Raw genomic sequence first — 144179 nt, 5'->3', positions numbered from 1 at the left:
CATCTTGCCACAGTTGTAACATGATCCAGGCGGAAAGCGAGCTTGAGCAGGATTCGCTTGTGGTTGGGTAGCAGCAATGTTTATAGTAGCTTTGTTTTGGATAGCAAAGCGGCATATGTTAATAGATGTCTCCACCGTCCACAGTAGGTACATTTGAAGCAGGGTAAGAGGTTTGAATGATGACGGTTGCATCGTTTGCACAAAGAAGCAGTTCCTTTGTATGGCTTCCTAGCAGGGGGTTGAGCTGGTTGGTTGGGGATGGCTTGACCATTGTGAGCGACCACGGCGAAGTTCTAAGAAGCCTTTCGCTTCTTTGACCTCTTAGGGGATCCAGTCTGTTCATCCATGGTCTTTGATTCCTTGATTGGTTTCTTGGCTGGTGGTGTAGGCTTGACTTCTGCTTCCTTTGGTGGCCCTTGAGTGGCTTCATTGTTGAGACGAGACATGGCAATGCCTAATTCAACAGTCTTCAGAATTACTTCGCCTATCCGCTGGGCAAATTTGGCAGTCTGCTCGGATATCTGCGCATCGTTGCGATGAAGAGACATTCTGGAGGAAATGAAGGATATAGGAGGAAACAAATGAAATGTTATCGGTAAATAAAACAAAATGACAACGCATAGAAATTGCGATCATTTGTTTGTTACCTAAGGCAAACAAATGAGACGGTGACTAATCAAAGTAAGCGGGTCATATTAATGTATTGTGAAGACATGCTTTAGCCTATAAGTGGACACTCACCCCAAGAGTTCCCAGGTAAGAGTGACTGGTCCGATTATGTGGATTTGTACGAACACTCAAGCCTTAGACAGAAAACTCAGAGTACAGGCATCCACTCTTCCAGATTGCACGTGTTCACACTATAAGACCCAAACTTTGACGAGGTTTTGAAAATTCAAAGGGGTTCAAAACCATATAACAGAGGGTTCAAAACCTAGTAATCAATCATCCTAGAACAGATGATTAGTTTTCAAAGCGGTTTTGAAATTTATGTTCTTGTTATGGTTGTCGCCTAAGGATAGGTGACAATATTGTTTTATGACTAAACGCAAGTAAACTCGCGTTAGGGTCCTAGGAAGGTTATAGACTAGGTCAAAGCATTACTAATAACCTAATTCCCTATAACCATGAGCTCTGATACCAACTTTTCTGCCACACCCCGACCACGTGGAACAACAAAACGTGGCGGAAACGTCGGGGAGTACTGTAACAGAATCATTGTTTCATAACACATGGAAATTGAAATATTGTTTTATTGAATAAAAGAGTTACAATGTCTTGACAATCAAAGAAGTATAACATAAATAACTAGTCTTGCATCTTTTATTGTCACTAAGGCCCAAGTCCGCCTAAGTGTATCTTGATAAATCCTATGCATCATATCCTGAAACACATGTGAAAATAGGTACGTCAGCATAAAAATGCCTGTGAGAGACATAGGTTTTGTGAAAATAGAATTCATGACTTATGTTTAAGAAAATGTTTAGTCATGAACCTTGTAATTTGCTTTGTCTTGTAAATCATTTGAAAAGCAATAAGATCAGATGATATGTATAAATAAGAGAATAATGTATGGTTAAATGAATAACCAAGTAAAATGAGTTTGTATAAGATAAGTTGTTTTGTAAAACAATGTCTTGTGAAAAGTATGTTATTTGTATAAAATGTTCTATGTCTAAATTGAAATGATTCAAATAACGCTACGATATATAATACCATACAAACGCTTATATATAGGAAGTACCAGCGGCGTATCCACCATGCTTGTATCATATTACACACGCCTCGTTACTTAAATCACTTACTCAAACCAAACCATCAAAGTAAAATGTTTATGTATAATCAAATGTCAGAATGTTTATGTGAAAACCATGTCTAATGTCTATGTCTAATGTTTATGTCTAATGTAAATCATGAATTGTGTATGTAAATGTCAAAATGTTTATGTATGGTAAGTGAAATATATCAACTAAACCATATATAAAATGCACAAAAACAAGATATTGAAGTAAAACATGGTTTAAATCAAAGTTATGTTTTGTGTAATAAATGCATGCTATACTGATATAAACATCTATATGGTATTGTGAAAATGCATACATTCAAGCCTTTGTGATTGTGGTGATAGACCCCTAAACGAATTTAAAGGTATATCTTGTTATTATGTTTATCGAATTCGGTCATTCCTTCCAATCCAAACAAAACCCGAGATTTCAGGAATGGGAGTTGTCAAGTCCTATGGTACCATTACCTACTAACGGGCGGCATGATCGGTGTTAATGAATGTACATTGTATAATTTAAACAAACCAAATGTCATACCAAAATGTAAGCATGTGATGAATAAATATACTAAGTACGCACACAATGGGCATACATAGCATAAAATGTAATGTAAAACAATGTACTAAGTACGCACACAATGGGCATACATAGCATAAAATCTAGTGTAAAACAATGTACTAATTACGCACACAATGGGCATACATAGCATAGAATGTAATGAAATCATGTACTATAAATGTACTAATAAACATAGCAAGTATATGATGTGAAAACAGGAAAGCATGAAAGTAACAAGTAGGCACATGTGTTTCACCCCAAAATGTTTGGAAAGCAGTAAAAGAGGGTTCTATGTACTCACCGGAGATTTCTTAGAAGTCCTTGTGTAATAATCACACAATGCTAGAGATCACGGAATATCAAACGGCACCTAGTAGGTAGCTATATTAATATACCGGACCTAAATCGGAAGATTGGATAGAATGAGGGTTCGTAAACCAAACGAGTATAGAGACTCGTGTAATATGGTTTAACAAAGCCTACATTCTAAAATGAAACCTAACCTAAGTGCTTACGACCCATTACGACCCGTTTAGGTAGCTTATGCTACTTTAACGCGTCGTTCGCGTAAAACACGTTCGGAACGCCTAACTAGCCCTATGATAAGTAAAATATGCCTTAATATGTCTAATATTATTGCCAAATCAGTTTAGATACCAAAAGTTATGTTACATATGCTTAAAATGAATTTTGGCGTAAAAAGGGTATTTTGGTAATTTACCTAAGGCATATAAATTACCTATCACACAACTACTTAAACGAAGCGACCATGAGGTATAACCTCGAAAGGTTATTCCCTATATACTATGGTCACCTAACGTGTTTGGTCGGATCCTAAAGATCGACCAAATGGGTCGGGTTCGAAAGTATAAGCGATTGTTTAGATCGCTTACCTTACGACCCTATATAAGCACTAAACCCAAAAGTGACGAGCTAAGCATGTTAGAACATGCTTAACTAAGTTTAGAAAATAGGTTTGGTATCAAAACAAACGGTTTTGATACCTATGAGTGGTTCGGTTACAAAATATGCAAGAATGCACATTTTGGCCGAAACTACGACTCGTCACTGAGCCTAGATAACGTGGTGATCAGTAGGTGTAGTCACTAGGGACTATAACCATTATGATCACGCTCACGTTATGAAGTTCAAACGAACTTCGTGTTGACCGCAGAAAGTCAAACATAGTTTGACTTTAGGACTAGAAAGCGATAAAAGAATGAAAGAACACTTACGAAGGGTCCCCGAAAGCTAATCTTGATCCAGGAGCTCAGGTATGAAGCAAAGGCCTCAACTTAGAGCTTTTAGATCAGATTTATGGGTTTTACACCAAAATGGGGGGGGGTATTTATAGGATATGCAAGACCGTTAGGATCGTTTCTTGAATATCGTGCCATGATCTAATCCGTACACTTGTCGCAAAGTTGTGGTGGCTTATTTTGCCCCCACCATAAGGATTTGACAAGTGGCATTGCCCTTTGGAGGTTTCTAAGGGCTGTTAATAGCTGAAAAATGACTTTTGCTGATCAGAAGGGGCCTCGCGTGACGCCAAGGGGGCTAGGTGTCACGCTAAGGTCCCCCTGTTCAGCAAACACTTTCCAATGTTTTCATTTCAGTCCCCGTTGTGTATTAAGGCCATTTCCGACATGTTTAAGGCTCGTTAAGCCATTTTCAAAGCCCTAAAATGATGCCTAAACATTGTGGACATGAAACATGCTCAAAAATATGCCGGATGTTGGCTCGTTTAGTCATACGACCGCGATGTTCGGTTAATTACGACGGAATGCGCATAAGCGCGAAAAACGATCCAAATTGCACGAAGAATGGATTTTTCTTATGCCAAACACTAGGGCATAATATTATGATGCTTACATAAATTTTTGGATGTCCGGATGTATTCAGAACGTAAGTTATGCGCGAAAGTGCAAACTTGTGCACTTTTTGACGCTTTTAGTCCCTGAATGACCCAAAAGTTTATTTTAGCACACCGAACACCTCAAAGCCTATTTCTAAGCTATGTGAAGGATATTTATGGTATGTTTAACTCATGGTCATGTTCCGGAATGTCTGTTACAGTTCAAATTGGCATACTTTTGCAGTTTGTCAAATTTAGTCCCTGTAGGCGAATTAACTTGTTTTTGACATAGCAAAGCCTTCAAAACTTGTTTCTAAGTTATGTAAAGGTTATTTAAGGTATGCTAAGTATTTTTCACTATTCTGGAGTGTCCGTTGCATTAAACTGGTTATATTTAAGCATCAGTGCACGTATAACCTTCCAGAAAGCGATATAGAGTTTAAAATCGAACAAGAATTGATATGTGCAAATGATACACATATTTGTACAAATTCCAAGTATGAAATACAATATTTCATTGGTTTGGTATTTGTTTGATGGTCGCAGTGACCCAGGTGTCACATGGGACGAGACGATCCACGTCTGGCTATTGTGTTTATCTTGGGGATAATCTCGTGTCCTGGTCCTCTAAACGTCAGTCCACTATTGCTCGATCCAGTGCTGAAGCCGAGTACCGGGGGGTGGCCAATGTTGTAGCAGAAATATGTTGGCTCCGTAATTTGCTTCTTGAACTACACCGGCCCCTATCCAAAGCATCCCTGGTCTACTGTGATAATGTGAGTGTCATTTATTTATCGGGGAACCCGGTTCAACATCAACGGTCCAAAACATTGAACTAGACATACACTTTGTCGGAGAACACGTTCAAAAGGGTTTAGTTTGCGTGCTGCATATGCCATCTCGCTTCCAAGTTGCGGATATCTTCACCAAAGGGCTGCCCCGGGTTCTATTTGACGATTTCAGATCCAGTCTCAGCGTCCGTTCTCCTCCCGCTTCGACTGTGTAACATTTGTGCTCGAAATCATTATGAACAGTTCAATTATCAATAAAACAATGTTATTTGATCCCAATGTTTGTTTGGTTGTGTTTTACATTTTTCATGTTTTGACTTTTGTTCGATTTTAAACTCTGCATCGTTTTCTGGAGAATTATACGCAAACTGGTGCGTAAACGTACTCAGTTTAATGCGACAAATACTCCGGAACATCAACATATACTCAACATACCTTAAATAACCTTTACATAACTTAGAAATAAGTTTTGAAGGCTTTGGTATGGCAAAAACAAGTTAATTCGCTTACAGGGACTAAACTTGACAAACTGCGAAATATGGCAATTTGAACTGTAACAAACATTCCGGAACATGTCCATAAGTTAAACATACCATAAATATCCTTTAAATAGCTTAGAAATAGGCTTTGAGGGGTTTGGTATGCTAAAACAAAATTTTGGATCATTCAGGGGCTAAAAGTGTCAAAAAGTGCACAAGTTTGCACTTTCACGCATAACTTACGTTCTGAATACATCCGGACATCCAAAAATTTGTGTAAGCATCCTTATATTATGCCTTAGTGTTTGGCATGAGAAAAATCCATTCGTCGCGTCATTTGGATCGTTTTTCGCGCTTATGCGCATTCCGTCGTAATTAACCGAACATCGCGATCGTACGGCCAAACGAACCAACATCCGACATATTTTTGAGCATGCTTCATGTCCACAATGTTTAGGCATCCTTTTAGGGCCTTAAAGTTGGCTTTACGGGCCTTAGAAGTGTCGGAAATGGCTTAAACATGCAACAGGGACCAAAACTGCCAATTCTGAAAGTTTGTGCAGATCAGACATAGCCAGGCGGCCCGCCTGAGTTTTGTCTGCATCCTAACGCGGGCCGCGTGGCCCCTGCAGATGCAGAAACTTGTTTTCCTTGCAAAACTTGGCCTTTCAAACACTCCAAAGGGCAATGCCCTTTCGCAATCTGTAGAGTTATGGTCATTATAAGCTACCACAACATCTTGACAAGTGTACGATCGAGATCATGGCACGAAATTCAAGAAACGATCCTAACGGTTTTGCTTTTCCTATAAATACCCCCCCCATTTGTGATAAAACCCACAAAATCTGATCTAAAGCTCTAAGTTGAAACCTTTGTTTCATACCTGAGCTATTTTGATCTAGATTAGCATTCGGGGACCCTTCGTAAGTGTTCTTTCGTTCTTTTAATCGCTTTCTAGTGCTAAAGTCAAACTTTGTTTGACTTTCTGCGTTGGCCAGCTTATGGTCAACACGAAGTTCGTTGGAACTTCATAACATGAGCGTGATCACGATGGTTATAGTTCGTAGTGACTATACCTACTGATTTCCACGTTATCAAGGCTCAGTGACGAGTCGTAGTTTCGGCCAAAATGCGCATTCTTGCGTATTTTGTAACCAAACTACTCGTGAGCATTGAGAATACTTTTCGCCACGTTCAGTGTTCGGATAATCGCAAGGTCGAGTTTTCTTCGAGCATGTTTCAAAAGAGGGCTCTTACATGGTGGAATGTGGTAATGAGAGACCGTGGTGCGGAAGTTGCTCTAGCACAGACATGGGCTGAACTTAGAGCTCTTATGATGAGGGAGTTTTATCCTCGTCAGGAGCAACGAGCGTTGGAGAAAGAGTTTGATGATTTGAAGCAAGATAGTGGCGAGCACAGGGCATATACTGATAGGTTTGAGGAGTTGAGTCTGCTTTGCCCGACTATGGTTGCCCCACTCGACAAGGCCATCGAAAGGTACATCGACGGCCTTCCTGACTCGGTACAAGACATCATTACTGGTAGTAACCCTACCACACTCCGTCAGGCGATCGAGTTATCAGCGACATTGACTGAGTCGCAGATTCGGAAGAATAAATTACACAGGAAGGGTGACAAGGGCAAAAAACAGTCGTCTGACAAGGAAGATAGCAAGAAAGGTCAAAACAAGAAGGGAAAGGATTCTGGTTCCTCAAGGGGGTCAAGGAAACGTAAGGCTTCCCAAAATTTTGCGGTCACTGCTCAGGTTAACCAGGCAGCTCCCAACCAAACCGCACAGCCTCCAGCGAAGAAGCCCTATTCAGGGAATGCACCTTTGTGCAATAGATGCAACAGCCACCATCAGCCGCAACATCAGTGCCATTTCTGTACTAACTGTGGGAAGTCAGGTCATCTTGCCGATGTTTGTCGGTTTGCTCAAAATCACGCAGTTCAGAACCCGGCTCAACAAGTTGCTCAGCCTCCCGCTCAGCAACAGGGTCAAGCTGCACGACCAAACTACCTACCAGGTGCTTGTTATAACTGTGGGGATCTGACCCATTACAGAAATCGGTGCCCAAGGCTAGCCAACCAGAATCAGAATGCCAATCAGAATCAGGCTCAGGCTCGAGGTCAAGTCTTCAACATGAATGCATAAGAGGCACAAGCAGATGATAATGTGGTGAACGGTACTTTCTTTATTAATAATCAGCCAGCATCTGTTCTTTTTTATTCGGGTGCCGATAAGAGTTTTGTGTCGTTATCTTTTGAACCATTGCTTCGAGTGTCTAGAACGAAACTAGGTAAACCATTGACAGTAGAAGTGGCGAGCGGTGAACCCATTGTTCTTGATTCTGTTCTCCGCAACTGCCAGTTGAACCTTAACAACCATCTTTTTCCTATTGACCTCACACCTATGCAACTTGGAAGCTTCGATGTTATTGTGGGTATGGATTGGTTAGCCAAGTATCGCGCAGAGATAGTTTGTTTTGAGAAGATCATACGCATGCCGCTTTCGTCAGGTGAGATCCTACAGGTTCGGGGTGAGAAACCTGCTAGTGGTCTCAAACTCATGTCTTGTTTTAAAGCTCGGAAGTATCTGCGGAAGAACTACGTGGCATTTTTGGCACATGTCATAGCAGATAAGGGCAAAGGTAAGCCTATTCAAGATATTCCTGTTGTACGGGATTATCCTGAAGTATTTCCTGAAGAGTTACCTGGTCTACCCCCAGCACGCCAAGTCGAGTTCCGTATTGATCTCGTACCTGGTGCAAATCCCATTGCCAGAGCTCCATATCGTCTTGCACCGTCCGAGATGCAAGAGTTGTCTAAGCAGCTGCAGGAACTCTCCGACAAAGGTTTTATCCGTCCTAGCTTTTCTCCTTGGGGTGCTCCCGTTCTTTTTGTCAAGAAGAAGGATGGATCTTTTAGGACGTGTATCGATTATCGTGAGCTTAACAAGCTTACCATCAAGAATCGATATCCCCTACCTCGCATCGATGATCTCTTTGATCAATTGCAAGGCGCTTCCTATTTTTCAAAGATTGATCTGCGATCTGGATATCATCAACTTCGTGTGCATGAAGAAGATATACCCAAGACAGCTTTCCGTACTCGATATGGGCATTATGAGTTCACAGTCATGCCATTCGGTTTGACTAATGCTCCTGCTGTTTTCATGGACTTGATGAATAGGGTCTGCAAGCCTTATTTGGATAAGTTCATCATCGTTTTCATTGATGACATCTTGATTTATTCTAAGACGCGAGCTGATCATGAACAACATCTTCGTCTTACTTTGGAACTCCTAAAGAAAGAGCAACTTTTCGCCAAATTCTCCAAGTATGAATTCTGGCTTAAAGAAGTTTAGTTCTTGGGACATATTGTCAACGAACAAGGTATTCATGTAGATCCCTCCAAGATCAGTGCGATTAAGGATTGGGATACACCTACTACTCCTACTGAAGTTCGTTCTTTTCTTGGTCTAGCGGGTTATTACCGCCGCTTCATTGAGAACTTGTCAAAGATTGCAGTTCCTCTAACTGCTCTAACTCAGAAGAACAACCATTTGATTGGGGAGTCAAACAAGAGGAAGCGTTTCTGACTTTGAAACAAAAACTTTGCGACGCGCTTGTTCTAACTTTGCCCGAGGGCAATGATGATTTCGTCGTTTATTGCGACACATCTAAATTAGGTCTTGGCTGCGTCTTGATGCAAAGAAACAAAGTCATAGCATACGCATCAAGGCAGTTGAAGATACATGAGAAAAACTACACCACTCATGATCTTGAGTTGGGTGCAGTTGTCTTCGCTCTTAAGATCTGGAGACACTATTTGTACGGTACAAAATGTGTGGTTTTCACAGACCACAAAAGTCTTCAACATATCTTCAATCAGAAAGAACTCAACATGAGGCAACGACGCTGGGTGGAGCTTCTAAACGACTATGACTGCGAAATTCGCTACCATCCTGGTAAGGCGAATGTCGTGGCCGATGCTTTGAGTCGCAAGGAACGTACTAAGCTTCATTGTGTTTGTGTCCAATCTGTTATTCAAGCTCAATCCGATATCCAAGCCCGTATTTCTCAGGCACAACAAGCTTGTGTTTCACAAGGTTTGATGGATAAGGAATTTCCTTATCACATAACACCTGCTCTAGAATTAAAGGACAATGGATCGTATTACTTCATGGACCGTTTGTGGGTCCCAAGCCAAGATAATCTTCGTACCTTGCTTATGAAGCCCATAAGTCTCGTTATTCTATTCATCCTGGCTTAGATAAGATGTATAAGGATCTTCGTATTCAGTATTGGTGGCCTGGTATGAAGAAAGACATTGCCTTATATGTATCAAAATGCCTTACTTGTCTTAAGGTTAAGGCTGAACATCAGCGTCCTTCCGGTTTATTGGAGCAACCAGAGATCCCAGTTTGGAAATGGGAAAACATTACTATGGATCTCATTACTAAACTTCTGCGCACAAAGAAAGGTCACGATGCCATCTGGGTAGTTGTTGATCGTCTTACTAAGTCAGCACATTTCTTGCCAATCCGTGAGGATTTTTTGGCTGACAAACTTGCTCAAATCTACGTGGATGAAATCGTAGCTCGACATGGTGTTCCTTTGAACATCATTTCTGACAGAGATGCTCGTTTCACTTCTCATTTTTGGAGAACCATGCAATCTGCTATGGGGTCCCAACTCAATCTGAGCACAGCTTATCATCCACAAACGGATGGCCAATCTGAAAGAACAATCCAGACACTGGAGGATATGCTTAGAGCTTGTGTGATCGATTTTGGTGGTAGTTGGGATTCACATCTTCCATTGATTGAATTCTCCTACAACAACAGTTATCACTCCAGCATCAACATGGCTCCTTTCGAGGCTCTCTATGGTCGAAAATGTCGTTCACCAGTCTGCTGGAATGAGATCGGCAAGGCCCAACATACTGGACCTGCCCTCATTTTAGAGACAACAGATAAGGTAAAGAAAGTTCGTGATAACCTTCAGACAGCTAGAAGCCGTCAAAAGAGTTACGCGGACCGAAAACGCAAGCCCTTGGATTTTCAAGTCGGTGATCGTGTATTACTTAAGGTCTCACCTTGGAAGGGTGTGATCAGATTCGGAAAGAAAGGAAAACTTGCACCAAGATACATTGGACCATTCAAGATCGTCGAAAGAATCGGTAAGGTAGCCTACAGACTTGAGTTACCTCCTGAACTTGGAAATGTTCATCCAACCTTTCAGGTGTCCAATCTCAAGGGGTGTTTAGCTGATGAAAACCTCCACATACCGCTTGACGAAATTCGTGTTGATAAAACACTGAAATTTGTTGAGAAACTGGTAGAAATCATGGAACGTGAAGTCAAGTGGCTTAAACGCAAGCGCATTCCTTTGGTCAAGGTTCGCTGGGAATCTAAACGTGGACCCGAGTTTACTTGGGAACGCGAAGATCAAATGAAGGCAAAATATGCGCATCTTTTTCCACGAGTTTCCTCTAAATAAATTTCGGGACGAAATTTCCACAAGTAGGGGAGACTGTAACATTTGTGCTCGAAATCATTATGAACAGTTCAATTATCAATAAAAAAATGTTATTTGATCCCAATGTTTGTTTGGTTGTGTTTTACATTTTTCATGTTTTGACTTTTGTTCGATTTTAAACTCTGCATCGTTTTCTGGAGAATTATACGCAAACTGGTGCGTAAACGTACTCAGTTTAATGCGACAAATACTCCGGAACATCAACATATATTCAACATACCTTAAATAACCTTTACATAACTTAGAAATAAGTTTTGAAGGCTTTGGTATGGCAAAAACAAGTTAATTCGCTTACAGGGACTAAACTTGACAAACTGCGAAAGTATGCCAATTTGAACTGTAACAAACATTCCGGAACATGTCCATAAGTTAAACATACCATAAATATCCTTTAAATAGCTTAAAAATAGGCTTTAAGGGGTTTGGTATGCTAAAACAAACTTTTGGATCATTCAGGGGCTAAAAGTGTCAAAAAGTGCACAAGTTTGCACTTTCGCGCATAACTTACGTTCTGAATACATCCGGACATCCAAAAATTTATGTAAGCATCCTTATATTATGCCTTAGTGTTTGGCATGAGAAAAATCCATTCGTCGCGTCATTTGGATCGTTTTTCGCGCTTATGCGCATTCCGTCGTAATTAACCGAACATCGCGATCGTACAGCCAAACGAACCAACATCCGACATATTTTTGAGCATGCTTCATGTCCACAATGTTTTGTGTTAGTGCACTACATCTGTTGATTACGTCTAGGGTGTCTAGGATCAGGTCTTACATTGTATTGTATAGCTTAGGGCACAAAATACGAGAAAACAGGAGTCTGTATGAGTTTCATGAACTAGGTCCGCTCATAGGGACATAGGGTTTTAGGTTCGCTTATTTGACATGTTGGTTCGCTTATGTGGACTAGTGTAGTACGCTCTTATGGTCATGTGACACATAAGCGGACCCAACTGTCTATATATAGGGGATGTTAGAGCGGATCTGGGTAGTTGTTGTTGGATTCCACGCCGAAGCTCTGCCGGTGTGAAGATTGATCTGTAAATCGTGTCAAATCAATAAAACAAGCAGTTAGGGAGAAGAATAAGCTACTTCTACTTGTATTTCTTATTGTTCCGCATCTGAAACGCAAGAGATAATCTCTGAACGACTCGTTCGGGTCAGCAAACGATCCTACAAGTGGTATCAGAGCTTGGGAGGAGGTTTTCTGCAGATTGTAGCTGTTTTTCATCATTTCTTCTTACTTCTACACCTTCTTTTCTCATTTCCAGGAGATTTCACGGTCAAATTTCGTTCAAAAACTCACAGATTGTGTATTATCATACAAAGACAAACCCTTGAAAGTTTCAGGCCAAAATACAGCTTAAAAATGGGTCAAATCATGTTCGAATTGTGGTTCGCTTTTTCGGTCATCTGAGAGGTCCGCTTATTTGACTGTATCAGGTCCGCTCATCCGTACAGATTTGTTACTGGTCCGCTCCAAAATCATTTCTGGTCCGCTCCAAAAGAAGTTCTTGGTTCGCTCCAGAGTACACTCCAGGTCCGCTTATCTGTCAAGACAAGTCCGCTCCAAATTCATTGTTGGTCCGCTCCAAAGAACACTTTCTGGTTCCCTTATTTGGATCTTTCTGGTTCGCTTATAAGGGTTCGCTCCAAAGTACACTTCGCTTTTGTGAACATCTGCTTCACTTATCTGTTAAGTATTGGTTCGCTTTTCTGACACTTGCATTGAAAAACGTGTTAAGTCAATATGGATTCCGAGTTCTACAACGTATTTGCAACATCGTCGTCACCAGCTGCGATTGCTCAAGCCATGAATCTAGAAAAGGAGACGGGAACCACCCAGAAACCCCCGAAATTGATGAGTATCGAAGAATACTACGGGTGGAAGGATAGATTTGAAAACTGGGTTCAAGCAAATCATCTTAGATCATGGGAATGTATCTTGAAGAAGTATATGTTACCGAGAACGGAGGTGAATGTTATCAAACAGATATCCGAATTCACAGATCAAGAACGTGCAATGTACAGAGCGGAGAAAATGATGATCAGTTTATTGCAACAAGCGATTAAAGAAGATATATTCATTCTGTTAGAACACGACAAAACTGCTAAGTCGATATGGGATGCTCTTAAAGTCAAATTCGAGGGAAGTGAGAGTATGATTAAAAGCAAAAAGGCATTGCTTAAGAAAGAGTTTGATCTTTTTAGCAGCTTACCAGGAGAGGATACTAAGAAGCTGATTGAAAGATACTGTCACTTAGTGCGATCATTGACAATGATTAGTGTTGATAAAAGTTGTGAAGAGTATGTGGATAAGTTGGCTGATGCGTTACCTCAGAAGGAGTGGGGAACGTATTTGATGATATTGAAAAATACGGGTGTTTATGACGGACTGACAATTGGACAGTTTATCGAAAAATTAGAGGATCAGAATCTGGAACAGCAAAAGATCACCAGGATGAATAGTCCGAGTGGTCAACAAGATGTGAAAATGTACTACAGGGGTAGCATTTCAGCCACTGAGTCTGAGAAAAGTCCAAAAATTCAGACGGCATTCAGTGCTGGTGATTCATCTGACAAAGCTGATCAGGGTTCAAACATTAGTAGCAGCGGGTTTTCATCATTTCCGAGTGTAAATCGTAAAGAGACAAACACAAGTTTTCAGTCTCAGAGTACAAAAATTGGAAATGGATATGTGATTCAATGCAATATAGCCCTCAACCTTCCAGAAGGTCAAAGCTTCTCTGAAGACACTGCAAAAGACCATATGGCACTTCTGGGTTCAGTTCTGTTATCCTATGAAGGTCTTGTTGCTGGTCGGATCGGCAATCCTATGCTTACCAAAGAGGATTACGATCAGATAGACGCCGAGGAAATGGAACTCATGGATATCAAATGGTGTCTTGCAAGTGTTCTTCGTCGGGCTGAGAAATTCAAAACCATTACCGGGAGAAATGACTTTTTAGATGCTCATGTTTCAACTTTAGGTTTTGATAAATCTAAAGTTACTTGTTTTCGATGCAGGGAGAAAGGCCATTTCAAGCGGGAGTGCAAGGGAAGAGAAGCTAGCGGAGCACAGAATCCATTTGGGAAAGATGATTATTACCGCAAAGCTATCTATCAGCAAGTTGGTCAATCTCAAGAACCACAGACGGCTCATGGGAGGAAGATTGAAGATCCCAAAAGAGCATGTTTGGTAGATTTCAGCTGGAGTGATTACATATCATCTGAAGGCAAAGCAGCACGCATAATCGATCAAGATGATGAAAGACTTCCTGAAGGCTTCAGCTGGGATATTTTTGTGGATGAGAAGGGAGAGTTTAAAGCTTTCATTGCAAAGATTATAAGAGAGCCAGACATGTTTGCCACTTGGATGAAGTTTATCGGTGAAACCGTCAAATCGGTTGCTTCTGATGAAAGTTCTTATAGTTCTGATGAAAATACAGAAAGTGTTGATGAACTTTCAGAAAGATCTGGGGAGGTTTCAGAGAGTTCAGATGAGAGTATACAGAATGATGTTACTTTAGAAAAGGAAGTTGTATTTGATCAAACACCATCTGATTCGGGTGTATCAGATGCTGATTCTGAAAAATTTGTAGAGTTTGATCAATCACCGGTTGACAAAAGCAGTGATGATGAAGAAGAAAAATATATAAATGTTGCTGAAACTCATCTTTCTCCTAAAAGTTTTCATGTTTATTTTGCAGATCGCATGGAGAAACTAAAGGAGAAAAGAGCTGCTAGAGAACAACAGAAAGAATCTGAAGATGATGTTCAGAATGTTGAAAGTGTTGCTGAAAAAATTACCGAGGTTGAGAAAGAAGAAGAAAAGGTGATCGGAGTAGAAAAGGTGATTGAAGTTGTGAAAACAATCGAGGTTGAGAAGATTGTTGAAGTCGTCAAGCCTTGTGAGAAGTGTTTGGAAGCTTGCAAGGAATGTGCAGCAAAAGACGACATTATAGCTGAGTACGAGAAGAAGAAGGAGCAGTTACTGTTCAACCTCAATTATGTGAAAGAATCATACGATGTTTTGAACAAAACAGTAACTGGTCTCCAAACTACAAACTCAGAAAGAGAACAAGCACTGACAATGATGAATGCAACTTTGATGTCAAAACAAAAAGCGATCAATTTCTACATTGAAGAGAGTGCCAAATGGAAGCAAGAGTTGGAAACTGAAAAGATCGAAAATGAGAGAATTAGGCGGTTATTGTTAAGCTATACTACTTCTGATTATCTCATTGATCGTGTTTACCCAACTGTTGCAGGTTTGGAAGCTTTTCAAGACGAGAAGCCAAGGAAGAAGAAAGACTGTGGTAAGAAACCGACTGTTAGCTATAACAAGTGTCCGCCTCCAATTTGGGATGAGTATTCTCCTAGGAAACCAAATGAGGAGCAACTTGAGAAAGCAGTCAATATAAAGTTAAAAACCGACACAACTGACGTTTTACCAGACAACATTGATGTCACGTTTACCTCGTCCGATACCGATCATGAGTCTGAGTTAATTAAAAAGGTGGTCGATCAGGTGTTGGATACTGATGAGGAGTCCGAGTCGAAATCTGAGTCTGGAGGGTCAAAGTCGTCAGTCAACAGTCAAAATTCGTCGGTTAAACGGTCTTATAGTATAGAATTTTTGTTATCAAAAGCAAATTTGGATGATGAAACATTTGAAGTTGTATACACTTTAAATGATTCGGACAAATTATATTATGACAAAGGATTTCCAATAAGAAGTGTTCATTTTGACATGATCAAAAAGGTTTTCAAAATGACAGAAATCAATATTTCTGAAATAAAAGATTTAAATCCTACTGAAAAACCTAAAAAATACACTTCAAGAGTTCAACAACGTTTAAACAAGAAAAAAGGTTACAATTCTGGTCCTGGTTTTCAAAAGAAACCTAACCAAAATCATAGCTACAAAAAGAAAGGATTAGGATTTGTTCCACCAGAAAATTATAAAAATGATAAAAATTCTAAAACAAAAACAGAATTTGTGTCAGGTGGAAGCTCAGATGAAGAACAGAAGAAACCATTCTGGAGACAGTCAAACCAGGAGTTTCTTGCTGAAAAGAAGAAAAATGGAACTGCAGTGTTTTATCAAAGAGAGACTCGTACCTGTTATCGATGCAATGAAGTTGGTCATATTGCATGGAACTATTCGACAAATGCAAAAACAAAACAGGGAGTTTCTCAGAAATTAAAAGAAAAAGTTGTTGATGTTGAATCACCAACCAATAGACTTAAAATTTTTGAAAATTCAAAATATGAGGTTGGTGAGTGTTCGAAGAAAAATTTTTACAAAAAGAAAGAGAATGACAACCAAGTGTGGGTTGCTAAAAAGGTTGATGTGAATGTCGGCGATGAATCTGGTTCCACAAAGCCAGAAGAGCCACAAGTTGAGAAGAAAATTTTAGTGGATGATGAAGAGTTTCCGTCACTAAAATTTGAGGAAGTTAAGAAGAAAATTGGAAAAACTGAGATTTCAAATCAGTTTTACAATGAGAAAAAAGATTTTGATGTCGAGAAAACATTCAACGGGAATGTTAAAAAGATATTTGGGAAAATGTTAAGTGGAAGGGCAAAGGGGGTTAAAGATTTTTATGCAACTAAAAAGGCGACATATAACCCTACTGCTCAAGAGTTGAAATCCATCAAGTCTGAAAAGACTTGGATGGAAGTTTGTTTTCCATGATAGTCGAAGGACTATGCCGGAGATCCCAAGTTTATATTGTGGATCAGGAATCGGCATCATTCTAGTGTTTTGAAAAGTTTGTTTGAAAGATTTTGATAGTGTTTGAATGATTACAGGTGAAAGGACTACGCCGGAGCTTCCAGGTTGGTAATTGAGAAGCAGGAATCGGCATCTTTCTGAATAATTTGACAAGTGGTAAAGAGGTTTCTGTAGATGTTTCATTCCTACAGTAAAACCTACAAGTGGTATTTTTTGATCTACATGTGGTATTTGTGGTTATACCTTGAAGAATTTACATTTACAAGTGGTACAGTGATTCTGAACTGCAAATGATAAATCAGGGACATTAAGTTGTACTTGATTTATTATTCATATGAGATTGATAAACAAGATGATGAACCATATCCCCATGCTTCATAAGTGGTAAACTTAAAAGTGGTAAACACAAACTCATTTTCCGGAAAAATGATTTCGATTAAAACAAACTTAAGTGTTTTGAGATCTAAATGAGAAAATGGTTTGTTGAAAGGGGGAGTTCAGATTGTTTATGCCAAGTGAATGGCGAATTGATGTGATTCGATGTCAGTTGTCAAGTTTCTGTATAGTTTTCTTTTACTTTTCATGATTCTAGTGGGTCAAGAGTCTAGAAGTTTTCAAATTTTCTTTGAAATGTGTTTGCATTTTAGGGGGAGTAGGGAAATTTCAGAAATCCAAAAACATTAGAAAATTTGAAAAAGCCAAAAACATGATAAAATTCAAAAATGAGTTTCGTTGTGAAAAGAGGAAATGATAGTACGTCAGTAGGCTGTCACAACATGCTAAAGAAATGTAAAGATAAAATGTGATAAACAATCTCACTGAGGATATGCCAGTAGGTTTTTACACATTTAGTAAATTGTGACGAGATATAAACTAAATTGCAAACTTGCTTGTTCTGTGGGTTAACACAAACTTGGATATATAGGTAACCCTGAAGTCTTGTTTGAAAGGTCCCTTATTCTGAGATACTAGGTCTTTATGCTCAGTGATATCTGGGGTATTATCCCGGGACTTCTGCTGTATGGAAGTACTGACCTAGTCCCCGGATAATGCTTTCCGCAAATGCTTGAAACATAGCATCGCCCTCAGCAAGCTGATGAAACAATAAAATTGATAATCGCTGCTGTTGTAATCAAAAGATCCTCTAAAGGGGACACACCAAAAGTCGAGCCGTCATCTCTCTGCTGAACGGAAGTTTTGACCTGAGCTCTCACGGTTTCGCATTTAACCCCTGAATAGATATCATCTGTGGTATACTCACCTGTAAGACTGAATATTGGGATCTGGATAGGGGAGTATATTCAAGTAGTGGGACACACGGATAAGTTTAAGTTCTTAAGACATTAATATCGTATCTCGGATCAATTGAAGTTTGTGTGAAAATTTCAGTGGACCGATATACTGACAATCTAGGTGAATTGTTTAGAACTTAAAATGAAATCAAGCTTAACGGTGTTAGTGACATGTCTCATAAACTGATATGATCCTCTTACACGAACTCACAAAAATATTGTCTGTAAATATTTTCTTTACTGCATTACAGGTTTCTTTATTTCAAAATTCAAAAAGATTTTCAGTGTGTTTTAGCATAAATTTTTGAAAAAGTCAAAAGGATTTTCGACAACTGACGTTGGAAAACTGATTTTCAAAATTCCGAGTGCTAAACATGATGAGCAGCATTTGTGGGGGAGTGTTTGTATAAATCTAAATGTTTTTACTAATCTAATCTTTTCATGTGGTTCATCATAGAGATTTGAGGGAGTCTGTTAGTTGGTACATATGAGGGGAGTCAAGTGTTATTGCATAGTTTTGTTAAATGTGTGTGAAAGAAATTTATTTCTGGGTTGAGATTGTGCAGGTAGCCAGGTTTTGATTCTGGATATGTGTTAGAAAGCCAGGTTACGATTTCTAAGGATTCTATATGAAGAGAGCCAAGTTTCAATCCTGGAAATCAATCTCGAAATCGCTGATGCTGATGAACTTAAGGAATCAAGAGATCTGATCAAGAGAATTAGATTGTTTTAAAGACAGGCAAAGATCCTGAAGATGTTACTGAAGAACAAAAGAATGCCAGTAAATCGAGAGGGGGAGTCTGAAGATTGAGAGAAGAAAAAGCCCAGAGACTGATATAGACTGAAGATGTGAAGACACAGTTTTGTGGTGACGACTTCATCAACATTTGAGGGGGAGTCTGTTAGTGCACTACATCTGTTGATTACGTCTAGGGTGTCTAGGATCAGGTCTTACATTGTATTGTATAGCTTAGGGCATGAAATACGAGAAAACAGGAGTCTGTATGTGTTTTATGTACTAGGTCCGCTCATAGGGACATAGGGTTCTAGGTTCGCTCGAAGGGTCTTAGTGGTCCGCTTTTGTGGACTTGTATGGTCCGCTTTTATGGTCATGTGACACATAAGCGGACCCAATCATCTATATATAGGGGATGTTAGAGCGGATCTGAGTAGTTGTTGTTGGATTCCACGCCGAAGCTCTGCCGGTGTGAAGATTGAACTGTAAATCGTTTTAAATCAATAAAACAAGCAGTTAGGGAGAAGAATAAGCTACTTCTACTTGTGTTTCTTATTATTCCGCATCTGAAACGCAAGAGATAACCTCTGAACGACTCGTTCGGGTCAGCAAACGATCCTACATTTAGGCATCATTTTAGGGCCTTAAAGTTGGCTTTACGGGCCTTAGAAGTGTCGGAAATGGCTTAAACATGCAACAGGGACCAAAACTGCCAATTCTGAAAGTTTGTGCAGATCAGACATAGCCAGGCGGCCCGCCTGAGTTTTGTCTGCATCCTAACGCGGGCCGCGTGGCCCCTGCAGATGCAGAAACTTGTTTTCCTTGCAAAACTTGGCCTTTCAAACACTCCAAAGGGCAATGCCCTTTCACAATCTGTAGAGTTAAGGTCATTATAAGCTACCACAACATCTTGACAAGTGTACGATTGAGATCATGGCACGAAATTCAAGAAACGATCCTAACAGTTTTGCATTTCCTATAAATACCCCCCCATTTGTGTTAAAACCCACAAAATCTGATCTAAAGCTCTAAGTTGAAACCTTTGTTTCATACCTGAGCTATTTTGATCTAGATTAGCATTCAGGGACCCTTCATAAGTGTTCTTTCGTTCTTTTAGTCGCTTTCTAGTGCTAAAGTCAAACTTTGTTTGACTTTCTACGTTGGCCAGCTTATGGTCAACACGAAGTTCGTTGGAACTTCATAACGTGAGCGTGATCACGATGGTTATAGTCCGTAGTGACTATACCTACTGATTTCCACGTTATCAAGGCTCAGTGACGAGTCGTAGTTTCGGCCAAAATGCGCATTCTTGCGTATTTTGTAACCAAACTACTCGTGAGCATTGAGAATACTTTTCGCCACGTTCAGTGTCCGGATAATCGCAAGGTCGAGTTTTCTTCGAGCGTGTTTCAAAAGAGAGCTCTTACATGGTGGAATGTGGTAATGAGAGACCGTGGTGCGGAAGTTGCTCTAGCACAGACATGGGCTGAACTTAGAGCTCTTATGATGAGGGAGTTTTATCCTCGTCATGAGCAACGAGCGTTGGAGAAAGAGTTTGATGATTTGAAGCAAGATAGTGGCGAGCACAGGGCATATACTGATAGGTTTGAGGAGTTGAGTCTGCTTTGCCCGACTATGGTTGCCCCACTCGACAAGGCCATCGAAAGGTACATCGACGGCCTTCCTAACTCAGTACAAGACATCATTGCTGGTAGTAACCCTACCACACTCCATCAGGCGATCGAGTTATCAGCGACATTGACTGAGTCGCAGATTCGGAAGAATAAATTACACATGAAGGGTGACAAGGGCAAGAAACAGTCGTCTGACAAGGAAGATAGCAAGAAAGGTCAAAACAAGAAGGGAAAGGATTCTGGTTCCTCAAGGGGGTCAAGGAAGCGTAAGGCTTCCCAAAATTTTTCGGTCACTGCTCAGGTTAACCAGGCAGCTCCCAACCAAACTGCACAGCCTCCAGCGAAGAAGCCCTATTCAGGGAATGCACCTTTGTGCAATAGATGCAACAGCCACCATCAGCCGCAACATCAGTGCCGTTTCTGTACTAACTGTGGGAAGTCAGGTCATCTTGCCGATGTTTGTCGGTTTGCTCAAAATCGCGCAGTTCAGAACCCGGCTCAACAAGTTGCTCAGCCTCCCGCTCAGCAACAGGGTCAAGCTGCACGACCAAACTACCTACCAGGTGCTTGTTATAACTGTGGGGATCTGACCCACTACAGAAATCGGTGCCCAAGGCTAGCCAACCAGAATCAGAATGCCAATCAGAATCAGGCTCAGGCTCGAGGTCGAGTCTTCAAGACAACTTTCCGTACTCGATATGGGCATTATGAGTTCACAGTCATGCCATTCGGTTTGACTAATGCTCCTGCTGTTTTCATGGACTTGATGAATAGGGTCTGCAAGCCTTATTTGGATAAGTTCATCATCGTTTTCATTGATGACATCTTGATTTATTCTAAGACGCGAGCTGATCATGAACAACATCTTCGTCTTACTTTGGAACTCCTAAAGAAAGAGCAACTTTTCGCCAAATTCTCCAAGTGTGAATTCTGGCTTAAAGAAGTTTAGTTCTTGGGACATATTGTCAAGGAACAAGGTATTCATGTAGATCCCTCCAAGATTAGTGCGATTAAGGATTGGGATACACCTACTACTCCTACTGAAGTTCGTTCTTTTCTTGGTCTAGCGGGTTATTACCGCCGCTTCATTGAGAACTTGTCAAAGATTGCAGTTCCTCTAACTGCTCTAACTCAGAAGAACAAGCCATTTGATTGGGGAGTCAAACAAGAGGAAGAGTTTCTGACTTTGAAACAAAAACTTTGTGACGCACCTGTTCTAACTTTGCCCGAGGGCAATGATGATTTCGTCGTTTATTGCGACGCATCTAAATTAGGTCTTGGCTGCGTCCTGATGCAAAGAAACAAAGTCATAGCATACGCATCAAGGCAGTTGAAGATACATGAGAAAAACTACACCACTCATGATCTTGAGTTGGGTGCAGTTATCTTCGCTCTTAAGATCTGGAGACACTATTTGTACGGTACAAAATGTGTGGTTTTCACAGACCACAAAAGTCTTCAACATATCTTCAATCAGAAAGAACTCAACATGAGGCAACGACGCTGGGTGGAGCTTCTAAACGACTATGACTGCGAAATTCGCTACCATCCTGGTAAGGCGAATGTCGTGGCCGATGCTTTGAGTCGCAAGGAACGTACTAAGCTTCATTGTGTTCGTGTCCAATCTGTTATTCAAGCTCAATCCGATATCCAAGCCCGTATTTCTCAGGCTCAACAAGCTCGTGTTTCACAAGGTTTGATGGATAAGGAATTTCCTTATCACATAACACCTGCTCTAGAATTAAAGGACAATGGATCGTATTACTTCATGGACCGTTTGTGGGTCCCAAGCCAAGATAATCTTCGTACCTTGCTTATGGATGAAGCCCATAAGTCTCGTTATTCTATTCATCCTGGCTCAGATAAGATGTATAAGGATCTTCGTATTCAGTATTGGTGGCCTGGTATGAAGAAAGACATTGCCTTATATGTATCAAAATGCCTTACTTGTCTTAAGGTTAAGGCTGAACATCAGCGTCCTTCCGGTTTATTGGAGCAACCAGAGATCCCAGTTTGGAAATGGGAAAACATTACTATGGATCTCATTACTAAACTTCCACGCACAAAGAAAGGTCACGATGCCATCTGGGTAGTTGTTGATCGTCTTACTAAGTCAGCACATTTCTTGCCAATCCGTGAGGATTTTTCGGCTGACAAACTTGCTCAAATCTACGTGGATGAAATCGTAGCTCGACATGGTGTTCCTTTGAACATCATTTCTGACAGAGATGCTCGTTTCACTTCTCATTTTTGGAGAACCATGCAATCTGCTATGGGGTCCCAACTCAATCTGAGCACAGCTTATCATCCACAAACGGATGGCCAATCTGAAAGAACAATCCAGACACTGGAGGATATGCTTAGAGCTTGTGTGATCGATTTTGGTGGTAGTTGGGATTCACATCTTCCATTGATTGAATTCTCCTACAACAACAGTTATCACTCCAGCATCAACATGGCTCCTTTCGAGGCTCTCTATGGTCGAAAATGTCGTTCACCAGTCTGCTGAAATGAGATCGGCAAGGCCCAACATACTGGACCTGCCCTCATTTTAGAGACAACAAATAAGGTAAAGAAAGTTCGTGATAACCTTCAGACAGCTAGAAGCCGTCAAAAGAGTTACGCGGACCTAAAACGCAAGCCCTTGGATTTTCAAGTCGGTGATCGTGTATTACTTAAGGTCTCACCTTGGAAGGGTGTGATCAGATTCGGAAAGAAAGGAAAACTTGCACCTAGATACATTGGACCATTCAAGATCATCGAAAGAATCGGTAAGGTAGCCTACAGACTTGAGTTACCTCCTGAACTTGGAAATGGTCATCCAACCTTTCACGTGTCCAATCTCAAGGGGTGTTTAGCTGATGAAAACCTCCACATACCGCTTGACGAAATTCGTGTTGATAAAACACCGAAATTTGTTGAGAAACCGGTAGAAATCATGGAACGTGAAGTCAAGTGGCTTAAACGCAAGCGCATTCCTTTGGTCAAGGTTCGCTGGGAATCTAAATGTGGACCCGAGTTTACTTGGGAACGCGAAGATCAAATGAAGGCAAAATATGCGCATCTTTTTCCACGAGTTTCCTCTAAATAAATTTCGGGATGAAATTTCCACAAGTAGGGGAGACTGTAACATTTGTGCTCAAAATCATTATGAACAGTTCAATTATCAATAAAAAAATGTTATTTGATCCCAATGTTTGTTTAGTTGTGTTTTACATTTTTCATGTTTTGACTTTTGTTTGATTTTAAACTCTGCATTGTTTTCTGGAGAATTATACGCAAACTGGTGCGTAAACGTACTCAGTTTAATGCGACAAATACTCCGGAACATCAACATATACTCAACATACCTTAAATAACCTTTACATAACTTAGAAATAAGTTTTGAAGGCTTTGGTATGGCAAAAACAAGTTAATTCGCTTACAGGGACTAAACTTGACAAAGTGCGAAAGTATGCCAATTTGAACTGTAACAAACATTCCGGAACATGTCCATAAGTTAAACATACCATAAATATCCTTTACATAGCTTAGAAATAGGCTTTGAGGGGTTTGGTATGCTAAAACAAACTTTTGGATCATTCAGGGGCTAAAAGTGTCAAAAAGTGCACAAGTTTGCACTTTCGCGCATAACTTACGTTCTGAATACATCCGGACATCCAAAAATTTATGTAAGCATCCTTATATTATGCCTTAGTGTTTGGCATGAGAAAAATCCGTTCGTCGCGTCATTTGGATCGTTTTTCGCGCTTATGCGCATTCCGTCGTAATTAACCGAACATCGCGATCGTACAGCCAAACGAACCAACATCCGACATATTTTTGAGCGTGCTTCATGTCCATAATGTTTAGGCATCATTTTAGGGCCTTAAAGTTGGCTTTACGGGCCTTAGAAGTGTCGGAAATGGCTTAAACATGCAACAGGGACCAAAACTGCCAATTCTGAAAGTTTGTGCAGATCAGACATAGCCAGGCGGCCCGCCTGAGTTTTGTCTGCATCCTAACGCGGGCCGCGTGGCCCCTGCAGATGCAGAAACTTGTTTTCCTTGCAAAACTTGGCCTTTCAAACACTCCAAAGGGCAATGCCCTTTCACAATCTGTAGAGTTAAGTTCATTATAAGCTACCACAACATCTTGACAAGTGTACGATCGAGATCATGGCACGAAATTCAAGAAACGATCCTAACAGTTTTGCATTTCCTATAAATACCCCCCATTTGTGTTAAAACCCACAAAATCTGATCTAAAGCTCTAAGTTGAAACCTTTGTTTCATACCTGAGCTATTTTGATCTAGATTAGCATTCGGGGACCCTTCGTAAGTGTTCTTTCGTTCTTTTAATCGCTTTCTAGTGCTAAAGTCAAACTTTGTTTGACTTTCTGCGTTGGCCAGCTTATGGTCAACACGAAGTTCGTTGGAACTTCATAACGTGAGCGTGATCACGATGGTTATAGTCCGTAGTGACTATACCTACTGATTTCAACGTTATCAAGGCTCAGTGACGAGTTGTAGTTTCGGCCAAAATGCGCATTCTTGCGTATTTTGTAACCAAACTACTCGTGAGCATCAAAGCCGTTTGTTTTGATGCCAAACCTGTTTTCTAAACTTAGTTAAGCATGTTCTAACATGCTTAGCTCGTCACTTTTGGTATAGTGCTTATATAGGGTCGTAAGGTAAGCGATCTAAACCATCGCTTATACTTTCGAACCCGACCCATTTGGTCGATCATTAGGATCCAACCAAACACATTAGGTGACCATAGCTATAACCTTCCGAGGTTATACCTTATGGCCACGACGTTAGGCGTTCCAAACGCGTTCTACGCGAACGACGCGTTAAGGTAGCATAAGCTACCTAAACGGGTCGTAATGGGTCGTAAGCACTTAGGTTAGGTTTCATTTTAGTATGTAGGCTTTGTTAAACCATATTACACGAGTCTCCATACTCGTTTGGTTTACGAACCCGCATACTATCCGATCCTTCCGATTTTGGTCCGGTATATTAATATAGCTACCTATTAGGTGCCGTTTGATATTCCGTGATCTCTAGCATTATTTGGTTATTATACAAGAACTTCAAATCAATCTCAGGTGAGTACATAGAACCCCATTTTTACTGTTTTACAAATTGTTTTGGGGTGAAACACATGTGCCTACTTGTTACTTTCATGCTTTCCCTGTTTTCACATTATATACCTGCTATGTTCGTTAGTACATTATAGTACATGATTTCATTACATTTCATGCTATGTATGCCCATTGTGTGCGTACTTAGTACATTGTTTCACATTACATTTCATGCTATTTATGCCCATTGTGTGCGTACTTAGTACATTGTTTTACATTACATTTCATGCTATGTATGCCCATTGTGTGCGTACTTAGTACATTGTTTTACATTACATTTCATGCTATGTATGCCCATTGTGTGCATACTTAGTACATTGCTTTACATTACATTTTATGCTATGTATGCCCATTGTGTGCGTACTTAGTACATTGTTTCACATTACATTTCATGCTATTTATGCCCACTGTGTGCATACTTTGTACAATTGCTTACATCACATGCCTTCATTTTGGTATGACATTTGGTTTGTTTAACATGGAACAATACATTCATTAACATTAGCTACGCCGTTCGTTAGTAGGTAGTGGTACCATAGGAATTGACAACTCCCGTTCCTGAAATCCTGGGTTTGTTTGGATTGGAAGGAATGACCGAATTCGATATACATAACTTAGATAAACCTTTAATTTGTTTAGGGTTTATCGCCACAGTCTCAAGGCTTAGATGTATGCATTTTCACAATACCGCATAAATGTTTGTATCAGAATAGCATGCATTGTTCCACAAAACATAACGTTGATTTAAACCATGTTTTACTTCAATACCTTGTTTTGTGCATTTTACATATGGTTTAGTTGATACATCTCACTTACCATACAAGATATATTTTGGGTACACATTACATGATCTACATTAAACATAAACATTTTGACATTGATATACATACTTGGTGGTTTACATTGAACATACACATTTCGATATGGTTTACACAATAACACTTGACAATTGGTTTATACATGAACAATTTACATGGTGGTTGGTTTGGGTAAATGGTTTGAGTAACGTGGCGTATGTAATATGGTACAAACATGGTGGATACGCCGCTGGTACTTCCTATATATAAATGCTTGTATAATATTACATATCTTAGCGTTATCTAAATCATTTCAGTTTAGACATATTATGTTTTACACAAATAACATATTCTTCACAAGACATTATTTTTACAAACAACTTATCTTATACAAACTCATTTTACTAGGTTATTCATTTAACCTTACACTTCATTTATACATATCATCTGATCTTATCGTTTTTCATATGATTTACAAAACAAAACAAATTACAAGGTTCATGACTGACTGTTATTAAACATTTTCTTTAAACTCAAGTCATGAATCCCATTTTACAAAACCTATGTATCTCACAGGCATTTTTATGCTGACGTACCTACTTTCACATGTGTTTTCAGGAGCTTTTCCATAGGATGATGATTGTGACACTAGGGCGGACCTGTGCCTTAGAGACATAAAACGAAGATAGACTTAACTTAATTATGTTGTAAACTCTTTATTTCCTGTTTTGAAACAATGTAACACTCGTGTTTAATAAATAAAATGTAACTTTAATTTCCATGGTTATGAAACAATTAATTCTGTCCCAACACTCCCCGGCGTTTCCGCCGCGGTTGCATGTTATACGCGGTCGGGGTGTGACAGACTGCGGGGGTGTAATAGGCGCCAATCATGCCAACATTAATTGTAATTATTGTAATATAATTATTGTATTTATCATCTCCAAAAATAGGAGATTTCCTGTAACTATTTATATGGTTGATTGTTAATGAAAGAGGCAAGAGATTAATCTCAATATTCTACATATATATATATATATATATATATATATATATATATATAATATAAATGGGTTTAACGAATCAACACGTCAACCTGCCGGGTTCGACACGAGCTCGACCTGTTTAGCTAAACAGGTTCGCAGATTCAACATGAAATTGACCCAAACTTGTTTAGATTAAACCTAAATCCGCAAATTTCGTGTCAGGTTCGTGTGGTGTCAAAAATTCACACTCTTGCTTATACTTCAACCAGTTTATTCGTTAATCAACCTAAGTATGCTTATGACATACTTACACATGTCGGCTTTTTGGATTTTAAAGTAGTTGCAACTCCCTTGGGTACTAATGATGTTTTCATTGGTAATGGGTTTCCTTTTCATGATCCAACTTGTTATAGCTCATTAGTGGGTGTTCTCCAATACTTAACCAGCACCCGTCTTGATTTATCTTACCCCATCAATCAAGCAAGTTAATTCTTACATGCTCCAACCATTGATCACTTTTAGATGGTTAAATGTATCCTTCGTTATGTAAAGGGAACGATCTCTTATTGACTAAAATGTTTTAACATGCCTGCGGCATCTCAAATGCTGACTGAACTCGTTGTGTTGAAACAGGTTATATGGAAATCTTGTATCTTGGAGAGAAAAAAGGCAACCCATTGTTCTCGCTAAAGTTGTGAATCAGAATATCGCTAAAGCATCAGGTGCCCCCTACACTGTACTTAAATAAATAATAGCGAAAATATTGTTGTCGCAAGTTGCAGACATACCACCTATTATTGGTTGTTGAACATATGTACCATCAGTAGAGGAATTTGAGTTCACATTTGGATTCAAAACATGTACGCTAGCATATGCTCGATGTACATTACTAACCACCTTGTTGAAGCTATGAAACAAACAAAAAATAAAAATAAAAATAAAACATGAAATATAATACATTTGTTTCAGGTAGATGATTTATTAAACATCAGGCATTACATAAGCTTTAAGTTACTCTGAGACCATTCAACCATTTCTTTATATGAACACATTTTTCTAATTTTGCGTATTATGCCCCATCAAAGTTCTTTATCTAAAATAGTCACATAAAATTACATACCTTCAATTTCTCATCCTTACAGCCTACACACACATTTTATGCAACTTATTTGTCTTATAATTGTATATTCTTGAATTGCATTTAAGTATTTTGGATTAGTAATCATTAACTCTCTAATGTCACATCAGTATATATTCCATATCGGATGATCTAATTGTTTAAAGGAATAATGACCAAAATCAGGAAAAAACGTAAAGAGAAACATGAATTTCTAACATCAGGTGACTCATTGTGACGTAAAACGTAGACGAAGTCGAATTTACACTAACACGCATTAGAAAGTCAAGGGGGTAAAAAAAACCTAAGGGACCTTAAAATTATCTATGGCAAGTTAATGTAGAGTCTCCCTACTTGCCCCTACTAGCAACACCCAAAGGGGTGTTGGCTGTAATTCTCGACTCATCACAAGTCCGTGATGGGAAAGGGTGGCAAAGGAGTTCAAGTCACAAGTCGGTTAACTTGAGGGATCAATGTAGACAAGTTGGTCATAGTTAGCTAAGTTTCCTAATAAATAATTATATTTGGTAATGTCTTGGTCACCAAGTTAGGGATAGCCTATATAACCCAAGGTAGGGTTAGACATTTGATACGGGCCAGCCAAGTCCATCTCGTAATCCAGCCCAACAAGACATTCGGCCCAAGCGAATGACCAAGAAACCGGCCCGATTCGATGCTTGAAGTCCAAGGAGTAATTGTCCCACATTGAAGCATATTCTCAAAGATTCCCAGCATGTTTATTTTCAGTTATTTCCAATTATGCATGTGTTATTATTAGTGGTAGAATAATTCTAGGAAGTAGTGGCATAGAATAAGGACGTGGGTGATGAGCTCAAGGTCCCTGCATGTTTAAATTCCTGTTTTTGCATATGAAAAATATCATAAAAGTGCCCCAAGTCTCGTCCTCTTTCTCTTGATTTCTTTGGAGTGTTTGCCTACTAAAAAAGGCTATACCAATTTGGTGCTTTCATTCACGTCTCAACCCTCCCACCGCCGCTATGCCACCCCGCAAAGATGCACTGGTACCAACGATACCTCACCATCCCTTTCCGATCAACTTACCTAGTTGGTCACCATCAGCACTAATGCCGCCAATTCCCAAGCCAACCTTAATGCCCAGATCGCTGCCCTTGTCCAAGCGACAACCAGGCTACATGCAAAATTAGACACCCAAATCGAAAACACTGCTCGTTTGATTAACCATGTCACCAAACTTACTGACCGATTATCATCCGGTTCCGATGATGATGATACCTCGACGTCTAAACCAAACAATAACGCCAACCCACCACGCAACCCGCGACCACCAAAAATTACACTTCCGCTCTTTGATGGCACCAATCCCTTAGCATGGATTTTTCAAGCTGAAAATTACTTCACCTATTATCAAATTCCACCTCCCGAACGGGTCACCCTGTCGGCGTTTCACTTTATCGGTGACGCATTAACATGGTACCAAAACCAATCCGCCAACGGTTCGCTAGGCACCTGGACAGCCTTCAAACGATCCATTGAACTTCGATTCGGTCCTTCGACGTTTGATAATCATGAAGCCACATTTTCAAGTTACAACAAAAAACCACCGTGCCGGAATATAAAACATAATTTGAACGGGTGAGCAACAGAATCACCCGTCTGACAGCTCAAACCCTACTCAACTGTTTTATTTCTAGGCTCAAACCTGAGATACAGGCCGGAATAGCCATAATTAAGCCCACTTCGTTTGAGGAGGCTTGTGGCTTGGCCCGAAGAATTGAGGACAAATTCCACCACCTGTTTAAATCAAAACCATCTTTTTCCACAAAACCCTACTCCACAACAAACTCCACGTCTTCAACTGTTTCTCCGATCCCTCCTATGTCGTCCACCACTTCCACCAATCTCCCCAAACCAACTACCACCACATCGCCACCCGCTACCAATCCTCCACTCCTTCCATCACCACCTAAACCTTTACCATTCACAAAACTTTCACCGGAAGCGATTCAACAACGTCGCAAGGACGGTTTGTGCTTCCGTTGTCCCGAGAAGTTTTTTCCGGGTCATAAGTGCTCTCCACCACAATTCCTTTTGATTGTGGACAACGCCTGTGACAACTCGTATTTTACCGACCCTTGTATTACGTGTAACTGTTGATCAACTTATGTGATGCTATTAACTGATTGAATGTTACGTGATTACTTGTGTTTACGAATACGTTACTTGAACCGAATGCCCAACCGAACACAAGCCCATTCGGGCCACACACTAGACTCGAAACCTCGGCCCAAGTGAGGTTTCGGCCCACACTCCTTATGCGTACATGATACATATACCATTAGGGTTAATCTTTCACAAGCTTTTGCAAATAAGAATTCACACACACAAACTCTCTCTCTCCCTCTCGTTGCTTGGAAACCGACGGCACAAGAACCAACTTCCCATTCGGATCACACTCCTTTACTTGTAACCGGTTAGTATGATTGATTATGTTCTTGTACGATTTATGTGGTCTAGTTTGTGTTCTTGCAAATCGTTTGTTCACCATATGATTGTAATCGGATGAGTTATGTTATCGAGCTAAACTGATAACCAATCCGCTTGTATGTAAATCGGCTCTTATGTATGTTCACACAAACCGGGTTGTATGATAGAAGTCTAACAGTGATTCGTGATGTTGATTGTAAATCGGTTGCATGTATGTGTTAATCGGTTAGGATGCATGATAGGGTTGCAAGATTTAAAACCAACCGATTGTTATATGTTTGATAATGATCCGATTGTTTATTCTTGATACTGTTATGCATTTGTTTAAAGATGAACACGTTGAATATGATATAAAAATCTGCTAATTACTAGGTTTGATCTGAATTGTGAAACTGCTTAGTTGTTTGCATAAATTACGGAATGATTGTTGCGTATGATTATGGAAACCAGTTACACACACGGTTGCGACTCGGTATCACTGATTGCGAGTCGGTACCCCACTCGAGACCACACAGCAACATCAGCCGAAACCATGGTTGCGAGTCCCGTTGCGACTCGTAACCGGACCTTAACAACTCGAGACCAGCTCCGATTGCGACTCGAGAACATCACCGTTACGAGTCCCGTTGCGACTCGGGATCTCCTCGTTGCGACTCGAGACGGGCCATGCTATTGGACTTTTACTATTTCAGGCCCAACTGTTTTGGGCCGGACACTTGGATATTTGTTTACTGTTTGTTTTGGGCTGCTATTGGAATACGTGTACATTGCCATGATTATATGTGTATACATACGTGTAGCTTATACGTGCAATAGTTGAGTACGAACCTAACTTGCATAAGTAACCATGATAGGACGTGGTTGATCTCTTACTGTATACTTGAGCATTTTATTGTCTGCCGAGCAAACCCAGGTGAGTTCACACTCCTACTAAGGCATGGGATTCCCGGGTCGTGGGAATGGGATAAAGGTTACAGTTGACTAAGAACGTACATATGCTTTTCCTAGACTATCACCTACCATGATCCTCAGATGTCAGGACGGTTCCGTAGGTTAGGATAACACCTACGTGGTCATATGCCAATCACTGCCTCGGATGTCAGGCACGCACGTAAAACCTACGTGTACGCATTACTTACTTCTATCCTCGGTACAAAGGATACGTACGTGAAACCCACGTACACCCCCGCGTCTCCTATCCTCGGTTGTGAAGGATACGTGCGTAAAACCTACGTACACCCCATACGCGCTACTGTTCTCGGAAGAAGAACAGGGATGATACGAGTAGTTGATACGAATAGTCTAGTGGTCACATAACATGGGAAGCCCCCACCTATACAACTTACTATCGGCCCAGTAGAGCCACCCGTTACTTACTGTTACGCACTTACTTACTGTGAACTCGCTCAACTAGTTTGTTGATCATTCTGTTACATGCCTTGCAGATCGTTAGGTACATGGAGCTTGCACAAAGAGGAGCCGGTCGTTGTGGACAAGGATCGTATTACTTTATTGGACACTTGTGACCTTTCAGTATTTTTAACTTGGGTTTACAACAATGCTTCCGCTACTTAAACAATGCTTGTTTTTGAAACATCGATCATGTCATGACGAACTACTTTAATGACTTTTATTATTATTAAATGCTATGTTTGATATGATTGATGGCTTGATCCTGGTCATGTCACGCTCCCAAGCGGTGGTACCCCGCGTGTGGATTTTGGGGGTGTGACAGATTGGTATTAGAGCCATTGGTTATAGAGAACTTGGTTTTAATATGGGAAAACGTTTTTATTAAAACCGGACTATAACCAGTACAGTGCTCTCAACGATCCACAACGACGCTTCGCTCCACGTGCAAGACTCGACTTTTTTAGGTAATAAGGTTTATGTTTATTGCCTACTTGCTAGAATTACTTAGAACTTTGCTCGCGGTATGCTTAGACTACAATGCTCACTATTTGCTATTGCTTAAGAACCCTTACGTGCTCACACTTTTCTGTCATCACACTATTCGCGAACTTTTCTCACCTATTTCGCCTTTGACATGAAGATCAATGGCTGGAAGAATTAACATGACACAAGCCCAGTTAGAGGCTCTTGTTCAAGCTCGTAGTATATCCTGCAGTATAGGCACACACTAGGATCTCTAGATCCTACATTCACTCTCGTATTTAACTTTACCCTATTCGTACACAATAGGTCAACACGCGTAGCAGCCTGTCTGCACATTCAAGAACTTTATGGACTGCCGTCCCGGCACGTTCAGCGGCACAGAAGGAGCGGTTGGACTCCTCCACTGGTTCGAGAAGCTAGAATCAGTATTCGAAATGTGTGAATGCCCTGAGGCACGCAGGGTGAAATACGCCACCGGCACTTTAGAAGGAATCGCGCTAACCTGGTGGAACGCGCAGGTGCAAATTCTGGGGTTGGCAGCTGCTAACGCCACACCCTGGAACGATTTTAAGGAACTTATCAAGAGAGAGTATTGTACGCGTGAAGATATTCACAAGCTAGAAGACGAGCTGTATAATCTGAAAATGGTTGGGTCGGAGATTGAAGCGTATACCAAGCGGTCAAACGAGCTGGCCGTGCTGTGTCCAACTATGGTAGACCCTCCATACAAGCGTATCGAGATGTATCTCAAGGGGTTGGCACCAGAAATCCAGAGCCACGTTACCTCGGCTAACCTCGACAACATCCAGGAAATCCAGCGTCTCGCTCACCGTATCACCGATCAGGCAGTGGATCAGAATAAACTACCTAAGCGTGTCAGCGCTACTGCTACAGTCACTCCTTCAGCTACTCCCGTTACCCTCAGTGACAACAAGAGGAAATGGGAGGGGGATTCAAGCAAAGCATCAGTTTCGGTTCAGTCCCAGAATCAGCAGCGAAAGACTGACAACTATCAAAGCCCTAACCAGCAGTCGTCAGGTAGCCACAGGCAGGGTGGATATCGCGGAAATCTTCCAAAGTGCAACAACTGCAACAGGCACCACAACGGCCAGTGTACCAAGGGTCGTTGTCAAAGATGCCTCAAGATGGGTCACGAGGCCAAAGACTGTAGAAGCCTTCGTCCTGCGAACCAAAATCAGCAGCAGCCTCACGCTCAGCCTAACCAACAACAGGGCAACAAGGGATGCTACAATTGTGGTGCTGAAGGCCACATCAAGAGACACTGCCCACAGCTCAACAGGAACCAGAACAACAACAACAACAACAACAACAACAACAACCAGGGCAACGGCAACAACAACAACGGAGGAAATAACAACGGCAATGAAGCTCGTGGTCGTGCATTCGTACTAGGTCGAGGCGACGCAGTGAACGATCCCAATGTGGTTATGGGTAAGTTTCTCCTCGACAATATTTACGTTACTGTTTTGTTTGATTCGGGTGCGGATACAAGCTATATGTCTGTGAAAATGTGTCAACTGCTAAAACGTGCACCAACACTTTTACCCACCAAACATGTAGTAGAGTTAGCTAACGGTAAAAGTCTAGAAGCCACGCACGTAGTTCAGGGTTGTAATCTTATCCTAGCTGGTCAAGCCTTCTCTATTGATCTCATTCCCATAGTTTTGGGAAGTTTCGACGTCGTGATTGGGATGGGTTGGTTATCCCAACACCAGGCAGAAATCTTATGCAGTGAGAAGATCATTCGTATTCCACGTTCTGGTCAAGAACCTCTCGAAGTTCAAGGCGACAGGAGTGGTGCTGTGGTTGGCATCATCTCATTCTTGAAGGCTCAGAAGTGCTTACGTAAAGGTCACACAGCCATTTTGGCTCTTGTTTCAGACGCATCAGTAAAGGAAAAGAAATTGGAGGGTATACCAGTCGTACGTGACTTCCCTCAGGTATTTCCTGAAGATTTACCTGGCTTACCGCCTCATCGTCAGGTTGAATTTCAGATCGAGCTCGCTCCAGGAGCAGCACCCATAGCTCGCGCACCATATCGTCTAGCTCCATCAGAATTGGAAGAATTGTCAAAGCAGCTACAAGAGCTCTTGGAAAAGGGCTTCATTCGTCCAAGCTCTTCGCCTTGGGGAGCTCCAGTGCTTTTCGTGAAAAAGAAAGACGGTACGTTCAGGATGTGTATAGACTACAGGGAACTGAACAAGGTGACGGTGAAGAACCGTTATCCTCTTCCACGCATAGACGACTTATTCGACCAGTTGCAAGGGTCGTGTTACTATTCCAAGATCGACCTACGGTCAGGATATCATCAACTGAGAGTCCGCGAGGAGGACGTCTCTAAGACAGCATTCAGAACTCGCTATGGTCACTACGAGTTCTTGGTTATGCCGTTCGGACTTACGAACGCACCTGCAGTATTCATGGATCTTATGAACAGGGTGTGCAAACCCTATCTCGACAAGTTCGTCATTGTTTTCATCGACGACATCCTGATTTACTCCAAGAGTCAGGAGGAGCACGAGCAGCATCTTCGCCTTATTTTGGAACTCCTTCGAAAGGAACAGTTGTACGCCAAGCTTTCAAAATGCGACTTCTGGCTTCGTGAAGTCCACTTCTTAGGCCACGTGGTAAACAAGGATGGGATTCACGTCGATCCATCCAAGGTAGATTCAATCAGAAATTGGCCTGCACCGCGTACACCGACAGAAATACGCCAATTCTTGGGTTTGGCAGGCTACTACAGACGGTTTATTAAAGACTTTTCAAAGATCGCGCAACCACTTACACTACTGACACAGAAGGGTGTCACCTACCGTTGGGACAAAACGCAGGAAACTGCTTTTCAGTATCTAAAGGATAGGCTTTGCAGCGCACCTATTCTCTCATTGCCAGAAGGCACAGAAGACTTCGTAGTATATTGTGATGCATCCATCCAGGGTCTTGGATGTGTGTTGATGCAACGTGATAAAGTTATTGCCTACGCCTCTCGACAACTAAAGGTTCACGAACGAAACTACACGACGCACGATTTAGAGCTGGGAGCTGTTGTTTTCGCGCTTAAGATATGGCGACACTACCTGTACGGTACCAGGTGCACGATTTACACCGATCACAGGAGTCTCGAGCATATCCTTAAGCAGAAGGATTTGAACATGCGTCAACGACGATGGGTCGAGTTACTTAACGACTACGAATGCGCCATCAAGTACCATCCAGGCAAAGCCAATGTTGTGGCTGACGCTCTAAGTCGAAAGGACACCTTACCGAAGCGCGTGCGAGCGCTACAGCTTACGATTCAGTCCAGTCTTCCTGCACAGATACGAACTGCTCAGATAGAAGCTCTAAAGCCCGAAAACGTCAAGGCTGAAGCCTTACGCGGCTCACGACGACAAATGGAACAAAAGGAAGACGGCGCCTACTATGTAACGGGCCGGATTTGGGTCCCTCTCTATGGCGGTTTACGCGAACTTGTAATGGATGAAGCTCACAAGTCTCGCTACTCGGTACATCCAGGGTCAGATAAAATGTACCACGACATCAGCACTACTTATTGGTGGCCTAGCATGAAGGCCCACATCGCTACGTACGTTGGAAAATGTTTGACCTGTGCGAGAGTCAAGGTTGAATATCAGAAGCCAGCTGGTCTACTTCAGCAGCCTAAGATACCTCAATGGAAATGGGAAGAATTTTCCATGGATTTTGTTACAGGCTTACCTAGATCTCAGCGTGGGAACGATACAATATGGGTCATAGTTGATCGACTCACCAAGTCTGCACACTTCCTGCCGATTAAGGAAACGGACAAGTTCTCCACTCTCGCAGACGTCTATCTTAAAGAAGTTGTTTCGAGGCACGGAGTGCCCACCTCTATTATTTCGGATCGCGATGCACGATTCACGTCAGAACTATGGCAAGCAATACATAAATCTTTCGGCTCACGATTAGACATGAGCACAGCATATCATCCTCAGACGGATGGGCAGTCTGAGCGAATGATTCAAACACTTGAAGACATGCTTAGGGCATGCGTTATCGATTTCGGCAACGGCTGGGAAAAGCACCTCCCATTGGTGGAGTTTTCGTACAATAACAGTTACCATACCAGCATTCAAGCCGCTCTATTCGAGGCATTGTACGGACGTAAATGCCGGTCACCTCTCTGTTGGGCAGAGGTGGGGGATAGTCAAATTACGGGTCCAGAGATTGTAGTGGACGCCACAGAAAAGATAGCACAGATACGACAACGCATGGCGGCAGCACGCGACCGTCAGAAAGCCTACGCGGACAAGCGTAGAAAGCCTTTGGAATTTCAGGTCGGGGACCGGGTATTATTGAAAGTCTCACCCTGGAAGGGTGTGGTACGTTTTGGAAAAAGGGGCAAACTGAATCCGCGGTACGTCGGACCATTCGAAATCATCGAAAAGATTGGCAAAGTAGCCTACAAGTTGAAACTACCAGCTGAACTCGGAGCAGTTCACAATGTCTTTCATGTGTCGAACCTAAAGAAGTGCCTATCAGATGAAAACCTCATCATTCCTTTTAAGGAACTCACTATCGACGAGCGGTTGCAGTTCGTCGAGGAACCAGTAGAAATCACGGACCGGGATGTGAAGGTCCTCAAACACAAGAGAATCCCTCTTGTTCGAGTTCGTTGGAACTCCAAACGTGGTCCAGAGTACACCTGGGAACGCGAAGACAGGATGACAGAAAAGTACCCCCAGTTATTCGAAACCAATGCTACCACTACTGAGGCTGAAGCTACTACTTCGGAATTTCGGGACGAAATTCCAGATCAACGGGGGGAGGATGTGACACCCCAGGAAAACCAGTGAACGCTATAACTTACCTAGCTTCCTCAGTGAGTGCATACCAAATTTCGGGACGAAATTTCCAATTAGTTGGGGATAATGTGACAACTCGTATTTTACCGACCCTTGTATTACGTGTAACTGTTGATCAACTTATGTGATGCTATTAACTGATTGAATGTTACGTGATTACTTGTGTTTACGAATACGTTACTTGAACCGAATGCCCAACCGAACACAAGCCCATTCGGGCCACACACTAGACTCGAAACCTCGGCCCAAGTGAGGTTTCGGCCCACACTCCTTATGCGTACATGATACATATACCATTAGGGTTAATCTTTCACAAGCTTTTGCAAATAAGAACTCACACACACAAACTCTCTCTCTCCCTCTCGTTGCTTGGAAACCGACGGCACAAGAACCAACTTCCCATTCGGATCACACTCCTTTACTTGTAACCGGTTAGTATGATTGATTATGTTCTTGTACGATTTATGTGGTCTAGTTTGTGTTCTTGCAAATCGTTTGTTCACCATATGATTGTAATCGGATGAGTTATGTTATCGAGCTAAACTGATAACCAATCCGCTTGTATGTAAATCGGCTCTTATGTATGTTCACACAAACCGGGTTGTATGATAGAAGTCTAACAGTGATTCGTGATGTTGATTGTAAATCGGTTGCATGTATGTGTTAATCGGTTAGGATGCATGATAGGGTTGCAAGATTTAAAACCAACCGATTGTTATATGTTTGATAATGATCCGATTGTTTATTCTTGATACTGTTATGCATTTGTTTAAAGATGAACACGTTGAATATGATATAAAAATCTGCTAATTACTAGGTTTGATCTGAATTGTGAAACTGCTTAGTTGTTTGCATAAATTACGGAATGATTGTTGCGTATGATTATGGAAACCAGTTACACACACGGTTGCGACTCGGTATCACTGATTGCGAGTCGGTACCCCACTCGAGACCACACAGCAACATCAGCCGAAACCATGGTTGCGAGTCCCGTTGCGACTCGTAACCGGACCTTAACAACTCGAGACCAGCTCCGATTGCGACTCAAGAACATCACCGTTACGAGTCCCGTTGCGACTCGGGATCTCCTCGTTGCGACTCGAGACGGGCCATGCTATTGGACTTTTACTATTTCAAGCCCAACTGTTTTGGGCCGGACACTTGGATATTTGTTTACTGTTTGTTTTGGGCTGCTATTGGAATACGTGTACATTGCCATGATTATATGTGTATACATACGTGTAGCTTATACGTGCAATAGTTGAGTACGAACCTAACTTGCATAAGTAACCATGATAGGACGTGGTTGATCTCTTACTGTATACTTGAGCATTTTATTGTCTGCCGAGCAAACCCAGGTGAGTTCACACTCCTACTAAGGCATGGGATTCCCGGGTCGTGGGAATGGGATAAAGGTTACAGTTGACTAAGAACGTACATATGCTTTTCCTAGACTATCACCTACCATGATCCTCGGATGTCAGGACGGTTCCGTAGGTTAGGATAACACCTACGTGGTCATATGCCAATCACTGCCTCGGATGTCAGGCACGCACGTAAAACCTACGTGTACGCATTACTTACTTCTATCCTCGGTACAAAGGATACGTACGTGAAACCCACGTACACCCCCGCGTCTCCTATCCTCGGTTGTGAAGGATACGTGCGTAAAACTTACGTACACCCCATACGCGCTACTGTTCTCGGAAGAAGAACAGGGATGATACGAGTAGTTGATACGAATAGTCTAGTGGTCACATAACATGGGAAGCCCCCACCTATACAACTTACTATCGGCCCAGTAGAGCCACCCGTTACTTACTGTTACGCACTTACTTACTGTGAACTCGCTCAACTAGTTTGTTGATCATTCTGTTACATGCCTTGCAGATCGTTAGGTACATGGAGCTTGCACAAAGAGGAGCCGGTCGTTGTGGACAAGGATCGTATTACTTTATTGGACACTTGTGACCTTTCAGTATTTTTAACTTGGGTTTACAACAATGCTTCCGCTACTTAAACAATGCTTGTTTTTGAAACATCGATCATGTCATGACGAACTACTTTAATGACTTTTATTATTATTAAATGCTATGTTTGATATGATTGATGGCTTGATCCTGGTCATGTCACGCTCCCAAGCGGTGGTACCCCGCGTGTGGATTTTGGGGGTGTGACAACGCCGACCACATGGCACCGTCGGATCCGTCCGATGATACTTCCGTCAACGATACACAAATCCCACAATTTTTGTCATTATCCGATGCTGCTTATTTTGGTTTATCCTCCATTCAAACTTTACGTGTGACTGGTTTTATTCAAGGAAAACCCGTGACGGTCTTGATTGATTGTGGTAGCACCCACAACATTATTCAACCACGTATCGCTTCTCTGGTTAACCTACCTTCCAATGCGCTCGAACCCTTCGGTGTAATGGTAGGGAATGATCAGTTTATCCATTGTCTTAGTTTCTGCCCAAATGTACCGCTACATCTACAGAAAACATCATTTCGCATTCCCTTTTTCGTGTTACCAATTGAGGGTGTGCTGACGTGGTACTCGGTATTGCATGGTTACGTACTCTCGGGTCAATCACTGCTGATTTTTCGATCCCTCAGAATTGTTTCAATAAGGATGGCCAGTCATGCACTCTAAAGGGTGAACCACTCTCTAAACACCTTTCTTCCAGCTCTTTATCGGCACTCATTAAACATGGTTCCGTCACTTCCCTACACACCTTGGTTATCGATAGCTAACCTAATCCACTCCCACCGCAAACCCTACCGAGTTCTGACAACCCCCATATCTTAACCTTACTGGAACTTTTTCAATCTCTTTTTCAAGATCCACATGGCCTTCCACCATCCCGTCCCCATGATCATCACATACCATTACTCAATAACAACCAACCCGTTAATGTCAAACCATACCGTTATCCCCACTTCCAAAAACAAATCATGACTCGTTTAATAACCGACATGTTAAAAGATGGCGTAATTCGACCAAGCCAAAGTCCATTTTCATCTCCCGTATTACTCGTTAAAAAGAAAGACGGCTCTTGGCGGTTTTACGTCGATTATTGGGTGCTTAATGCAGCCACGGTGCGTGACCGTTTTCCAATCCCAACCTTTGATGAGCTTATCGACGAGCTTCATGGCGCTACGATCTTCTCCAAAATAGATCTTCGTTCCGGGTACCATCAAATTCGTGTCGCCGACGAAGATATTCATAAAAACGCATTTCGCACCATGGACGGGTATTACGAGTTCCTCGTTATGCCATTTGGCCTCACCAACGCACCTTCCATGTTCCAGTCGGCAATGAATGATCTTTTTCGAAGTGTTTTGCGGCAGTTTGTTCTTGTATTTTTCGACGACATACTCATTTATAGTGCTTCGCTGGAAGAACACTATACTCATCTACGGTATGTGTTTGAAACTTTACTAGCCAATCACTTTCATGCAAAAGGCTCCAAATGTGTTTTTGCAGTCAAGGAACTATCTATTTCGGGTCACAGAATTTCGGGCTCCGGGGTTGCACCGGAAGTGGAGAAAATCGAAGCCATCCAAAGCTGGCCACAACTGATTACCTTTATAACGCTCCGTGCGTTCTTAGGTCTCACTGGTTATTACCGGCGTTTTGTTCCCCATTATGCGAAAATAGCGAGCCCACTCACTGATCTACTCAAGCAACCCGAATTCCTTTGGAATTCTGATGCCAATCATGCTTTTCTGGAACTAAAACCTCTCATGAAAGAATTGGTCACCCTTGCCTTACCTGATTTTTCGGAACCGTTCGACGTCACCACCGATGCCTCTGGCCTAGCTATTGGTGCAGTCTTATCCCAAAATTCGAAACCGATCTCCTTTTTCAGCAAAAAGTTTTGTCCATCCATGCTAGGTCATTCAACATACACGAAGGAACTCTATGCAATCGCAGAGGCAATCAAGAAATGGCGCCAATATCTATTGGGCCGTCGGTTTAGAATTTTTACAGACCACCATAGCCTTAAGCATGTATTAACTCAGACGATCCAGACTCCGGAATAACAAAAATGGGTTACGAAACTTATGGGGTATGATTTTGAGATACATTTCAAGCCGGGTAAAGAAAACACGGTTGCCGACGCACTAAGTAGGGTGCAAATTCCAGTTATGTTAGCTCTTTCGCACCCGACGGCGACATGGGTGAATGAACTTCGCTCGTATTATCGAACCGACCCCGTTGGTGTCAAGCTAGCCACGGATATCATGGCTGATCCCGTTGCCTTTCCGTACCATACTTTCCGTGATGGCTTGGTTTATATTCACGGTAAATTACTTGTTCCTCCCATTTCTGATATACGTAACCGTTTATTGCAAGAATTCCATGCATCATTTGTGGGAGGACATGCTGGTGTTAAGGCAATGCTGAATCGCTTATCTTCCACATTTACTTGGTGGGGTCTACAAAAAGATGTCAAGACATTTGTAAAGGAATGTGGCATTTGTCAGGCAATCAAAACTTCAACTCACAAACCTTATGGTTTGTTACAACCTTTGCTGACACCGGAGCAGCCGCGGCACGATATTTCTATGGATTTTATCACACATTTACCCCTATCCAAAGGTAAAAATGCAATCTGGGTTATTGTTTATCGTATGGCTAAGTTCGCTCATTTTATTGCCCTCGCACCCGGTTACACAGCCATCTCCATGTTTAATATTTTCATGCACGAAGTATATCGGTTACATGGTCTCCCTAAGACAATTGTGTCTGATCGTGATCCGATGTTCGTTAGTCGTTTTTGGCGAGAATTGTTCAAGATAATGGGTACAAAGCTTTTACACTCAAGTGCTTATCACCCACAAACTAACGGTCAATCCGAAGTAGTGAATCAGGGTCTCGAGATGTATTTACGGGCATTTGTTTGTGATGAACCAAAAAAATGAGAACGCTACTTGTACTTGGCCGAATTCTCCTATAATACAACCCATCACACCGCGATTAACATGTCACCGTTTCGAGCACTCTATGGTTGTGATGTTGTCTCTCTTTACGATTATGTGTCGGGCACTACTTCTACGGCTTCCATTGAAGCGTCTTTGATTGAGCATCAACGTATACTTACTAATTTGAAGGAATCTATAGCCGCAGCCAAGAACCGTATGATCAAGCAAGCTAACAAAAAGCGTTTAGGAAAAGATTTCCGGGTCGGTGACTTTGTTTATCTTCGTCTTCATAAGTACCGACAGCAAACAGTGCAACACCGAAACAATCATAAGCTTTCTAGGCGTTTTTTGGGCCATACAAAATCCTCGAGAAGATCGGCAAAGTCGCCTACAAGCTGGAGTTACCGCCGGGTTCCAAAGTACACCCTGTTTTTCATGTTTCACTTCTCAAGCCAAGTTATGGTCTAGTTTCAGCAAGTTCAGGAGACCTTAGTAATTTCGGCCAGGAGGCAGAATTAGCATATCTTCCCGAAACAGTTTTGGATGAACGCAAAGGAGTGCACGGAGACACAGAGATGTTAGTCAAGTGGCACCAGTTACTAATTGAAGAAGCTACCTGGGAGAACAATGAATCGATAAAAGCGCATTTTCCGGGCTTTCTCGACATTGAGGACAATGCCGGTTCACAAGGGGAGGGGGATGATACGGGCCAGCCAAGTCCATCTCATAATCCAGCCCAACAAGACACTCGGCCCAAGTGAATGACCAAGAAACCGGCCCGATTCGATGCTTGAATTCCAAGGAGTAATTGTCCCACGTTGAAGCATATTCTCAAAGATTCCCAGCATGTTTATTTTCAGGTTATTTCCAATTATGCATGTGTTATTATTAGTGGTAGAATAATTCTAGGAAGTAGTGGAATAGAATGAGGACGTGGGTGATGAGCTCAAGGTCCCTGCATGTTTAAATTCCTGTTTTTGCATATGAAAAATATCAGAAAATTGCCCCAAGTCTCGTCCTCTTTCTCTTGATTTCTTTGGAGTGTTTGCCTACTAAAAAAGGCTATACTAACATTATTAAAAGACAAGAGAAGAAATAAACCGAGATAAGGTTTATGAGTTATTGTAATCAAGTTTTTTAGTTATATTTTTTTGTTTATAATAAAAGTTCTTAGAGGGTTATTCCATTCGTTCTTGTTCTTGTGTTTGATTATTCGATTGGGATTTGAAGGGGTACTGTGTACTCGGGATTCTCTAAACTAGAGCGTTCCCGTTAAAGAATACAATAATTTGTAAATGTCTAATTAGAATTTGATGGGTCCTATACAACTTGAGACGCTAAGAAGAAGAAGTTTGATTCTTGTTCCTCCACCATGAGTACTTTTGCTACTTGTCTTTCGTTCGTGGTTGATTTTGTTTTGTTTTTAGTACCATTATGATTTAGAAGTTATATTTTCTTGGTTATAATAAAAATTCTTGGAGAGTTATTCTATTCGTTCTTGTTCTTGTGTTTGATTACTCGATTAGGACTTGAATTGGTATCAGAGCCAAGTTCAAGAACCCTAACAGGATACGCCGCCACCGTTGGAAGAAGCCGTCATTACCGGAAGATCTTGCCATAGTCGCTGCTGGATAGTTTAAATCAAACACGTTGGTTTGATTGTTATTTAATCAACTAAAGGGGTAGTTGATCGGTTGTCTGCTTTAGGTGATATTTGCTACTACTGTTGAACAAAGAAAGAGGGTTCAAGTGAAAGTTGCAAAAAGTCGCAACGAATTCTTGAATAAAGGAGTAATTTATTTTGATTAATAAAGTGGTTTTATCTCTATTTGCTGCGGAGTCGGTCAAGAGGAATCAAAGGAAAAATTCAATAAGTTGAATCCTCAAATAGTTGTGGTTGTCTCGATATTCACAGAAGTTCAAGTTGCTATTTTCTTTTCTAATTAAACAAGTTGGTTTAATTATGTTGTGCTAAGATTGAAAGAAAAAAAGAGTATTCAAGGAAAAACAATACCAAGTTTTTGTTTTTATTAAACAAAAAAATCAACGAAGTATCGTTAATACTTCTTCTCCTACTGAAACAACGTTTTAAAAAACAAAAAATAAACAAGTTGGTTTATCTATTTGTTGGTTTAACAAGTTGGTTTAACTCTTAAACGTCGATTTTAATTTGGGTTGGACAAGCGGGTTCAATTCAGGTATTGTTTTTATTCGGTTAAACGAGTTAGGTTTTTGATCGGGTTTGCACGTCCATCTTAAGATTGTCCAAACTAGTAACCGGTGATTTACACGTCCATCTTAAGATTGTCCAAGAGGTATGTTAGTGAGACCGGGAGGTGATCTAGCAGTCTTTAAGGTTTACTTGAGTTAGTCATATTTTTAAGAACCCGGTAGCCATTCCATTGTCCAATTCCAAGAGTTGTGAGTTACAGGTAGGATTCTAGACCTAGGTAGCTGGTTTCTCCTAGCATCGAGTTTTTCTACAGTTTCCCGAGTCTTCTGCTCTATTTTATCTGAGTTCATTTATTTGCTTAATTTATTATTTAGTTTAAAACCATTCTCTCAAACAACAAATTATTAGGTTAGGAGTCGATAGAGGTCTAGTATCAAAAGTTGCTAGATTGTGTCCACGGTTCGATAACTCGGACTTACTTGTATTACTGTTTACGACTGGTAAACTTGCTGGTAGTGTATGGTTTACGGGTTTTTCCAATTTTAAAACTTATTAAATTTAATTAAGACATATTTCATACATCAGTAACCATACCTATACCCCTAAATGTTAGTAAGATGCAAACATGTGAACAAAAAGAAGCAAACTTTCACAACCAATTTAACATTGAAAACACATATTAGATGTTAAATATACAACACAAACTTACACAACATTCATAAAAATCTTTAGCATTTACTTGAATAGAAAGATGCATACATTTTAAGACTTACACCCATTATTAGCACTCTCACCTGCATTTAAAGAAGAGAAACAAAATTTAATCAGCATAGAACTTCCAAGTGTTCTGGTCTCGACCCATCTAGTTAGAAGGGTTGATTACGGTTCTCCTTTATTACATACGGGCCGCTTATTTAGCTAGATTAGAATAATCCAAATGATTAATGGGTCAAAAGCAGAAACGTATATACCAAACACAACCTTCTCAAGAATATCAATGGTTTGAAATGCAACTTGCATAAGAATTTTTGTATAGTTGCTAGGATGTCTTTTTTTGTCATGTTTCTTGATTTGTATACATTTACACTTATATTTTTCATATGTAACATAAACTATTTATTAATATATTTATGAACCTCATGTTTGGGCTCATAAATATAAAGTTATTATAAGATTACTCAATGAACCTCCCGCCCGTGCTCTTTGAAGCTCCAACTCATTTAAGCTCGGCTCGATTTAAACTTTTAGCGAGTGGATCTTAAGTAGCTTATGAGTGCCTTCAATCACTTACACTTATAAATAAGAATATTACAAATAACAATCACGTACATCAATTGTTTATAAAAAAACTAAAAAAAGGATTATTAATTTATTGTCTAAATAATAACTTGTTAAACGGGAAATTACCATAGAAAAGCTATGCATTAACAAGTTCAAACCCCTGCAATTCCTTAAAGTTCATCCATGGTTTCACCCAAACCTTGGCTTCATACGTCTTCGTCACACCACCATCACTCGCTTCCAGTGTGATATAATACATCGTCCCTGCAACCACCTGCTCCTTGGTGCTTATCACCTTACTAAACTCCAAAACCGAATTCTGCAAATCGGACCAGGAAATCGTAAATTTTAAAATTTTCCTCCGATGTCAAATTATACATATATTATATATTAAAATTAGAAGCTAATGAAAACTAATTTTAATATTATAATAATATATAGTTTTTTAATACTTTTATTATTTTAATATTATAAAAATAATTATTTTCTTTACTTTTAACTTTAATCATTTTTTTAATGTCACAGATTGGGATGAGCTTGTTTTGATGAATTAATAAAATTCGCCGAGCCTTACCCAAAAAAACAAAAAATAAAATTAGAAAAAGACGATTCGAACACAATACCTGCTTCTTGTTGTGCTCTTCGACAGCGAATTGAGCAAGGCTGTTGATCTCGAGGCTGTTTTGAGTTCCCTTAGGTTCGCTAATACCTCCAAGAGTAGCCATTGATTTCACTAGTTGGTATCAAAAGTTGTAAAACTATATATATAAGCAAGCTTGTTTAGAAAGCAGAGAAATGATATGGATTTATAGGGTCCAAAAGTCAGAATCTAAACGTATATATTCGATTATCTCTAGTGGGCATCTTTTTTTCGGTCGGTATACGTTAATGGAATTTGACTTTCAAATATCTAAAAAAGATTAATGATTAGAAACAAAGATTTATTTATAATAATTGGAGAACACTAAAAAAGTGGGGAACAGTAGGGAACCGACTCAAACGAACTCCGATTGGACTCATTCCAGCAGCGTTGGAACCGGCTCTTCGAACCCTAACTAGGATCTCTTAACCCTAAACCCTAAATATATTAGGGTTTGGCTTTTAGGGTTTAACTTTAGGGTTTAGCATTGGGGTTTAGCTTTAGGTTTTAGGGTTTAGCTTTAGGGTTTAGCTTTAAGGTTTATCTTTAGGGTTTAGCTTTAGGTTTAGCCTTTAGGGTTTAGCTTTTAACGTTTATAGTTTAGATTTTACGGTTTAGCTAAGGTTTTAGCCTTATTTTTGAGCTTTAGGGTTTAGCGTTTAAGAGTTAGGATTTAGGGTTTAGAGTTAAGAGATCCTAGTTAGGGTTCGACGAGCCGGTTCCAACGCCGCTGGAATGAGTCCAATCGGAGTTCGTTTAAGTCCGTTCTCCGCTGTTCCCCACTTTTTTAGTGTTTCCCAATGAACCTTCTCCTACGTGACCATACATAAATAAGTGATATTCAAATATCTAGTGGGGTGATTTTCTTCTCATATTACTGAAAAGTGATTACTTTCTTGATTTTGTTTTAGGATTGCCTGATTATTTTTTTCAAAACTAAAGGTAATTGGTTTTACTTTCTTGATTTTGTTTTAGGATTGCCTGATTATTTTTTTTAAAACTAAAGGTAATTGGTTTTAGATGATTTATTATTTTATGTTTTAGGATTGCCTGATTATTTTTTTCAAAATTAAAGATAATTGGTTTTGGATGATTTATTATTTTATAATGAAACATTTATTTTTTTAAATAGTTTATCAGAGATAATCATTGTAGAGTGTAAAAGCAAAATGAGGATGAAAAAAGCAAATAAAAATTAAGGGTTTTGAATCTGATTCCTGTTTGTTAAATAAGTGAAATTTAAATAAGATTAAGTTGCTAATAATGTTATGAATTTATTAATTAAGTTGCTGATATTGTTATGAATTTACTAAAGGGGTGTTTGTTTTTTTTTCAGAAAAACCTCTTCTGACCTCTTATGTTTGCTTCGCGCAGACGTTTAGCTCTGCAGACCGTTTGTTTTTTAGAAGACATTTTATTAAAAAATGTCTTCAGACCTCTGTGTGTCCTCTTCCCCACGCAGACATGGTCCAATGTCTTCCCACCTCTTCCAACTCTCTCTCCACCCCTCTCCTCCTAATCTCAAAACACTGACACCTCCCCCACCTTCATAAGCTATCCCGGATATGACTCTGAAGAAGATTGTAATCTTAAGCCACCATTTACTTAATAATAATTTCAATAAGAAAATCAAGAATTAAAGACTCCAGTAAATGGTAATGGTACCTTCTCCCAAGATCTCAGATCTCCGACAACTAGTATATCAAGAGTGTATTTCAGTGAATTGTAACACTCTTGTACGGTGATATACATGTACACATCTCTTCTTAGTCTTTTAAAAAGACTTGCATCTTCACCCACAAAGTCCTTTGCAATACATAAGGCCAATGACAACTATAAACAGAAAGATGAATAATGAGTTTCAAATGAGGATTTTGTGAACGGTTATTGAAAACCGAAATGTACCTAATATGCTAGGAGGAAAACAGACCATCGAACGAGGTCAGGAAGTAATTCGGATGATAACGACATCTTCATCAATTCAACCTCTCTGGTTGGGTGTGGGTCTATTGTGCCTCTTCTATCATGTTAATGGTGGGTTTGAGTGGGTGGTTTGCAGATCTTAAATGTTCAATAGAAAGGGGTTTGAGAGAAGAGAAAGGGAAAAAAAGTTTGCAGATGTGGGGTAAAGATGTGAGATAATCAAACACTCTTTTTATTACACTCCGCAGACATTTGGTCCACATCTTCTCGTGCAGACATTTGCAGATGTGGTCCGCAGACTGCAGACCTTTTGCATCTGAAAAAACAAACACCACCTAAAGCTTCTCCATTTCTTGATTATTGAATATGTGACAATTTGGTAAAGTGATGCTTATCGAAGAGATATGGTTAATTGGGAAGTAATTTTAGGGAGTTTGAACCCCAATGATCCAAAATGAAGATAAAAAAGGAAGGACGGGACTTGGCGTGTCCTTGTCGACAGAGAAGAATAGGAGGCTTGGTGTAACCGAAGATACTGAGAGGAGTCAATGACCGGAGATAGATCGAAAATGAAGTAAATTACTTTTTGAGTCGCTGTGTTTTAGTGGTTTTAAACACTTGAGTTTAAAATCAAAAAAGTTTAACCCCCTAGATACCTAAATTCTAATTTTATACCCCTTTGAGTCCAAATTTTTAACTTTGTTAGATTTTCTCAGTTATCTTTTGTTAAATTACCAAAGTACCCTTACATATAAAAAACAAAACCCTTTCTTTTCACTCTCATCTTCTACCAACCTAACCCTAATTATCCTCAACCACCATACCAGAACCACCACCACCACCATCACCTCCAACCACACCAGAACCATGCCACTATCACCTTCATTAAAGATGATTATACAAGAACAGTTTAGAATTGAACTTCAATGAAGAAATTGAAGTATTAAAGTGGCATACCTTGGATGATTGAAAACCATGGCACAAGATTCTTCCCATGCTTGTTTTGTATAGCAATTTTTTGGTGACAAATGTGTAAAAACCCAAATCTTAAAACAAAATCGGCATTATTAACTACAAAGATCGGTGTAAAACGGACCCGGGTTTTGGTCCGAAGGGGCGAACATCTTTATTTTGGTACGATTGCAAAAGGTTAGTTGTTGTTTGAGATGAAAATCTGATAAACGGTGATTTTTGGTTGAAATAAGAAAAGTAGGGGGTTTAAATGATAATTGTGGATTAGAGTTCCCATTATTCTTTTGGGTTTCTTTCGCCAACACTGGTTCAGATTAGGGGTGCTCAAAAAATTCGGATTCGGATTGGGATGTGGATTTCTAAAATTTTCGGATAATTGGATTATCCCATATCCAAAAGCGAATATTTTTTTTAAACATATATAGTATATGAGCACTATGTTTAGTTTCAAATATAGTAGAAAATAGTAAATAATAGGATTCGGATGTGGAATTATAAAAGTTCATTGTTTTCAACGTTGAAAATTCTGAAAATTGAATATAAGTTTAGTTTTAATCTATGCACGAAACGAAATTTTTTTTTATAAATTCAGATATCCGTTTGGATATCTGAGTCCGTATCCGAAATTTCTGATACGGATTCGGATATTAATATTCACTATCCGAAAAACGGATAATTCGATCTTAAACACCCCTAGTTTAGATAGATTTTAGAGAAAGTGGGTAGCTTTTGGACTTATTCAACCGTAGCTCCTCGATTCCAACTTGTACATCTTTTAAAGAATGGTTCACTTTTAGATTTTAATTGAGTGGTTGTTATTTAAAGTGTCGTTGGAGGTGAGTTATTGAAGGTGATGGCAGTGTGGTTGGAGGCCGATGGAGGTTGGCTATTGAAGGTGAATGTTGGTGGTGGCATGGTGGTTGCAGTTGGTGATGGTGGTTGAGAAGAATTAGGGTTTGGTTAGTAGAGAGAAAAGAAGAAGATAGTGAAAGGAAAGGGTTTTATTTTTTTATATGTAAGCGAACTTTTGTTATTTTAAAAAAGATAACTAAGAAAATCTAACAGAGTTATAAATTTGGACTCAAAGGATTAAAAATGAGAATTTTGGTATTTATAGCATTAAACTTTTTAATTTTAACTCAAATGTTTAAAACCATTAAAATACATGGACTCAAAAAGTAATTTACTCTCAATGAGAGAGTTATGGTCGGTATTTTTTTTTTACTTTTTTTAAATAATGGGGTAAAATAATAACCTCAAGGACCAAAGTGTCACAGTAAAATAAATAGTTGAGACCGTATGAGTAATTTCTATAAATTACAAATGAACAATAAAATTTCACATTACCAAAAGATAATCTATGTGATTTACCCTTGAAATATTAGCACATTCTTTGATGTGAGGTGTTAAAATTTTTTTTTATTCTTAAAGTTTTGCTTTAAAATATATACTATGTTAGAACCCGTGTATTACACGGGTTGAATAAATGTAATTTTATATATTAAATAATAAAAAGTTGTATCTTTATCAAACTCGCATATTGTACGGGTTAAATAAATGTAATTTTATATATCAAATAATAAAAAAAGTTATATCTTTAAAAACCATGTGTATTACATAGATTAAATAAATGTAATTTTGTATACTAAATACTAAAAACGTCGTATATTTAAAAAAACCCGTGTATAATCGGGTTGAATAAATCTACCAAATGAGAAAAAAAAATATATCCTTAAAAACCCCGTATATTACACGTGTTGAATAGATCTAAAAAACAGTTATATCTTTAAAAACCATGTGTATTACACAGATTAAATAAATTAATTTTGTATACTAAATACTAAAACGACCGTATCTTTAAAAAACCCGTGTATAATCGGGTTGAATAAATCTACCAAATGAGAAAAAAATTACATCCTTAAAAACTCTGTATATTACACGTGTTGAATAGATATAAAAAAGAGTTATATCGTTAAAACCATGTGTATTACACATATTAAATAAATGTAATTTTGTATATTAAATACTAAAAACGTCGTATCTTTAAAAAACCCGTGTATAGTCGGGTTGAAAAATCTACCAAATAATAAAAAAATTATATCCTTAAAAACCCCGTGTATTACATGTGTTGAATAAATCTAATTTTACATAACAAATGATAAAAAAAGTTATATCTCTAAAAACTTCATGTATCACACGGGTTATATAAATGTAACTTTATATAGTAAATAATAAAAGTTAAATTTTTAAAAGCCCCGCGTTTTACACGAGTTGAATAAGTATAATTTTGTATACCAAATAATAAAAAAAGTTATATTTTTAATAAATTAGGATAACATTTAATATGAATTTATTATTTATATATTTAATATAAGATAAGTAGGAAAGAGAGGTATTTGTTTTAAAATATATTAAATTAACAATTTAGATTTGAGGATAATATTTTATTAAAGTATGATAAGATTTAATATTAATTTATTATTTATTTAGTTAATATAAAATAAATATATATTTGAGGATGCCTTCAATAAATGACACGTGTCCAAAAGTTGGTTTCTTTTATTATAGTAGATAGATTTATCTTTAATCTTTGTATAGGCTTTGGTTTATTTGTAAACAACCCTCTAAACACTAGTGAATTAATCTTAGCTCTTGATTATCAATACACAAGTGTAAATCAATGACCAGGATTTGTTCACCCAATTCACAAATACATCAGTGTTCACTCTAGAATCTCACCCTATTACGTAAATTTCATAAAACCTAATCCGTATATATTTACGTATTATAATATGTTTATAATTATCTACATTATTACATAAATTTCATAAAACTTAATCCTTATAAATTTTATAAAGATAATTGAATGATCTAAAAACGATAATTGAAAACTCAAGGTGTAAACGTAATTTTGAATCGACCAATAAAAACAATGAGATTTGTAAATTCGTATAAAACAAACTAAGGAGCAGTTTGTTTACCTCTTAATGAGGCTCTTAATGGTTCAGAACTCTTACTAGTTTAGCATTTAATGGTTCAGACTGTTTGTTTCGTGAACAGATGTCTGAATGGTTCAGACATTTGCCTCTGAATGGTTAAGTATTATACTGGCTCTTAATGGTTCAGACCCCTCTTACTGCTTAATCACTTAACCATTCAGAAGTTATCAAACAGCCCCTAACTAAGCTAATACGGTGCTTCTAAACAGGGGCGGATCTACAGTCGATTAGTGGGTTCCTAGGAACCCGTTCGGTTCGAAATTTATAGTGTTACATTATATATAAAATTCTGAAGGAACCCTTTAATATTTTGTTTGGGAACCTTTTAACCAAATGTAAGAGTGGTCTACTGGTTTAGCGTGCGTTGTTTATACTTGAGGTCCTGAGTTCGAGTTGGGTAAAGCTTGTTTTTATCAATTTTTTTTTCTTGTTTTTTTAACTCAAAAACGAATTATGGTTTAGTGATTCAATGATTCATGCCTTTTGCCCTTTCCTGTTTATTCTTAAACGTAACGTAATCGATAAATAATTCACCATGATCCTTACTTATTTCATTGAGTACACTTTAATTACTTTCTCAGAGATTGATAATATACATAATTAATTTTTTTTTTTGTTTTGTTTTAATCAGGTTTGACAATGAAAGCTCACAAGCAATCGATACAATTCATCTAATAAGGAGAGCTCCCAATTTTAGTGGTCCTTTGAATATTCCAAACCGGGCTTCAGGAAACAGTTTATCTGCTCTAATAGGTATTCTTTTTTTCACATTTTGCTAAATATTGATGGAAACAATTCTTTTATTGACCCGTATGCATATATTTTAACTTTTCTATAGGATACAGGGAATCGTTGGATGAAAAATCTAAAGCAAATTTGGTACAAATAAAAGGGTGGTTTTCTGTGACATTTGAAGAGTCTATGGCTCTGTCTGTTTGTCATGTGAAAAGGAAGATGTGATGACGTGTATACAAAGGGTGGAGGGTATGATTCAAACACTTTAAGGTGTTGGAGTCATTCTCTACTCAACGATATCATGCCATGTCAACTTCCCCCTTCACTCCCTATTTTTTACTCAAACACTAGGAATGATTCAAACACCTCTCAATTAAAAAAAATGATTGGTTGTATCTCTCCCCTCTCCTCTCTCTCTCCTCTCCTGTCATCGGTGACTATACACCGAATACCACACTCACCGCTCACCACTTTTGGGCCGGCGGCAATTCACCGTTTGGTGAAATGAACTCCCCGAGTGAGTCCCCGCATTCACACCGACCGTCCTAAGGATGATCGACTAGGACAAACTATCTATATGTGTGAGAATTAATAGCAAAGAAGCTTATGTTGTCTAATCAACAAAGTCTTTTTCCTTTCCAACTCAACAAGAGTATCGTATTTTTATTATGTGATAAATCTTACCCGACTCGAACCATCGAACCGACCGGTATTTTAATATGTTCGGACATATGATATTGAAACATTAAAAAAAGTGAACCCTTTGAAAAAAGTTTCTGAGTCCGCCACTGCTTCTAAAACCGTGTATTCTTCCATGCTTATTATTAAATACAATTACACGGAGACGCGGTTATCTTTCAACAGCAAAGAAATAGTAGCAATATTAATTCTTAAGTCTTATAAGCACACGGATTGAATCCCGTTGTTTATTGGTATGAGGTTATCTACCCATCGTATTAACGGTCAATGTTGTAGAAAATTAACACTTTCAAAACTATTTATCTATATTAATCATTTATTTATTTATTTGTAGGAATACAAATACAATACAAATCTAATTTAACTATAACTTATCATTATAATAAAGATATTTATATACACTACATATTCTATGAGGGGGAATAGTATCAGGCAGCTGCCTGTCACTTTTCCATTCGTCGAGCCAAATTACGATTTTGTCCCGTTTAAATTTACAGCTTTGACATTGTTTTGTTTTTTCCCCTCCCAGCCAAATTACGGTTTTGCCTTCAGCTTTTTTTAACAAAACTATGGTTGTGTTTTGTTTTAATTGGTTGACTTGGTGTAATTTTTATTCGTGTCAGGTGGTTGTCTGGCACATGCTTATATCTCCGGAAAAATTAGAATTTTTCCCCTAGTTTAAAATTATGGTCTTTCCATCGTCTTAGTTTTTTTTTAGCAAAAGTATGGTAGTGTGTTGTTTTAATTGGTTGACTCGATATATTTTTTTTTTGAAATCGTATTACGAGTAGTATGTACAAGTAACTGAAACACGGATGTAGAGAAAACTATTCGGCTTAATGCCCCGCAACAGCGGGGCAAAAAACTAGTTTACAACAATTTCTATCTGAAAATCTATATCTATATTATCTATATTTATTTATATGATAAAAGAAATCAATATGTAACACATGTTATTTAGAGGGTGTTTGGGGTTGAATTTTGAAAATAGATTATGCGTTTTGAATAATCAGAATCAGATAATTAGCTGTAACAAAACGTGCTGTAGAAAGATAGTGTTTGGATTTGATTATGTTGTTTGATATCACAATAATCAGATAATCAACTATTTGAGTGTTTGGTAAATATATATATTTTAACGTTTTGATAGACAAACGTAAAAAATCAGTTTTTATAGAATCCCGTTTTCCTGTAGTAAGGGGTGAGCTACTTTTGGATTATCACGTTTTGATCTCTACAAAACGTAAAAAATCAGTTTTTATTAATTTTTTACCAAACACTCAAAATAGATTTTTTTTGCGATTTCAAAACACAATAATCAAAAAATTAGGTTGAAAAAGCAATCCCAAACACCCCCTTATACGTGAGTCATCTACTTTTTTATTTTCTTGCCTCTCTTTCACACTTGTCTTATATTAATTAAATAAATAATAAATTAATATTAAATCTTATATTAATTTGAATGTCAAACAAAATCTTTCTATTTTTAATAAAATATTATCTGTTAGGATCTGTTTGATGATTTAAATGAAGTATAAATTGGTATGATAATATGATTTGCAGCGAAATTAAATGAACACACAAACTTGGAAAGATATCATATTGTTTTCCATTAATAAGTAAAACGAGTGCAAATTACAAGTATGATTATACACTCCCCCTCAACCTAATCACACAACTATCCGTTAGTACAAAAGGATGTAAGAGTGATAACTAGATATATAACAAGTGAGATCTATTTATACAAGTACTAACATATGTGGCAATCAGTGCTAACATCACCCCAATAGCGACAATTAATATTCCTAGCTAAAAAGATTCCACAGATGTTTCTACATTTGATGGAACTTAACATTTGTTCTAAGATATCTAAAAAACTGTTTAAACATGCTCTATTACATTGAAACATTTGTATTTTAAACCTCTGTTTGCTAATACCAAACATCTGTTTAGGCCTTAATAGATGTTTGGCCTTCTTCATTAGTGTTTTGTCTTCAACAGGACTTTGGCCTTGAAGAGAGTCTTCTTCTTCTTCAACAGTGCTTTCTTGCATTCAACAGATCTTTGATTTCTTCAAACAGATGCTATTTTAGTGTTCATGATTCACTATCTTTGGGAGGAGATTATCATCATAACCTGTTTATTTCTTAAGCAGATAGCATGTTTTGCTTTTGCAATCATCTGTTCTTTTGTAAGTCTAACAATCTCGCCCCTAGAACAGATGATGTCAAAACTCAACTTTATTAGATTAACCTTTATTCCTCATCAACTTTTCTCTGATCCGTCCTTTGAATTGTTATTCAAATTTTAGTGAGAAGTTATCCTCTAGATCCCTTTTGAGTTCAAAACCAAGTAGGCCTTACAAATCTTCATTCCTTAGGTCATAAGCACAATTTATGGAAATCTTTTTAACATCTCCATTAGCCCTGAGCAAAGTCAATTCATGGCTTATCTTGTCAGACTTCCATTTTAGAATTTTGAGACTAGGTGGATTTTCTTGGCCAAAGGTTATTTGAGATGAGTTTGGTGAAAAATGTGACACCCGACTATTTTGAGCCTGTAGCGTACTAGTGTGACACGTGTTATGTAACACCCTTATTATTATTTTAAAGGTTTTCGTATAAATAACGAAAATAAACGTGTAATTATTATTAAGTATCCTTAGAAAATACGAGTTTACTAAAACTTTTACAATTTTAAAAGTTTGAACAACTTAATGTAATTGGATTCGTCGTTTTAAAGATACGACAAAACGCCGCGCGGAAGCTTGTATTTTATCGTGTTCGGTTTCTCATCGAGCTTGATCTTCATCCGTGCACTCTTGGCATTCACCTATGATCAAAACCAACTTAAAAGTTAGTTTCGATAATCAAATATTAAGTTCAAACAAGTACAGGGGTTAAAAATGACAAAATTCAACAATTTTCGGAGTTAGGGGGCGTCGCGTGATGCCAAGGGGCGTCGCGTCACGCTAGGCCCCCTTTTTTACAGACCTTTGTTTCAGCTGTTGCTGTACATTCCCAGCTCAAAGCGTTTTCACGGAAACGGCCATAACTTCTTCGTTATTGATCCGTTTTACCCGATTCTTTTTCCACGCGTCCGTAATTTAATCCTCCATCTTATGGAGTTAAAACCCAACATCCAACAAAATAAATTTTTAGACTTTTAAGCCTTCGACTCATCACCTTTTTACCGAATTTTAACCCGTTTATGCATTTTATCAAACAAACATGATTGTTTGATCCCGATTTCACATGAACCTTATAATTTCAATGTTGTCTAACATATTAGGTTCAATTCACAAGTTTATGTATAATCTTAAACTCGTTTATACTTAAATGATTATTTTGACCCGTTAAGGGTATTTAAGCACTTTTCCGCATACATCATACTCGTCTATTTCTAGCATCTTATTTCCACAATATTTATCAAATAATCTTCCACCACAACTATATGTGTGGTGAATTTAATGTAATGTTCTATGTAATCCGAGTTTTATTTCCTCGGATTGTTATTCTACGGTAAGATCCATATAGAGTCGTTTAACCAAAGTCCTACATCTTTCTCCTTCTTGTACCTATTGTAAGCATTTAATTAAGCATAAAACTCATTTCCAAACTACCGTTAAAAGCCATTTATTCAATTTAGCTTACAAGAGCGTAATGGTCCATTTTACCTTTCATTTATGATGAAGGACCTTCACTACTTATTTGCCCAAATTTGTACGTTAGCTATAATCATATTTATACGTACCTGGCTCGGGACAACAAATAGACCTGGTTTTGTACCTTACTTTAATTGTCACTCAATCTATGGCGACGCATTTATCCGATTCGCCAATTGATCCTGTTAACATAAGACTTGACCACCGCATTAGTCGGTATTGTCAAATGGTGTTATCACCACCATTTGACCCATTTGGACTATATACCCAACGTTATCTATTTAAATCAAAAACATGGTTTTTGATGTCCAATTCATACATCCATCCCATCCCGGATTATATTACCAAATCCTTTATCTCTTAAATTCTTTTCTTACTAATTCAACCCATTTCGGCTTACGCCATGGGCACTCTTTTAACCTTAATTACATTAGTCGACTCTTGACCAATTTCCATTTTCACCATTTTTCCTCATCATTAGATTACACCACAAAGTAATCTTAACAAAATCCATATTTCAATATTATTGTTATCGCGATTATTTCGTATAGAATAAACAAGTAATCTACATAAGTGCGAAAATTACACTTACCTCTCATCCGGTTTACGCCTTTCTTCACGCGCTTGATTCGTTTAGCCGCTTCTTTCTCAAGCCTCCACCTAGCTCGTTAAGCGTCAAACTATTGCAAACATTTACAAGGTGGTTAGACTAGTCATTTAAAAATCACGACCATTCCACCTTACTTATTCTCTATGTCGAAGCTACTATTCGACTTCAAGTTTAGTTAACTTAGTTTATTAAAGCTAACTACTTTCAATCACATGATTTACAACATTAAATTCAAATCAACATGATGATTATAACTCTTCTTGTTTCATATTTCATTTAACTAGCCATATTATTCAAATACGCGTTTCGTTCTAAATTTCAATATTTAGCTTTCTCTTAGGCGTTTTATCAAACACCTAGTTAGCGTACTTTTATGAAATTAACAATCAAATTCCATGATTACATATCTTGCCAATTTCAACATCTTTTTACTAAATTAATCGTCTAACTCATGGTTAAATGTCAAGATTAACTTCATAGAGTTCAAATAACACTAGTTTGATAATCATGATTCTAGTGTTCATCATGTTTCTACAAAACCCATTAAACACCTAGATAGTGATCATGAGTTTTACTAACATGCACTCAAATCCCTTAGTTTATTAGCTAGGGTTTATTTCAAATCATGCATACATCCTATTTTCACCCAAATAACCATCATTCAAGATCAATTTTCGAACTTCTAGGGTTCATCAAGAATCTGAGATGGAACAAAATACTGAAATTCGACATACCTTATGATCCCATAAGCTTGGTGATTGTTTTTATGTTTTCATGCATACGATTTGGCTCTGATTCACCCTTCAATTTGGTGAATTTTCTTGAAGTTTAGGGTTGAGTTTTGAGAGCTCCTTGTGGCTCTGATGAAATCGCAGACATCACATACGTATGTGTGGTTTGTGTTTTTTTATTAAACTTCATTACACTTGCCCATGTTTAGTCCCTCAAGTTTAGGGATTCATAAATGAAACTATAACTCATAGTTTATTATCTAATTACCCATTATTAACTAGGTTAATTTTTACCTAGTTAACTTAGTGGGTTCCGTGAGTTAAAAACCTGTTTTATTTTAAGTCCCGTTGACTCAGGCTCTTATAAACTAGATTCCTTAATTCTTTGATTCGGTCGTATTTAATTATTAGGATTTCTTATTTAAATCAAATTATTTACCGGGTTATTTTTACTGCTAACGGTACTTTACCCGTCTTTTAGCATTAACAGAGTTTGATTACCAAACCTGTTTTCGGGGTGTTACAAGTCTACCCCCCTTAAAGAGGTTTCGTCCTCGAAACCTTTCTTACATAGTTCATCGAGTTCTAAACTCGATGCGTTTGACCTGAGTAATCTTTTAAGCATTACTCATACTTTAACCAATTGTTAGTATTACCAGAAGAATTATGGTAATATCTCTTTGGTTACAGAACATCTACGTACCTCATACGACATAATGTAACTTGAAATAACATAATTCCGTTATTCCTACTAGTTTAGTTAACTTAGCGATATCCATCGCTTTTATATATTATCGAACTCTTTCTGAATCCGTTATCTTGACCCGTTTAAAGGTCTTTAGTGAAATCTTTCACTTTTAGCAACTATTTCTTTCGTTTTCAAATTCATTTATTTAGTTCAGTTACTCCGAATCCTCCGCTTACGAGCAAAACAAATTTCTTGATTTGAATTGCTGACCTTAACCAGTCTCACTAACTAGACTTATTAGTCGAGTTACTTTTTACCGCTCGCTTGGTTATAATGTGATTCTACTTCCCATGGCATTTCTTGACCGTGATCGTGTCATATCATGTTTAATTTATATCAACCTTTCATTTTCGAAAATATCACTTTTCGAATTTATCGTCTTGCGCCTATCAGTGTCAAGACTTGTATCTTTCATGCTTACTATTTAAATTCCTATCAGAATTTATATTTGTAAAAACGTTATTTCTTACTAAAATCGAAGTTTTAGTTTAGGATCTTCTCTTAACTTTTGTCAATTATCCATACCAGGATATTGACAGTCCATAATTTATTCTTTTACAGTCTTAGTTTTATGCGGGGATTCTCAACTGATTCCCTCGCTTTATCTAATTAACCCGTAGGTTTCATCACTTAGCCTTATGGGCTATTTTGATTAGACTTTCACCTCTTTAAGGCGAAGTCCTTATAATTTCTTTCTAATCGTGACCCGTGGGTCGTTTTATCCTCATAGACCTTTCCATTGTTTATAACCCCAAAGGTTATATTGATCCCGTAGATCATTCCTTACTCATGTCATTCTTAAAATACATGTCTGGTGTCAAGGCACCCTGTTTTTGTTTGAAGAATCATTTGGTTTCAAGCTTAGGTTTCGTTAACCTTAATTGTAGTTCCGTGGCTACAATTGTTTTCTTTCAGTCAATTTCCCTGACTTCTCACGTCATTTATGCGTCAGTTCTTCTTTTGCTTTTTGTTATCTGGTTTGCATATATTCTTATTTGGTTATGTCCCACTACCGGGCTCATTACTCTTTTGCATTTGACGTTACCATTATCCCGCTTGCGTTTACTCATGCCGTCCGGCATGATATTATATTCGACCCGTTCAACTTTAAAATAGTTGAATATAATTTATTCGAAATTTCTATTTACATTATCTTGTCGTATTTTAGTTATGACTCGAAACCCGAGTCTTTTAACTTTTCATCCGAGCTCTTGTTTCTCGGTTTACGCATGTATTTAATTCTTACCCATCAACCGGGTGTTTTACCGAAGTCGTTATTATTGCAACCCTCCCGGTATGCATTAAGACCTCGCTTCATTTTTATATTCCGACTTTGTCCTTAAGTTTGACGTTTTACAAAAACAACCCGTTAAGGGACATATTTGCGTTTTCCGGGTTCGAGTCTAAGTACACTCCCTCCCATTACTTGTCTAAATCATTTTACATGTTTGCGTTTTCCGGGTTCGAGTGTAAGTACACTCCCTCCCAATACATGTCTAAGTCATTTTACATGTTTGCGTTTTCCGGGTTCGAGTGTAAGTACACTCCCTCCCAATACATGTCTAAGTCATTTTACATGTTTGCGTTTTCTGGGTTCGAGTGTAAGTACACTCCCTCCCAATACATGTCTAAGTCATTTTACATGTTTGCGTTTTCCGGGTTCGAGTGTAAGTACACTCCCTCCCAATACATGTCTAAGTCATTTTACATGTTTGCGTTTTCCGGGTTCGAGTGTAAGTACACACCCTCCCAATACATGTCTAAGTCATTTTACATGTTTGCGTTTTCCGGGTTCGAGGTTAAGTACACTCCCTCCCAATACATCTCTTAGTCATTTTACATGTTTGCGTTTTCCGGGTTCGAGTGTAAGTACACTCCCTCCCAATACATGTCTAAGTCATTTTACATGTTTGCGTTTTCCGGGTTCGAGTGTAAGTACACTCCCTCCCAATACATTTCTAAGTCATTTTACATGTTTCTTGGTCCCTTCCCTCGGGCTCATTATCCTAATATAATACGCTTCCGTTACTCGGCTGTGCGTTTACATTATTATCAAATATTTGCTTATCTGATTCATTTGGGTACTTTTTAATTTGTCCCGCTTACCCCGTCCTTACTACATCGGATGTAAGTATGTCCATCATAAAAAGTTCATGGTATCATGTGTTTACTACCTACTTGGCCAGAGTAGGCGATCAACACATGACATACATAATCTTTTATAACTTTCACATCACACCCCATGTAAGTAACGCCTCTAATTAGTTTCCTTGGAAATAATATTCTGGATAGGTATTCTATTCAGGTTTTTCCAAGTTTTTAATTTACATATGCAACGGTCAACCTCTATGTATTTGTTGCATATTACTATTGGCGTAATTATTTAAAATGCGCACCTGCAAATGCTTGCCCTAACGGGCTTCTCTTGCCATTAGCCTTGTGCGCATTGCCACGCGATTTAGGTCCTTGCTGAGTATGCTCTTCTTGTCATACCTCGGACCGTTCCATCATCATATCCGCAATTCATTCAACTCTCGTCATCTTCAAACGCGAGTTTCATTCAGTTAAAACATTCACAAAAGTTAGTAATGTCAACTTCAATAATTGCCCGTATTATAATACAAGGCTTTTCTACTATACGCGTCAACGCGCGTAATTTCGTCAACTACATTTATCGCTTAATTGAGGTAACGTGTATCACACGATAGCCCCATGTGTTGTTTACAACACTTTAGCATGCTAAACTATTAACATAGATGTACTTACCGGATTTGCGATCAAGCCTCGAACCGAACACCAATCTTTATCAAGAGCGTAAGGTTTAAGTCCAAGCATAGCTTTCTCGCCATACTTGAATCTCTTAAACCAAGGCTCTGATACCAACTTGTAACACCCTTGTTATTATTTTAAAGGTTTTCGTATAAATAACGAAAATAAACGTGTAATTATTATTAAGTATCCTTAGAAAATACGAGTTTACTAAAACTTTTACAATTTTAAAAGTTTGAACAACTTAATGTAATTGGATTCGTCGTTTTAAAGATACGACAAAACGCCGCGCGGAAGCTTGTATTTTATCGTGTTCAGTTCCTCATCGAGCTTGATCTTCATCCGTGCACTCTTGGCATTCACCTATGATCAAAACCAACTTAAAAGTTAGTTTCGATAATCAAATATTAAGTTCAAACAAGTACATGGGTTAAAAATGACAAAATTCAACAACTTTCGGAGTTAGGGGGCGTCGCGTGACGCCAAGGGGCGTCGCGTCTCGCTAGGCCCCATTTTTCACAGACCTTTGTTTCAGCTGTTGCTGTACATTCCCAGCTCAAAGCGTTTTCACGGAAACGGCCATAACTTCTTCGTTATTGATCCGTTTTACCCGATTCTTTTTCCTACGCGTCCGTAATTTAATCCTCCATCTTATGGAGTTGAAATCCAACATCCAACAAAATAAATTTTTAGACTTTTAAGCCTCCGACTCATCACCTTTTTACCGAATTTTAACCCGTTTATGCATTTTATCAAACAAACATGATTGTTTGATCCCGATTTCACATGAACCTTATAATTTCAATGTTGTCTAACATATTAGGTTCAACTCACAAGTTTATGTATAATCTTAAACTCGTTTATACTTAAATGATTATTTTGACCCGTTAAGGGTATTTAAGCACTTTTCCGCATACATCATACTCGTCTATTTCTAGCATCTTATTTCCACAATATTTATCAAATAATCTTCCACCACAACTATATGTGTGGTGAATTTAATGTAATGTTCTATGTAATCCGAGTTTTATTTCCTCGGATTGTTATTCTACGGTAAGACCCATATAGAGTCGTTTAACCAAAGTCCTACATCTTTCTCCTTCTTGTACCTATTGTAAGCATTTAATTAAGCATAAAACTCATTTCCAAACTACCGTTAAAGGCCATTTATTCAATTTAGCTTACAAGGGCGTAATGGTCCATTTTACCTTTCATTTATGATGAAGGACCTTCACTACTTATTTGCCCAAATTTGTACGTTAGCTATAATCATATTTATACGTACCTGGCTCGGGACAACAAATAGACCCGGTTTTGTACCTTGCTTTAATTGTCACTCAATCTATGGCGACACATTTATCCAATTCGCCAATTGATCCTGTTAACATAAGACTTGACCACCGCATTAGTCGGTATTGTCAAATGGTGTTATCACCACCATTTGACCCATTTGGACTATATACCCAACGTTATCTATTTAAATCAAAAACATGGTTTTTGATGTCCAATTCATACATCCATCCCATCCCGGATTATATTACCAAATCCTTTATCTCTTAAATTCTTTTCTTACTAATTCAACCCATTTCGGCTTACGCCATGGGCACGCTTTTAACCTTAATTACATTAGTCGACTCTTGACCAATTTCCATTTTCACCATTTTTCCTCATCATTAGATTACACCACAAAGTAATCTTAACAAAATCCATATTTTAATATTATTGTTATCGCGATTATTTCGTATAGAATAAACGAGTAATCTACATAAGTGCGAAAATTACACTTACCTCCCATCCGGTTTACGCCTTTCTTCACGCGCTTGATTCGTTTAGCCGCTTCTTTCTCAAGCCTCCACCTAGCTCGTTAAGCGTCAAACTATTGCCAACATTTACAAGGTGGTTAGACTAGTCATTTAAAAATCACGACCATTCCACCTTACTTATTCTCTATGTCGAAGCTACTATTCGACTTCAAGTTTAGTTAACTTAGTTTATTAAAGCTAACTACTTTCAATCACATGATTTACAACATGAAATTCAAATCAACATGATGATTATAACTCTTCTTGTTTCATATTTCATTTAACTAGCCATATTATTCAAATACGCGTTTCGTTCTAAATTTCAATATTTAGCTTTCTCTTAGGCGTTTTATCAAACACCTAGTTAGCATACTTTTATAAAATTAACAATCAAACTCGATGATTACATATCTTGCCAATTTCAACATCTTTTTACTAAATAATCGTCTAACTCATGGTTAAATGTCAAGATTAACTTCATAGAGTTCAAATAACACTAGTTTGATAATCATGATTCTAGTGTTCATCATGTTTCTACAAAACCCATTAAACACCTAGATAGTGATCATGAGTTTTACTAACATGCACTCAAATCCCTTAGTTTATTAGCTAGGGTTTATTTCAAATCATGCATACATCCTATTTTCACCCAAATAACCATCATTCAAGATCAATTTTTGAACTTCTAGGGTTCATCAAGAATCTGAGATGGAACAAAATACTGAAATTCGACATACCTTATGATCCCATAAGCTTGGTGATTGTTTTTATGTGTTCATGCATACGATTTGGCTCTGATTCACCCTTCAATTTGGTGAATTTTCTTGAAGTTTAGGGTTGAGTTTTGAGAGCTCCTTGTGGCTCTGATGAAATCGCAGACACCACATACGTATGTGTGGTTTGTGTTTTTTTATTAAACTTCATTACACTTGCCCATGTTTAGTCCCTCAAGTTTAGGGATTCATAAATGAAACTATAACTCATAGTTTATTATCTAATTACCCATTACTAACTAGGTTAATTTTTACCTAGTTAACTTAGTGGGTTCCGGGAGTAAAAACCCGTTTTATTTTAAGTCCCGTTGACTCAGGCTCTTATAAACTAGATTCCTTAATTCTTTGATTCGCTCGTATTTAATTATTAGGATTTCTTATTTAAATCCAATTATTTACCGGGTTATTTTTACTGCTAACGGTACTTTACCCGTCTTTTAGCATTAACAGAGTTTGATTACCAAACCTGTTTTCGGGGTGTTACATGTTATGAATAAATAAAGACAATATTTTATTGAATTTGGTGTTAATATATGGTATTTGAAGTGTTGGTAAATCCAATCTTTGTTAAAAATTATGTTGGCAATAATAAGATAAACGCATATAGTGTAACGAACAAAATGCAAAACGAACGTTGGTGACCGCCCGATTAATGTTAAAATCCTAAAAATATTCCATTAAGATTAAAATGCTATTTTTAATCATATTCGTGAGCAAGAATTAATTAAAACACTTAAAATTTCTATTTTGCGAATTTAAGCGCATACTGCGCAATACCGCGCGTATACTGCAAAATACAGACAACGCAGCCACTCAAGACAAATAAAATATTGTTTAGCAATATTATGGCGAGTTAAATTTTATAAAATAATAAAAATAATTTTAAACGCATTAAAACCCGATTTAAACGCAAGATAAAATACCCGGTAGTCAGTTAAATACCTGTATTTGATTATATATATCATATGTTTATGTATGAATGCATGTAGATGTGTATGTGGAGGGTAGGTGTCGACCAAGAAAGCCACCTTTTTGCCTCTTTTCTTGCATCTTGCCAAGTTTCATGAATAGAAAGAATGTAATTATTTGAAAATGCATGCATACTTCATTAAATATCATTTTCAAGAATTAAAAAGCCCAAAATTCTTCCTCATTCTCTCTCTAGAACCGTACACACCCATACACTCTTCCAATTTTAAATTTTGAACTTAAGAATCAAGTCCATTTCAAGAAGGTTTCAAGTTGGTTTGAAGATCCAAAGGAGTTTCCAAGGTTAATTCCAATAAGACAAGCTCCATATCATCAAAAATATCATCAAAACCCACTAATTTCTTGAAAGGTATAAACTTACTTTTAAAATCGTATTCTTGTTTCTTGATGATGATGATGATGGAAAGTTTCTCAAAAGCTTGGAATTCTTCACAAACCTGAAATCTAACAACAAATGATGTTTACTCAAAATAAAAATGGAAGCTCATGTGTGAGTATGTATGGCCAAAAATATATATGTGTGGGTTAGAATTTGTGTTTTGATTGTTGGATGATTCTTAATTTATGTGATTTTAAAAAGTTTGTTACATGCATGATCAGAAAGGATTTTTTTTATAAAAGTTCATGTGATGAATAAGGAATATATAAAAAGTGAATTCTTGGAAGTGTGTATATATATATATGTCGTGTATATGTATAAATGTATGCATGCACTGGGTTGTTTGGTAGTTCATAAAAGCATGAAAATATTACATGCATTATTTATGAATGATATGATGAAATTGAGTTAAAACAAAAAATGAATATTAAAAATAATGTTATATGATGTGTTATGATGATACAAAATTATGTCATAAGTTTGGTAGCTTTGCATGTTGTACATGAAGCTTGAAAAATAGTAAAATGAGTGAAATTACATAATTTTTGTGACTTACATGAAATCTGCACTAAGATGAATATAAGTATCATTTTATTCAGTAAATAGCATGTGTTATGTTAAAATATCAATTCGTGACGATTTGAGCTGGTTATGGTAAAGTTCGGTACAAGACTATGCATTTAAAACAGTAAAAATCGGCTTTTAAAATGATTTTTGCAAAACTGTTTTAAATCAGACTATAAACTGATAATTTTATGATAAATATATGTATTTTAACTTATATTAAGTATCCTTGGTGTTTGGCTAGTCATACGTGACTTCCGACACCCGAAAACGTTACCGACAATGTTAAAATACGCATATTTCAACGTACGCGAAAACGAGATGTTCAAGGGTGAACTTTATGTGTTATAATGTGATATGTGAATATGAGTATGTGTAATGTGATATATTAAGTGTTGACATGATAGTAGGAGTTAAGACTATGCATGTACGTTTGTACGGTTAAAAACGGTAATTTCGTTAAATATCACGTTAAATATATAACTTATATGTCGAGCATCAAAATAATACATAGGTTAACTTGATGGATTATTTTGTGTATAAATGCTTTAAAAATGATAAAATGTATAAGTTGATAAAATATGTGAATTATGATATACGTAAAAAATCTCCATATTTATGCAAATATATTACGAAGCGCAAATCGTAGATATATTTCTACTATATTATAAAGCATATCCGAAGGATAGCTTAAGGTAATTTGACACTTTACTTAAAACACCTTTAAAGCATGATGTACATATCTTTAAAGCACATTAAAACCAAAATTGAATTCAATTTCCCATTATACCCTCACTCAAAAAAAAAAAAAAAACATGGGCTTAGGGTTTCAATTAGGTTTTCATCTCTCATTCTTCTCCGCCTCCATCTGATCTCTCTCTCTCTCCCAATGGTGATTTTATCCCTGGAATCTCATCTCTGGATTTGGATCTGGATCCCCCCTCTCTCTCTCCAATTTGGATCTGGATCTGCTATGCTGAACGGCTAAACCCTTACAATGTTTTGAGTTTGGTGAAAAAGGTACATCAAAATTTCATAAATTTCCAATGTTTAGCATAAATTTCATAAATCTGTAATTTTAAACGTTTTGATCCATGTATCAACTGGGTTTTGTAGATCGATGTATGAACTTTGTGTTGTTTTTTGTAGATCGATGTATGAAACTGGGTTTTTGTAGATCGACGTATGAACTTTGGATCTGATGTCACTTAGATCCAAAGGATTCAAGGAAGCAGATTTGAATAAACATCTTATTCTCTCTATCTGCAGATTGTATGAACACGGATATTACATAACTTGCATTAAGTATCATCAAAATGGTCATCTTGCACAAGTTATACCATTTAAGTGCTTGTTTTCAGGGTTATGGAATGAGTGAATCAACGGTTGTGGGTAGTCGTGGATTCAACACTCAAGAGGTGCATAATTATGCGTCAGCTGGACTATTGGCTCCAAATATGCAAGCCAAAGTGGTAGACTGGGTTACTCGTTTGCATCTACCTCCTGGGAAGACTGGTGAACTTTGGCTACGCGGGCCTGCTGTCACACCCCGACCGCGTAAAACAACAAACTGCGGCGGAAACATCGGGGAGTGTCGTAACATAATCATTATTTCACAACACATGATGTGTAAAATCCGAGAGGACCTTTCAATGATATCAAACAGGTACTTGTGAATGTGCGGAAATCAATCACAAGTTGATTCAAGTATAAACAATCAAGACCAAAACAATATATAAATAAAACAAACCAGGAAATCTTGCATTCAACGATTAACGAGACTGATACAAGACTTCACAAGCTTTCGGTCGCCTATTCCTTTCTACGTACTGATCAACCTAAACCTGATGGTAGAGGTTTACTTAAATACTAAACATATGGGTCAAAACCCTTAGGCCCACTCGAACACTTACACAAAACCCATTTAAACATATCGACCCAACAGTGAAATGAACTAAACAAAAACATTAACCCTTGAAGTATATATCCCTCTATGAATAAACCTTTAGGTTCCAACAATCTTCCCCTAGGTTTATGCATAGAGGATCTTGAGACTTCAGCGACCACTGCTACCACCCAAACGATCCTTGAGTCCACCAAACCCTTTAGTGCGAATATGAATGGCTGAAGCAACAGTAGCAGTCCATCCTTTTGCAATTTCTTCATACCTTTCAGTGGCTCTAATTTGATTTCGAGCTAACACTTCCAAGTCTTCAAGAGAAAGACTCAACAAATCAACTTGATCCACCAAACGAAAGTTCACATCGTCATCACAAACAATCACTGCCTGCCCTAAACGCTCATCATAAGCCTAAAAATGCAATGACTTCAAAGCACCTTTTGGAATCTTCTTCACCAAAGGAATCATCTTTTCTTTGTCAGTAGCTGGCCAGTGAGCAATCTTCATTCTCTTGTTTGTATATGGATCTCTAACGCCTTTAGCTGATTTAACGAGAGACTCCGCAGTGTGCATAGAAGGAAAACCACGAAGAACCTCCCTCTTCAATCTCTCGAAAAACAAATATCCACGACCTCCAGGCTTATCATCCACATAAGGTGAATTAGACAAGTTTGTCAAATCAACCTTTGTAAAAGTCTGAAACCGAGCTGGATTCTTGTACCACTCAACTGGTCCAACCTTTCTCTTTATCCACCATCTATGACGATCATGATCAAATCCCCAGCTAACCACACCAGATCTATTTCCAACTTCATCATAGAGAGTTTCTCCAACATCCATTAAATGATGAGTTGCTTGAGCATCATCATCATCAGGATTAAGATTCTTGTTCTTCAGTATAACAAACTCCCTTTTCTTCTTAATTCTCTCAGCCTTTTCCTTTTCTGCAACTGGATTAGTCACCCTTTCAAAGTATTTTTCCATAGAAGCACTTCGCTCAGCATCATCTCTATCAAAGGCTTTTCTTCTGTTTTCTACATCTGTTGGATCAGAAAATTCATGCCCAAATTTCTTCTCCAGCTTTCCACTTAAATCATACACCATATTGAACAACAAACTGGCATCTCCTTCAAGCTGTTCAATCTGTTGATCTTTCTTCACTATAGTATCTTCAAGTTGGATAATCTTGGCGTCTTTATGAATAGAATCTTGCTCAAGCACAACCATTCGCTTCTTCATCTCCCTCATGCTAATAAACTCATCATCACTGGAATCATCATCAAAAAGCATCCTCACTGGCTCTTCAATTCTCTTACCACTTGAACTGCCAGGTTCATCATGAACAGTCCTAGAAGGACCTGCATCTTCAGAAGCAATAGATGGCATTGTCTCAATTAATGGCTCAGAAACAACATTTGCAACTGGTGTATCTGTTGAGGTAGTCTCCAACACACTTCCTTGAGTTTCAACATTAAACTCAAATATGTCTTCTTCAGCAGAGGTGGTATCAGTGACACTTTTCTCAAAGTCGAAGTCATACAAACCTTCATCATCTTCAGCAACATTCAAGAGTTTATCTTTGTTTTGCTCAACATACATTCCGAGTCGAGGATCCCTCCTTTTTCGCTTCAGAGACAATGAATCAGGATCCTTTGGGTTCTCACTAGGCTCTTCATTTGGTACTGTAAGATTGGAAGGAGGATTTCCCATCTTATCAGTCACAGATTTTAACAACAAAGCCAAATTTTCAGCAGTAATCACAGATGGAACAGTAGAAACAGCAACATCAGCTTCCTTTTCAGGAGGAAGCTCTTCATCATCTCCTGAATCACACATAATTTCTATGCCTTCATCGTCAGAGTTGATTGTTAAAATCTCTGTCTCAGGCTCATTATCAACAGCACCCTGAACATCATGCTCCTCAGCAACCATTGCATTTACAGGAATATGTTGTACTAATACAGGATCAGCAGCTACATCCTCAGTCTCTGCAAACTGACCAAATTTCTCCAGAGGAATCAAACCTTCAAATTTCTTTTCAGTACCCTTTTTAGGAGTGAGAGCACCGAAACAAGCAGGACCCATTGGCTTCAATTCTAAAGTATCTCCAGATCTCACTAAATCTGGATAACGAGCGTTTGTAATCATCTGTAAAAATCTTGGATACATCAGGAACTTGTCCTTTCGAACTCCTGTCACATTTCTCTTCATGCCTTCGAATATGTACTTCGAGTAATTAAAAGGTTCATTGGTTATTAGACAGGTAAAAGCAACAGACTGAGAAATGTTTAATTGATCAGTGCCTCCTCGATTTTCTGTCATGCAGAGAATAAACATGTGCACCAATAGACGCCAATAAGGATGCACAAATTTCTTCACTAACGATGGATACTTTCCTTCATAACTTAATCTCGACAAAATCGCTTCCACAGTTCCTGCTGGAAGCTCAATAGGATCAGTTTCTTGGTCATTGAACTGTAGCACCTCCCTTATCATCTGCTCAGTTACAGTAATGGTTTTCTTTTGTATCTCAGCAATTAAAGCTCCTTTGCCTTCTGCTCCAAGGGCATCAAAACCTGCAGTCTTCCAGAAGTCTTGAATAAGACTCTCGTAGACAACAGGATTCTCTCTCAATGCATGAACAAGTCGGCAACTATTCAACCCTTTAATCAGCGATGTATATAATCTCTTGTGCTTTTCCGGAGGAGCAGCTAAGTATCCAGCTTGATTATGTGTAGAGATAAACTTCAAATCCATATCTACATGCAAAACAAACATTAAGCTCATAAAATTTGTTAACTTGATAAAACTTATAACTAAGATGAAATATATTCAGAGTTAACACGACAGGTCAACAGTCAGAAAGGTCAGTCATTGATCAACAACTCAGAACAACTCAGATTGTAAAAGTCAATGATATGAAGTCACTCGAAACCATAATGTTTCGAGTCGAGACTATGAGGTTTCGAGTCGAGACCTAAGTTGAGACAAGAGAGAGATCATTCGAGACTATCATGTTTTGACTCGAGACCAAAATGAAATCGACTCGAGACCTCAGTAGAGACTGATGAGATTGCGACTCGCAAACATATATCTCGAGTTCCTAAGACATGTTCTTCAATCTGAGTCGAGATCTCTCAAACACCTTTTGATCTGTTATGATTTGGATCAAAGTTCAATAATACTTTCAAAATTCTTTGAAGACCAAAATATGTCCAATTTTAGGGTTCATGAGTATCTTCAAATATTCATATGATGTTCAAACAATCTACATCAAATCTTCAAGAAATCCCACTCTCTTGATAAACAGAGTCTGGTCTATCGTGCCACGTGTGTATCCATGAGCCAGAAGATGCTCAGTTAGAGTAGCATACCAAGCGCGTGGTGCTTGGTGCAATCCATACAATGCCTTGTCAAGCTTGTAGGCATATTCTGGATGATCTGGATGAGCAAAACCCGGTGGCTGCTCAACAAAGATTTCTTCTTTCACATCTCCATATAAAAACGCTGTCTTGACATCCATCTGATACACAGTGAACCCCATATATGACGCGTAGGCTAAGAAGATTCGAATGGCTTCAAGTCATGCAACCGGAGCATATACTTCATCATAATCCAGACCCTCTATTTGTTTGAATCCTTGGACCACCAATCGTGCTTTATTACGAACAATAACTCCTTCAGAATCTTGCTTGTTCCTGAAAACCCAGCGAGTTCCAAGCTTGCGTTTTCCTTTTAGCAACTCCACCAATTTCCATACTCCGAGCTTCTCAAACTGGTTTAACTCTTCATGCATAGCATCAACCCATCCTGGTTCCTGCAACGCTACATCAATAGTTTTAGGTTCAATTTGAGAAATGTAGCTAGAGTATAAGCACAAATTAATGGTTCCTGATTGGCTTCTGGTTTGAACGCCTGCACTGACAGGATCGATCACATTCTCAATAGGATGATTTATTTGAACACTTGTTGGAATGACAAATTCAGGTATCGTCTCGTCTAGAGATGTGTGCATGTTGCTTGACTCCCCCTCATTAGGTGCTACCGAACTGTGATTCACGGGAGTGGTAACAATATACTCTTCAAGAATAGGATCAGCAAACAGTTCTGGTCCATCTGTATTAGGTGAAATTCCACTAGATTGTGCACCTTCAGGAGATTGATGAGACATTTGTTGAGGCAGAGGATGCTGTGTAAACACCATTCCCGGTGGGTCAATGGTGTGATGTCTGAAGCTTCCTTTTGTCTGTTCTTCTTCTTCAGTATCTTCAGAGGACAACGGTTGCTTTGGAGTAGATATGTCTGCATCTGAAGAAACACTTGACAAAATGTTAAATGATTTAAACAAATTTGCATAATCATATAACCAATCTGGTCCAACTCTAGCATCTGTAGCATTTTCTTCGAGCCATTCAATGTTGCACGACTCGACGACCTTTTTAGTTACTTTGTTGTACACTCTATAGGCAGATCCTTTAGCATATCCAACAAAGAAACATTCGTCTCCTTTGACTTCAAACTTTCCATTAGAGTCCATAAGTAATAATACACATGGACATCCAAAGATACGAAAGTGTGAAACCGAAGGTTTACGTCCTTCCAGAATCTCATAAGGAGTTTTCGTATGACGTTTATTTACTAAAGCATGATTCTGGACGTAACAAGCCGTGCTAACTGCTTCAGCCCAAAAGAAACTAGGAAGCTTCGAGTCAGCCAGCATAGTTCGTGCAGCCTCGATATGAGTACGATTTCTTCTTTCAGCTACTCCATTCTGTTGAGGAGTTCGTGGTGCACTATACTGGCGATCAATTCCCTTTTCATTTCAGAATGTATCCAAAGTAACGTTCTTGAATTCTGTTCCATTGTCAGATCGAATAACCTTCACTTTGGTGCTTGCTTGATTTTCTGCTAGAGTTATGAATTGCTTCACTAAGACTGCAGTTTCATTCTTGTGGCTGAGAAAATACACCCAGGTATAACGTGAATAATCATCAACGATTACGAGACAATAAGCTTTCTTGCCAATACTCAACACATTCACTGGACCAAAAAGATCCATGTGAAGTAATTCGAGCACGGCTTTCGTTGAGGGTGTAGGTTTAGACTTGTGAGGTTTTCGCTGAGCTTTTCCTTTTGCACAAGCAACACATTTTTCAACCAACATGAAATCTGTGATTGGAAGATCACGGACTAGTTGACCTTTAGCCAGTCGGTTCAGATTCTTCATCTTCACATGCCCAAGGCGACGATGCCACAGTAGACCATCATGTTCTGAAATCTTCGAAAATAGGCAAGTAACTTCTTCACACGGTTTCTTGTTCATATCAATCACAGAAGCATTTCCACGTCTCTCTGCTGACATTAAAAACCAGTCTTCAGGAATCACAATCCCTGGCTTCAACACATAGCATCCTTTCTTAGTAAAATGGACTGAATTTCCTCAATCACAAATCTCTGAAATGCTCAACAGATTGTGTTTCAGTTCTGGGACATAATTCACATTTTCGAAGCTTAAAACACCGTTTTTCACTGTTCCTTTTAACGTGATTCTTCCTGATTCTCCTCCCGCAAAAGAGACATATCCAACGTCAAATTCTTTTACATTGACCAGTTGAGACAAGTCTCCCGTCATATGCTTGGAACAGCCACTATCCATGTACCAAAGGCGCACAGTAGTCCTCCACAGCTGTTCCTGCACGATTAGCGGGATTAGTTAGATTTAGGAACCCAACCCATAGTGAATCTGGGTTTCCCTTGTGCATCAAAATATGTCACTCTTTGCCAAATGAGATTATCTTTGATCAGATATCTTGAAGGATTTTTCATGAGATACCTTTGGCCAAATGTATTAGATTGTGCAGTACCAGTTTTAGGTTTCCAAAAAGTGTTTGACCAATTAGAATTATAGTTATCAAAACCATTATTTTGATTTCTTTGAAGACTGTTTCTTTGATTTTGATTTCTACATTTGGCTTCATTCCAATTTTGATGAGAAGGTTTAGTTTTGCGATAGTTGTTCTTCATTGACTTAGACCTTTCAGTCATCATTGAATCTGAACAACGATATCGGTTAGACTTGACCTTCTGATTTTGAATGAACTTCTTCTTGTACTGTGCACTTGGGAGTTGAACACAGTTTCTGGCAATGTGGCCAGCAATTCCACAATTAAAACATGTTTGACGTTTCATTTTGTGAGTATTTTGAAAATTTTGATAAGCTTTGCTTGGTTTTGAATGATTGGACGTTTTGGTTTTCCGAATATGTTTTGCTTGTGGTTGTTCTGAGCATTTTGGTGTCTGCTGATTAGAATTCACACAATCATGTGATGTTGATGAACAATTTGACACACTTTCTTTACTGTGATCATCATTCGAAGTGGATGTTTAAGTTCAAAAACATTTTCTGATGACTCTTTATTTATCTCAAGCCCTTGTTCTTCTTTACTAAATTCAGTTTCAGTATTTGAACATGCAGAAGTCTCATCAATATGCATTTCATCAACGCATTTATCATGTGAAACTAATTCAAGTTCAATTTCAACTACAATTTCCAATGGAATCCCACTAGATTCAACATTAGGGATGCCTACTAAGACAGATTCAGAAGAAAAATCATGATACTCTTGATTTTCTTGTGAAGAAGTTTCAGTGGTTTCACTGAATGTGTCCTGAGGGACCTCACCTGTAACACTGTCATCAACCAAGGGGTCAGAAACATCACATTCACAATCATTAACTGAAGAAAATCTATCACCAGACTTATTGTTCAAAGTTTTAACACAAACATTATCAGTTTTGCCCAAAACATCAGGCTCACTAGACGAAACATAAGCAGAAAGCGACGCAAACAAAGACCGACCAAAAGCAATATTAGATTCAGTTTGTTCAAAATAATTTTCAGAAATATTAGAATGAACAACTGGTTCACTCCCAAGAACATCTCCACACTTTACTTCAGAAAATTCGTCTGCACATGAAGACGAAACGTTAGGATCAATCGAGCCTTTAGAAACAAAAGTTGTTTGAATAGACCTTTGTTTCTCAATTGGTAATTCTTTAAATGATGACTTATTGTTTTTAGGACCATAAGTCATGTTACTTTCATTCATCATCTCCTCCTCAGTCATTGGTAAATAAGTATAATTATCATTGTAGGGAGGAGGAGTCTGATTATAACCCAAACCACGCCCTTTCTTTTCCTTGAATGCGAGTTGTTGATCACACAAGTTTTTGACTAATTTGCTGGAAGAATCAAATTTCTTTATGTTAAGCTCATTTATTTTATATCTATCTCTGATATCCTCCAGCTCTTTAGTCACGTTGCATAGTTTCTCCTGAACATATAAGAGTTGACTAGTTTTTACACTTACATCATATTTAAGTTTGATGATGTCTTTTCGCTGAGCTTCAATCTTTTCTTTATAAAGTTTTTCATTTTTTGATAAAGTAAAATTTTTATTTTTTATATCTTGATAATCTTGAATTAGCTCAGCGTTGTGAATTCGATATGCTTCAACTCTTTCTCTACATTCAGGAGTACAAAAAACAGAAAGTACCTCTTCTTTGGTGAGACCTTTTACTGGAGCTGAAAGAATCTGAGTCATGAGAGCAATGTTCTCTGCCGAAGTCTCCTCCTCAGGTGCTGGAGTTTCATCCCCAATGGCAGGAACTTGAACATTTGAGGTCATAAAAGCAATGTTGTTTGGATTTGCTTGTTTTTCTGGAGCTGAGATATTTAGTCGCTCAATTTCTGAGCTCCAATCAAAGTTGATATCAGGCTGAACCACCAAGGCTTGAGCTAATCCTAGAGGTTGAGGACTTCCACTAGCGTCAGCATCATCCGTTATACTTGATGTGGTCACAAGAGCTCTTTCACGATTAGGTGTAACAGGCGGGGCTGGAGTCTGTTCCCTATTAATCGGTGGCTTGGTGCAGTTTCGTGCATAGTGTCCTTCCTCATGACAGTTGTAACAACGCAAATTAAAAGGAACTGTTGAAGCCCCAGTAAAGAAGCTCCCCATTTATTTTTGCCAGTTCTTTTCATCAACCTAGTTGCCCTGAAAGCAGTCATAGCCATCTGCCATGTGATGTCCATTTCTTCAATATCATCAGGATGAATTTGATGTAAGTCATCACCACACCATTTAGGAGGATCAATTTTTTCCTGCAACAAATGCATTCAAACAGTTTATGACAGAGGCTGCGATATCCAGATTTTCTTTAGACTGTTGTGTAAAGAAAGCAATCATCTCATTTTTCACAGCGGAAGAGGAAGCAGCAGCATACATATTTGAAGATAGCGCAGCAGTAGATCGTGATGGAGCAACTTGAGTCGAAGTTCCAGAGTAATAGACATTTGCTGAGGTAGGAGAAGATTTAGCAGACGCTGCATTGCTAAATATTTGAAATCCTCCTTGAGACAAGAGAGCTGCGTTGTTATTGTTTGACGAAGTAGGAGCAACAGAGAATCCTGTATCTAGCATGCTGTTCTTATAGTTGGTTTCTCTTTGTTTATCATCTAGTTCACAAGCTTTGATCTGAGAAATCATCTCTGACAGACTGCATCTAGCAAGATCTTTTGTTTTCTTGATCATAGCAACATGATGATCCCAGCTTTTCGGCAACGCGTTCAGAAGCTGTCTATTTATCGAAGCATTTGATGTATGAATTTCTTCCATCTGCATTTGAGTGACCAGTTTGACAAACCCCTGAAGTTGGTTATCAACAGTTTCTCCATAGATATGGTTGAAATTGTTGAAATTTTGTCTTAGCAAATTTCTTCTACTCTCCTTCATGTCCTCATTCCCTTCATAAACATCGATCAGAGATTCCCATAGTTCTTTGGCGGATTTGCAGGCACGAAAACCAATAGCAATATCTGGACCCAATCCCATGGTCAAGTAGGACAGTGCTCTTTCATCTTCTTCAATTATATCAAGATCATCTTCAGTATATTGATTTTTGGGTTTCTTTATTTTCAGACCAGGTTCAGTAGGACTATCTATCATTATCTCCCTTGGACCTCTTAGAATACATCTCCAAATTTTAGAATCCTTCACCTTCACATGTTGTTCAAAATGCCACTTCCACTCAGGAAAGTCATTTGCATCGGTCAACCTTGGAATCCGTGTAGTGGTTCCAACCTTTGAATCCATTTCTTGTTGTTTGTTAAGAGCAGCCAAGTCAACATTATTTGCAGACATGATTAATTAATTAATTAATTATGTTTTAGGTCCAAAGGTCAATGTTCAAAGTTCAAAGTCCAAGGACCAATTCACGTTGCAAATCGTCGATGCGAGTCAAGATCACGGTTGCGAGTCGAGACCAAAAGTAGACAGCTCGAGACATCAGTTGGTTACGAGTCGAGACTAGCAGTTGATGACTCGAGACTAATTCTGGTTGTGAATCAAAACAGGCAAGTTGATAACTCGAGACCAAAGCAGGTTGCGAGTCGAGACAGTGATCGAGACAGTGATCGAGACAGTGATGTTGACAAGTCGAGACAGCTGATTGCGAGTCGAGACCAGATGTTGACAACTCGAGACGGCAATTGATTTTGAGTCGAGACCTGCAAAAAAATTGTGAGATAATGTTGTTGACTCGTAATCCCTGATTTTCAGCACTTTTGAAAATTCAAAGATATCGAAATCTTCAAATTTTCTTTGATCACCAAATCTCCGAGAAATCAGCAAATAACACACTGAAATCACACGAACCAAAATCAATACAATCTTTCAATATTTTCTATGAAAAATTTGAAGATTGAATGATCCAAAAACAGAACATGCAATCGAAACTGTTGTCACTGCAAACAAACACTAGCAAAAACCGGATCAGTAATATAAGATATATCCTTGAATCAGAATGATATCAAAACCGAACCAAGAATTGGTTTCTTGGCTCTGATACCAATTGTAAAATCCGAGAGAACCTTTCAATGATATCAAACAGGTACCTGTGAATGTGCGGAAATCAATCACAAGTTGATTGAAGTATAAACAATCAAGACCGAAACAATATATAAATAAAACAAACCAGGAAATCTTGCATTCAACGATTAACGAGACTGATACAAGACTTCACAAGCTTTCGGTCGCCTATTCCTTTCTACGTACTGATCAACCTAAACCTGATGGTATAGGTTTACTTAAATACTAAACATATGGGTCGAAACCCTTAGGCCCACTCGAAAAATTATACAAAACCCATTTAAACATATCGACCCAACAGTGAAATGAACTAAACAAAAACATTAACCCTTGAACTATATATCCCTCTATGAATAAACCTTTAGGTTCCAACACGATGGTTAAAGATTTATTTTATTCCATTAATGAACTCATTGTTTTATTACAAATCAGATAAATACAAATAATTGTCTCTCAAGTTTTAAAGTCGTTAAGGCACGAGTCCATCCTATGTGTAGCATGCATCAACATTCATCACATAGCAGCACCTGAAACATATGTGAAAATAGGTACGTCAGCATAAAAATGCCTGTGAGTAACATAGGATTTGTGAATTTGATTCATGGATTTGGATAACTCAAGAAAAGGTTTTAAGTTTTCAAAAATAGCCATGAATCCTTGTAAAAGTTTTGTTTCTAAAATGCGTCGTTTTGGTAAAAGTTTTATAGTATATACAAAAATATACTTTGGTTTTGAGATAATCGGATAAGTAGTATATCTAAATGTACTTTAGTTATGAAATAGTTAAACAGATAGTATATCAAAATATATTTTTGGTTTTTGAAATAATAGATTTGGTAGTATATCACAAGTATACTTTGGTTTAAGAATGAAAGCATCGGTAGTATTCAAATTATACTTTGTTTTGAAAGTAGCATATCAACTATGCTTTGGTAATATATCAAAATATACTTTAGTTTGTGAAATAACAGAGTCAGTAGTATATCAAATTATACTTTAGTAAAACAGTATCACGTTGGTAGTATATCGAAATATACTTAAGTCATGATTTGGTAGTATATCAAATTATACTTTAGTAAACAATAGCATATCAAACTATGCTTTAGCAAAACAGTATCACGTTGGTAGTATATCGAAATATACCATATATCGCGATTTGGTAATACCTTCAAACCTTAGTGCATCAAACTACACTTTAGAGACTATAGAGATACCACAAAGGCAATTCTATTTGGTTAAAATTTTGGTTTCTGACATTCCATACAACAGGAATGGGGTGTCTAGTCCTATAGCGCTATATCGTACTACCAATCGGCTTGATTATTGTTAATGAATGTATAATAACAATATGAACGAACAAATAGTCTAACAAACTTTGAAAATCAGTGTTTAAGTCATGGACAATAGTTTAATTCGTCAAAAGATAGTACTATGCATGTGTAATCATATAGTCGAAATCATGAAAATAGCGTATCGGCACATACGTATCACCCCAAAACATTTGAAAATGTAAAAGAGGGGACTATGTACTCACTTGAGATTGCAAATATAATTGATTAAATGTCCTAACAAAGCTCGGAAATCAAGGAATCAAGTGGCACCTAGTATAGAATCACTATGTTAAATAATCGGTACCTAAATCGGAAAATCGGGTAGAATGAGGTCTTGTAAACCAAATGAGTATTGAAACTCAGGTGATATGGTTTAACAAAGCCTACATTCTATATTGGAACCTATCCTAAGTGCTTATGACCCGTTACGACTCGTTAAGGTAGTCTACGCTACTTTAACGGGTCGTTTGCGCGAATGCGCGTTCGAGACGCCTAACTAGTCCTATGACAAGTATTATACGCCCTAACATGTTTAAATATGTTGCATAATCAGTTTAAGTGATAAGATTTAGATTACATATGCTTAAATTCAAATTATGCATGAAAAGGGCATTTTGGTCATTTACCTAAGGCATATAAACTACCTATCATACAACTAATTAAACTAAGTGACCATAAGGTATAACCTCGAAGGTTATTCCCTATACAACTTTGGTCACAAAATATGCTTGGTTGGATCCTAACGATCGGCCAAACGGGTCAGATTCGAAAGTCTAAGCAGTTATCAAGACCGCTTGACTTACGACCCTATACAAGCACTAGACTAAAAGTGACGAGTTAAACATGTTAAAACATGTTTAACTAAGTTAGAAAACAGGTTTGATATCAAAACAAAGTATTTTGATACCCGAAAATAGCTTCGTTGCAAAATACGCATAAATACGTATTTTGACCGAAACTTTGACTCGTCACTACGCCTAATCAACGTGGTAATCAGTAGGTATAGTCACAAGGGACTATAACCATCGTGATTAAGCTCACGTTGCAAAGTTCAAACGAACTTTGTGTTGACCAATTTATGGTCAAAGCAGAAAGTCCAATACTGTTTGACTTTCATGCTTGAAATGCATAACCAAGCATGAAGGAGACTTACAAAAGGTCCAAGCTTGGATCAAGAACAAGAAAACTGAAGAAATGAGCCTTCAACCAAGAAGGGATAGCCCCAATAGCAGATTAGAGAAGAAAATTATGAAGTGGGCAAGTTGAAATGAAAATTGATGGGTTTATATAGAAATTCAAGAACCGTTAGGATCATTCCACATGTTTAGAGCTTTGATCATAGCCATACATTTGTTACCCATTGATTTAGATACTAGGGGAGTCCAAATACCAGCCCAAAGTATGTTAAAACCATGTAAAAAAACCCAAGGAACAGCTGCTGGTTGTAGGTTCAATGTTTCTGCCTAGACAGGGCTGTCGCGTGGCGCGACAGAGACGGCAGAAGCCGTCGCGTGGTGCGAGCAACTTTCCAGAAATGACAAAACAGGTCCCTGCAAGCACAAAACTTGATTTCTGACGCGTTTAAGCCCCGTTAATCCATTTTCATGGCTCAATAATGAAGTCAAAGTATAGGGGACATGAAATATGCTTGAAAATATCTCAGATGTCGGTTCGTTTGGTCGTACGATCACGTTATTCGGTTAATTACGACGAAAACTCGAATGGACGTGAAATCGATCCAAATTACGCGACGAATGGTATTTGTAGGATCGTTTTGACGACCAAATGAGTCGATCAGAAGAGTTCTAGATCAATATGAAAGGCGGAAACAGACATATTGATGTTGAATCAGCTTGATATGCACTTAGAATCACTTAAACTGTCTCTTGTATTGATTTGATAGCTTTACACGGTCTGGAGACACTTCGGCAGAGCTTCTCTACCGGAATCCAAAGTTACAAATGAAGACATGAGCTCTCATATTTATAGGCAAGCCAGTCCCCATGAACCAGACATCACCAATTCGTGCGAAATGGCCACTTCGTATGAACTGGCTCTGCCAGTTCGTGTGAACTGGTCCAACAACCCTAAAATCCTATTTTCTTGACTACCGAGCTCCAGTCTATCCTATTTTAATACATGACTTGATACAAGACGAAGTCGACAAGCATATGCACCAACAGACTCCCCCTTGGATGTTGGCGAAGTCTTCGGTGTCGAGTCTTCAGTACGTCGAGTCTTCAATCTTTATCAGTCTTCACGCTCTTTCAAAGTATCTAACACTGTAAGCATCCTCCAATCTCTTTCTTTCTTTCGCTCATCAGCATCTGTTGGTGCAGTTGTCTGTCGACTACATCTTAGTTCGAGTCTTAGGCTAGGGCTGATTGTAGAGTGATCGGAAATCAAGAAACACATAAGTTTAGTTAGGTTCGCTTTTATGTCAAAGGTGAGGCCCGCTTATGTGTCACTTGAATAGGTCCACTCATGTGTCAAGGTTTAGGTCCGCTTTTATGTCAAGTTGTTAGGTCCGCTTTTATGTCATGACATAAAAGCGAACCAGATAATCTATATATAGGTCATAGGAGCGAACCTGATTAAGGTGTGGGTGTCAATGTGCGTGTAACGGCAAAGCCCTGCCGATTTGTCTCCAGAACGTGTATAATTGTCAATTGATCAATAAACGAGACGTTAAATAGTGAAATCAAGCTTTACGAAGACAGAATCAATGAATTCCGCCTCTGATTCTGTCTAAGTGCTCTTCTGATCGACTCGTCAGGTCGTCAAACATTCCTACAAGTGGTATCAGAGCTCAGGAGGAAGAGTTCTTACCGTTTAGCTCGATTTTCGCTCAAAATTCTGATTTCTACACCTTCTTTCATCAGTTCAGGGAGTCTTACTGGTCAAAATTGGATAAAAATTTCACAGATTGTACATTATAGGACATTGACAAACCCTTGAAAGTTTGGTGTTAAAATTCAGTCTAAAAGTGGGTTAAAATGATGTCCGTTTGAGATCCGCTTTTACGGTCAAGTGAGAGATCCGCTTTTAAGGTTCGCTCGTAGTGCAAATCTGGTCCGCTCGAACTGCAATTCTAGTTCGCTCGAAGTGCAAAATCTGGTCCGCTTTTAAGTCACATACGAGATCCGCTTTTGTGAACATTACTGGTTCGCTTTTGTGTCACATTAGTTGAGGTTCGCTTTTAGTGACAGTTGAGATCCGCTTTTGTGACAAGTCTGGTCCGCTTTTGTGGTCAATTCTGGTTCGCTTTTACGACACTTGACCAATTCGCTTTTGTGACAGCTACAGTTTCACTTTTGTGTTCAATAAAGACTTGTCGGGATTCTTTGAAAAATGACAATGAGGTTTGATGAGCAGGAAAACAATGATCTTGAATGTTTAAATAGTTGGTATATGAGAACTGTGGATAACAATTTTAGGAATGTGAGTACGGACATTTGGGTTAAAAGTTTTGAACTTTTCATATGTCAAAAGGATGAAACGTTGAATGAGATGGAAACACGTTTTAAAATTTTAACGGACAATATGTGGAGAAAGGGTATTAGAATGTCAAATGATGAACAAATATCGAAATTGACAACTGCATTACCTGCTAAATGGGATGAATTCATGGTTGAGCTAAAAAAACAAGTTTTTTTTCAAGAGCTTTATCCACATCAGTTCTTTAATGAGGTTAATGCAGAAGTTCGTAAGGAAGAAAACAAAAAGGAGGGATTTGGTGAACGAAATGGAAAAGAATTTAAATAAATTGGATTTGGATGTAATTTCTGAGATTGATAGAAGAATTCGTGTGTGTCTTGTAACAAAGAGGATTCTGAAATATGATATTAAAAGGAAATGTTATATTGATGAAAGTATGAATCCTTTTGATTTTGTTAAACTCTTTTGTGCAGGAACATACAAGATGGAAACAAAGGATATTTCAAATGCTGAGGAATCTGTAGAGTTTGGATCTTCAAGTTCTGCACCAGTGTGCTCAAAATGTGACAGCTTCAAGACTGAAAATGACAAACTCTTGAAGGATGCGGAAAGTTTGACATTGGAAGTCAAGAAGTTAGAAGATGTGAAGCAGGCTGATGATAAGCAGATTCTTATTTTGAAAGAAAATTGTGAGAAACTGAAGGTTGAAAATGACAAACTGTTAAGTAATTTGAACAGTTTGACATTTGAAAACAAGAAGTTGAAAGAAAAAGAAAAAGTTTTTGAAGAGAAAATTAAGGATTTTGAAATTGAAAAATCAAAAAGTGAAAAAGAATTTCAAAATCAACTGAAAATTCTTGAAGATGGGAGAGATGTGTTTAGCAAAAACAACATTGAGAAACAGAAAATGATAAATTCTCATCTTCAGAAAATTATAAAATTGGAGAAAGACGGAGAATGTGCTAAAAAGAAAATCAAAGAATTGGAAAAAGAGCTTGAAAGCAAACAGAAATCTTCAGAAGATTTGGATTTCTGGATAAAGCTTGAAAATAAGAATTTGAAAGCTAATGAATCAAACTTCCAAGAACAGATACAAATTTTGGAAAATGAAAAGTCTGTTCTTGAAAATTTGAAGAATGAGAATGAAAGTTTGATCAAGTCTCATCTTGGTAGAATATCTCAGCTTGGAAAAGAAGCTGAAAATTCCAGAAGCAAGATTGATGACCTTGAGAAGAAATTGATAGGTTTTGCGACTGCATCAGATAGTCTGAAATTTCCTTGTCCAAAACCAATCAATTCAGTTCCAATAAGTGACGATGTCACAAACTTTGATAATGTCAAAGTTGAAGATTGTGATGAGAAATCTGATGATGAAGATGACAAAATTGAAAAACAAAAACTGTTTTTGAAATTAAAAGAAAAATTTCAGAAAACTGTTCTACAATCGACTGAAAAGGGAGAATGCTCTAAGCAAAAACTTTTGAAGAAGAAAGTGGAACAGAAACAAAAAGATAAAAATTTGAAAAATGTTCAAAAAGAGAATAAAAGATCATCAGATCGATCATCCAATCAAAATCAAAAAGCACAAAAAGTGAAAAATGAAAACTCAAAAATTGTTGGTAATAAGTGGTGCAGGTTTGACCACAGTGCTGAAAAGTCAAATCCAGCTAAGAAGAGGAGAAACGACTACCACAAGGCCAAACAATGTTACAACTTGAATGTTTGGTACGAAGGTGGTAACTGGTACGATAACAGAGTGTGTTACCGATGTGGTTATCAAGGACACATTGCTGTTAACTGCCAAAATTGGAGGTTTGAATCGAGAAGATGCTTTAACTGTCATATCAAAGGTCACATTGCCAGAGACTGCCCAAGGAAATCGAATGACAGATCGAGGGTTGTATCTCAGAAAGTGGCAAGAATTCCAGTCAAGGTCAAACCCAAAGAACTGAAAGTTCAAGAACCAAAAGTTCAAAAACCAAAAGTTCAAGAACAGAAAGTTCAAGAGACGAAAGTGAAGCTTTCGCAGGGGCAGAAAGACCGACTGAGGAAGAAGAGGAAGAAAGCCTGAGAGTATCTAGAGAAGATTGTGTCCTCGGGTTCATCCGTCGGAAAGAATAAAAGTTCTGATGAATCAACTTCCTCGGCTGCAAAGTCAAGCAAGATGAATTCATCAGATACAAATCTGAGGACTAAAGAGGATAAGAAGAAGAAGAAAATGGTCGGCGATGAATCTGACAGGTCAAAGTCAGACAAGCCACCTGCAGGCAATGATTCTGGTTCATCAAAACCAGAGGAGCCAGTTGTTGAGGTAAAAAAGGAGAATTCTGGTTTAACAATGGATGAGGCAAATTTTCCACCATTGTTGAATAAGAATTCGAAATCACCCAAGGACCGTCAGGCTTGGGTGAATCTGTTTAAATAGAAAAACCTGACTTGCCGGAGTTCCCAGGTTGGTAAGCGTGGAACATGAATCGGCATATTTCTTGGGAAATTTCACTTTGGTGATTTTTCGTTTTACATGTGGTAAATCAGGGACATTAAGTTGTACTTGATTTTCTACGAGTATCATGTTGAGTTTTTAAAACTGATAGCGTCAAATCTATTATGAGTTTGATAAAAATATGATGATGAAGATAACCCCGAACCTACAAATGGTTGTTAAACAAACTATTTTTTTTCCGGAAAAACCATTTTGATTGAAACAAACTTAAGTGTTTTGAAATCTAAATGGGAAAATAGTTTGTTGTGAGGGGGAGTTCTGATTGTTTTTGCATGAGAATGGTGAATTGAGGTAATTCACATAATGTTGTCAAATTTCTTGTATAGTTTGTTTTCAATTTTTCCTCAGAAAATCAAAATTGAAACATATTTTGATTTTAGGGGGAGTAATAAAATTTTGAAAAATTTAAAAAATTGAAAAATGAAAATGAGTTTTGTTGCAAAAAGAGGAGATGATAGTATATAGGTGGACTATCACAGCATGCTAGAGATTTGTAAAGTCAAAAATGTTTTTTAAACAAGTCTTACTAATGATGTGTCAGTAGACTTCACACAGTTAGTAAATTGTATTCGAGATATAAACCTAAATTCAAACTTGCTTAGTTTGTGGGGAACACTACTTGGATATATAGGTAACCCATGAAATCTCGTTTGAAAGGTTTCTTATTCTGAAATACTAGGTTTTTATACTCAATGATGTCTGGGGTATTATTCCGGGACTTCTGCTGAATGGAAGTTCTGACCTAGTCCTTGGATAATATTTTCTTCATATGCTTGAAACATAGCATTAGCCCTCAGCTGATTAGACAATAAAATTGATAATCAGTTGTTGTAGCTAAAAGATCTCCTAAGGGGGACACACCGTAAAGTTGAAACTGATATCTCTCTGCGCATACGGAAGTATCGACCTGAGATCCCTCAGTTTTCGCACATCCCCTAATTTATATACAGATATCATTCGTAGTATATTTACCTGTAAATCTGAATATTGAGATCTGGATACGGGAGTATATTCAAGAGGTGGGACACTCAAATAAGTTTAAGTGCTAAGACATTAAATACGTATCTTGAATCAATTGAAAACTTGTGTAGAGGTTTAAGTGGACAACAATACTGACAATCAGAAGTAAATTTGTTTTTAACATTTGCTGATTAGTCAAGATCAACGGTGTTTGTGATATGTCTCAGAAATCCGATATGATCCTCTTTGCACAATCTCTCAAAAATAGTGTTTGTTTTTGTTGTTTGTTTCAGTTTTTCGTCGAATTAAAAAAATCCAAAAATATTGTATTTTTTGTTTGAAATTTGAAAACTTCAAAAAGATTTTCGACAACTGAATGTGAAGAGCTGATTTTCAAACATTTCAAGTGCTAAACATGTTGAACTTATGGTTTGGGAGAGAGTGAGTGAAAATGTGAAGATTTTGAAATGTCCTAATGGTTCATTAACTTGACTTTTAAGTTGAATGTTAACCTACAATTTGATCTTCATAGTTTTGTTTAAATGTTAAATCTGAAAGTGTTCTTATCAGTGTTTGAAGTTTGTGTAGATATTTGAATTGATCAGAGAAAAGCCAGGAGTTGATTTCAATGGTGATAACAAATTCCAGACAGTGATCCTAGCATGATGATAGGGGGAGTCTGATGAAAGTTATAGCCAGAGAAAGATCCAGGCACATGATTCCAGGAAGAAGTTCCTGAAAGAGATATGATTCCAGGAGAGTTCCTGAAGAAGACTGAACAAGAATGAAGAGCTGTAATGTTTGAAGACTCTCACTGAAGATTCCGTCAACATTCAAGGGGGAGTCTGTTGGTGCAGTTGTCTGTCGACTACATCTTAGTTCGAGTCTTAGGCTAGGGCTGATTGTAGAGTGATCGGAAATCAAGAAACACATAAGTTTAGTTAGGTTCGCTTTTATGTCAAAGGTGAGGTCCGCTTATGTGTCACTTGAATAGGTCCACTCACGTGTCAAGGTTTAGGTCCGCTTTTATGTCAAGTTGTTAGGTCCGCTTTTATGTCATGACATAAAAGCGAACCAGATAGTCTATATATAGGTCATAGGAGCGAACCTGATTAAGGTGTGGGTGTCAATGTGCGTGTAACGGCGAAGCCCTGCCGATTTGTCTCCAGAACGTGTATAATTGTCAATTGATCAATAAACGAGACGTTAAATAGTGAAATCAAGCTTTACGAAGACAGAATCAATGAATTCCGCCTCTGATTCTGTCTAAGTGCTCTTCTGATCGACTCGTCAGGTCGTCAAACGTTCCTACAGCATCAACAGCTTCTATCTTGAACACAATTCCAGGATCAGAAACTGGCTCTTACATCTTCAGACTCCCTCTTGGATGTTGATCCAAAATCTTCAATAATAGCAGACAAGATTCGAACCTGGCTTTAATGTCTTCAGACTCCCCCTTTCAATAAGCTAGGATCGCAGTCCGGAATAGCTCTCGTTCTAGAATCGAAACCTGGTTCGAGTCTGCATATCCTTAGGAGTCGAAACCTAGCTGCTTCTTCCTGCACAAACTCTACCCAAAAGTAAGATTTTTATTTATAACAATATTAATTTCGGCTTAACCACTCGTAAAATCAATCTCAAACCATCGCTTGTAGATATCATCCAAAATGATTTTACATTTATAATCTCTGATGACCACTTGTAAGAATACCATTTTTCTTATTTCTAAACAAATTCTCCCAAACCTGCTGTCCATCATGTTTAGCACTCGGAATTTTGAAAATCAGCTTTTCAACATCAGTTGTCGAAAATAAGATGAAATAAAATCTTTTTGATTTTTCAAAATTTTATGCTAAAATACATTCTTTTTGGATTTTTGTTTTTAATGAAAAAACAGTAAAGAAATATTTACAGACAATATTTTTGTGAGTTTGTGTAAGAGGATCATATCAGTTTTTGAGACAAATCACTAACACCGTTGATCTTTTTAGACTTTAAGTTCTAAACGATTCACTTAGATTGTTAGTATACTGATCCACTTAAATTTTCACACAAAGTTCAATTGTTTCAAGATACGAATTAGTGTTTTAATTGACTTAAACTTATTCGCGTGTACCACCTCAGAATATACTCCCGTATCCAGACTTCTATATTCAGTCTTACAGGTGAGTGTACACTAATGATACCTGTAAACGGGTAATGCGAGACCATGAGAGCTCAGGTTAGAACTTCCGTTCAGACAAAGAGATGATGGCTCGTCTTTAGGTGTGTCCCGTTTGGGGATCTTTTCTTCAACAACACATGATTAGCATTTTTCAATGTTTCATCATTTTTTATGCTGAGGGTGGGCTTTATGATTTAAAGCAGTGCAGAATATTATACGAGGACTAGGCTATTGCTTCCGCAAAATCAGAAGTCGTGGTATAATACCCCAGATATCATCACGCACAAAGACCTAGTATGTTAGAAATAGAAAGCCCTTCAAACAAGATTTCAGGGGTTACCTATATATCCGAGAGATGTTCTCCACGAAATAAGTAAGTTTTTGATATTTAGGTTTATATCTCGAAAACAATCTACTGAATGTATAAAAACCTACTGGCATATCATCAGTGTGACCGTTTATCACATTTGACTTTCCAATTCTTTAGCGTGCTGTGATAGTCCACTGATGTACTATCATTTCCTTTTTTCACAACAAAACTCATTTTGATTTTTATCATGTTTTTGGCTTTTTTCAAATTTTCTAATGTTTTTGGATTTTCTGAAATTTCTTACTCCCCCTAAAATTCAAAACCATTTAAAGAAAATTTGACAAACCGATGTGAATTGCTTCAATTCTCCATTCTCTTGGCATAAACAATCAGAACTCCTCCTGTCAACAAACTATTTTCCCACTATGATTTCAAAACACTTAAGTTTGTTTTAATCAAAATGGTTTTTCCGAAAAATTAGTTTTGTTGATTTCACTTGTAAGATCGGGGATTAAATTCATCATTTTGTTCTTTCAACCACTTGTATGAGAGTTAAATCAAGTTCAACTTAATGACCTTGATTAACCACTTGTAGGTTCACTTGTAGGACCTTATCAACCAAACCACTTGTAAATTGAAATATAACAGTTTTCAGTTTTTAAGAAAGATGCCGATTCATGCTCCACGATTACCAACTTGGGAGCTCCGGCAAGTCAGGTTTTTCAAATATAGAGATTCTCCCAAGCCTGACGGTCCTTGGGAGTTTCCGAGTCATCATCACTCGGTTTCTTACCTTTCTTTTTCTTTTTCTTTTCATAAGATTCATTTAATCATTTTTCCAAAAATATTTTGAACTGTAGGGTTAAAGGCTTTTTCAACATCAAATTCTTTCTTTTCAGAAAAGAATTGATTTGAAATCTCAACTTTACCAACTTTTTGTTTAAAATTTTCAGCTCGCAATGGTGGAAAGTTTACATCATCCATTGGCGGAACTGAATTTTCTTCTTTTAGATCAACTTGTGGCTCCTCTGACTTTGACGAGTCAGATTCTTCGCCAGAAAATAGCTCCTCTGATTTTGACGAATCAGAATCATTTCCAGAACTGTTTTCTGTTTTCTTAACAACCCACTTTTGGTTGTTAAGCTTCGCTTTTCTTTTGTAAAAACTTTTTGAACTCTCACCAACCTCAAATTTTGAATTTTTTAACACTATAAATTGTTTGGTTGGTGGTTCATTATCAACCATCTTTTCTTTCAGTTTTTCAGAGACTCCCTGTTTTGTGTTGGTTGCCTTTGGACAATTTAAGGCAATGTGACCAACTACTTTGCATTGATAACAGATTCTCGTCTCCTTTTTCTGAACAACTTCATTCTTCATTCCTTCTTGCTTCTTAGCAAGGAATTTTTTGTTTGATTGCTTCCAGAATGAGCGTTTTTCCTCTTCCTTTGTACTTGCTCCTGAAAAAAAAAAAACAGTTTTTGGTTTATTAATTTTCTCATTTTTATGATTTTCTGGTGGAATAAAACCTAATCCCTTCTTTTTGAAATTACTGTTATGGTTTGGTTTCTTTCGATCACCAGAACCAGAACTGTAACCTTTTTTCTTGTTTAACCTTTGTTGAATTCTTGAGGTGTATTTTTTAGGTTTTTCAGTAAGATTTACATCTTTTATTTTAGAAATATTAATTTCTATTAATTTGAAAACCTTTTTAATCCTTTCAGTTTTAACACCTCTTATTGGAAATTCTTCATCAGAATATAATTTGTCAGAATCATTCAAAGTATATGCTACTTTGAATGTTTCGTCATTCAAATTATTTTGTGACATTAGAAATTCTTTATTGTAGACCCTTTTGCCCTTTTTGACTGTTGGATTTGAAGTATCATGTTGGATCAGTTCTGTTTAAATGTAATGGAAAATATGAATAATACCTGTTACAGCAGACAGGCCAGCAGAGAATCCAGTCAGAGATGCAGCCATTGAGTTCGACATGATTGTCAGGATGATCTGGTTCCTCCTTAGGGTGTAAGTTATGATGGTGATGAAAACCGAAGTAGGGTAATTTCGGTTATGGGGAGAGAGCCGATTTGTTTGATGTTATGAGGGTTGTGATTGTGTAATGTGTGTAACCCTTTAACTCTCTAATAAGCCCCTTATTTATACACCCAAGAGGAAACCCAATTAGTTAATAAGGGTAATATGGTCCATCAACAATTACCAACTAATTATTAATAGGTTAATAAATATATTTTGATCTAATATAATATAAATGATTATATAGGCTACAAGATTAAATATTACATTTTATATATTTAATCTCACATTCTCCCACTTAGCCAAGTAATCATTTATCATGAGTATTAGGTAAGCCTGGCCAGGAGTTAACACTCATTTTAGCTTTAAACCAAGAACTATAGCAGAGAAATACAGCCGTTGAATCATCATTCGACTCAGGACCCCCATTAGTCATACTATAGCCTCAATTTAAAACCTAACAGTTACGATCAAAATATGTATAAGCCCTTTAGCGTCTGATTTGTATTTATATTTGTCTATATGTCATTACACCGGCAGAACATATGTTAGAGACATACAAAATCAAACTGAGGAAATTTTATTAATTAAAACATAAGCTAGTACAATATGCCATTAAACAAGGTCTTTAGTAAGTCCCATATTCGATACATGTTCTTCGAAAACTTTAGGTGGGAGACCTTTAGTCATCGGATCCGCTAGCATATCTTTAGTACTAATATACTCTATACAAAGATTATTTTCCTCAACACGTTCACGTACGAACAAGTACTTTGTATCGAGATATAAACCAGCTCCAGTCGAACTGTTACTGTTCGAGAAACTAACGGCAGCTGAGTTATCACAGTAAAGCTTCAATGGTCTAGAAATGGAATTAACAATTTTGAGTCCAGTGATCAGATTTCTAAGCAACATTCCATGACAGGTTGCGTTGTAAACAGCAATGTATTCTGCCATCATTGTGGAAGTTGTAGTTAACTGTTGTTTATGACTCTTCCATGAGATAGGTCCGCCTGCTAACATAAAGATGTAGCCCGAAGTGGATTTCTTGTCATCTTTGCATTTGGCAAAGTCAGAATCAGAATAACCTACCACTTCTAAATGATCACTTCTTCTATAAGTCAGTTTATAGTCTTTCGTCCCTTGCAGATATCTGAGGACCTTCTTAGCTGCTTTCCAGTGATCTAGGCCAGGATTAGTCTGATAACGGCCTAGCATTCCAGCAATATAAGCGATATCTGGGCGAGTACAGACTTGAGCATACATCAGGCTCCCGACTACTGACGCGTAAGGTATCTGGCTCATTTGCTCCTTTTCAACCTCTGTTGTCGGACACTGGAATGAACCGAAAACATCTCCCTTAACTACTGGAGCGACGGAGGGTTTGCACTGTTGCATGTTGTAACGTGTAAGGACACGATCTATGTAAGTCTTTTGAGACAATCCTAAGATCCCTTTGTGTCTATCTCGGTGAATTTCGATGCCAATGACGTAAGAAGCATCTCCGAGATCCTTCATGTCGAAGTTATGCGAGAGTAACCGCTTCGACTCATGCAACATGTCTAAACTATTACTTGCCAATAGAATGTCATCTACGTAAAGGACAAGTATAGTAAAGTTACTCCCACTCATCTTGAGGTAGGTGCATTGATCCACTTGATTCTTCATAAAACCTTGCCTCTTCATGACTTCATCAAACTTGAGATACCATTGACGTGATGCTTGTTTTAACCCATAAATGGATTTCTTCAACTTACAGACTAGATGCTCCTGACCTTCAGGTTTAAAGCCTTCAGGTTGTTTCATGTAAACATCTTCGTCTAAGTCTCCGTTAAGGAAAGCAGTTTTGACGTCCATCTGATGTAGCTCTAAATCAAAATGAGCTACTAGGGCCATAACGATCCTTAATGAATCTTTACGAGAGACAGGTGAAAACGTCTCTTGATAATCAATTCCCTCTTTCTGAGTGTAGCCCTTTGCAACCAATCTCGCTTTATAGCGTTCAACGTTCCCATTCGGATCTAGTTTTGTTTTGAACACCCATTTACAACCTACAGGTTTTACACCGTTGGGTAATTCTACCAAATCCCAAACGTCATTTTTCTTCATGGATTCAAGCTCATCAATCATTGCTTTGTTCCATTCAGAAGACTGATCACTGCTAATGGCTTCATTATAAGAGATAGGATCATTGAGCTTTCCAGCATCCATTTCAGTCAGGTAGGTAATATAATCATCCCAATTAGTAGGCCGTTTTTGCCTAGATGACCTCCTGAGCTGATTTTCGGGTTGAGCGTTGTCTTGGTTTTGAGCGTTTGATGTGCCTTCGTTATGAGGTATAATGAGTTCTGGTTGTGGAGTTGGAGTTTGTGCAGTGGCTTCAGGTGCAGTTGCATGTGGTACAAGAGGAGTAAGCGGAGTAATGGTAAGCGACGAGTCTCTCCCCCCCGCGTCTTGTACTTCTTGCAATTCTTCGTAAGGGTTAGTACTGCTCCCACTGACCTTGAAATCCTCCAGGAACGCAGCACGCTTGGTTTCAACAATACGGGTGACATGGGAAGGACAATAGAAACGATAACCCTTTGAATGATCGGGATACCCGATAAAGAAACAGGTAACTGTTTTAGGGTCAAGTTTCCTTAGGAAAGGATTATATAATTTTGCTTCAGCAATGCAGCCCCATACTTTCATATATTTAAGACTCGGTTTCCTTCCTGTCCAAAGTTCATAAGGAGTTTTAGGGACAGACTTAGAAGGAACTCTATTGAGTATATGAACAGCTGCTTTTAACGCTTCAGTCCAGAGGAATAATGGTAAATTAGTGTTGGCTAACATACTGCGCACCATGTTCATAAGGGTACGATTTCTTCGTTCAGCGACACCATTCTGCTGAGGTGTACCAGGCATGGTGTATTGGTTCACAATCCCCTGGCCCTTACAAAACTCATAAAATGGACCAGGAGCTTGACCCACATCAGTATGTCTTCCATAATATTCACCGCCTCTGTCTGATCTCACAACTTTAATCTGACGATCTAATTGCTTTTCAACTTCAGCTTTATAATCTTTAAAAGTTGTAAGAGATTCAGACTTTTCCTTTATAAGATACAAGTACATGTAACGAGAATAATCATCAATGAAAGTGATAAATGAAGTATGTCCTGTGATGCCAGCGATTTGATAGGGACCACTAATGTCAGTGTGAATGAGTTCTAATAAATTAGAGCTCCTAGTGGCACCTTTCTTATTCGCTGATGTCATTTTGCCTTTAAGACATTTGACACATGTTCCAAAATCGGTGAAATCGAGAGGAGGTAAGACTTCATCCTTTACGAGACGATTTAATCGTTCTCTTGAGATGTGGCCTAAACGTTGATGCCACAACATAGATGAAGTCTCTAAGTCTCGAATTTGTTTCTTTTCCATCTTTGTGAGTGATTCATTAATATTATATGACAACAAAGATTTGGAAAAATTATCATCTAGTTCTAATCTATAGAGACCACCATCCAGAATGCCAGTACCATAAACAACGGAATCATAGAGAATAGAGAGTTTGCGATGACCATGAGAAACGACAAAACCGTCCATGTCTAACTTTGGTCCTGATACAAGGTTCCGAGTTACCTCAGGAACATATAAGGTATCATAAAGTTTAATACATAAACCAGTTTTCAAAAATAATTGTAATGTTCCTATGGCCTTCACTTCTAATTCCCGATCATCCCCAACTTTAAGTGTTCTTTGGTTTCTTCCCAGCTTCCGGATTGTAAGGAATCCCTGAAGTGAATTGGTTACATGAACCATAGAACCAGAATCAAACCACCAAGAATTAGCAGGAACATTTAAATTAAAGGACTCAAGTATCATGAAAAAATCGTTACCTTTCTTAGCCAGCCACTCCTTAAAGTCAGGGCATTCCTTTTGCTTATGTCCTGTTTTCTTACAGAACTTGCAATAGGGTTTGCCTAAGGAGTTCTTAGAGCTGGAAGGTGCACCTGTATTAGGATTTGGATTTGGCTTTTGAACCTTAGAAGCATCCTTTCTATGATAAGAGTTCTTCCTTTTCTTTGAGCTGGAAGTGGTGAAGTTAGCAACATCAGTAGTGCGATCCATCTTCATACGCTCTTCCTCCTGCACGCACATAGCGATCAGCTCACTCATCGTCCATTTGTCCTTCTGAGTGTTGTAATTGATCTTGAAAGCTTCATAGGATGAAGGAAGCGAAGTGATGATGAAGTGAACGAGAAAACCATCACTGATTTCCATCTCTAGGCCCTTCAGCTTATTGGCCATATCATGCATCATCATGATGTGTTCGCGAATGCCGCTCCTCCCATCATACTTAGATGTCACCAGCTTGAGGATAAGAGTGCTAGCGTGTGCTTTTGATGTTCCCTTGAATTGATCCTCCACAGAAGCCAGATAGGTTTTAGCATTTTCAGAATCAGGAATGGCTCCTCTGATTGAGTTATGAATAGACTGCTTCATGAACATGAGAGACATGCGGTTACACCTAGTCCATTTATCATGGACTATCTGCTCAGCAGCAGTACTGGTGGCGGTAAGGTCCGCTGGCTTATTCTCTCTTAGGGCATAATCAAAGTCCAGCAGCCCAAGCGTAAGCATGAGAGCATCCTTCCATTCAGCAAAGTTATCACCAGTCAAAGGTGGAATCCCGCAATTGGGTGCTGATAGTGGAAATAAGATGAGCAAGTTATGATACAAAAGAAGAAAACCTAATGTGATCTAATGGGCTTGTTACACTAAGGCAGGCATAAATAATGACCATTTTAATTATGAAGCTGTGATAATGTCTATTACTAACATCAAAATAATAGACTTAGTAAAAATTCTACTTAAACGAAGACAAATCAGCTTTGGCCAGAAGTGTAATCATTTAAGTATGTGTGCAAAGCAATCGTGACAAATCAGCTTTGGCCAGAAATGAGACAATCACTTTAGTTATGCACTTGTCAAGCATGCTAAACATAAATGAATTAAATCAGCTTTGGCCAGAATTAAGACATTTCAGGTTTGTAATGCATACTTAACATAGCCTTTTATAATACTTGAACAATAAATAGATGTATTAAATCAGCTTTGGCCAGAATTAATACATCAGAAGCTCATCCAAGTTAAGCTATTTTGGTTTTGTAAAATTATCTGATTCTGATTAATGAATTAAGTATTAACTCCGCGGTGAGTTCGCTGGGGGGTGCGGGGGACAGCGTGCCCCCGCCCGGGGTTCGGGGCGGGAGCCCCGAAAAAATTTTTAGTTCACTTTTAAACAGCTTAAGTTTTGAGATTTCGAGTCATGGTCTCGAGTCGCAACCTTAGTCTCGAGTCGCAACCTTAGTCTCGAGTTGTGCTGTTATGGTTTCGAGTCGCAACCTTAGTCTCGACTAATCACGTTATGGTTGCGAGTCGCAACCTTAGTTTCGACTAATCACGTTATGGTTGCGAGTCGCAACCTCATGGTTGCGAGTAGCAACCTCATGGTTGCGATAAATCACGTTATGGTTGCGAGTCGCAACCTTATGGTTGCGAGTAGCAACCTCATGGTTGCGAGTAGCAACCTCATGGTTGCGAGTAGCAACCTCATGGTTGCGAGTAGCAACCTCATGGTTGCGAGTAGCAACCTCATGGTTGCGAGTAGCAACCTCGTTAACAGCTGTTTTGTGATAATAACTGAAAACTCGAAATTTAAGGGATTGTGGGATAATGTTTCCTGTTTTAATGCTGATCTAAACTTATCAAAATATTTCGAAAATAATAACTGATATCTCTTTAACAGTTTTCGGAATTTTAATAGATAAAATAAAGATCAAAACAGGAAAAACACCCACTAATCTAAATTATATTCCAAATCTTAGGGAATTTTCAAGTTTTCTTAGAACATTATGATGAACCCTAACAAAAATAAGAACACAATCTGGAAATCCGAAACCTGATTTTAATGGTTTTGTAAGGGATTTCGTGATAATAAGTTTAATCTTTATAATTTCGAGTCGGTTTATCAATTAACAGTTTCCGAAAACAGGGATTTCGGTCACAAACAACCCGAAAACAGTTTTTGATTTTAAGGCTTAAAAAACTTCCGTTTTCCAGATTTTGATCCAAGAATAATGGATACAAAAACAGAACTGGTTTATCAACATATGCTCTGATACCACATGTTGGATCAGTTCTGTTTAAATGTAATGGAAAATATGAATAATACCTGTTACAGCAGACAGGCCAGCAGAGAATCCAGTCAGAGATGCAGCCATTGAGTTCGACATGATTGTCAGGATGATCTGGTTCCTCCTTAGGGTGTAAGTTATGATGGTGATGAAAACCGAAGTAGGGTAATTTCGGTTATGGGGAGAGAGCCGATTTGTTTGATGTTATGAGGGTTGTGATTGTGTAATGTGTGTAACCCTTTAACTCTCTAATAAGCCCCTTATTTATACACCCAAGAGGAAACCCAATTAGTTAATAAGGGTAATATGGTCCATCAACAATTACCAACTAATTATTAATAGGTTAATAAATATATTTTGATCTAATATAATATAAATGATTATATAGGCTACAAGATTAAATATTACATTTTATATATTTAATCTCACATATCAGACTTTGACTCTGACATTGACTCCTCAGTTTCATCTTTATCCAAAACCTGATCGACCACTTTTTTTATCAACTCAGACTCATGATCAGTGTCACCTGTTGTGAAAGTGACATCGATGTTATCTGGCAAACCATCTGAAGGTTCATTTCCCACTTTAAATTGGTTGCCTTTTTTACTCTTTCTGAATTTGGATTTCGTGGAGAATATCCATTTTCGAGCGGCGGTGGACACTTGGTATAATTGACACTATGTTTCTTACCAGTATCCTTTACTTCAGTGTCCTCTTCTTCAAACGCTTTCATGCCTTCTACTGTAGGATAAATCCTGTCAATCACATAAGAAGCACATGAGTAACTTTTCAATAACCTGTTTAGCCTTTCAGTTTCTATCCCCTGGGTTTCCAATTTTTGTTCAAGTATAGCACATTTTTCAATGTAATTATTGATGATTTTCTGCTTTGTCATGAACGCTTCATTGAGTGTCTTCATAGCTAACGCTTGTTCACTGTTTGACTTGTTGTATTGATTCATAGCTCTGTTTAAAACATCATAAGATTCTTTCAGTCTGTTCATGTTATGAATCAATTTGTTGTTGTGCCTTTTCACAGTATCACAATTTTCACATTTCTCAGGTATCTTTTCTGCATCAGCTTCCTTTTCAACCTTGAAAGCTGGAATTTCTTTAACCTGCTTCTTTATCACTCGAACATTTTCATCATCACTGTCATCTTTCGCAACTTGTATTTTTTTGATCTCTTTCATTTTACCTGCATAATACGAATTATCATCATCACTATCATTTTTTTCTTTAACAGTTGCTGCTTTATGATTCTTCTTTTTCGCAGCTTGTTTTTCTTTGATCTTTTCCGTTTTACCTACAAAGATAGGTGCTTTAGAATTTCTTCACTATCATCATCACTCTCTTCATTTGATGAGTGATCAAAGATAGGTGCTTTTTCTGAAGCCTTTTTTTGTTTAAACTGGATCTTCTTCTATCTTTTTAGGACATAATTGCTGAGATTCGTAATAATAATACGCTATTTCCTCTTCAAAATCCATGTTTCGGTGTCAAATGTTCACAAAGACAGAATTTTCAAATGATCTGGTCAAACCACACGACCTGATGCAAACAATCTGAGTTTCACACGATCTGACTAAGTTTCACACTCTCTGATGCACCTCGTACGACCTAGAGATACGTTCAAAGTTCACAAAATTCAACTTTTCACGAGACACACTAAACGTTTGTAACCAAGAAATCCACAAGCTAGTGGCCCACTAATCCAAAACCCGGTTTAAACTAGAAGGCCAAATTCTAACAATCTTGATCCCAAAAAAAAAATTGATTTATAGGATCGGCCCAACAAGCAACTCAATATCCAAACCTTGGCCCAATTGTTTAAACCTTGGTCCAAATCAAACATAAACCAAAACACTCAAAACTTTTAGTGCCGGCTCACCTCAAATTGTAGCCTAAACTTTTAATGCTAAACCTTTCAGTCCTTCTTATCGCTAAAAAGACGATGACCCAGCCCAACAATCTTGGATAATCGGCCCAAGTAATATTTATTCAGGTGACAAGAATGATAAAACACTTTTTGAACTTAGCCGACAAATGATCACGTGGACTGATGTAATCTGATCACTACCTCTTAAAATCTATTGGGCCGATGAATTAGAAGATTTGACTAACACATTTGAATATGGCTGACAACAATAAATGGATACTTTATTCTATTGGGCCGTCCAACTTTAATCTCATGCAAACCTTGGGCCGAGATATTCACGTGAGCAACAGACAATTACCTTTGATTTTATTATGTGATTGGGCCGCTAACAATTATTCAGTCAAAACACATGGGTCGAACACTCAATTTACTCTAATTGGACCTCACTTTGAATGTGGCCGACAATTTTGATTGTAATTAAGAACTCACGTGAGATATGATACACTTAACATATGATTGGGCCGATTGAGTTTTACATGCAAGTCTTTAATTGGGCCAATATTCAATACTGTTATATGATTGGGCCAATAATTAATCAATTAATCGAACGATTTGGAGATGTGACTGATCAAACCCTCCTCGTGCGATCTGGTTTCAACAAACTCAAATGAACTAGATAAACTTTCAAACGATCTGACAAGGTTCAATCGACCTGGAGAGATTTTAACCACTTCGCACGAACTGGAAGAATCAAACCGTGCGAACTGGTTAATTTTCAAGCGAACTGGAGCCCAATTCGTACGATCTGAGTTGTTCTCGAACGAACTGAACAGTTTTCGGTTGAGTTTTGTCAAAATTGATCACGTTTTAGGTCGATTTTAGTTCTGATTCTTTCAAGGATTGTTTAAAACAGTGTTTCGCTATTAAATCACAAAATCAGACCATTTTATCCGTAAAATCTTGGTAATTTTGATGAAAAAGTGTAAAAGAATGAGTAGAAGTCAGAATTTTCGGTGAAAACAAGCTGAAATGGTAAGAACTCTTCCTCCTGAGCTCTGATACCACTTGTAGGATCGTTTTGACGACCAAACGAGTCGATCAGAAGAGTTCTAGATCAATACGAAAGGCGGAAACAGACATATTGATGTTGAATCAGCTTGATATGCACTTAGAATCACTTAAACTGTCTCTTGTGTTGATTTGATAGCTTTACACGGTCTGGAGACACTTTGGCAGAGCTTCGCTACCGGAATCCAAGGTTACAAATGAAGACATGAGCTCTCATATTTATAGGCAAGCCAGTCCCCATGAACCAGACATCCAGTTCGTGCGAAGTGGAAACTTCGTATGAACTGGCTCTGCCAGTTTGTGTGAACTGGTCCAACAACCCTAAAATCCTATTTTCTTGACTACCGAGCTCCAGTCTATCCTATTTTAATACATGACTCGATACAAGACGAAGTCGACAGACATATGCACCAACAGTATTTTTGCATTCCAAGCACTATAATAAAATATTTTAATGATTACAAAAATTTTTGGATGTCCGGATATGTTCAGAATGTAAGATATGCGCGTAATTGCAAACTTATGCGCTTTTTGACGCTTTTAGTCCCTATTGATCAAATAAGCATATTTTCGCATACCGAAACCCTCAAAGCCTATTTCTAAGCTATGTAAAGGATATTTAGGATATGTTTAGCTTATGATCAAGTTCCGGAATGTTCGTTACTATACGAATCGGCAGACTTTCACAGTTTGTCGTAAATAGTCCCTGCGATCGGATAAACTTGTTTTCGACACCCCAAATGATTCAAAACTTATTTCTAAGTTATGTAAAGCTTGAAATTGAAGTAGGATTGATATGTACAAAATTCACATGGAATTGTACAAATTCCTAGAATGAAACACAAGATTTCATTGGATTTGCATTTGTATGATGGTGTAGAGACACAGATGTCACAGTCTCCCCTACTTTAGGAAATTTCGTCACGAAATTTAAATTTTAGGGGAATCCTGTGAAAACAAATGTGATTGTTTCACTTTCGAATGAATACTCCGTACCTTAAGTAAAAACTCTGGGCCACGTTTGGATTTTTAGCGAATTTCGTTAATTGTCAAAGTGATGTCCTTGTTGCAGAAAAATAGTATGAACTTTGGAGTTTCGAATAATGGATGGAAGAATGTTTCGTATGAAGACTATTATGGGAAACTTGTGTATGTTTGAAATTGGAGTTGGAGAGTGTAAGATAAAATAACATTGGTCAAGATCCAGGACTTCTAGTAATTTAAATAACGCTACGCTCACAATGTAATAAGGAACACTTATACATAGGAAGTACCAGCGGCGTATCCACCATGCCCTTTTTACATTGTTCCTGTTTCGTTATTCTTATCACTATAGGTCTTAACACATGACAAAACTTGTTGTGGTTTCTGTGCACTGAATTCTATAATTCTGTATGCATCCATAATTACGTAATTCCTTGCACAGTCCACACAGTTCATTTCATAATGCGTAGGGGAAAAATCAATCGAACAAACATGTAATGACTTGACTAGGCCACCAAAGGATCTTTTTAACTAGATTAACGAACGATCTTTTTAACTAGATCAACACATGATCTCCTTAACTAGACCGTCGTACGATCTCTTTAAATAGACTACTAAAGGATCTTTTTAACTTTGAATCAAATAATCGTTTTGAAATAGCACTTTAATCCAAGGTTCTTACTATTTGCATAGAAAAGCCCCTTAAGGAATTTAAGATAGTACTTTGAGTATCCTTCTGAGAATCTAACATACGAAAATACGGAAGATTCTTCCAGGACTTAGATAGCGAGTATTAGAATTACATATAAACACATAATCACATAATCGCATATTCATGCGACATCCTAGTGGTAGCGATGATTCTAGCGACCCATGTCCTTCCGTTTACTTCCTAGATTCGTTCATCTCATGCGTTGATAGGTGCCTAGATTTCATTAATGGGGCCGATCTAGTTAGTGACGTAGAAGTTGAAGAGGAATTCGTTGATGAGGGTGAGGAAGTAGATTCGTCTTGGGTCCCCGGGACCTTAGATCTTTGTGAGGTTAGAGAAGAGAGTGAGAGTAAACCCGTAACGGATCCACCCTTAGAGCTTAAGGTTCTCCCGCCACACCTAGAGTACGTAGTTTTAGGAGAGAACTCGAGTTTGCATGTCATTATCTCTTCTAGATTGACGGAGGAGGAGAAGAGGAAGTTAGTTGAGGTGCTAAAAGAGCACAAAGAGGCGATTGCGTGGAAATTGTCCGATATCAAGGGGATTAGCCCCACTTTTTGCACCCATCGTATTCTTATGGAGGATGAATTTAAAACGGTGCCAGTTGTCACATTCTCCCCCCGTTAAAAGAATTTCGTCTCGAAATTCAAGTTGCGTTATCGGCTGCAGGGGAGTTGTGAAACAAGTGCGGATACTTTGATTTGATTTGATCTGCACGCTCCCAAGTAAACTCTGGGTCATGACGTGAATTCCAAGAACTTTGACAAGTTTAATACGGTTCATTACCTTGAATCAATGCATTTAAAGTACACCAGAAATCTAATCAAGGACTTCAATTGGTACTCAAAACATCCCTAAAAATCTAACTATGAAGATAGGAAGATCTTATAAGGATTTGGCTTTGTCTTTGTCGTATCGTGACATTCGTATTATAGCACACAAGGAATCCAATTAAGGACTTTTGATTTTGCGCTTCAAACATCCATAAGGATTTAACTATTAAGATAGGAAGATCCTATGAGGATTTGGAATTTGTGTAGTGAAAATGTTTTGAAATTCATGTACTAAGTATGTTAGGTCAACATACGAAGTGTAGTATTCATGAAATCAAGGTGCTAGATGTAACAACTCTCGCCGAAATTACTATTTCTTACTTTATTAACCTCCAATAGGAAACCCTAATTGAGACCCCCAAGTAATATGGCATAACCCCTAAAATTTTCAGAACAATCGGAACTAGAATCAAGGCCCCTAAAACTCAAGGGGGGTAAACCCTAACTAAAAATTATCCCTCAAATTCGTTGTAAAACACGAATTTCTTCGAAAGTTGACTCACCAGGGCTATGTTAGACACGAGGCTACCCTAGCCTAAAAGTGGACCCGTCGCGCCACACGCCAGGACCAGGTGGGTCTGGCGCGCCACGCGGGGGAGACCATTTTCCAGCATATAAATCAGGGGTTTGGCACTTGCATGGTCGTATTGTTACGACGTCCAAATTCGTTTCCTACGTCAAGTTATTCACTGTTTCGTTCAAAAACACACACACGCACGAATCTCTGCTGCGACAACAGGGTAATAATCGGTCACTGCTACGATACAATGTCCGATCGATTGAAACCGATCCGATGGATGTTTAAGTGCTGCCCAAATTCGGGCTATACTTTGTCATTCGTCGTGAGGGTTTTGATTTCGTGAGCTTATCGTAAATGTTGTATTAAGTTACTGACCTAGTTTCGTGTGCATTGTTATTTACCTAGGTTACAAGGCTAAAATCAGTAGGCAAGGTTCTGTTATGTTAAACTTGCAATGTGAGTCATTCTCTTTTTATCAACAATGTTTTACAATACTCAAATTATTTTCAAAAGTTATAATTACAGGGATTAAGTCGTGGTTATCTTGAATCACTGGCACGTGGGGTATTGTGCACATTACTAATTTCTCACGGTTAGGTTAACAAACCTAACAGTGATAATCATCACTACTTGGGTAAAAGGGCCCAATAGTGGTATGACCATTGTCACCAGGGTGTGACACGGCGCCAGACAAAAATAAGATAGTAGCCATTGTTATCGCTCTTATGCTGTAATTTATACCTAATGTGTCGTTTTATATAACCTGAGTGACTCGCCAGTATTGTAACGCCCTGCTTTTTCATACTTTCCATAGTTCGAAAGCTCGACTTGTAATGCTATTTTTGGAAATCTTGTATTATTGTAGTCGTCTTTTCGTTGTAAAATCCGAGACTTGGATCATAAATAAAATTCGTATTTCTTTAAATTCACCATCTACATATTCATACATGTTCATACGTTCGAATTCATTGTACATCGAATCCCTATTTGTAATTCATACTTATACGATACTTATTCACGATGCATGTCCATGCTTGTCCTTAAATTGTTGATACCTAGAAACCTCTAATAATATGCTTATTTATACAACGGTTAATCATCTAATATGTGACATATACTTGTCACTTACAAACATGTTACATACTTGTACATTACACTTTTTACCTAGTTAAATCATGTTTTATTTCATATTTTACCTCGTTACAAGTTAGGGGAAACATTGTTGCATATTATTAGACAACTTCATTAACAAAATTACTCGTTATAATGTTTTAAAAATAAAAAAAAAATAAAGAAATATGGCAGCCCCAATTCAGCAAAATTCAGCCCCATATAGTTGGGTTTTGTGGGCTAGTTTCAAGGTGTAACCCCTTCTAAACACTTCCAAAGCCCAACCCATTGAAACCCTAATCCTTCCCCCTATAAATACCACTTATAACCAGCCTCTCTACCACTTTTGCAACAATAAAAACTCTCAAAACATCCTCCAAACCGTAGCTGAAAGCAAAGGTTCGAGCAGATTGACACCCCTTCACGAAAATGAGCATAACTCACTCATTTCTTAACGAAATCACTTGATTCTTTTTCCTACTTACTTGGATAATCATGGGGTTCGATTCCTAGACTTCTCCTTTGAGAAATCAGACCTGGAAATGCCCCGAAATCGTCCATACACTTATGGTTTGTTTTTATGTTCATCAAAAACTTGTTTAAACCTATGTAACTTGTGTTCAACACATCTCATACCTATGTCCTAGTGCTTACAACTTATCCCATGGTTGGTTAAGCTTAAAAACAAGGTTGAGACATTTAAAATCAGAGGATTAAACCTCATAAACTTGGTGTTTTGTCTAGGGTTTCAACCCACAAATCATGTCAAGCTTAGGTCTTGATGAATGAGTGATTAGGGAACAACTTGGGTTGTCCTACATACAATCCTCACGTGATTTGATGATTTCTCTATAGTTAGGTTGTTTATGTTATTGTGCAAATCCTAGTTCGTGACCCTCCTTGGTTGTTGTTACACCAAGTGAAGTGGTGAACATTCAAGGGGTTCCTAAATGGAAGCATGTCCTTCCTACCCCATACATGACATCTATGATAACACGAGGTGCCTAAATGAAGATTCTAATCTTCTACCTCCTACTTGAGTTATTGGACTAAATAATATGTAGTACTTAACCTAGATATATATATATATACACTCATTCGAACCTTTGATGTTGAACTCATGTTTATATGTTAAAGTAGTAGAACATCACCTAAGACCTAAACCTTGTTGTGATTCTTATGGGTGTTCAACTCATGAAAACATTATCATAACCCTTGTGGTTACCAAGTGTCATACAAGTGTTAAGTGTTGAAGATGATTATTTTCACATGCTATTCACATATCTTACTTTTTATGTTGTTTTGAATGCCGAATCTCGACTCTAAGCATACTTGAACTTTAACCCTACACATTCAATCTTCCAACCTCATCAACTCGTCAATAATTGGATAATTGGAAAGCATATGCAAACTTTGTGAGTATACTCGTATTTCCCCTTTTTACTTTTACCACTTTTGGGGTGTAACATGTTTATCTATCAACAAACTTACACATGAACATTTTGCTTAAACACATGAACATTCCTATAACATGCTTGTATACGTGATGGCTTGATGCTTTAAACTTGGATTAATCTTATTTGTCGAATTTATCATTAACTTCGTACGAGCCAAACCGTGACATATGTAGCGCTATAGAATTAACGAGCCGCCTCTTTATCTTCGGTTATGTCATGAGCATATTGTGTTTCCTTGGTTTGATATGTTAGACACATACCATATTTAAAGGCTTATCTTGAATCACATGCTTGCTATGAGGAATTGTTCAAAACTTATCTTTTGCTATGTACGTATCAAACTTGTATACTCGCCTTTGCTTTTGCATTGAATTGTATTTTTAAACATGTTACAGGTTGATGATGACGATGCTATGAAAAGAAGTAGCGTTGATGCCTAGATACACATATAGACGTTTAGGTTTAATATCTTGTATCAATTTTGCTTATGTTGTTATGTATTACTTTTGGAACTTGTTGTCATTTGAGTTTGTGTAATGTTGACTATTTGAAGTTATGAAATGAAATTGGGATTATTTAAATATTGTCACAAATAGCGTTATGATGTCTCTAGCAATCTTCACACTTCGTCTCATCCCGATGTTTCCGCCATTGGTTGGGGTGTGACAGATTGGTATCAGAGCCATAACTATAGGGAATTAGGAAAAGTAGGAATGCTTTAGCCTAGTCTATAGTTTTAGAGCCTTATTCTTATGTTTTACTTGAAACTACTTGCATGCTACCTTATTTGCTCTTATTTATTCTCTTTTGATCTTTTAAGCATATATGTCGCTTATGTGTTAACACTTGACATGCTATACTTGCTTTATTATGTGCTAATACATGTTTTATTGTCCCACTCATTATGTGCTATTTTTAATATGCTTCATTGTGAGTTTATATTTGTTGTTTATTCCTTTAACATACTCTTTCCCTCATGCATTTTACTCGACTATTCTAAATCCGTAAACACTCGAGACGAATTCACCAAAATAGGCGTGAAACCCACAGTTTGGTGAACGACTCTCAATCTACATATTCTTTTTTTTTTACACGAGATATCGCCATTAAGCTAGGAGTGAAATCCACATCTTAATGGTAAAACTCAAATTTCAAATTCTAGTGGACCCTCGTCAACATGTCGAAATTAAATTTTGACCCGACGAGTACCAACCACACTTAGGATACGAAATCGTCAAGTTAGGGGTGAAACCCGCACCTTGTCGACTAGTTCCAATTCTTGGTATTTTTTTTATAAATCCCGCCAAGTCTCGAAATTTCGATTGATTTGGGACATGTAGTAACCGGAAGGGTAAATACCGTTAACCGACTTGTCGGCGAGAGTATTTTACCTATTAGGCCAAAGCATGCTCCTCAAATTCAAAAGACTTTTCGACCACTTTGGTTAGTCAAAGTTCCGTTTTGGAACCATCTAAATTTTGATCGACATGTGTTCCTAATATTTATTTTATACGATGCAATCTTTCAAACTCGAGTATACTTTCGATATTCTCTTTCCATGCACACAACATATTGAACCTTTTCCATACATTTATATATATGCATGATTTCACATAATTTAAATTCATATTCCTTGTAACAACGAGTGGAGACATATCATTAAGATTGGAGTGATTTCCTTACCTTGACGATTAACTCCACTCCCCTTTTCTTAAAAACGACCTCACCAACGAGTTAGGGGTGATTCCCTTACCTAGGTGATCGTTACCAAAACGTCTCTTCAAAATACCTTATGATACAAACTCGATCATATTTTATACCCAAATTGTTTATCATTATTCAAAATACCCACTCATACCGATTTCAAAATGCATTGTTTTATCAAACGTACTTCTTATTCTACAATCTATTTTCACTCAACTCATATACGCGAGATTCATAATCATGTCTTAAAACGTTTTATTGCTCGAACTTCAAAACCTTACGAAATGCTACCTATCAATTTAATCGGCTCAATGAAACTCTTGCCCATGAACTTCATATTCGACTTAATCACTAAAACATGCTCACCTTCTACTTTTAATCAAAATCCAACCAACCTTTCTCAAATACTTATAAGATCTTATAGAAGTTATATGATTGTTTTACCAAATACCCTTTTTAACATCAACAAATCATTTGTTAATTTTTTTTAATCACTAAGTGCTTTTGCTAAATTTCTCTTCTAAGAATCCTAGTTTTCACAAGAACCTACTAAATTCAAAATTTCTTATTTGATGAAACGAACTTACTTTTTAATGAAAACCTTTTTCCTACACCAATTTACAAAACACGTGGGCAAGAAGACTTCATAGGGACCGACCATTTTTTTCGGATTACGTAAACCCTTTTAAACAAAATTAGCATTTCTATTTGTTACAAAATACGTTATGCATAACCAACGAGTACTTTATGTTCCTTTACATATACAACCTATATTCTACCTTTCAAACCAAGCTCAATCTAATTTTGATTCGACAAACTCAACGTTTTGTTTAAACAACTATACATGCACATCATCATACACATTTTAGTCGATATCTCGCGATAACATCATTTATATCGTCCGTATCTACATACTTAACCTTTTTTTTCCGCAATGTCTCAACGTACACTATATACGCAATATTTATTATTCATACCTATACCTATGTTCATATGTTTATGCTTGTACTTATACACATACTACTTACACGTTTATGTTTATGCTCATACATACATGCGTATTCATAGTTAAACTTATGCTCATACTTTCATCCATACTCATGATTCATACATTCGTACCTATACGCGAGGGTAATCCAAGAGATTTGCTTGCATGGGTCCCATACATACTTAAGCATGGACTTGCTTACATACTACATTCTTACACGTGCACATTCTAAATTTTTATGTATACCCGGATTCATACACAACTAGTACAAGCTATGCAGATCATGCGACGATCAAAATAATCGCGGGTGCACACGGGATTATAGTGATAGGTGTATGAGAACCATAGAGTGTACTACAGTGTATGGTAAGACACGGAACGTAACCTGACACCGAATACGAGACAGACGTGACATGGTCAAAACATGGTGGATACGCCGCTGGTACTTCCTATATATAAGTGTTTCACCATGTTACCAAACCGTCGTAAAACGTGCCATGAGAAATTCAGTGTTTTGCAGACCCTTTGACCTAATACAAACTTTAAATAACTCACAAACGCATTATATCCGATTATCCATGACGAGACTTCATCTTTAACACGCTACTTTCGTCTATCTAATACTTATATCATTCATATACTTGCATTCATTTAGTGTCAATTGTTCACCCCATACTCCTATTATTCTCCATTATCCTTTCTTTCATATGAACCCCGTTCGCAATCAAGCTTGTTTAAACATTCAAATCCTAACTTATCTCATTACCTTTAAAACCATCTTCCTATTCTTTACTCTTATGTAAATGTACTTAGTATACCTTTAACGCGTTATTCAAAGTACCAAATCTTTTCGTTACTCTCAATAAACAATTTTTACGAAAATGTGATTTTTATACTATCCTTTAGATTCCCCATGCAAACTACCACACTTTTCATCAAAATACTAAACGCATTATACGAAAGTTATACTTCTTGGATATCATATTTTAAAGATACCTCTCCATTCTGGGACGTTCAAACTTATTTAAACTCCTTTGCCTATGCGCACGCATACACGTTTTACCTATGCTTAAATGCCTCAACTCATTTTAGTCAAACAAATTTCTATCCTATCGTTCTTCAAAATTTCGTACTTTTCTAAACATTTCAAAACTCCCAAGTCTCGATTCTTTTAGCCAAAATGCTTTTTCTCCAAGGTCTTCCTCTTGAATAAATTTCGGGACGAAATTTCCTAAAGGAGGGGAGACTGTAACGCCCTGCTTTTTCATACTTTCCATAGTTAGAAAGCTCGACTTGTAATGCTATTTTTGGAAATCTTGTATTATTGTAGTCGTCTTTTCGTTGTAAAATCCGAGACTTGGATCATAAATAAAATTCGTATTTCTTTAAATTCACCATCTACATATTCATACATGTTCATACGTTCGAATTCATTGTACATCGAATCCTTATTTGTAATTCATACTTATACGATACTTATTCACGATGCATGTCCATGCTTGTCCTTAAATTGTTGATACCTAGAAACCTCTAATAATATGCTTATTTATACAACGGTTAATCATCTAATATGTGACATATACTTGTCCCTTACAAACATGTTACATACTTGTAAATTACACTTTTTACCTAGTTAAATCATGTTTTATTTCATATTTTACCTTTTTACAAGTTAGGGGAAACATTGTTGCATATTATTAGACAACTTCATTAACAAAATTACTCGTTATAATGTTTTAAAAATAAAAAAAAAATATAGAAATATGGCAGCCCCAATTCAGCAAAATTCAGCCCCATATAGTTGGGTTTTGTGGGCTAGTTTCAAGGTGTAACCCCTTCTAAACACTTCCAAAGCCCAACCCATTGAAACCCTAATCCTTCCCCCTATAAATACCACTTATAACCAGCCTCTCTACCACTTTTGCAACACTAAAAACTCTCAAAACATCCTCCAAACCGTAGCTGAAAGCAAAGGTTCGAGCAGATTGACACCCCTTCACGAAAATGAGCATAACTCACTCATTTCTTAACGAAATCACTTGATTCTTTTTCCTACTTACTTGGATAATCATGGGGTTCGATTCCTAGACTTCTCCTTGGAGAAATCAGACCTGGAAATGCCCCGAAATCGTCCATAAACTTTCTGTTTGTTTTTATGTTCATCAAAAACTTGTTTAAACCTATGTAACTTGTGTTCAACACATCTCATACCTATGTCCTAATGCTTACAACTTATCCCATGGTTGGTTAAGCTTAAAAACAAGGTTGAGACATTTAAAATCAGAGGATTAAACCTCATAAACTTGGTGTTTTGTCTAGGGTTTCAACCCACAAATCATGTCAAGCTTAGGTCTTGATGAATGAGTGATTAGGGAACAACTTGGGTTGTCCTACATACAATCCTCACGTGATTTGATGATTTCTCTATAGTTAGGTTGTTTATGTTATTGTGCAAATCCTAGTTCGTGACCCTCCTTGGTTGTTGTTACACCAAGTGAAGTGGTGAACATTCAAGGGGTTCCTAAATGGAAGCATGTCCTTCCTACCCCATACATGACATCTATGATAACACGAGGTGCCTAAATGAAGATTCTAATCTTCTACCTCCTACTTGAGTTATTGGACTAAATAATATGTAGTACTTAACCTAGATATATATATATATATATACACTCATTCGAACCTTTGATGTTGAACTCATGTTTATATGTTAAAGTAGTAGAACATCACCTAAGACCTAAACCTTGTTGTGATTCTTATGGGTGTTCAACTCATGAAAACATTATCATAACCCTTGTGGTTACCAAGTGTCATACAAGTGTTAAGTGTTGAAGATGATTATTTTCACATGCTATTCACATATCTTACTTTTTATGTTGTTTTGAATGCCGAATCTCGACTCTAAGCATACTTGAACTTTAACCCTACACATTCAATCTTCCAACCTCATCAACTCGTCAATAATTGGATAATTGGAAAGCATATGCAAACTTTGTGAGTATACTCGTATTTCCCCTTTTTACTTTTACCACTTTTGGGGTGTAACATGTTTATCTATCAACAAACTTACACATGAACATTTTGCTTAAACACATGAACATTCCTATAACATGCTTGTATACGTGATGGCTTGATGCTTTAAACTTGGATTAATCTTATGTGTCGAATTTATCATTAACTTCGTACGAGCCAAACCGTGACATATGTAGCACTATAGGATTAACGACCCGCCTCTTTATCTTCGGTTATGTCATGAGCATATTGTGTTTCCTTGGTTTGATATGTTAGACACATACCATATTTAAAGGCTTATCTTGAATCACATGCTTGCTATGAGGAATTGTTCAAAACTTATCTTTTGCTATGTACGTATCAAACTTGTATACTCGCCTTTGCTTTTGCATTGAATTGTATTTTTAAACATGTTACAGGTTGATGATGACGATGCTATGAAAAGAAGTAGCGTTGATGCCTAGATACACATATAGACGTTTAGGTTTAATATGTTGTATCAATTTTGCTTATGTTGTTATGTATTACTTTTGGAACTTGTTGTCATTTGAGTTTGTGTAATGTTGACTATTTGAAGTTATGAAATGAAATTGGGATTATTTAAATATTGTCACAAATAGCGTTATGATGTCTCTAGCAATCTTCACACTTCGTCTCATCCCGATGTTTCCGCCATTGGTTGGGGTGTGACAAGTATTTCCCCGCTGATAAAATCTTTTTAAACATGTTTCAGGTGACTTACTGTGAACCAAGGAAAAGTGCTACGGAGTAATAAAAAGCTTGAAGTGGTGGCTCCATAAAATAAATAAACCTGTTTTGTAAAATAAGGGATTTCCTCGTGAAATTCCCCTTTACTGTAAATTATGGGGTTGTCCCAAATTGTGAAATAAAATAATTGGGCATTTTCAAGTTTTAAAAGATCCTGTTAAACTTCCGCTGTCAAATCAAATAATAAATACCACGGGTTCTGTCCCGCGGCTCCTGGACCGGGTAACACCGGGACGGGGGCCGTGACACTAGATATGCTAAGTCAGCATATGATGCAAGAAGGGTCCTTGAAATCAATGTGCTAGGCACGTTAAGTCAACATACGAAGCAAAAATGTTATTGATAATCGTATACATAGTCATATAGCATAGGTCCAATTAAGGATTTATGAAAGTACCTTTAGATATCAAATCAAGGATTTGAAATGGTATTTCAAGTATCTGTTTAAGAATTTGTAATTTGTACCTTATACTTTGTTTCTTAAAAGAAACGAGTAATTAGGATTTTCGGGAAGATCACGAGTGATCATAAAAAATGAAAGAACCACATGAGTAGTTTGTTTTGCAAGGAACACGGTTCCTTGGCGTCGGCATCGTAGGGGTATGTCACACATACACACAATCGTATCAGTTTTGTTAATAAAAGTGAAGCAACAAATTTATTTATATATCAACTGAATTGTTTCAAGCGTCAAATACAACAACAAGGAAAATACAAAAGTCTAATTGTTCACTGCTGCATTGTCATTTACGTTTGCCTCATTTATGTTAAACACTCGTCCACGTGCTGGATTTGCGTTAACAAGCCTCGGGCAATTGTTCCGATAGTGAGTAAGATCACCACAGTTGTAGCACGATCCAGGTGGAAATGGTGCTTGAGCAGTAGCAGGATTTGCAGCAACTTGGTTTTGGATAGCATGACAGCATGTATTGACCAAATGTCCCAACCGCCCACAGTGGGTACATTTGTGACCTGGTGTTTGTTCCAGATGATGACGGTTGCATTTGTTGCACAAAGGTGCAGTGCCAACGTAGTTTTTCCTAGTACGAGGCTGTGTTGGCTGGTTTGGTGCAACCTGATTATTTAGAGCAACTACTGCGAAGTTTTGTGATGCCTTACGCTTCTTCGACTTTTTGGAGGACTCAGTCTGTTTATCCTTTGGTTTTTCTTGTGCAGACTCGTCAGATGGTTTATGGTCGCCTTTTCGGAAAAGCTTACCCTTCCTGATTTGAGATTCAGTCAGGGTAGCAGACAGTTCAATGGCCTGTCTGATGGTAGTAGGGTTGCTACCAGTAACAATGTCCTGAACTGGGTCAGGGAGGCCGTCAATGTACTTTTCGATTGCCTTATCCAAAGAGGGGACTATGTATTCACTTGAGATTGCAAATATCCTTGATTAAGTGTCCTAACAAAACTCGGAATTCAAGGAATCAAGTGGCACCTAGTATGGAATCACTATGTTAAATAATCGATACCTAAATCGGAAAATTGGGTAGAATGAGGTCTCGTAAACCAAATGAGTATTGGAACTCAGGTGATATGGCTTAACAAAGCCTACATTCTAAATTGGAACCTATCCTAAGTGCTTATGACCCGTTACGACCCGTTAAGGTAGTCTACGCTACTTTAACGCGTCGTTCGCGCGAATGCGCGTTCGAGACGCCTAACTAGTCCTATGACAAGTATTATATGCCCTAACATGTTTAAATATGTTTCATAATCAGTTTAAGTGACAAAATTTAGGTTACATATGCTTAAATTCAAATTATGCATGAAAAGGGCATTTTGGTCATTTACCTAAGGCATATAAACTGCCTATCATACAACTAATTAAACTAAGTGACCATAAGGTATAACCTCAGAAAGTTATTCCCTGTACAACTATGGTCACAAAATATGCTTGGTCGGATCCTAACAAACGACCAAACGGGTCGGATTCGAAAGTCTAAGCGGTTGTCAAGACCGCTTGACTTACGACCCTATACAAGCACTAGACTAAAAGTGAACTAAGTTAGAAAATAGGTTTGATATCAAAACAAAGTGTTTGGATACCCGAAAATAGCTTCGTTGCAAAATACGCATAAATACGCATTTTGACCGAAACATTGACTCGTCACTACGCCTAATCAACGTGGTAATCAGTAGGTATAGTCACAAGGACTATAACCATCGTGATTACGCTCACGTTGCAAAGTTCAAACGAACTTTGTGTTGATCAATTCATGGTCAAAGCAGAAAGTCAAACACTGTTTGACTTTCATGCTTGAAATGCATAACCAAGCATGAAGGAGACTTACAAAAGGTCCAAGCTTTGATCGAGAACAAGAAAACTGAAGAAAGGAGCCTTCAACCAAGAAGGGATAGCCCCAATAGCAGATTAGAGAAGAAAATTATGAAGTGAGCAATTTGAAATGAAAATTGATGGGTTTATATAGAAATTCAAGAACCGTTAGGATCATTCCACATGTTTAGAGCTTTGATCATAGCCATACATTTGTTACCCACTGATTTAGATACTAGGGGAGTCCAAGTACCAGCCCAAAGTATGTTAAAACCATGTAAAAAAACCCAAGGAACAGCTACTGGTTGCGGGTTCAATGTTTCTGCCCAGACAGGGCCGTCGCGTGGCGCGAGCAACTTTCCAGAATTGACAAAACAGGTCCCTACACGCACAAAACTTGATTTCCGACGCGTTTAAGCCCCGTTAACCCATTTTCAAGGCTCAATAATGAAGTAAAAGTATAGGGGACATGAAATATCTTGAAAATATCTCGGATGTCAGTTCGTTTGGTCGTACGGTCACGTTATTCGGTTAATTACGACGAAAACTCGAATGGACGCGAAATCGATCCAAATTACGCGACGAATTGTATTTTTGCATTCCAATCACTAAAATAAAATATTTTAATGATTACAGAAATTTTTGGATGTCCGGATATGTTCAGAACGTAAGATATGCGCGTAATTGCAAACTTATGCACTTTTTGACGCTTTTAGTCCCTATTGATCAAATAAGCATATTTTCGCATACCGAACCCCTCAAAGCCTATTTCTAAGCTATGTAAAGGATATTTAGGGTATGTTTAGCTTATGATCAAGTTCCGGAATGTTCGTTACTATACAAATCGGCAGACTTTCGTAGTTTGTCGTAAATAGTCCCTGTGATCGAATAAACTTGTTTTCGACACACCAAACCCTTCAAAACTTATTTCTAAGTTATGTAAAGGTTATTTATGGTATGTTAAGCCTATATCACTGTTCCGGAGTGTTTGTCGTGTTAAACAGATTACTTTTACGCATCAGTTTGCGTATAACTTTCCAGAAAGCGATTTAAAGTTTTAAATTGAACTAGGATTGATATGTGCAAAAGTCACATGGAATTGTATAAATTCCTAGCATGAAACACAAGATTTCATTGATTTGCATTTGTATGATGGTCGTAGAGACACAGATGTCACACCTGCTATAATGAAAGGTAGTTATATCAGAGATCTTTCTTTCTGATATAAATATCCCACATATAGTATTTATAAAAGACTTTTTTTTGTAGACTTGTAGTAGTTGATCTATTCATCAATACCTGTTAGATATCATGTATTTCTAAAGATTTCTTGTTTCGTCAATGAATGTTGATATACGTGTTTTTTGGTTCTGAATTTGCTAGAATATTTGAACAATGTGGAGGCAACGTCATCGACCATTGATAAGGATGGTTGGCTACATACATGAGACATTGTTTATTTTGACCAAGACGGGTATTTGTATATAGTTGATCGCGTTAAAGAGATGATAAAGTACAAAGGGTTTCAGGTAATCAAATAAATGAAAGGCTTTACTACAAAAGAGAGTAAAATTAGTTACTTTAAATGAATAAGATGATTGAGCTGCAGATTGCTCTTGGTGATTTAGAGGATGTGCTTGCATCTCATCCAGCCATTCTTGATGTTGTAGTAACAGGGTGAGTGTGACTAATTTCTTTCTGATTTTGTTGTCATTTGATATAATTAAAAAAAAGATGTGGATGATACATGAACTTTAGAAATCTCAAAATAGAACTGCCTATTGTTATTTTTTGTAAAAAGACTCATAATATGTCAAATCCAATATAAACAAAGATTTCCATGCAAATATAAGGCCATTTTTTTGGTTTTTTGAGGTTATCAAATATTTTTTGGAAAGTGTACTAAATTGTGTAAATTTGCAAGTCAAAACATATACTTTTGGACAAGTCAATGAAAATAATCTCATCACATAACAAGAATTTAAAGTTACTTTCATTTTTTAATTGGATTTGTGATATTGTTTTCGATCTGCGTACTAAACAAAATCAGAGATGAGGAAGCAGGAGAGATTTCGGTGGCGTTTGTGGTGATGAAGCCCGGAGCTGAAGCTTCTGTGTCTAGCATCATTGACTTTGTATCCAAAGAGGTCCGAATCAATATTTGCAATCCAAACAATCTTTATAATGTTGGCTGCAAGTTGTAGAGGTGGTAAAATGTGTGGGTCGGTTCATTGGTTGGGGTGGGTAAATGGGTCATAGAAGGTGTTTTGATGCGGGTCAAGTCGACCCACAATCACTTTTTTCTCCACCTTTTGATATTTTTGTGTTATTTATGTGCAAAATATGACTGTTAAAACTATATATTCACATAAATAATCAAAGTTTTTCTAATATATTGTCAAAATCATTATTTGCAATCTGAACATTCTGATAATGCTGGCTGCAAGTCATATGGGTGGCAAAATAGGCGGGCGGGTGGGTAAATGGGTCAAAGAAGCTATATTTCGGGTCAAGCCAACCCACAATCACTTTTTATCTATACTATATCTTTAATGCATATTGCAAGGGCAAGAATGGTCATTTGCCACTTTTTCAACAAGTACAACACTTGAAGCTTTATGTAGAATACTTCAAAGCATAACCCAACTAAAATAAAGTTAAATGGCTCCATATACATCTTTCAAACACAGCTGAAATCTACTGGGCGGGATCTCAAATTTGCGGGCGGGATCTCAAATATTTATTTTATTTTATGTGTGAACCTACTGGGTGTGACAGTTGTGCCTTTACAACCATCATACAAATACGAATCCAATGAAATCTTGTGTTTCATTATTTCTCATTTTCTGTTTTAAAATCGCCGACAAGCGTAGAAAACCCTTAGGATTCGCCATGGGCGATCGTGTTCTATTGAAAGTCTCACCCTAGAAGGGTGTAGTTTGTTTTAGGAAACGAGGCAAACTTAACCCGCGTTAGGTTGGGCCGTTTAAGATTTTAGAAAGAATCGGTATGATGTCTTATAGACTCGAATTGCCTGATGAACTCAGTAGCATACACAACATCTTTCACTTCTCTAACTTAAAGAAGTGTTTGTTTGATGAAACACTTATGGTTCCTTTCAAAGAACTAAAAATCGATGGCAAGTTGCAATTTATCGAGGAACCGGTTGAAATCATAGACCGGGAAGTCAAGGTCCATAAACACTGTCGGATACCTATCGTAAGAGTTTGTTGGAACTCAAAGCGTGGACCGGAGTTCACGTGGGAACGCAAGGATCAGATGATGCTCAAGTATCCTCATTTATTCAAAACCAGTGAACCTAACACTGATACGACTAGCGAATTTCAGGACGAAATTCCCTTTCAACTTGGGGATGATGTGGTACCCGAGGAAAACCCACAGTCATCTTAACTTATCTATTCACTCTTCTGTGACTGCTTATCAAATTTCAGGACGAAATTTCTTTCAACTTGGGGATGATGTGACAACCTGCAATTTCAGGTTAATACTTTAACCTAACCACAGTTCGTTTAGACATACTGTAACACCCCGTGTTTCGAAAGTCAAAGTCAAGGTCAAGATTGAAGTCAAAGGAAGAAAAGATTGCTAATTACGATCTGTCACTCTTTGCTTAACTACTATTTTAACTTCTTTGACTTGTAGATAATCTATTTATTTTATCACATTTGTTGTATTATGTGGAGTCCTTGTTAATAATCGAGGTTTAATCGAGTTCTATCTCTTGTTTTATCGCTTATCACTTATCGCAATCGCATTCGCAACCCGAATTATGCGTTCTGGATATTGTTTTACGTGTGTGTGTTACTTATGTGTTACTTGTGCATGTTTATTTATTAATTGTTTGTGGTGATTAATCGTAAGGCAATCGTAACTCTATCGCAAATGAATCACAAACGCTAAACGCAAGTTATTTATGATGATTGTATGTTAGATATAGTAGTTAAGTTATTTGTGTAACTAATGGGTAACTCTATCGCGCCGCTTAATCGAAACTCGCATCGCAAAACCCAACGCACGAAACGAAACGCCAAAACTCGAAGCGTCGAAGCCACTCGATCGAGTGACCGCTCGATTGGATGGCCAACCGATTGGATTGCCATCTAATTGGATTGCCGTCCGATCGGAGAGTCATCCGATCGGTGACCCACTCGACCCTATGCACTTTCCTTTTTGGGAAACCCTATGAATACCCTCCTGTCACATCATTTGTGATGTGATAGCTCCTTTGCTCGACCAGCTCCCTCAAGCACACTGCTCTCTCGATTTCTCGCGATTCTTGTAAGTTTTCAACCTAAATCTTGTACTTCTATGATCTACACGCACTCCTTCATCTTTTTCACCTTTGAATCTTCACTTTTAACCATGAAATCAACGGATTTGAGGTGTTCTAGGATGATGTCATCATGGAGTTTGTGACACTTCGGGTTTTCCCGAGCAACCATTTCTGTATTCAACCTACTTGTATATATATAAGCGCGAGTTATATTAAATGAAAGTTTGTGAACATCGTGGCGTGCTAATTGAGATAACATGTACGTATTAATATGTGTATGTATATATATATATATATATATGTGTGTATGAGTGTGTATATATAATTGATAAGGGAGTCGCAACCATGAGTCAACTCGAAACCCTTGGTCTCGAGTGAACAGTACACATATTAATGGCCGGTTGCCGGTTTGGATTGGGCCATATGGAAGCCCAAGTCGCAACCACACCCTAACCCACTCGTGACACTATATAAACCGACCCTCCCCTCCCTTAACCATTTTTACAACACTCCTCTCACACCCTCCTCTCACACTTAAACCCTAAAACCCTACAAACACCCACATTCACCATCATCCTCTCATTCCCTCTTGAACTCTACCGGAGACCACACCCCTCGGATCAAGCCGACAACATCAAGCTCTCGAACACAAGCTCTCACTCTCACACGGGACACTTGGAACTTCCTTCAACCACTTTCCATATCTCCATACCCATCCGGTTAGTTTGTGGGTGTATGTCTATATAATTGATAAGTGCTAGAGCTTTTAAATGAGACAAATTATGTGAAAAATATGCTTAGATGTTACGGATGAGCTTGTATGAATTAAATGATGGATTTATGCCAAGAAATGATAGAGATCTTGTTTTCATGGTATTCTTGCTAGTTGCCTTGATAGTTAGATCATGTGTTGATAATTTTGATGACCTTAGTGATTGCATAACTACATATTATTCTTGATAATAGTTATGGATAAAACAGTTTTAGTGAGAGTCAAGATAGGTTTATTTTGGCTGAAAGAATGAATATTATGATGAACAGCTTGAGTGTCACATGAATATTTGAAATTCTGCTTGTTTGATCTGTTTTGGTGTATATTCAGACAACAAAACATGTTTAGTGGGAATAGTACACAAATTACATGAAAATGCAATATCATTGGATCGTACAATAGGACAGGTTCTAGAAGAATCAGTGCACAAAATTGCGGTTGCGAGTCGGAACCCTTGGTTGCGACTCGAGACCAAGGCATGACAACTCGAGATCTTCTAGTTGCGACTCGAGATTGCGACTCGAAAGCAGCACACTCGAGACCTGGCATGATGAACCGAAACAACGGTTGCGAGTCGAATCCTTGATTACGACTCGGGACCAATGCATGACGAGCCGAAACCAAGGTTGCGAGTCGCAATCCCTAGTTGCGACTCGAAGCCATGCACTCTTGTTTCAACTGGGCTGTTATTGGGCCAGAAGCTTGTTGGACTAAGTGATTAACTGGACTGCTTGTGTATCTGTTACTGTTTAGGCCCAATACCCCAACTGTTTGATTGTATGCATGATTAAGTGTGCCTATATGCGTTTGCTATACGTGATTACTTGTACCCCGACTTGACCTATATTTGGTAACCATGCTAGGACGTGGTGACCAACGTGATTGACCGGGTATTTAATCTACCGAGCAACCCAAGGTGAGTTCACAACTTAAAAGCATGCGTCCCGGTGGTTTGGGACACGAGACTAAATCAACCCTATCCCCTTGTAAAGGGGATACCATTCACTTTCCTTCCCTAGTTATACGGAATGCAACCAAACGGCACTAAACGCAACTCTATCACTCAAGTCCCTACTACATAATACCGATTAGTCGCCGGGGCCAGGCGAACGGGTTATTAGTTGATAGCGCTATTTAGGTTTTACCAACCTCACACCGTGCCATGGTATGGGATCGGTCGTGAACTAATGTACTCAGGCATCCGTCAATGATGATAGAACATTGACATCGGGGCATCCTGCGGAAACGCAAACGGTTACCTAGTGTTCGGTATTGGAAAAACAGTTTAGTCGCTAACTTTTGGGGTAGCTCCCCATGGCATGTATAAACGGATAAATTAACTGGTGAAACGAGTTTTTGGTAATTAAAACTGGACAACTAGTGAACTCACTCAGCATTATTGTTGACCCCTTACTGCATGCTTTGCAGGTAACCAGTGACTGAGGAGCTGCTGCTTGGGAATGTGTAGTGATCGTCAAAACCCGTGTGTTGGGTTTTATTTATCTTGAACCATGAACTATCTTTTAAAACTATTTGGTTTATGCTTCCGCTGTTTTGTTTAAACTTACTATCGAACTTAAACTATGATGTTGCTAACTATTTTAGATAGCAATTACTTTACTATTAACCAATGCTTAGTATAATTGGTGGCTGGATCCTGGTCAGTCACGCCCTCAAGCGGGTGTTATTCCGCAGGTGGAATTTGGGGGTGTGACAGATTGGTATCAGAGCCATTGGTTATAGTGAACTTGGTTTTAAAAAGGGGGAAAATCTTTTTGAGAAAAACCAGACTATAACCCGTGACTCGTGACGACACTACACTCCAAGTGCAAGGCTCGACTTATCTGACCTCATAGCTCGGACCCATATTTACTTGCCTGTTTGTTCTATGCTTTCTGCTTTACTATACGTACTAGTTTGCCTGATTAGATAGATACGCCTCCTCTCTTCTATCTCATTCTCGCTATGTTACGACACCACACTCATACTATGTTTTCTGGTTATGAAGACAATGAGTGGACGCGGACGAGGAAACGTCAACATGACTCAGGCTCAGTTCACTAACCTACTCAACACGGTGGCTGCAGCTTTCGCAGCTCACCCTATAGGCAAGCTCGTTGTTTTAGGATGTTTAGATCCTACCGCCACATCGTCTTTTCGCCTCTAAACCTATTTCGCTTCACTCCTCACAACAGGTCAGCCTGCGCCTGTGCAACCACGTGTCTGTACTTTCAAGACCTTCATGGATTGCAAGCCTCTTCCGTTCAATGGCACTGAGGGCGCCATAGGTCTTCTACACTGGATCGAGAAGGTCGAAGCTGTTTTTGCTGTCTGCGAGTGTTCCCCTGCTAATTGGGTGAAGTTTGCTACTGGTACTCTTGAGGGAAGCGCACTTTCGTGGTGGAAGGCGCAAATTCAAATGCTTGGGTTGGAGACTGCTAACGCTACTGCATGGGAAGATTTCAAGGATATGATCAAGGAAGAGTACTGTCACAGGGATGACATCCACAAACTCGAGGACGAGTACTATGAACTCAAGATGGTTGGGTCAGAGATTGAGACCTACACCAAGCTGTCCAACGACTATGCTGCTCTTTGCCCAAACATGTCCCGACCCATGTACCGAAGGATCGAATTGTACATCAAGGGCTTAGTCCCGGAAATCAGAAGCCATGTAACTTCGGCCAACCTCACTACCATACAGCCTGTGGTTCGTCTTGCCCACAAACTCACTAACCAGGCTGTGGAGGAGGGCAGGTTGCCCAAAAGGACCAGTGCTGCGGAAGGAACTTCTAGTGATGGCAAACGAAAGTGGGATGGAAATCAGGGCAAGGACGCTAACCCTACTCAAGCCCCAACTCAGCAAAGGAAAACTGACAACAACAAGGGCACTCAACAACAGGGTGGCTACCGAGGAAGCTACCCTAAGTGCAACAAGTGTAACAGGCACCACAATGGGGCTTGTAACAAAGGTCAGTGTCAGCGGTGCCACAAGATGGGGCACGAGGCCAAGGATTGTAGAAGTCAGTTCCCAGCAAGGCAGAATCAGCAACAACCTCAACAGCAACAGCAGCAGGGAAACAACCGAGCATGTTTTAAATGCGGGGCAACAGGGCACATGCGAAAGGATTGCCCTGAGCTGAATCAGAATCACAACAACAACCAGGGAGCTGGGAACAATGAGCAAAACAACAATGCTGGAAATGGTGCAAGGGGAAGAGCTTTTGTGATTGGAGCTGGAGAAGCAAGGAACGACCCCAACGTCGTGGCGGGTAAGTTCCTACTTGATGATCGTTATGTTTCTGTGTTATTTGCTTCCGGTGCCGATGCCAGTTATGTATCCCTTCGCATTAGTAAGAAACTTAAGCACCCGCCTGCATTATTAAGTTCTAAGCACGTCGTCGAGATAGCCAATGGTAGGAACATCGAGGCCACGCACGTGATCCACGACTGCACGCTAGAAATGTCTGGTCACACGTTTAGTATCGATCTTTTCCCTGTCAAACTTGGAAGCTTCGACGTCGTCATCGGTATGGATTGGTTATCCAAACATCGCGCTGAGATCCTCTGTCAAGAGAAAGCAATTCGTATACCTCGTCGTTCTGGCCAACCCCTCATCGTTCAAGGCAACAAAGGTGGTGAAGTCACAGGCATTATCTCGCTCCTGAAAGCCCAGAAGTGTTTACAAAAAGGGCACACCGCTATCCTAGCACTTGTCACCAACACCCACGAAAAGGAGAAGAGGGTTGAAGATTTTCCTGTAGTACGTGACTATCCCGAGGTATTTCCTGAGGAACTACCTGGACTCCCTCCCCACCGTCAGGTCGAATTCCAAATCGAGCTAGCTCCCGGAGCAGCACCCATAGCTCGTGCGCCGTACCGTCTAGCCCCTGCAGAACTGAAAGAACTCTCTACGCAACTACAGGAACTATTGGATAAAGGATTTATCCGTCCTAGTTCATCACCCTGGGGAGCACCAGTACTCTTTGTCAAGAAGAAGGATGGCACATTCCGAATGTGCATCGACTACCGTGAGTTGAACAAGGTCACCATCAAGAATCGTTACCCTCTCCCGCGTATCGACGACCTATTCGATCAGTTGCAAGGATCGAGCTACTATTATAAGATTGACCTGCGATCAGGCTATCATCAGCTGAGAGTTCGTAATGAAGACATCTCCAAGACTGCGTTCAGAACTCGTTACGGTCATTACGAGTTCCTCGTTATGCCTTTCGGTATGACTAACGCACCTGCGGTTTTCATGGATCTCATGAACCGAGTGTGCAAGCCGTACCTCGACAAATTCGTGATTGTGTTTATCGACGACATTCTGATCTACTCGAAAAGTCAAGAAGAGCATGAACGACACCTACGCCTTATCCTCGAACTCTTACGCAATGAGCAATTGTACGCCAAATTCTCGAAGTGTGACTTTTGGCTTCGAGAGGTCCATTTCCTTGGGCATGTGGTCAACAGGGACGGCATTCATGTCGACCCCGCTAAGATCGACTCGATAAAGAATTGGCCTACGCCCAAGACCCCAACCGAAGTTCGCCAATTCTTGGGATTGGCAGGATACTACCGCAGATTCATCAAGGGATTCTCAAAGATTGCACAACCCCTCACAACTCTTACTCAGAAAGGCATTGTTTACAAGTGGAATGAAGCTCAGGAGTCGGCCTTTCGAAGGCTAAAGGATAACCTCTGTAGCGCTCCTATTCTCTCGTTGCCTGAAGGCACTGACGACTTTGTGGTTTACTGCGATGCGTCTATCCATGGGCTCGGTTGCGTGTTGATGCAACGCGAGAAAGTTATTGCCTACGCCTCTCGACAACTCAAGACGCATGAAAGAAACTACACTACGCACGATTTGGAATTGGGAGCAGTGATCTTTGCTCTTAAGATATGGAGACATTACCTGTATGGTACCAAGTGCACTATTTACACCGACCACAGGAGTCTCGAGCATATCTTTAGGCAAAAGGAATTGAACATGCGACAGCGCCGCTGGGTCGAACTCTTGAATGATTACGAATGCGCTATCAAGTACCATCCGGGCAAAGCCAATGTCGTGGCAGACGCCCTCAGCCGAAAGGACACTATACCAAAGCGTGTGCGAGCATTGCAACTTACCATCCAGTCTAACCTCCCTACCCAGATCCGAAATGCCCAAGTTGAAGCATTGAAACCGGAAAACATCAGGGCTGAGTCTCTGCGAGGATCGAGACAGCGATTAGAACAAAAATAAGATGGCGCTTACTATGTAACAGGGCGCATATGGATTCCACTCTATGGAGATTTACGTGAACTCGTGATGGACGAAGCCCACAAGTCCCGCTACTCAGTACATCCTGGCTCGGATAAGATGTACCACGACTTGAGGACTACATACTGGTGGCCTGGCATGAAGGCCCACATAGAAACATATGTCAGCAAATGTTTGACTTGCGCGAGAGTCAAGACAGAGTACCAGAAGCCAGCAGGCCTACTTCAACAACCAGAAATCCCGAAATGGAAATGGGAGCAGATTTCCATGGATTTTGTTACAGGGCTACCTAGGTCTCAACGCGGGAATGACACTATTCGGGTAATAGTGGATCGATTGACCAAGTCCGCACACTTTCTGGCTATTAAGGAAACAGACAAGTTTTCTACCTTGGCGGAGATTTACTTAAAGGAAGTAGTTTCAAGGCACGGAGTGCCAACCTCGATTATTTCCGACCGAGACGCTCGTTTTACTTCGGAATTGTGGCAAGCTATGCACAAATCCTTTGGCTCACGTTTGGGCATGAGCACCGCTTATCACCCGCAAACGGATGGACAGTCCGAACGCACCATCCAAACCCTAGAAGACATGCTTAGAGCATGTGTGATCGATTTTGGCAAGAATTGGGAGAAGCATCTACCGCTAGTAGAGTTCTCCTACAACAACAGCTACCACACTAGTATTCAGGCAGCACCTTTTGAGGCATTGTACGGTCGTAAATGCCGGTCACCTCTTTGCTGGGCAGAAATCGGTGATAGTCAAATCACGGGCCCAGAGATGGTGGTAGATACAACGGAAAAGATTGCCCAGATCAGACAACGCATGGCGGCAGCTCGTGACCGTCAGAAGAGTTACGCTGATAAGCGTAGGAAACCATTGGAATTCCAGGTCGGTGACCGGGTTCTACTTAAAGTCTCACCCTGGAAGGGTGTGGTTTGCTTTGGTAAACGGGGCAAGCTTAATCCGCGATATATTGGACCATTCGAAATTACCGAGAAAATTGGTAAGGTTGCTTATAGATTGAACCTGCCTGAAGAACTGAGTGCGGTACACAACGTATTTCACGTATCCAATCTGAAGAAGTGTCTATCAGATGAAACGCTCGTAATTCCTTTCAAGGAACTGACTATTGATGAACAGCTACACTTTACTGAGGAACCGATTGAGATCACGGATCGAGAGATCAAAATCCTCAAACGTAGCCAGATACCTCTTGTACGAGTCCGTTGGAACTCGCGACGTGGCCCAGAGTTTACCTGGGAGCGGGAAGACCAGATGAAGCACAAGTATCCCCAGTTGTTTCCAAACGAAAACCCCAGCACTGAAGCTACAACCGAATTTCGGGACGAAATTCCAAACTAACGGGGGGATGATGTGACACCCCGTTGAAACGTTCTCACTTATACTAGCTTGACAGTGACTGCCTTAACTTTCGGGACGAAAGTTCTTAAAACTTGGGGATAATGTGACACTTCGGGTTTTCCCGAGCAACCATTTCTGTATTCAACCTACTTGTATATATATAAGCGCGAGTTATATTAAATGAAAGTTTGTGAACATCGTGGCGTGCTAATTGAGATAACATGTACGTATTAATATGTGTATGTATATATATATATATATGTGTGTGTGTATGAGTGTGTATATATAATTGATAAGGGAGTCGCAACCATGAGTCAACTCGAAACCCTTGGTCTCGAGTGAACAATACACATATTAATGGCCGGTTGCCGGTTTGGATTGGGCCATATGGAAGCCCAAGTCGCAACCACACCCTAACCCACTCGTGACACTATATAAACCGACCCTCCCCTCCCTTAACCATTTTTACAACACTCCTCTCACACCCTCCTCTCACACTTAAACCCTAAAACCCTACAAACACCCACATTCACCATCATCCTCTCATTCCCTCTTGAACTCTACCGGAGACCACACCCCTCGGATCAAGCCGACAACATCAAGCTCTCGAACACAAGCTCTCACTCTCACACGGGACACTTGGAACTTCCTTCAACCACTTTCCATATCTCCATACCCATCCGGTTAGTTTGTGGGTGTATGTCTATATAATTGATAAGTGCTAGAGCTTTTAAATGAGACAAATTATGTGAAAAATATGCTTAGATGTTACGGATGAGCTTGTATGAATTAAATGATGGATTTATGCCAAGAAATGATAGAGATCTTGTTTTCATGGTATTCTTGCTAGTTGCCTTGATAGTTAGATCATGTGTTGATAATTTTGATGACCTTAGTGATTGCATAACTACATATTATTCTTGATAATAGTTATGGATAAAACAGTTTTAGTGAGAGTCAAGATAGGTTTATTTTGGCTGAAAGAATGAATATTATGATGAACAGCTTGAGTGTCACATGAATATTTGAAATTCTGCTTGTTTGATCTGTTTTGGTGTATATTCAGACAACAAAACATGTTTAGTGGGAATAGTACACAAATTACATGAAAATGCAATATCATTGGATCGTACAATAGGACAGGTTCTAGAAGAATCAGTGCACAAAATTGCGGTTGCGAGTCGGAACCCTTGGTTGCGACTCGAGACCAAGGCATGACAACTCGAGATCTTCTAGTTGCGACTCGAGATTGCGACTCGAAAGCAGCACACTCGAGACCTGGCATGATGAACCGAAACAACGGTTGCGAGTCGAATCCCTGATTGCGACTCGGGACCAATGCATGACGAGCCGAAACCAAGGTTGCGAGTCGCAATCCCTAGTTGCGACTCGAAGCCATGCACTCTTGTTTCAACTGGGCTGTTATTGGGCCAGAAGCTTGTTGGACTAAGTGATTAACTGGACTGCTTGTGTATCTGTTACTGTTTAGGCCCAATACCCCAACTGTTTGATTGTATGCATGATTAAGTGTGCCTATATGCGTTTGCTATACGTGATTACTTGTACCCCGACTTGACCTATATTTGGTAACCATGCTAGGACGTGGTGACCAACGTGATTGACCGGGTATTTAATCTACCGAGCAACCCAAGGTGAGTTCACAACTTAAAAGCATGCGTCCCGGTGGTTTGGGACACGAGACTAAATCAACCCTATCCCCTTGTAAAGGGGATACCATTCACTTTCCTTCCCTAGTTACTGGGAACAAACTTACTTTTCCTTCCCTTGTATTGGGAAACCTTTTAGTTAATTACTGTTTATACGGAATGCAACCAAACGGCACTAAACGCAACTCTATCACTCAGGTCCCTACTACATAATACCGATTAGTCGCCGGGGCCAGGCGAACGGGTTATTAGTTGATAGCGCTATTTAGGTTTTACCAACCTCACACCGTGCCATGGTATGGGATCAGTCGTGAACTAATGTACTCAGGCATCCGTCAATGATGATAGAACATTGACATCGGGGCATCCTGCGGAAACGCAAACGGTTACCTAGTGTTCGGTATTGGAAAAACAGTTTAGTCGCTAACTTTTGGGGTAGCTCCCCATGGCATGTATAAACGGATAAATTAACTGGTGAAACGAGTTTTTGGTAATTAAAACTGGACAACTAGTGAACTCACTCAGCATTATTGTTGACCCCTTACTGCATGCTTTGCAGGTAACCAGTGACTGAGGAGCTGCTGCTTGGGAATGTGTAGTGATCGTCAAAACCCGTGTGTTGGGTTTTATTTATCTTGAACCATGAACTATCTTTTAAAACTATTTGGTTTATGCTTCCGCTGTTTTGTTTAAACTTACTATCGAAATTAAACTATGATGTTGCTAACTATTTTAGATAGCAATTACTTTACTATTAACCAATGCTTAGTATAATTGGTGGCTGGATCCTGGTCAGTCACGCCCTCAAGCGGGTGTTATTCCGCAGGTGGAATTTGGGGGTGTGACAGAGTTCTTATGAACCTCAAGTTTGGGCCTCAATCCACCAAGAACAACTCAGATCTGAAGGATTTCCACATGAATCAACAATGTTTTCGCATAGATCTACATATTTCCATGGTGAAAAGGATTGAAAGATGGTTTTCCAACTTTCTTTCAACTCTTTTACACTCAATGCACTCAAAGCCGATAGAATCGGAGCTTGTTCTGATCTCCTACTCTTTCTTGGTGATGTGTTGGTTCAAGATCTCATTTCTATCAAAGAGACAATCGATTTCGGGTTAAACATGAACCACCGTCACGAACCAGTAAACTGATCGGACTCGGGTGATTCCTGTTCGATCGGGTTACTTGAGTCATGATGGGGATTCTGTTGTTTAGCACGTTATCATACCATCTCGATAAGCCGTAGGACTTAACAAAATTTTAAGTTAGTAAACGATCAGATTCGTGGGACGGATTTCCATCCGATCGACCAGCAATCCGATCGGATTGCACTTGGGGATTCCACACTTAAACCTTATTTCAACTTTAAAGGATCTGGACGTCGAACGGATTGCCGTCCGATCAGGTAGCCATCCGATCGAACGATCACCCAACCATGTGATGTTTGGAACTTCGACACTTAACAATTTTCAACATGTTCAATGCACTATTAGTTCTAACGGATTGCCACCCGATCGGTAGACCATCTGATTAGATGACAACACTGCTGTGAACTTATTCTCTGAGAGATGTCTCACCGAACGGATCGTCATCCGATCGAGCCGCCGCTCAATCGAATGACTTGAAAGGTAGAGATACTTCTCTGTTTTCAAAATGCTACAACGAAAACTTCAAAAGACAAACCATCATACACAAAAACATCTTTACCAAACAGGATGACAATCCAATCGAATGGCCATCCGATCGGATGACCATCCGAACGTATTGACATCCGGTCGAATGGCCATCTGATCGGATTGCCATCCGATCAGATTGCCATCCGATCGGATTACCATCCGACACTTGGTGCAAGGTACCATTTATTGCATCGTTTTACGTGCCGTTTATCGTTTATGCTATCGTTAACTGTTCAGGCTAATCTCTCTCAGCGCTCCCTTCAATCCAAGAGAGTGTTTACTTGTTAAACACAATCTATGAGTATACCCGTTCCCTTTTTGCTTTACGCACTTTTGGGTGTTACGTACGTTACTTATATTCAAATCACATCAAACACACAACGCAAACACTTTAACGCTAACCGCTACTGCATGTTATACGTGACTCGATGAATGCCTGTTTGTTATGTTTACACATTGATTGCTGTCTACCTGCCTTAGCAACGATAGTACTATAGTTTGGACTCAGCACCTGTTCACTCAGGGGTTGTTAAGGATCTTACTTCACGTGTTCGCAGTGGTGAACATGTGATGCGCACTCGCTACTCGCAGTCAATTCGTAGTCATTGGTATTGATAAGATCTTTGTTGATAACTTACATGTTTCACATTATACGTTGTACATGCTGGTTATGCGTAAACTATTTTCGAACTCTATTATACTATATCAAACTTGTATGCTCACCTTTACACTATGTGTATTGACCTTTATTTTAACGTATGTGACAGGTGTTTAGGATGCTTGCTAGGAATTGCTGTGCTTTACCTGCTTTTGTGGAATCAAGTAGGAATGAGAGTCTAGAAACAAAGACAATTTATTTTATTTGAATCTGAGTTGTCAGGACATGTTTTGTTTTGAGAATATCTCTGTCTGTAATAATTAGATTACTTAATGGGTTATGGTATGGGACCTAATATTAACTATTTGGTAATTTAGTTGTTATGGAATTTCTCTTGACAATCTGTTTCGCTCAGTGCCGCGCCCCGATGTTTCCTCTATCGGTTGGGTGTGACAGATTGGTATCTGAGCCATAACTATAGGGAATCATGCAAGACTCGACCAAGTCCGGGTCGATGTCTTAGAAACGACCTAGTCTATTGTCACACCCCAAAAACGTCGCAGCTGAATATAAAATGTAGTGGTGGCGGAAGTTGGTGCCCATTTATACCTTGTCGAACAATGCACTCATTTGTTGGACATTTTGACATATTTTAAAACATAAGTATTAAACATTACATTTTAAAGTCATGACACAACTACGTAAGTTAAGTTGTTTTGATCCTCGCGAATCTTATTACAAACGTCCCAGATAGTTTAAAAGTTGTCCAGCATATTTAAACAAAACAACATGCATCATCAAACACAAGATACGCCATGATTTCCCGAAGCCGAACTCAAGTACCTGTAGAACACGTTAAAATCAAGTGTCAACACAAAGGAAGGTGAGTTCACATATTCAATTACAATCAATTTTTATTCCAAGGAAAACTATCTGTTTTAGGTGTTTATTTGAAAACATCCATATAATTTTGAAAGTCCGTTTTACTTCCTTAATAAAATCCATGGGCCTTCCGTCGCAGTTTCATGAACCCGACAATATTGTTACTGCCCGTGTTTTGTATATTAAATTATTGCGTCAATTTTCAGACTCGTATGTTAGCTAGACGATATGAACTATATATTAACCATGCAGGGATAATCAATGCTAGACAATAAACAGAATCAAAATTTGTCGCTTGACTTGACACGGGGCGACCGGTCACGACGGGGTTGTCAACCCGATAGATCTACCAACAATTCCTCGCGTACATTACTTAAATGATTAATCGACATCATGGGCGCATGGTCCTATCTCAATGAACCATATGATGTCTGCCTCACGTACAATATATATATCCTACTAATATGACAATTTAATACACGATGTTGTACGAATTCCCCTGTCACTCTATTATTGAGACCCAGTCCGAAATTCGTCCCCAACTGTACGGTCGTGTTTCGCTTAGGAAATACCGTACTTTCAATATTCCTTCATCAAAAACGTTTTACTTCGAAACGTATGACTTATCAAATTTCATATATTTTCAACGAAAATATATATTTTATATTAAAAGGTATGTTTTATTTCAAAAACATTATTAAACCCTTTTATTGACGTGTTTTACCCCCAAAATATATACAAATCACTAAAAAGAGGGGTTTAGTGACACTCACCTTTGGGTGCGTATTTTAGATAGCGCAATCCCAGTGATGGATTTCTACACGTCCTATTATATATGTAGGAATGATTTTAAATTAATAACACAAAAATCCTAAGTTTCTCTGTTTTCTTAGAATTATTGTCACACCCTGGCTTTGCGGAAGCGTGGTTAATTTGGTGTGACTTCTTAATACCATAGCTTAATCATAACAAAGCTATATGAATTAAAACATGCAAGAATCATCCATTAAGTTTTAAAAACCAAATACAGTACCATTGTTTTAAAACGGGATCACGCCCTAACAACCATAACCTTGTTCAACAAACATTACAACTTAAACATAACATAAACACAGTTTAAGGACTGTGACTTGTCCAGGAAAGAGTCACATTCCCTAAACCCCAGATGACCTTGGAAACTAGTGCAGCGGGAAAACGTGCCATACCGTGCCAGATCTTTTAATTCCCTGAAATACATGTAAGTTGAAAAATCAACAATAATGTTGAGCGAGTTCATGTGTAAGTGAGTAAATAAACCTTTGTATTTATCAAAAATCCTGGTAGGTAGCAAATAAGGAAAAAGAGATCACCAATGGTTTGCAAGGCCATTGATATGTGTGAAGTGCAAGTAGGAAGACTCAAACCTAGCGGATTTTGCGTTGGGCACAAAGTCACCCCGAGGTCCGTTATGCTGGGCCTGGGGCTGGGCTCGCTACACCCAGATAGATCTACCGCTACTGTCCCTCGGTCCTACAATGAGGATTAATGGCCTCAAGTTGCGCCTACCCACTCACATGATCTAAGTAGTAACCATCCTTACGCTAACCATACCATGTATAAAGTACTCGTAAATAGTAACATGTATTTCACCCCCGCAGTTTAGAAAACTGAAAACAGTTAAGAGAAAAAGGGGGACACGAACTCACAGTCAGTGCGTCTCTACCAAGTACTCCGAATGTCAGCTGTGCGACGACCTACATGTACTAATTCTATTAGACGGATGGCCATGCCTTAGCTTTATAGTTTAGGTTTTTGGGAAATAGTTAGACAACTATTTCGTGTTTATATTTTGCATGTACTTGGTAGTTAATCTCCTTCCCAAGGATGGGGGATTTAATACATGTGCGTTCAATTTATAATATTAAGTCTCACTTAATATATTTTCATTTCTAATTCCAAATATAAATATTTTTCTCAAAAATATTATATTTCCATTTCACATAATTTTTCCCCAAAAATAATACGTTGATAAAATATACGTTCATAATTATTTCCGTATAATGCGTAAGTTACGTTTTTGTAATCGTGTGGTAATAATAATTACCGTTGTAACTTATATGTTTATCGTGAAAGCGTTTGTATTATTTTGGATTTGTCAACGTTTGTAAATACTATTTTTACTCTAAAAATAATATTTGTGTATTTTCACAAAATAATCATAAACAGTGTTGTGAAAAATTATATTTACCAATATATATTTATCACGTTTAGTTTTGTGAAAATCCCACCTCTGGATATTTGTAAATAAAGTCGTGGCGAAATATATTTTGAAAACATATCAAAATAATTCTAACACTTGTAAATAATTCTAAGTGTTAGGTTTTTAGAAAAATTTCGCCAGAGTTTCCCCTGTAACTGGAGGTGGCCACGCTTTCAAGCGTATCATTTTCTTTTACAAAATCATTTCAACACTTCTTTAATCAATCAATCAATTTCCGACACATCAAACTAGTCGACAAGTATGTAAATCGCATAATCACATGAACTTGTGGTTTTTCCGAAAACTATAGTGTAGATCCCGTTATATTTTGTGGATCTTTGTATAAAGTAACTTAATCTTGTAAAAACCTCGTTTTTAGAATAAATCCATCTTTACAACTTCCCGTCATCTTTCACAAAGATTGTTATTTTGTCGGATCTTTCATTTCACAAGTGTTTATACACTTGTGGTTTGTAAAAATCATACTTGTTAGTGTGTCATCCGACTTTTAGAAAACATGATTTTCTCGACACTTGGTCCTTTGAAAATACCACTTGCAGATACGTAGATCTGCTAGTTTTAAACACTATTTTACAAGTAAAAATACTTTTACACAAGTTCATGTTTCTCGTGTGGTAGAGTTTCACCTTTTAACCCTTGTACCGTCCGAAACAAGCTTATGTCAAGATCCATGATCTTAACCGAACCGGGTTAAATGGTGATCCGAGCTACCACAACGTAGATCGGGCCTAAATAATCACATCTTTCAAGTACTACATCTTTTACACAATTATTAAGCTTTTAACCAACAAGATTCATGTATTTAGTAGACTTTAAAGATTCAAAATGCAAGTTTCCGAGTTTTAACCGTTACAAATCTTATTAACCACCTTAGATTAGTTCGAGAGGGTGTTTTAAGTGTTATACCTCTAGCTCGGGGCTAGGGAAGAATCTATGCGAAGAAGTGGTGGATAAAAGAAAGATAAAGAGGTCCTTCGCCTTCCGTTAGCTCCAAGACTCCTTATGCGTGACCTTGAACACTTTTATGATGTTGGAATGGAATGAACTAAACTCGAAAATGGATGTGGAAGGGGAGGGGTGTTCGGCCGAGAATGGTGGAGCAAGAGGGAGAGAGTTGTGGTTGTGTTATGAAATGATAATGATCTTGTGTGTAACCCTTGATACTTATAGACAATTAGGGTGAGCTTAGTCCAATGGGTTTCATGTCTCCTAGATATTGTGCACAAACAATAAAATAATCAAAGGGTGTACCATGGTGTCCCCCTAGTTATGGGGCCGGTTACAAGGGGGAGGGGGGGGGGGTCTTGGTCCGATTCCAACTAGATTAGTTAGGTTAGAGTTTAGTTAAGTAGGTTAGAATTAGGGGTTAACTCGGTTAGTGGTGTGATGCATTCTAATGCGGGTGTTAGGGTACTCAGGGACCCTAACTGGCTAAAAAAAAAAAACAAATATTGTTAATGTCAATATTTTCATGTTCCGGGTAAAGTCTGGTTGTTCGGTTGGATAGTAATCCGTTAAAGTGCTTAAATAAGCTTTTAAGTGTCGTAAATAACATTTTTAGTGACACATCTTATTTCCCAAGGTGTCAGGAATATTTTCCTCATGTTTTGGCACTTTATTAGTTAGCCAGAAGCTAGTATATTAATTAAAGTGCTGTGTTTCGTGCTTAGAGTACGTTTTAGGCACATCCAGTCATTATATCTTATTCCTAGAGACGCAGTTCTACAACCCTTGTGTCCCTACACTCACTATGGGCGTAGTAAAATATTTCTGGCTCATACAGGCCCTTAGAGGCAGTGTCTGCCTGATGCTGGCTTTATCAGCATGTTCAATAGGTTATCCGTTCTAATGCTACTATGCTTTTGTGCATCATGTTTGTCACTAAGGTTCAGCATGTAAAATAATGTAGTGACGGTATGTAAAGTATGATGCAGATATGTTCAAGTAATAAAGTCAAGTAGCAGTTCATCAGCAATTTCAGTTAAGCACAGTAATTAAGCAGCAATTAATTATTAATTAAATCGTACGGATACCTGGTTTAGTGAGGGTTGTCACAATTATCACATAACCTTGAGATTATCTCAAAAAGTTGTTATTTTTGGATCATGTTGGCACGTTAATATATACATGAGTCCATATATATATATATTTTTTTTATGATTTTGCGACTTGAATGATTTTATTGGTGATCATTATTGTGTAAATCTGTTAACTTTCCCGTTTATACGCAATATATCTACGATTTGCGCATCGTAATATATACATAAACGTTCATATAATTTAACACCGAAACACGCAAAATATTGCTAACTTATCTATTTTGTCATTTTTAAAGAAAATATACATAAAACAACTCATAGGTATCAAATTTCATGCTCGACAAACAAGTTACACATTTAACACGATTTTTACCGTTTCTACCGCACAAAACGCACAAATATATACATGCATAATCAAATCTTTAAAATCATGTTACAACTTAACATATTTACACATTCTCATATTTAAATCACATAACACATTTTAACACATAAGGTTTACCCAAAATTTTACCCACACTAGTGTGCGTTGAAAAATGCGTATTTTAGCGATTCGGTAACGTTTTCGGGCGTCGGAAGTCACATATGACCAACCAAACACCAATTAAAATTAAAATTAGTTAAAATACTTATTTTTAAACTAAAGACATCAGTTTACATACTGATCTAAATCAGTTTTAAAAAAATCACTCGAAAAGCCGATTTTTGACCGTTTTAACGCATAGTTTTGCGTTAAACGTTACTATAATCATCCTAACTCGAAACGACTTGATATTTTAACACAATACATGTTATTTACTGATTAAAATAATAGTTATAATCAGATTAGTGCAGTTTTTGTATAAGTCACATAAATCATGCGATTTCACGTATTTTACAACTTTTAATGCACCATGTACAACATGCAAAGCTAACAAACATTATGACAAAGTTATAAGTCACTAAACACTTTAAAATAACTCCATTTTAGTGGTTTATAATCTGCTCATAACTGATTTTTACTCAATCATATTTAAATCACCTTTTAAAGATCATATATCATCATGCATGTCTAAGTATATGCATCTAATATGTTCATGTCACAACTTTATCATCTAATATGATTTCAATACATCAAAATCCTACTAACATCTTATTCTTTCAAATATCATACATAATACTTTAATCCTTCAATCATTAATGTTCATTCATACTTAGATTCCTTCACTTTTAAGTTTACACAACAACTTTAACATGCATGCATACATATATACATACATATATACGGATTACATACACACACACACACATATATTTCCAAGATTTCACTTTTCAATATATCACTTTCAATCTCTAATTCACTTTAGAACATTCTTGTATGACACTTAACAATTCCTTTAATCATTATATTTTTCAAGAAATCAAACAAATCAAGAACCCTTTCGTCAAAATTCAAAATACAACATATACATATACACACACACACTCACGGCCATATATTCATACATGCATACACCCATTTTTATTTTATTCGAAACTCATTTGTTTGAAATTTTCAAGTTTATGTTTAGATTCAAGAACAAGAGAAACTTTCACTATCATCTTCATCACCATGAATCAAGAGCAAGATTGAAAAGAAAATATGTTATACCTTCAAGATTCTTAGTGGGTTTTAAGATTTATGATGATGTGAAGCCTTGTTCTTGCTCTAATCTTCTTGAAATCACTTCTAAACCATCTTGAAAGCTTGAAATCACTTTGAAATGGACATGATTCTTCAAGATTTGATTTTAAAAATGAAATGGTTATGTGATAAGGGGGTGTTCGGCCGTGAGAAATCAAGAGGAAGAGAGAGAGAGAGAGAGAGAGAGTGTGAATTTGAATTGTGATCTTGGAATTGGGTATGTATGGTTGCATGTAACAAACATAATCATCACTTACAACTCTCAAGAATGGACAAGTGTCCAAGTGCAAGATTCTAGAGAATGTGGGCAGCCCACATTGCCGCCACCCACCTCTCTCTCACATAATCAATATATACACACATTTATATATATAAATTTAGGATCAAAACAGGTATTTTAATGACTACAGGGTATTTTATCTAGCGTTTTGATCCCGTTTTAGTGCATTTTAAATTATTTTTATTATTCTATAAAAATAATAACTTAAAATTATTACTGATATAATTACCAGTTGCCTTGACTGGCTGCGTTGACAGTATTTTGTTTAATTCGCGCAGTATCGCGCGGTACGCGCTCAAACTCAAAAAATAGGGTTTCTTAGTGTTTTAAATTATTTTCCCACACGGATATGATTAAAATTATTATTCTAATCATAACAGACTATTTTTAGGATTTTAACACTAATCGGATGGTCACCGACGTTCGTTTCGTATTTTAAACGTTACGCGATAAGCGTTAGTTTTATTGTTGCCAACATAATTTTTATGCACATCTAAAATTACCAACACATCAAATATCATATATTAACATCACAGTCAGTCACAAATAGTCATGTTACATGTTTACTACACAGATTACTATTGTCCAGTACGGCCTGAGAGGCCGGGTGTCACATCTATAGTCTAAGTACCCACAGACCGACTTGTGCATACCCTGTATAGGTTTTGTACAAGCTTACTTGCTATTTCTCGCTCGCACTCGCTGAACACTACACTATCACTGCACTATTTTCAACAATGAACGAGTGGTTAGGTCGAGATTAGGTGTGAAAACCGCAAACTCTCGACTAAATCGCCTGTTCGACCCGCATTTTACCTATAAACAGGAGAATTTGCGTTGAATCAGGAGTGAAATCCGCACTTTAACGCAGATTTTCCTCTCTATTTCATCAAAACAGGAACGAAGTTGTTAAGTCAGGGGTGAAACCCGAACCTTGACAAATTTTCCGTTCTCAATTTTGGTTTTTCAAAACTCTCACCAAAGTCTCGACGGACTCCAACGACTTGAAGTCACACCGTAACTGGAAGGATGCGTGCCGATCGCCCACAATCGAGGCGAGAGCACAGTCCCAAAGGCCAAAGTGTGTACTAAAAGTCCCTGTGAATAGTCGAATCACTTTGGGTAGTCGACGTCTATCAAGCCTTAGACAATCTATCCCCGATTTCAAGCTCGCAATCATTGATTTTATGTGTTTTTGATTCTGGATTTTCATCACCGCTGACTTGGATACTTGAGGCATTTATGTGGATTTTATTTGACTATGTGGTTTTACCCATTTATGTGTTTCGATTTTTGGAAATTTATACGCTTTTCGCTTTCGCTTTGATCGACATACACCACTCGCACTGCACATCTACCTCAAATCGCTAACAAATCACTACTACTTGTGGATGATCGCATGCTATGTTACTCGCTTATGCTATGCTATTCGATGTGTACTCTCTAATCGCAATCGCTATTCTCGACCACGCGAACTTGGAATGATAGATTTCTGTGTTCTGACTGCTTCATGTGCTTCTGTGCTTATGTGCTGCTAAGTGCTTTATGTGCCCTACGTGCTTATGTGTTCTATGGTTATGTGCTTATGTGATTATGTGTTTGTATGGTTGTTCGTGTTACAGAGCTTTAGTAGTAGTACGTGTGAGGTGAGATTCGTTTATATAGCGTTTTGTATCCTATGGCGATATCTGTTGCAGACAATGTCGTCATCTGGATCACTTCACTCTCGCGCTATGAAACACAAGCAAGCTGACAAGCGACTCGCCTCTCTTGTCGCTAGTCAAATTGTCAAAGTAATTCCGCAGATTGTTAGCAAGTTGAATGAAAACGCTAGCAAGTCATCTGAAGAGTCCCGAACAGATTCGCCAAAAGCTGCTTTTAGCTTCAAACAGTTCAAAGCCTGCGGTCCGAAGGAATTTACCAGCGAAGATGGTCCTACGGCTATGTTTCAATGGTTTGATTCTATCGAAGTCACCCTGCGCCAGAGTGGCTGTCCTGACAATCTCCGTACTCTTAACGCAACTGGCGTCTTCCAATCCCGCGCTCTAGATTGGTGGACGGCCAAGAGAAACAAACACGGAAATGATGCAGCTTATGGGTTGACGTGGGATGAGTTGAAGGACGTTATGATGCAAGAGTTCTGCCCTCCCCACGAGCGCCAAAAGCTAGAGGACGAATTCTGGCATATCAAGCAGAAAAATGGAGACAATGCGGCTTTAACTGCTCGCTTCAAGCAGCTAAGCATAATCTGTCCAGACCAAGTTAAGACTCCCGAAATCACCATCAAGAAGTATATCCGTGCTCTTCCGGATTACGTGGCTGATTTCGTTCAAGCTGCAAAGACGACAACGATTGAGGAAACTTATCTGCTCGCCGCTGAGATCAACGACAAGCGAGTCAAGTCTGGTTACTGGGATAAAGCTTCCAAGAGTCTGCATCAAGCTACTGCTACCGCAACCGCCAAAACCGCCGCCTCTCCGTAGTCTTCAAAGTCCTCTCGTCGTAAGAGGAAGAACAACGACAACAGTAGCAAAAATTGCGCTATCACTGCTGCCGCTCCTCTTCAAGCAGTACATGCCCCACCACAGCCTCAACACCGCCAAGTAGCAGCACCGATTACCAACGCACCGCCGGCCAAGCGTGCGTACACTGGTCCTCACCCGCTCTGCCCTACTTGCACTTACCACCATGTACTGGGAATCGATTATAGATACTATGTGCACTGCAACATGTACGACCACTTCACCGCCAACTGCCGTACAGGTCCACGTCAAGCTCCAGCTCCAGCACAAGCTCCTTCTCAACAAGCTCTATTTCCTGCTCCTCAAGGCCAACATGCGGCTCCTGCACCCGCGATCCATGCTAGAGCTTGCTTTGTGTGTGGTGATCCCAATCACTTCACAAACATGTGCCCGAATCGAGTGGTGAAGCAAGAGCCACAACAGTAGCAGCCTCAGCAACAGCAACAACAACAGTAGCAACAGCAACCAGCAGCTCGCGGACGCACTTTCAACATCAATGTCCGCCAAGCTCAAGACGATAACAACGTGGTCAATTGTACGTTCCTTGTGAATGGTATTTATGCTTCGTGTTTGTTTGATACTGGAGCTGATAATTGTTTTGTGTCATTTGAATTCGAAAAGCTGCTAAATCGTAAGTGTTCCCATCTCCCCTCGACGTTCGATGTTGAAGTTGCCACCGGAAGAACCGTCACTGTCAATTCTGTTCTTCGTGATTGTACTCTCGAACTCAACAATTACATCTTTCCTATCGACCTTATTCCGATGCAGCTCGGTAGTTTTGATGTCATAGTAGGCATGGACTTTCTTCGCGAAAATCATGCTGAAGTTGTTTGCTTTGATAAGATGATTTGATTTTCGCTCGCAAATGGTGATCAACTTTGTGTGTATGGCGAAACTCCTTCGAAAGGTCTCAAACTCATGTCATGTATCGAAGCTAGCAACTATCTCCGCAAGGAATACAGAGCTTTCTTGGCCAACATTGTAGTAGCGGAGAAGGAAAAGAAAGGAATTAAGGGGGTAGGCCAGGTACCTGTTGTTTGTGAATGTCCTAACGTTTTCCCTGACGATCTCTCGGGATTGCCCCCGAGTCGTGATGTTGACTTTCGTATCGACCTCATTCCTGGAGCAAACCCTATTGCTAGAGCTCCTTATCGACTCGCTCCGTCCGAAATGCACGAACTCTCGAGTCAGCTCCAGGAATTACTTGATAAAGGCTTCATTCGCCCTAGCACCTCCCCTTGGGGAGCACCAGTCCTTTTCGTCAAAAAGAAGGATGGGTCGTTCCGGATGTGCATCGACTATAGGGAGCTGAAATAAGCTGACAATCAAGAATCGCTATCCTTTGCCTTGAATCGATGATTTGTTTGATCAGCTACAAGGGGCTTCATGTTTCTCAAAGATCGATCTATGCTCAGGCTATGACCAATTACGCATTCAAGAGGAGGATATACCCAAAACCGCTTTTCGCACCCGTTACGACCACTATGAGTTCGTTGTTATGCCTTTTGGTTTGACCACCGCACCCGCGGTTTTCATGGATCTGATGAATCGCGTGTGTAAACCTTTTCTCGACCACTTCGTCATCGTGTTCATCGATGATATCCTGATCTATTCCAAGTTGAATACCAAACACGCGCAACATCTACGTTTGGTTCTCGAGCTACTCCAGGGGAATCGACTCTACGCCAAGTTCTCCAAGTGCGAATTTTGGCTGGAGGAGGTTCAATTCCTCGGTCATATTGTCAATAGTCAAGGTATTCACATCGATCCTGCGTAGATCGAAGCTGTTAAGAGCTGGGTTATAGCTAAGAACCCGTCTGAAGTCCGTTCTTTTCTCGGACTAGCGGGCTATTATCGCCGATTTATCGAAGGATTCTCAAAATCGTCGTGCCGCTTACTTCTCTCACGCACAAAGACAAGCCTTTTGTCTGGGGAACCGGAAAAGAAACTGCCTTTCAAAATCTCAAGAATATGCTTTGCAATGCTCCCGTCCTTGCTCTACCCGACGGAAACGATGACTTCGTTGTCTATTGCGATGTCTTGAACCTTGGTCTTGGTTGTGTACTCATGCAACGGGACAAGGTTATCGCTTACGCGTCTCGTCAGCTCAAGATCCACGAGGAGAACTATACAACCTACGACCTCGAGCTAGGAGCAGTTATTTTTGCGTTGAAGATTTGGAGACACTACCTTTATGGTACCAAGTGTACGGTCTTCACCGACTATAGGAGCCTACAACACATCTTCAGCCAAAAAGAACTGAATATGCGACAACGCCGATAGGTGGAACTTCTCAACGATTATGACTGTGAAATCCGTTATCATCCTGGCAAAGTAAATGTTGTTGCCAATGCCCTCAGCAGACGAAGCTATTTTCATAGCGCTCGTAATATCCAAGCCCAGCATCATCTCGAGACTCTCATTCGCGAAGCCCAACATGCTTGTTTCACCGAACGCACTTTGAAGAAGGAAAGGATTCTTAACGATGGAGCCCAGTTGGAGAATAAATCGAATGGGATATTTCATTATCTAGACCAAATTTGGATCCCTAAGCGGACCAACTTGCGACAGATTCTGATGGACGAAGCCCACAAATCCCGATATTCTATTCATCCCAGTGCCGATAAAATGTACCAGGACCTTTGTAACAACTCGAATTTCCAAGATTCCTATTTCGCATTTATTGCACGTTCATGTATTGTTTAGTTGTTTATTTGCACAATTGATTGCTATGGAATTGTATACGTTTTGATGCAATGAATCGTATTGTGTGTTTGTGCATGTTATGTGTTAATTGTGATAGACTTGTCAAATGCATAAACTTGGTGGTGAAACTGTGAAATTGTTTGAGATGGTGTACTATTGTAAGATATAGTAATTCAGGGTGTAAAGAGTTATTAGTGAAACCTAAATCATACTTAACCCTAATCCCTTTTCACTAATCATTTGCACACAAACCAAAACACGTACTTGCAATCCTCTGATTCTCTGGCAATCATCATCACCATCATCATTGGCACAAGACATTCATCACTTTTGTTTCCACATTCCCTCTAGAATCATTCAAGGTAATCGTTAATCATTGGTTTTTGTTAATTGTTGATTGATTCATTCATGCTAAACCCTAGTTCTCATTTGATATTCTCTGCTTATTGATTGAGCCTGATTTATTGAGAAATGAATAAGATTATTATGAAATCAACTGCATGATGATTTAGATGTACGATATGTTTAAACTGTTGATGATTGACTTTGATTCTGCACTATGAGAATGTATGAAATTAGGGTTTTGAAACCAAGAACGTAACTGTTGAATTGTATGAAACGTAACTGTTGCAATCACATTGAACGCATGATTGATGTCTGAGTTTTAGAATGATATGCAAGGTCCGAAGATTGTTTAAATGTTTGGCTGAGTTTTATAATGAAAACATTAAGTCCGAGCTAAACACGAAACACATAAGTCCGACTTTTAAACAAGGGATATGGTCCGAACTTCTTACTAGATTAAAGGTCCGAATATTATACATAATATGTAGTCCGAATTAATTGATGAACACACATGTAGTCCGAGTTTTGTAAAGCTAATGTTGTCCGACCTTTTAACCTTGCAATGGATAGTCCGAATTTTTTTTAAAGGGGAATACCCCAGTCCGAGTTTTGGCATGAGAACAAGGTGTCCGACCTTTGTGACCTTTAGAAGGTCCGAGTTTCTTAATGAGGTGCATGGTCCGAGCTTTGACAAGGGGATCTTTGGTCCGAGCTTTAACCCCCAAG

At 38.5% G+C, this 144179-nt stretch overlaps 1 protein-coding gene, 3 long non-coding RNA genes and 1 pseudogene across 4 annotated transcripts; 1 reads left to right on the top strand and 4 right to left on the bottom strand.

Annotated features, from left to right (window-relative positions):
• Positions 1 to 45395: 45395 nt before the first annotated feature.
• LOC110865850 (cysteine proteinase inhibitor A-like) lies at positions 45396 to 46787 on the bottom strand. Its single transcript, XM_022115176.2, has 3 exons — positions 46672 to 46787; positions 46175 to 46367; positions 45396 to 45561 (listed from the first exon to the last, which is right to left on the bottom strand). The coding sequence occupies exons 1-2, from the start codon at positions 46771 to 46773 to the stop codon at positions 46185 to 46187; spliced, it is 285 nt and encodes a 94-aa protein (XP_021970868.1). The 5' UTR covers positions 46774 to 46787; the 3' UTR covers positions 45396 to 45561; positions 46175 to 46184.
• Positions 46788 to 47488: 701 nt separating this feature from the next.
• Positions 47489 to 48931, bottom strand: LOC118479829. The gene is made up of 3 exons (XR_004860998.1): positions 48594 to 48931; positions 48354 to 48521; positions 47489 to 48259 (listed from the first exon to the last, which is right to left on the bottom strand). It is a non-coding gene; the product is annotated as an uncharacterized LOC118479829 (long non-coding RNA).
• A 7710-nt stretch (positions 48932 to 56641) lies between these two features.
• LOC118479828 lies at positions 56642 to 59309 on the bottom strand. The gene is made up of 2 exons (XR_004860997.1): positions 59025 to 59309; positions 56642 to 58360 (listed from the first exon to the last, which is right to left on the bottom strand). It is a non-coding gene; the product is annotated as an uncharacterized LOC118479828 (long non-coding RNA).
• Positions 59310 to 62694: 3385 nt separating this feature from the next.
• LOC118479827 lies at positions 62695 to 65462 on the bottom strand. Its single transcript, XR_004860996.1, has 2 exons — positions 65078 to 65462; positions 62695 to 64414 (listed from the first exon to the last, which is right to left on the bottom strand). It is a non-coding gene; the product is annotated as an uncharacterized LOC118479827 (long non-coding RNA).
• Positions 65463 to 67467: 2005 nt separating this feature from the next.
• Positions 67468 to 117322, top strand: LOC118479619 (annotated as a pseudogene).
• Positions 117323 to 144179: the final 26857 nt, after the last annotated feature.

Source organism: Helianthus annuus, chromosome 6 (genome assembly GCF_002127325.2).
Source record: "Helianthus annuus cultivar XRQ/B chromosome 6, HanXRQr2.0-SUNRISE, whole genome shotgun sequence".
In the NCBI taxonomy this organism is placed as follows: Eukaryota; Viridiplantae; Streptophyta; class Magnoliopsida; order Asterales; family Asteraceae; genus Helianthus; species Helianthus annuus.
This window is presented reverse-complemented; position numbering and strand designations above follow the sequence as displayed.

What these genes read in the sequence shown, in the direction of transcription:
- LOC110865850 (XM_022115176.2), bottom strand. Translation starts at nt 46,773, where the DNA reads ATGGCTACTCTTGGAGGTATTAGCGAACCTAAGGGAACTCAAAACAGC. An exon ending in AAGAGCACAACAAGAAGCAG is followed by an intron (nt 46,368 to 46,671) that starts GTATTGTGTTCG and finishes TCCGATTTGCAG; the next exon opens with AATTCGGTTTTGGAGTTTAG.